Source organism: Hemicordylus capensis, chromosome 1 (genome assembly GCF_027244095.1).
Source record: "Hemicordylus capensis ecotype Gifberg chromosome 1, rHemCap1.1.pri, whole genome shotgun sequence".
NCBI lineage: Eukaryota > Metazoa > Chordata > Lepidosauria > Squamata > Cordylidae > Hemicordylus > Hemicordylus capensis.
In genome coordinates, this window is record NC_069657.1 from 411,033,211 (window position 1) to 411,177,389 (window position 144,179).

The 144,179-nt window shown below is 45.7% G+C and overlaps 1 protein-coding gene across 1 annotated transcript; it reads left to right on the forward strand.

The window, feature by feature from the left end:
* The first annotated feature begins 17,140 nt into the window (after positions 1 to 17,140).
* LOC128339414 (calpain-8-like) lies at positions 17,141 to 88,134 on the forward strand. Its single transcript, XM_053283299.1, has 23 exons — positions 17,141 to 17,377; positions 28,785 to 28,854; positions 31,314 to 31,432; positions 33,034 to 33,167; positions 33,472 to 33,640; positions 35,867 to 35,950; positions 37,350 to 37,435; positions 40,919 to 40,993; positions 43,368 to 43,528; positions 51,706 to 51,777; positions 54,186 to 54,197; positions 55,594 to 55,704; positions 58,673 to 58,698; positions 61,851 to 62,062; positions 63,238 to 63,274; positions 64,652 to 64,717; positions 65,419 to 65,476; positions 68,807 to 68,871; positions 73,725 to 73,793; positions 77,881 to 77,959; positions 79,682 to 79,798; positions 83,366 to 83,424; positions 87,903 to 88,134. Exons 1-23 carry the CDS (start codon positions 17,141 to 17,143, stop codon positions 87,924 to 87,926), a joined length of 2,142 nt encoding a protein of 713 aa, XP_053139274.1. The 3' UTR covers positions 87,927 to 88,134.
* Positions 88,135 to 144,179: the final 56,045 nt, after the last annotated feature.

Genomic DNA, 144,179 nt, shown 5'->3' on the forward strand with positions numbered 1-144,179 from the left:
ATCTGATTTGCACGGGTGTTATATAGTTTGACTGAATTCCTTTCCTTCCTCCTGAGTCAGACGTTACGCTGTTCGAGTGTGCAGACGTCTGTACAGTTGTACGCGTGTTTGTGTGACTGACTGTGCCTCTGTTCATTTTAAAAGTGAATCTGGATACAGGCCCTTAAAATGCATGGTACAGATCGGAAATGCACTTCTGTACCTGCATTCAACATAACGTGTGAATGATTTTACCTGTGTACAGAGCTGTGCCTGTGTACCCTGTACACTTGTACGAGTGTTGAACATAACATTTGAATAGCCCTTTGGTCTGCTGCAGAATGAGTGGGTAAAATCAACTGAACCACCTCAGTTATAGTTTTTCCAACAGGAAGGTGCTTCTGAAAGTATAGGGGTGTGGCCAAGCAGCCTTGGGGGGGTGTATGGGATACAATTCCGGGTCCTACAAGCATGCTACAAGTGGTGAGCAGGTAACAAAGTGAACGCAGAGCACATTATTCCTGATGACCAAAGCAAATGAACCAAGACCGTACCCTCCAACATTAGACAGATGAAAAGAGAGATATGCTTGAAACAAGCATCTATCATGGTGTTAGGAATACAGGAAGCTGCCATATACTGAGTCAGACCATTGGTCTATCTAGCTCAGTATTGTCTTCACAGACTGGAAGCGGCTTCTCCAAGGTTGCAGGCAGAAATCTCTCTCAGCCCTATCTTGAAGAAGTCCAGAAGGTTACTTGTAACCAGAAGGTTACAAGTTCGATCCTGACCAGGGGCTCAAGGTTGACTCAGCCTTCCATCCTTCCGAGGTCGGTAAAATGAGTACCCAGAATGTTGGGGGCAATATGCTAAATCATTGTAAACCGCTTAGAGAGCTCCAGCTATAGAGCGGTATATAAATGTAAGTGCTATTGCTATTGCTAAGTCAGAGAGTGAACTTGAAACCTTCTGCTCTTCCCAGAGCGGCTCCAACCCAAGGGGAATACTTTCAAGTGCTCACACTTCTAGTCTCTCATTCATATGCAACCATGGCAGACCCTGCTTAGCTAAGGGGACAAGTCATGCTTGCTACCACAAGACCAGCTCTCCTCTCAACACTTCCACTGTGGTGGACAACATTTTCTGATTTACATTCCACCCCGCCAGCAGCTTTATTTTTCTTCTTTTAAAAAAAAGAAAGATTGCAGGAAAGAGAACATCAGAGCATTTTTATATGTGTTGGCATGTCATCTCTAGATTTTTCCTAAAGATCTCAGCCTACTCAGGGCTGTGTGTGCGTGTGTGTGTGCGCGCACGCACAGGCGGGCGGGGGGGGGACACGCATGCATACTTTCAAAGTGCTGGAGTGCTGTTGTGTGACTTAGCATGTGCGTAATTCAGGGATGGCCAACCTGTGACTTTCCACCTGCTGTTGGGACTACAGTTTCCATCACCTCCTGCTGCAATAAATTGCAGCTGTAGATGATGAGAGTTGTAGTCCAGCAACATCCGGAGCTTTTCCAAATGGCAGCTTCACTACACTTAGGGTGGGGGGAGTTCATACGAGGGAACCATTTACAGCGATGTCAGGACAGTGACAGAAGGTGCTGACCGTACAGCCCATGGCATTATTCAGCTTTGCCTCTGACGACTGGCAATTACTGCATATTACATGCATGCTAAAAAAGCAGCACTTCAAATAAATAAATAAATAAATAAATAGCAGTGCTAAAAATGGTTTAATTTTAGCCATTAACTTTAGCCATTAACGTTTAGCCATTAACTTTAGCTGGCTGTTCCTGACACAGTAAAGCCACCCATCTGGGAAAGCTAGAGAGCCTCAAGTTGGCCATTGCTATCTTAATTTCAGTGTAACAAATGTAGCCAGTTATGTTTATGCCATTCTATTAGTTTCACTCACCTACAGTTTTAAAAAAGAGAGGGGGGAAAGACAAGCCCAAGGGGATAATTCACCTTTATTATTTATGAGCCTTGCTGTGAGACTTTTGGCCACACCTGTCTGTGAACAGATACACTGTCCCATCGCTGCTGACTCTTCCTATTGCACTGGTGAACCAGTGAGATACATGTGCAGTCCTGATACCCCTGGTTGCATGGCAAGCAAGGTATGCACTGCAGCTCCTTTTAAGCCACATATTACAAATGCTCTTTTTTTGTAGAATCAGAAAGTTTTCCAGTTTGCTTCAAACAGGCCTTTTGTTTTGATAGTACTACTTTTAAAAAATAAATAGATGCTATGTGGGGGGGGGGCAGACTTCAGTGGCCACAATCCAACCTTTCTGGCACATTGCAAGGTAATGGGAATTCTGAATCAGACCCACATCTAGCATTGTTCTTCCTGTTATGGCCATTCCAGATGAGTGGGTTATAATGCACAGGAAGTGTATAGTCATTATTCAGTGGCTGTGAGAGATCCAAACTTATTTCTTCCAGGAGGACATTGAAGATCCGAATGTCTTTCTCACAGCTGTTCATTCTGTTGCTGGAAAATCACAACGTGTAGCTTGCTCAGGTTCCCGCATAATTCCGTAAATACTTGGAATCTGGCAGATTTTCACAAATACCTGAAGTCTGGCAGTGAACTCTGAAACCCACCCTTGGAGATTTGTGGGTGGAGGGTGAAGGCCTGGAGAGATGTACAATCCATTATTATTTGTAACCCCTGCTTGGAAAATCATGTTAATGGTACCCGAGCCATTCACTTGCATGCTTATAGAGCTGCTTTGCAGTTTTCCTGACAACACTGAGCCCTGCAGCTGTGGAGGTAGTAGAGACAAAGAAGTTATGCCCACACCCTCTGGCAGTATGAGCTGAACTGTAACTGTGGGAGGGAAGGGAGGGGTCACTGAATTCCAGAGTTATTTTTTGTGCCTGTGAGCTTGTTCAGTGTCATTTTTTCCATGCAATTGCTCCATTCCTGGTGATTTCAGCTGCCAGCTTTCTCCCAAACAGAGAAGGCCAAGCTGTTCTGAAGCTGCTGAAAGAAGTTTAGAGAGCAGTGGCACAGGCAGATGAGAATCTGCAGGTTTTACAAAGCGAAGGGAAGTGGCTTTTAAAAAACTTTTAACAGAATGTGCATGCACACTCCAAGGAAGTCAGACGCTTGTGGCTTTACAGAGGACTAGCAGCTATTCCATTCTAACTCAGCATTCCTCTGGGAAAACAGAAGTTCTTAGTGTGACAATGCCTGTTCTGAGTCAGTAAGTTTATTATTACAGTCAACGGCCATACCAGGGGCGTAGGAATCTTATCTGTGGCCGGAGGACAGAGTCCTCTGGCAGCTCCTCCGCCCCTAGGATTTCCAGTCGCAGGTGCCCCAAGCCAGACCCCCTGCAATCTGACGTCAGGCGCAAGGCCAGGGCCAATACTGGGGAAGGGGCCGATTCGCTCTTGCAGAGTTTCTCCAGCCAGCGGCTCATGGAATCACTGACTGTGAGCTCCTTTCCCTGCTTCTCAAGGAGGAAGGGAAAGGAGCGCCCAGTCTGCGATTCCATGAACCTCTGACTGGGGAAACTCTGCAAGAGTGAACGGGCCCCTTTCCCAGTATTGGCGAAACCCCCTGCATGGTCTGACACCAGACTCAGGGGGCATGGCCTCTGCCTGGGAGAGGGTCCATTCAGACCCTATCCTATCCTCCACAGCCCCTGCAGTTTCATTGAAACATAAAGGCTTCCCCCACGCCCCCACCTCTCCAGCCTTTCAGTGAAACACCAGCTGGGGAGAAGAGGGGGGTGCCTTGCACTCTCAGCCAGTGAGTGCTTCTATCGCTTGGCTGGGAATGGGAGGGAGCAAGGGGTCATCCTGGCTGAGGGCAAGGGGATGTCTTGGTGGCCCCCCCCAGACCCTGACGGTCATCCCTCCTTGCTCCATTGTCCCTATCCCCCTGGACCAGGCCAAACATAGTTATAAACACACAATGGAAATGCAATGGAACTACATACCTCTATCCAAAGTTAATACACAGCTAATATATCAGCAATCTGTTCACTGAGATTATTAACAATTATTAATGACATCAACAGAACCACTTATGCTGGTCTAAGACTGTAATAAAGATGATTGATTGATTGATATCAACAGAACCGGAACATTAACACATTAACACATTAATAGGTTGACTGATAGATACATTTCTCCTGAATTCTGCAGGCAGGCAACTACGCAAAATCTAGCAACGTTAAGAGAAATGTCAGGTTGTTGATCTGAAAGGAGAACACCATAAAAATCATTAGATCTACCTGGATATTTATCTAGAACAGGAACAATCAGTCCTTGACTAATATCCCAATAGAATTGACAATGCAATAGAACATGGTCCACTGATTCAACTTCCACATTTCCACACAGACACAGTCTATTCCTATATCGGATATGAAATCTTAATAATAATTTTAACCAAAAGTTAAAAATATAAAGCCAGGCAAGAATTTCAACACTTGTATTTTATTTTTTTATTTAGCACATTTTTATACCACCCCATACAGAAGTCCCAGGGAGGTTCACAATCTAAAAACAACCATTAAAACATTAACACGACGAAAACAATTTAAAATAAAAACTCTAAAACCCAAAGCTTTAAAATGATAAACAAAGAGCCTGGCTAAACAGGTATGTCTTCAGGTCCTTCTTAAAAACATTCAGAGAAGGGGAGACTAATTTGTGGAAACAGGGTGCACGCCCCCATTCACAAGGCGCTTCAGCCAGTGTTGGGTTACCAGCCTGATTGGGAGCACCTTTCCCTGTCTGGAAAAGCAGAGAGGCGCGTTCCCAGCTAGGCACCCCCCCCCCCGTTGCAGCATATGGCCACACCCACTGCATCTGATGTCAGATGCAGGGGTGTGGCTAGGGTGCATGGGCAGCTCCACAAGGGGTGGTAGCCGGGTGCTTTGGACCTGTCCACACAATGGTGGCTCCACTGGACACAGTCTATTCCCAGGCACCATCAAAATGATGCCTACCAACTCCCTGGAAGACCACCTTCTTCCACACAAGCCAGCCCAATTCTTTGTTCTCCATCTGAGGCCATTCTCTGTGTCCTTCTGGTATTACATGACTCCTGCCTGTAACTTTGGAGAAGCTGCTGCCAGTCTGTGCGGATAATACTGAGCTAGATGGACCAAAGCAGCTTCCTTTGTTCCTATGTACCTTCTGCTGCCTTCTACTGAGTAAAAACCATTGGTCAATCTAGCTCAGTACTGACTACTCAGACTGGCAGCAACCTCTCCAAGGTTACAGGCAGAAGTTTCTCTCATCCCTATCTGGAGATGGCAGGGAGGGAACAGAACCTTATTACTTATTCTCCTCATTACCTGAATTTTGATAGGTAGTGACTGGCAAGAGGCTTTTTGGTTGTGGCACCTGGATATGGTTGCACTCCTAAGGGAAGCCCACCTGGCCAACCCTGTTGTCCTTTCAGTGCCAAGCAAATATTTCTTTTATCTGTCCAGGCGTTTCTGTATGTTTCATAACTGATTTAGTTTTATCCAGACTCTTCCACACAATTACATAGGAAGGTGCCTTATACTGAGTCAGACCATTGGTCCATCTAGTTCAGTACACAGACAGACAGCCGCTCTCCTGTATTTCAGATTAATATTTCCCAGCCCGGCTTTGAGATGCCAAGGACTGCACTTGGGCTCTTCTGCATGCAAAGCAGAATATTCTTCCACTGAGCTATGATCTTATTGTTATAGCTTATATTGTGATATATTGTTTTATTTTATTACTGAATATATATATATATATATATATATATATATATATATATATATATATATATACTGATTTATTGTAATTTAGTTATCGGTTGCATACCACCCTAGGAAGGGTGGCCTAGAAATTATGTAAGTAAATGCATGCAGAGTAGAGTGGAGACACCCCTTCTAGCCTGATGCACATTTGTACCATGATTTCCAACTCCAGAGCAAATAAATGACTCATTTAATGGGCGGGGGAAGGAAAATAGCCAGTTTTGCCCCACCCTTGCCTGCATAAACCCCTTGTGTGTAGCATCAGGATCATGGATCTTCATATTTTACCCTTAGTATATTATCACAGGAGATTCCATATACCATCTCTCTCTATATATTTCTTGCTCAAGCTTGGCCTTTAGAAGGAATATTAAATAGCCATTCTTGTTGGCCACAAATCCTGACATGTGATCAGGAGCTCAAAGTGGCATACATGTGGTTATCTTGTTTATTTTCACAACAACCCTGTGAGGTAGGTTAGACTGAGAGCATAGTGGCTCCTCCTAAAGAGCCAGCGGGGTGCCAAAGGAGGCAGCTTGAGTTTCTTTCCCACCCCACCGGAGAGCTGTGCTGCCAGCAGGCTGGCCATTTGTCAGGTAGAATGTGCAGTTAACTGTGCAGCTCTACCTGACAAATGGCCAGCCTGCAGGCAGCATGGCTCTCGGGTGGGGCAGGAGTGAGAGGAGCAACCCCAGAGTTAGGACCAACTGCTAATGATAGAAAGATAATAACTTGACCAAGACCACCGGTTTTGCTTTATAACTGAGGGCAACATTAGACATTGTGCAGCAAACGTGATTGCTGCATGTTGTAGCAGTGTTTCTCACAGTTTAGTGGATGACATCTACACAGCGCTAAACTCCTGTGTACATGTCTCTAGGCATTTTGGCTGAATGAGGGTTCCCAGGCCACCAGTAGGATGATGTAACACTGATGTCCACACATCAATTGTGTCTGCGGCACAATGTGTATAGCTGTCTGGGGTCTCCCATATTTCCATCCAACACTCTAGTCACCTCACTCCTCTGACTACAGTCGTCCATCACCAACTGTGAGGGTTCCATTCTAGCAAAACCCTGCAATTGTCAAATCTGTAGTTGGCAAGCCATTGAAATGAGTGGGAAACAAAGGGTTAGGGGAAACAAGATTGCGAAAAGTCCAAAAACTAAAGGGAAAATAAATTTTAAAAATCAGTTAAAAAATCTCCCCAGGTCTCTTAATATTGCCAAGAGTCACCCAGAGGAATGAGCAGATTGAACCTCTGGAAAGGTTTTGGACCTCCCCCCCTCCCATAACACAAAGGCATTTTAAATTGCAAGGAGTGGGTGAGGGTCAGCAAGAGGAATGAGCAGATTGAACTGCTGAAAACCCCCCCAAATTGCTAACCCCATCCCTCAAAATCACACAAAAAAAAAACAAAAAAAAAAAAACCCCGCCAACTGTGGTCATGGTTGGCAAGACCAGACAAAATTTCCCATTCGCAGATACTCAAAACTGCAGCTGGTAAAACTGCAGTTGGCGAAGAATGACTGTATCACCATTTTATCCACATATCATCAGATCATAGAATCTATTATTGTTTTAAGTTGTGTGAATAGTTTTTAAAAAAACTGTTTTTAACATCATTTTATATTTGTATTGTTTTTATTGTAAACCTCCCAGAGACATGATTTTTGGGCAGCATATAAATTTACCAAAATAAATGAATGAATAACAATTCAAACCTAAAGGAAATGGTAGATGAGAAGGCAGGACAGATTTCGGTCAGACCCACTGTGTGTGCATGCAAAACGATATCTGTCTCTTCATCTTTCTGTAAGAGTCATTTTTTTGGTCTCCTTTTTTCAGGTTGCATAAACAGCCAGGCTTCTGAGTGCTGAAAGCAAAACAGAGGAGTTGTGCTTGGTGGCTGGACATGCTAATCTGCCCGCTCCCCTCCCCTCTGTTCTAACTCTACTGCAGGCTGCTAATTTGCTGCCATCATGCCTTTCAGTTGTTCTGCTGAAGACTGTTCCTTCGGTTCTGTGATGTTCTGCTGCCAGAAACTGCCGGAGCACAACGGCTGCCAATTTAATATTATTTTGTACCAATTGGAAATTTATACCAATTGTTATACAGTTTGTTGCTGAGTCAGGGAGTCCTTGGAGCCAACCTTGGCTCATTCTCCTGCAACAAGTACATTTTAATATTCCGTGCTGCATACATAAATAACGTTTAGGAACCATCTGTCCTGAATCTATAAAGGGCTTGTTCATATGGATCCATGGTATATATGCTGTATGTTGGCGAATGGCTGTCATATCCCATACATACCATTTTGTCATGGAGTTATACACTAGCCTTCTAGAGAATGCAACCAAAGCACTGCATGTGGACCCCAAATACTCCTGATGCATATTATGCCAAAGGATGAGGTGCCATTATTTTAATAGTAAATTCTTCTGTTGAGGAATGCCCAGGGAAAATGTATGTTTTGGGAGGAAGCGGCACAGGAGATTGTGTCTGAGGTAGAACTAGGTACCAGATTAAAGTTATGGGGAGGGGGCTCACTCCTAGCCTCTATGTTTAAGTATTTGTCATGGGAAGAACTATTATTCTGCTTGGTAATTAGTCTTGATGGCAGCTCAGATTGACTGTGTGGTATGGGACTGGCCCTCCCTCACATTGCCAGCTAGCTACTCCAACCATTTCCACCACAGATTTCTTTTGTTTTCAAAATGGAGGCAGGGCAGACCTTCCCTGTGGCAGGGTGAAGCAGTGACCTCAGGTGGAGGTGCAAAGAGAGACTCGGGGAGCAGAAAACACCATCCCCCTACCAACACAGGTGCCACCCCACAGGGTCCCCTTCTATCCACTGCCACCACCCTTCCACATACCACTAGAACATGCTGCTCATTTTGTCTTTCTTCCCCACTAGGGCACACGTCTTCTTTCCTTTCTCTACCCCCACCCCCAACATGAGCTGGGGATGCCCCTCCACCACTGCCTGGTTTGGTGGCATAGTCAGAGTACTTGCGTGTTGGTCCCCACTGCCTAAGCAGCATGGTCTGAGATTGCTGAGTACTCACCTGCAGATTGGAGAACTGTCATATTGTCCTTCACCTCAGGTAGCAAAATGCCTTGGACCGCCCCAGTCCTCTGTATTGCTTGGGAGGAACGTGGAGGTGTAAACTAGTGATGAAAGGAGCCCTGCTTGTCCTTCCTCTTGAAAACCATGGCTACTAAAGCTTAAACTTAGCAGTTGTTAACTAAGGCTTGATTCTTCTTACAGCTCCTACTGGAAATGGACATTTCCATGCCTTGCCAGATAAGACCATGTTGAGCCTCCATAACGGCTTGAGAATTATTATTCTCCTAGCCTTTCCTGTTGCCTCTAGGTGGTGCTTTTGCATTAGTTTTCAGTTTTAATTGTTCCTGTTAGTAGATGACATGATATAGAAGGACCTGTATGCTAAGTAAGGACCACTTCCCATGACATGGCATTTTGCTTCCACAGAGAGAAATCTTCATGTAGGGAAAAATTCACTTCACTTTGGTGTTTAGCTTGCTGAACAAATAAGCTGGGAACCAATGTCTTCATTGGAAAAGCAGAATGGGTGGAAAGGCCTTTCAAAGAATAGATAATGGGGGGAAATAGGGGGGAAATTGCCATGAGGAGATTCAATTAAATTGTCTTTTCTGCCTCTCTTTATTGGGTATTTCAACTCATGCCACTGGAAAAAGAGGAGAAATTAAAGTAAGAGCTGAGCAAGAGCCTAGAAGAAAGTTTTGCTTAATGCCATGGCGAATGCTAAAAGGAAACCAGTGTACTGGCATTTAAGATATTAACTGGTGGGTGGGTCGCAGCTGTACTTCTGTAGGCAAGAGTCTTCTTCATCTGGTATAGGAAACAAACAGAAGGTCAAACATGACGTGCTGTCTGGGTCCCTGTGTTTGGAGATCCCAATATCGTTTTTTGCCCCAAAGTATTATTATCATTATTATTTTATTGCCTGCCATTCTCCACAATCGGATGGAGGAGGGAGGTGCAGGAATGTTGCCTCGCAACTTCACACAGTCATTAATCTAGGATTAATGTGGGTTACGAACATTAGCATAATTGTGTGAACCCATGCCAAGGTGGGACTCTCAGATTCATCTAAGGCCACAAACCATTTTAGTGGGATTCAAACAATCACGCTAATGCTGGTAACCCACAATAAACTTAGATTCAAACAACTGTGTGAACTAGGCCATTATTATGAAGAATAATACCACTTCTCGAAGTGGTTTACATAGAAAAAGAAATAATACATAAATAAGAACATTCCCTGTTTCCAAATGGCTCACAATCTAAAAAGAAAGATAGACATCAGCCGCCACAACTGGAGAGACACTGTGTTGGGGTTTAATAGGGACAGTTGCTTTGCTCCAGCTTAATATAAGAGAGTCACCACTTTAAACCACCACCACCACCACTATAATATACCACTTTTTCAACAAAAGTTTCCAAAGCAATTTACATAGACAAACAAACAAACAAACAAACAATAAGATGGTTCCCTGTCCCCAAAGGACTCACAGTCTAAAAAGAATAATAAGATAGACACCAACAACAGCCACTGGATGCTGTGCTGGGGTTGGATAGAGTCAGATGCTCTTGCCTTGCTAAATACAAGAGTATCACCACCTTAAAAGGTGCCTTTTTGTCCAGTTAGCAGGCGCAACTGGGCAAACTAACTGTGTGTATGTTTGTGATGGTGAGGGCATTATTTGGATAGGGGCTATGGTACAGGGGAAAGGATTGGACTCCCCTTCCTCCATCCCAATCCAAATTGGGATGGAGGAAGCTCCTGAGGGGCCCCCAGCTCCACCCCTCCCTATATTTGTCATTATTTCCCCAAGTCCACGGGGCCGCCAGAGAGAGGGGTGAACACAGGCTCCCTCTTCCCTAGCTACGCCCTGGTGACTTAGCTGACAGAAAATTTTTATTCAAGATCTTTGAATAGGAAGGCGTGTGAAGAGCTTGGTCAACGGAGATGGTAATGGTCAAGAAAGCTGGGGAGAGATGGGGAAAGGGACCTAGGGAAGAAACAGCTTTACGCTGCTGTTGAAGGAAGGTGGAGAATTCCCATGACTGAAAATGATGGTTCAAATCTTTCAGTACTGGTCTCTAGCAGTTTATCTAAGCAGAAGGTTATGAAGCTTAGTCATTGCTCTCCACTGCTGTATTACACCAGCCTCAATAGCATCACTATTAATCCAACTTTTAGCTTTATTCTCTATCTTGACCCATGTTAACCCTTCTGTTACTGGACCCGCTTAAAAAAACTTCCCTAACTTTGCAGAGGGTCAAACTACAGACCACTTGCAGCAAAGAATGGGGAAGGGAGAGAATAACCCCCTAAGAGCTTCCCTTCACCTGAAACTGCCCCCACCAGCTGCTCCGCCCCATGGGGCAAGGTAATGTCTGGAACATTAGCAGCTGGGAAAGGGGGATGTTTCAGAGAAAGTGGATGGCTGGGGAAGAGTTAAGCACCCTCCTTCCCCATCCTTTCTCTGTAACAAAAGGTCCCTTCCCAAGAGAAGGAGCCATGGATTTAATGTTGCATGTGTATACAGTATGATGTGTATTCAGTACTTCAATTGGCCCTGTGAGACACTGGGGCTATTCTGACGATCGCAAAAATTGGGCTAGGAAAGCCTAGCCTGATTTTTGTCAATTGTCAGAACCACCGGGCTCAGCAGCGAGCCTGGTGGTTCTAGAGCGGGTAGCCCACTCGAGAACTCCTGCCTTTAGCCCAGGTTTGTGGAGCAAGCGCTCCGCAAACCCGGGCTATCTGCTCGTGAGTAGCCGCAGTGTGGCTCTGTGCCACAGCTACTCACGAGTAGACCCCCGAGCGGGAGGCAAAAAGCCGCCTCCTGGCTCTGGGGGTCTCCCCAGTATGCCCTGCACGCTCGCACAGGGCATACTGGGCCTTCCAGGGGCCGTGCGACCCCGAGCTCCCCAGCCCCCGCCGGCTCCGTCACGGAGCCAGCAATCATGTGGGTGGCTGATCTGGCCGCCCAGGGCTCCCTCTCAGCTCGTGAGCGGGGAGAGCAGGCTCACCACCCCAAACCGGGTCTCACGGATCGTGAGACCTGGCTCACTAGGTAAGGAGAACACTGAAAATGCATATTAGGCCAGCAGGTGTCAGTGTTGTTCCCCTACACATGTTATAGCATAGCATTACATGCACCTTTGAGGGTGAGGGCTCACCTTTACCACACACTTACTTCACTGCACTCACTGCATGAGGCAGCTCTAGGTCTGTGAGGGAAATAGAATATATTGAGGCTCAATATATTCAAAAACTGTGTTCTACCCAAGTTTGGGAGCTGTGTGAGCTCCCAATTTTTGGTTGTGTGGAAGCAAGGTAAGAGGAAAATGTTCGTAGAAGTGATTGTGTGGAAACAAGGTAGGAGGAAAAGCTACCCAGTTTCTCCTCCTACCTTGCTTCCACACAATCACTTCTACCCAGGTTTTCCTCTTACCTTCCACACAACCGAAAAGTGGGAGCACACACAGCTCCCAAACCCAAGTAGAACACAGTTTTTGATTGTGTGAATGACCTCATTGTCTGTTTCCTCCTGAAACAAGTCAAGGTTGTGCTTTGTATTGGAAATATGTATTCAATGCTGGGCTGAAGTGATATGATGGCATGGAATGTTAATGAACATTCCAAGTGCTCAGGAAGCAAAGCTGTCCAAATGTTTGCAATTCAATTTATCTGAGGGAAGGGGAAAGTGTCAGTTAGTTCTCTCATGGACAAAAGTAACTTTTGGGGTGTGTGCTGAATACTAGAAACAGTCAATGGGAGATAGGGGAGCACAGTGGCAGGGAGCCCAGAGGCAAAATGACTGAAGAGGGGTACAGAGTAAGCAACAGGCTGAAAAATAGGGAACCCCAAAGAAAGATGAGTGAAAGAGAGGTATAGACTAGGGATGTGCACAAAACTGGTTTGCCCGGTTCAGTTCAAATTCGAACCGGGTTCGAACCAGGAGGGGGTGGTTCGGTTTTGGTTTTGCTTGAACCCCCCCGGTTCAGTTCGAATTTGAACCAGTTTGAACCGGTTTGAACCTCCAAAAGTGGGTGGGGTGGTAGATGGCACCCATGGGTACCTGCCACGACTCAAACCCCAAAGCAATCAGACACTCGTATGATTTTTTATGAATTTTTGAAATTTATATTTATATTTTTCTCATGGGGTATAATGGGACTTGAACCAGCCCATTATTCCCTATTGTGGAACACCCATGGGTGCCAACAACCACCCAAACCTTGAAGCAATCGGACACTCCTATGATTTTTTATGAATATTTGAAATATTTTTAATTATTTTTCTCATAGGGTATAATGGGACATGAACCAGCCCATTATCCCCTATTGTGGAGCACCTAGGGGCACAAAAGTGGGGTGGGTGGTAGGCACCCAGGGGTGCCCCAAGGCAATCAGACACTCCTCCGATTATTGGTGAATTTTAAGAGTATTTTTGAATTCCTCATAGGGAATAATGAGGATTGCAGCAAATGTATAGCTTCACGTCGGGGGGAAAGGGGTGTCCTAGAGTGGAGTGTGGTAGTACCCAAGGGGGGCAAGGAAGCTATCAGAATTATTTGAAAGGAATTGGGCAAAGGGCTGATTTTTAAGTGATTTTTGAAATTTATGCGTCTTTAAAGTTTTTCTCCATAAAGAAGCATGGAGGTGTCAGCAAATGTATAGCTTCATGTTGGGGTCAAAGGGGTGGCCTAGAGCAAAGGGCTGATTTTTAAGTGATTTTTTGAAGTTTATGTGTCTTTAAGGTTAGAAAATGAGAGTGGATTCATGGTTTGTCATTGAAAATCTTATATGCTATCAAAGAATCTACACTCAGAACACCTCGGAAGCAACAAAACCCAGTACCCCATGGGTTAGCAACCCATGGGGTGGTTGGCACCCACACTCTGGGCCACCCCAGCACCCCCCAAGTGCACTTATGGGGCTGCTGAAACCTCCATTCTTCCCTATGGAGAAAAACCTTAAAGCCACTTGTGGGGTGCTGGGGTGGCCCAGAGTGAGTGGTGGTGTAGTGCACAGAGGGTGCCAACCACCCATGGGGTGGTTGGCACCCATGGGTGCTTCACAATAGGGAATAATGGGCTGTTTCGAGTCCCTTTATATCCTATGAGAAAAAAATAAAAACAAATTTCAAACATTCATTAAAAATCATACGACTGTCTGATTGCTTTGGGGTTTGGGTGGTGGCAGGTACCCATGGGTGCCAGCTACCACCCCACCCACTTTTGGAGGTTTGAACCAGTTCAAACCGGTTCAAACTGGTTCAAATCAAACCACCCCCAGTTTGGGTCAAATTCGAACCTGCAGCTCAAACTTGATGGCTGGCTTGGTTCAAATTCGAACCATCAAACCTCCCCAGTTTGAATTTGAATTGGTTCGAGTTTGAACTAGTTTGCACATCCCTACTACAGACTGAATTTCAAATATACATTTGAACTAACCACCCAGTTCTTTGGTTGTGGGTTTCTAGTAAAAGATACTTTGTTAAAATAAAAATGCCTTCTCTAGCCTAAAATACAATGAAGTGAAAGGTGCTCTTGTTCCTTTCTTTACCATTTTTCTTGGAAGCTGGTGGTTGATGCAATATTTAGAATTGATTCTTTTGCAACCTGCCTAACATTTGAAATGACAAATCTTTTTGCTGTGATTTGCAGAGGATTTGGTTACTGTGTTCATATGTTGAATCTGTAGGTGTGGGAAAGAAATGAGTTTTTAATGAGAGGAAACCTCCCATGAGATAAAACAAACACGACCAAATCTAATAAAGCTAGCTGACTTTTAAAAAGATACTAACAGCAAAGAGTGAGCAAGTGATTTGACGAGAGTCGAGAGTCTGTTCACTTGGGTATTGTTCAGAGTAACAATGTCCGCAATGACTTCCAGGGCAATCTTATGCATAATTACTCAGAAGTAAGTCCCACTGTATTCAGGGAGGCTACCTCCCAGGTAGGTGTGTAGACTTGCAGCTCCAAACATACAAGCTTGGATTATTAGGGCACACTTTAGGAACATAGGAACATACGAAACTGCCATATACTGAGTCAGACCATTGGTCTATCTAGCTCAGTATTGTCTTCACAGACTGGCAGTGGCTTCTCCAAGGTTGCAGGCAGGAATCTCTCTCAGCCCTATCTTGGAGAAGCCAGGGAGGGAACCTAAACCTTCTGTTCTTCCCAGAGCGGCTTCATCCCCTGAGGGGAATCTTTTGCAGTGCTCACACATCAGGTCTCCCGTTCATATGCAACCAGGGCAGACCCTGCTTAGCTATGGGGACAAGTCATGCTTGCTACCACAAGACCAGCTCTCCTCTCCTCTCACTTTACCTTTACCAGGGCTAATATTAGGCACACCTAGGCAGTCATCTAGACACCAAGCTGTGTGGGGCACTGCCATGCCTACCAGCCATCCGCTGCCTTTGCCTCCAGCCCACTCACCTGCCCGCCCACTTGCTCACCTACTTGCCATGTCTGCTTTGTTTGGTGCTGCTGGCCTGGGCCTTTCTCTAGACCGTGAAGTGCCACAGAGTGTTATACTGACCCCACTGCATGCCAACAGGAGTTACGATGTGCCAAAGCGACATCATTTGTAACGTGTTGTGGCACTTAGAGGCTCAGCAAAAACTCAGGCCGGCAGCAGACGCAGTAGGTGGGTGAGCAAGTGGGCAGGTGAGTGAGCGGGTGGTGGGGTTGGGGTGAAGGTGGGGGGGGGCTGCAGGCAGGGAGGACTGACATCTCCCTGTATTCTGCCTCCCAGTGGGAGAGCAAGCGTGGGGGGTGCCAAAGCCAGGCTTCGCCTGGGGCACTCAAAATCCTTGGGTCAGCCCCTGTCAGTACACATGCAAAACACTTGCATGTAGGTAAAGTATGCAAACTATGTGGAGTTCCTCACCCAGTGCTGCTAGACACTGTCCCAAAAGCGGAAGAGCTTAAGCCTCCAAGCCATACTCTATTGTGCTGGAGCTAAATAACATGCGGCCTTTTAAATTTTTTTAATCCCCCTCCTGCAAATTGTTAACTCCAGAGCTATTTAAATCAGTAGTGAGGATTAGCCACTTGGAGCCTTGAATGGTTGTTCCTTCTACTGGAGGTCCCAGCCCTCTCCCGCATGTATGTTTTTTAAGAACTCTGAGTTAAAGGTAAAGTTGTGCCATCGAGTCGGTGTTGACTCCTGGTGACCACAGAGCCCCGTGGTTGTCTTTGGTAGAATACAGGAGGAGTTGTACCACAATCTAAAAAGTGTCTCAATTCTAGATTAAGTCTGTGGAAAACGGAGGTTCAGGCCCTGGTATTTCTATTTTATTTCAAGCTGTACATCTGGGAATTGCAATAAAGAATTGCAGGGGAAAGCAAATCATGTGAGTCATTCTTTGAGCATCATAGGAGCATACATGCATACATTTGTGTACTGATTTTTAACTTCAATTAGAATTTTAACCACAGCACAGTGTTTAGTTTAAGGTAAGCCCCAGCATCTGAAGAAGGTAGACGTCTGCATTTGAACGAAAGACTCTAGGTTTTGCAGGTGACCAGAGGTGCAGCCGTGGGGTTAAATATCCCATATCTCTGAGGAGTGGGGGATTGATTTCTGATTCCATAAGGACTAAATGAAAGTCCTTCTTCTTTAGACAACATGGAAGATGAACCATGGTCAGCCTTATGGAACACACTGACATGCAGTCAACTTCCCTTATTTTTGGCTTCTTTTTCAAATGCTTTATTTCTTTTCTATATTTCTTAAAACCTGGCTAGGAAATGATTGATTACAGGTATTATGTCATGCCATTCCATTTCCAAATAGAGGTGCCCAAGATGACTTGTATAACACTAAATCCAATCAACATAAAAAACCAAATAGAAATATGAGACCTATGGGTTAGGACCGTAGCTCACTGGCAGAGCACATGCAGAAGGATCCAGTTCAATCCCTGGCATCTCCTGTCTGAAACCCTGGAGAGCTGCTGCCAGTCAGTGTAGACAATACTGAATTAGATGGACCAAGGGTCTGACTCAGTATAAGGCAGCTCACTTTGTTTGTTCAAATAGCATCCTCTTTTCAATAGAGAATTGAAAGGATGTTAGTGTCACTGGAATTATTTCCTCTCAGTAGCAATTTCCTTGTTTCTGCCCATTACCCTTTCCTCTTCAATTGTGTACATATTTACATTAGCATGTTTCCTTCTTTTTCTACAGGTACTGGACTGTGTAATGTGTTTGCTTACTCCACCCTCACCTGGCCACTCACTTGTACACTATCCGCACTTCATTTGGGCTTTGAGACCTTTCATGTGTTTTCACTCCACAGGGAACCAAGTGCTATGGCAAGTGTGGCAACGAAACTAGCCAGAGAGAAGGCAGTCTTGGAAGGTCTGGGTTCCAATGGGAAGGCCGTCAATTATCTGAAACAGGATTTTGAGGCCCTGAGGAAGCAGTGCTTGCAGTCTGGTGCTCTCTTCAAGGATGAAGAATTCCCAGCTTGCCCTTCTGCTCTTGGGTACAGGGATTTGGGTCCTTATTCCCCCAAAACTCAAGGCATTATCTGGAAACGGCCTCCGGTAAGAATTTCATATAGTGGTGATAATCTGCTGGGTAATATGATGTGGTTTCCCCCCACCTTTGCTGGGGATTTTCAGGCAGAAGCTGAGGGGCATCTGTCAATGACAGTGCCAGATTTAAGCACATGCTAAGTAAGACTGCACAACTTCAGCCCTCCGGCTGCTCTTGCACTGCAGTTCCCATCATTTCCAGCCGAGGTGCCATTAGGCACAAGCATGGGGGCCCAGGTCTATCTGTCCACTCTCCTAGAGGGCCCCATGATTTTCCCCAAGGGGAAAGAGGGTCCCTTTTATATTTCCATAATAGCTTGGCCTAAAGTTCTGAAATTTAATGTAGGACAGATTATCAGGACACTATGTACTGATTTTTAAGTAAATCAGTCAATCTGTTAATTTTTAATGATTTTTTAATTGTTTTTTAAACCAACTTCAAAAAATGGTCCTGAAGTGGTTTGTTTCATGGCAGAAAATTACAAAAAACTCTGGAACTGAAGCCCCCACCTTGGACCATCATTCTGCCCCATGTGGAGGAATCTGCCCATTTCCTTCATAAAAAGGATAAACATCACCCCTGGGCTTAGAGTTCTGAAACTGGACACACGTGTATTTCAAGATGGAAGGACTCCGTGTATTTTTATTTTTGAAGTATTTTTATTTTACCCCTACTGCCAGAAAGAGTTATCTCTATCCTTAGATTACTTCATACCTAGTGAAAGTGTAACTGTTACATCTGACCAAACAAAAATATGTGATATAATTTTTTTACAAATGGTCTATGCTCAAGGTGGTTTGTGATCCAAAAGGTCTGCATGAGAACTGTGAAGCAAGGGGCATGGGTTGTGGTTTAATTCCTCCCCCCTTATGAATGCACTATATGTCCAAGTTGGTTTTGTACTTGAACTGTGAAGCAAGGGACACGTTTCTGAATGGTCAAGAAGCTATGTGAATCCATTAGGGCTTGCATAGTCTGGTTTGTTTGTTTTTTGGGTTTTTTTGGCAAATGCAATCTGGCCCAGATCTGTGGGTGAAATGTATATATACGGAGAGGATGCTTATTTTTCAGGGGTCGCAGCTTGTAAGCTCATTAGGTCCAGGGTCCAAAATTACCTAGATGCACCTCTGATCCCCAGCCACAATGGCTAATATGAGGGATGATGAGAGTTGTAGTCCAACATCTCCAGGAGGGCTGAAGTTCTGCAGCTCTGGTTTAAGGACTCATATATGAGGTGGTCCTGAATACAAAAGAATGACTAAATTCAAGTTTAAATGCATTTCCATTTAAAGGTATTTCTAATGCAAAGAGGCCTATTGCAAGATAACTATTTTTTAGATCACTAGTTTTTCATACATAGTAATGCTATGGGGCCTTTTAAGCTTGACATAGGTTAGGGCCTCAGCATGTCATAAACTGACCCTGGTCAAGGACGTTCTAGCTGTATCCTGCTCTGAGTAGGAGGCTGGACCAAAAGATATCCAAGGTCTCCTCCCTCTCTAAAATTCTGATGACATTTTAAAATGTCATCTCCATATATACAACAACACTTATATGAAGCTTCTTTGAAATTTGGAAAAAGGTTTTCTTTCATCTTTTCCCATTGGCCATTGCCTTGATCTTGTAGGCTTAATTGGGAATGAATAAGTTGAGGGTTCATACTTTGGAGACCGATGAGGTTGTCAGTTAAGGATTTAAACCAGGGAGCTGCAATAACTACACTAAGGATCATTCATTATATTCCATGGAACCATGAAGCATGAAAAGGTACCTATTATGCGTCATGGACTGTGACGGCTTGGGACATCTGGCAACATTCACAGTTAAGAATGTCTGGGAGTATTCTTTTTGGCTTTCCTTCTGTTCTCTGCACATTTGGAGGTTTTTGTGGACTTGAACGTTGCCGTGCTTATCAGAAAATAACTTCCGCCATGTTATAGGGACTAGTAGGTTCTCAAGGCATATTGCTGGTGTATGTTCCTTGCTTCCAAAGCCAATTTCACAAGAGATGAAAGTCACTTAAAACCCAGTCTCTCTTTAATACGATAACTGGGCCAATGGAATGTTCTCCTAAGTGCAAATGCTGTCAAAAATTATCTCTCTCCCCCCCCCCACCGCATTTAAAAATGGCTCCCTTTTATTTTGGAGTTTGATGTCCTTCTCTTTCCCTTTGCTAGTCCAGCTGCAGCCCACAGAACTGCTTTATGTCTTTACAAAGGGTGTTGCATGTGCACTGCGATATCTTGCATGACTCCCTACTTGCACCAGTTGGAGGTGTTTCGAAGGCCACTCCTAAATTGCCTTTGCTTTTGGAAGCAGCTACAGATAATGCAGAGGGCTGTTCTCAGAAACAGGAGGTGTGTGTAATGAGGAGTCTTCAGAAGAGGCCACTCCCCACTGCCATGCTTTTCTAGATATCACTGTGTAAGATTGCTGCCTCCCTCTCTCCCTGTTAGCACAAACCAGAACTGGGCACAATAGTTCAGTCCAGACTAGTATGGAATAAAGTGTAACTGTTATTTCTCATAACTTGAAAGGTATGACTCTATTACGGCGCTTAAAATCACATTGGCCATTTTTGCAGCTGCTGACTGATGTTCAGCTTGTGACTGCCATCTCAAGGTCCTTTTCACACATGCGCCTGTCAAGCCAGGGATCTCCCTTTCTATACCTGTGTATTTGATTTGTTTTGCCTAAGTGCCAAACATTGCATTTGTCTCTGTTGAATTTCATTTTGTTAATTTTAGCTCAGTTGCACTGTGAACAAATAACACAATGAACTCCCATAAGCATTTTTCAATAATATGTTTATGAAACAATCAAGGAAAAACAGTTCCTAGAAAAGGAATGACTCTACAGGCACCTAGCAATGACTGAAAAGCAATGGGGACTAAAATATATGAAAATAAAAATCACATGATGGTATTCTAGGGAGGCAGCTGGAGCATATTTTCAGTGTATTATCATAACAAAAAAGTAGAATAAGATAGGAAGGGTATTATTACTGTATTCAAAAAATCTAGAACAGGGCTGCTTAACTTCGGCCCTCTTGCAGATGTTGGCCTACAACTCCCATAATCTTTGGCTATTAGCCACTGTGGCTGGGGATTATGGGAGCTGTAGTCCAAAAACAGCCAGGGGCTCTAAGTTGATCTGAACAGAAGACTCTAGGAGGAATAGATTTCCAAAACTAAACCCAATACGTTTTGGTCTACCTATTTTTCCTTTCGTACCTCTAGTGAATCAAAGATTTTAAAAGAATTTGTTATTTTACATTAGAACATAAGAAAAGCCTTCCCAGATCAGGCCCATGGCCTATCTAGTCCAGCATCCTTTTTCACACAGTGGCCCACAGGCATGAGTTGAGGGCATGCCCCCTCACTTGCCATTACTCCCCTGCAACTGGTATTCAGAGGCATTCTGCCTCTGAGGCTGGAGGTGTCCTATAGCCCTCAGACTAGTAGCCATTGATAGACCTCTCCTCCATGAAGTTATCCAAACCCTTTTTAAAGCCATCCAGGCTGTTGGCTGTCACTACATCTTTTGGCAGATAATTCCATACGTTAATTATTAATTGTATGATAAAGTTGTTCCTTTTGTTGGTCCTAAATTTCTTGGCAATCAGTTTCATGGGATGACCACTGGTTCTAGTCAGGCTTTCCTCTAAGCAGCACATGTGTGCACCAACTTCCAGGCCCATGCGCAGCAGTTTCTGGCAGGCACATAGTCTCTACTGCACCTGCCACTGCCGCCCAACTACCTGGCATCCTGGCACCCTGTTTCCCCCCTCCCCATCTGGGTCACCACCACACTGCCTCCTCCTTCCTCTTCCTTGCTGGCCGGACTGCCTCTTCCTCCAGTTCCAACGGCAGGACGGAGCTCCCGGTGGCTTCCCACTGACCACGGCAAAAAAAAAAAGGGGGGGGGGGAAGGGAATTTTCAGCAGGGTCTGTTCTTCTATGTTTAACAGTTTTATACTTGAGAATGCTTTCCACCAGTTTGCCAGCACAGACGTTAAGCTAACCAGCCAGTAATTTCCCAGATCCCCCCTGGATTCCTTTTTGAAAATTGGTGTTACATTGGCTACTTTCCAATTCTCTGGTACAGAGCCTGATTGTAAGGATAATTCACATATTTTTGCAAGGAGATTGGCAATTTAACATTTGAGTTCTTTAAGGACTTTTGGGTGGATGCCATCTGGTCCTGGCAATTTGTTAATTGTTTATTTTTCCAGACAGTTTAGAACCTCATCTCTTATCACCGCTATCTGACACACTTCTTTAACCTCTCTCCCTGAGAAGCTCAGTTCAGGCACAGGTATATGCTCAGTATCCTCCACTGTGAAGACTCATTTAGTCTCCATATTCTCCTTAATAATCCCTTTCATGCCCTTATCATCTAAGGGTCCAACCACCTCCCTGCCAGGTTTCCTGCTTCTGATGTATTTAAAGAAGTTTTTGTTATCCCCCTTGATGTTTTTAGCTAAATATTCCTCAAACTCTCTCTTCACATCCCTTATTGTCTCCTTGCATTTCTTCTGACAGAGTATGCATTCCTTTCTGTTATCTTCATTTAGGCAGGCCTTCCAATTTCTGATGGAAGTCCCCTGCCCCCAGTCCCGTTTTAGCTTCCTTGACTTTGCTTGTTAACCAAGCTGGCATCCTACCAGACTTGGTGGTACTTTCCTCCTTTTTGGTATACATTCTAACTGGTCTTTTATTATTGTGGTTATAAATTTTAGAGAAGTTTCCTCTTTGAAGTTCAAAGTGTCTGTGTTAGACTTCCTTGGTGATTTCCTCCTCACATGTATGCTGAATTTGATCACACTATGGTCACTGTTCCCTAAAGGGTCCATGACATTAACATCTCACACTAGGCCCTGGGCACCATTCAGGATTAAGTCCAAGGACCCCTTTTCTCTGGTTGGTTCTATGGCAGCCATAGAATATAACTGTTGTCATAATTAGAATATTAATATATTTTTTGACCAAAAATAAGCCTTTTGACAAAAAATGTTCTCAGAGTGATTTATATATACTCCCTCCCTCTGCATATTTGATGGAAATGTGAAAGAGGGTTTTTTAAATCACATGATTCATAAGGAACAGAGGTTTTATTTCACATGATGCACTGACACCAATGGCTGTGGCATTGAAAAGAAAGCAACACCTGGTTTAGGGGGACCAGGAACTGGGGGTGTAGCTATAACTGAGCGGATGGGTTCAAAGAATCTGCCCCCCCAGCTCCTGAGGGCACCCCAGCTCCACCCCTCCCTATTTCCTTCATTATCTCCTTCACTACATGGGGCCACCGAGAGGTGAACATTACCCTAGCTACACCCCTGCCAGGAACCATCAGAGAGCACAGAGGTGACTAGTTTGCAAGTATGCTGCCTCCAAAACTTATGAAATGCCCCTACTAATCCCTTTTGGGTTTTTTAGACACTAGGAGACACATCATGAGGTACATTTCTATTGTGCTGTTCCTCCAAGTAGTTCAAAGCAGTGTACACAATTCTTCCCTCCATTTCATCCTCACAACAGCTCTGTGAAGCAGTTGGGCTGAGGAACAGTGACTGGTCCAGGGACACCCAGAGGTCATTCACACAATAAATAAATAAATAAATAAATTGTTTGAGAGCTGTGTGTTTTTGGCTATGTGGAAACAAGGTAGGAGGAAAACTTGTGTGGAAGCAAGGCAGGAGGGAAAGCTACCCAGGTTTTCCTCCTACCTTGCTTCCACACAACCACTTCTACCCAGGTTTTCCTCTTAACTTGCTTCCACACAACCAAAGATTGGGAGCACACATAGTTCCCAAGCCCGGGTAGAACAGAGTGAGCTCATTCACACAATTAAAAACTTTGTTCTACCCAGGTTTGGGAGCTGTGTGTGTTTCCAATTTCCAGTTGTGTGGAAGCAAGGTAGGAGGAAAACCTGGGTAGAAGTGATTGTGTGGAAAGTAGTTGTGTGGAAGATAAGAGGACACTCTTGGTAGCTTTTCCTTGCTTCCACACAATCACTTATACCCAGGTGTTCCTGAGGTTTGAGAGCACCCACAGCTCCCAAACCTGGGTAGAACATGGTTTTTGATTGTGTGAATGATCTCCCAGTGTTCTTAATGGCTAAGTGAGTAGAACTTTATTCTCCCTGCTCCTAGTTCGACACTCTAACCACTAGCCAGGGAAAGGACTATAGCTCAGTGGAAAAGCATCTGCTTTGCATGCAGGAAGTTGCAAATCCAGTCCTTTGCAGTTCCAAGGAGGACTGGGAAAGACCCATCTGAAACCCTGCAGACTTGTTGCAAATCAGCATAGACAGGGGCCATTTCTCAAAATCAGGTCCCCCAGATGTTGTTGAACTACAACTCCCATAATCTCTAGCCACAGTGGCCAAAAGTCCAACGGTATTTAGGGATACAAGGTTGAGAACTTCTGGTGTACAGAGTACTGAGCTAGATGGACCAGTGTTCTGACTCTGTATAAGGTGGCTTCCTAGGTATATAGTATTCATTTGTGTGCTGCATCTCAGTTGTTTTCAAGCTTTTAACTCCCTCTCTTCAAAAACGCTCACGCTCTTGGGAACAAGTCAACAAACAATATAAAGCAATATTGTCAGAACTATGCATATAACACGGCCTATCTTCTGCTGTTCACTATGCATCCCCAAGACTGCAAGCTCCTGTTTTTCAAGAGAGCTGATGAACTGTGGCTTCATTTCTGCCTTCATGCTCGAGGCTAGCTAAATAACCAGCTGCTAACTGCCTGTGCTGACTCATTTCAGGATCTGACAGTGTGACCCCAGAGTGGTCTTCAGGTAACAGTAGCTCTTGAAAACTGTGCTACTCTGGCTTCTTCTCACCCTCCATGACAATCTACTGTACTACATACAGCCTTTCACCTTCATTTAAAAATGTACACAAAATGCTTGGAGCAAGAGCAGGGCTTTTTCCCCTCTTCTGAAGAACCTGTGTGTGGATTTGAAATGAATTGTAAACTGGAGAATAAATATTTCATGTTTGCAGTGCAGAGAAATAGTTATTATTACACAACTTCACATCAATTTCAAATTTGGTCTGGATAAAGTTTTAAGAATGTGACATATAGAAAGGAGTATCTTCATGGACCTTTTGTAAAAACCTTTTCTTCTAGCGCCATGAAAAGAAAATTTAGAGCAGGACTGCACAACTTTAGCCTTCCAGCTGCAGTTGTACTATAACTCCCATCAACCCTAACTATTGCCTGTTGTGGCTGGGGGTGATGGGAGTTGTAGTCCAACAACAGCTGGAGGGCCAGAGTTGTGCAGTCCTGATTTAGTGTATGCAAGCACGTTTCTACATTGATATTCACAATGCAGAATTGAAAATGAATGTGTGCTGCTGATTAATTTTTAACACAGAAAAATGGACTATAGTGATTTTTGCCCCTAATAATGTTGGAGTTGTAGCAGGTTTTACAAATACTCCAATCTGTTTGGTTAAAAGCATAAATATATTGGAACAATCAGCTGTGATTCTGACACAGCATGGTTTGGAAAATCTTACGATAGTTAGTTGGGCCAAGACTCCAGAGAACTATAATCTGCGCTTATGTCAAAATGTACCAGGTTGTATCCAAAGAAAGTTTGTAATGACTAAGCAGCATTGAAATCAGTGAGATAAGTTAATAATAACTAACACAAATCACATTAATTTTAAATAGGATTAGTCATAACCAACTTTATTTGAATATAACCCACTTAAATTAGTCAACTGTGGTTAATTTTACCACATAAAATATGATCATGTGGATAAAATAGAATACAACCCCCATGCCCTGAGTGCTTTGGAGGAAGTTTGGGATACAAATGAAACAAACCAACCAATAAATATGGCCTAGCAGAGGGGAGGAATAGTCCATCTGCTTCCTATCCAGTGCTGCCCGGTGTGAGAGACCGAGTGTGTGATGGTGGCTCCTGCTGCTGTTGCTGCCTGCCTGCTTCTGCTTCCCCTGTGAGACTGTGGCTTGCTGCCTCTGGGTAATATCTGTGGGGAGAGTGTGTGCATTGATTATGGGGCAGCTATTCAAGTTCAGAAAAAGTAATGTTGACAGATCAGCAGGCCGTTGCAGGGAAAGGGAGATCAGAAACTTAATTGTTGTTTCCCCTTCTGGCTGTCCTGCCAACTCTTTGACCTTGGAAAGCAATGCCACCCACCCACAGAGCCTCGTCTTGCTCCTTTGTAACGCCAGGTCAGTCCAGAATAAACCTGAAATCATCCAAGATCTGATTCTGGATGAAGGGGCCGATCTGATATGTATTATAGAGACTTGGTTGGGAGAGGCTGGTGGCCCAGTCTGGTCCCAGCTTCTCCCTCCAGGATACTCTGTTGAGGAGCAGGGAGGGAACGTGGGTGGGGAAGTGGAGTGACTGTGGTCTCTAAGAACAATATCTCCCTTGCCAGGATCCCTGTCAAAGTGTCTGACCTTACTGAATGTGTATACTTAAGTTTGGGGACCAGGGATAGACTGGGACTTCTGTTGGTGTACCTATCACCCTGCTGCCCAACAGAGTCTCTAACTGAACTGACAGACTTGGTCTCAGGCTTGGCGTTGGAGTCTCCCAGGCCTGTGGTGCTGGAGGACCTCAATGTTCACTTTGGGACTAATTTGTCCTGGGCGGCTCAGGAGTTCATAGCGGCCATGACAACTATGGACCTATCTCAGGTGGTCTCGGGACCAATGCATATTGCTGGCCACATGCTTGACCTGGTCTTTTACTCTGAACAGTGTGGTGATCCATGGGTGGGGACTCCTTGATTTCCCCATTGTCATGGACAGACCACGATCTGGTTAAGGTTGGACTCATGACTACATTCCACCTCCGCAGGGATCATGAGCCCATTAGGATGGTCTGCCCAAGAAGGTTATTGGATCCAATAGGATTCCGAGAAGCCTTGGAGGGATTTAGTGTTGGCTCTGCTGGTGACCCTGTTGACACTCTGGTGGAGAATTGGAATAATCAACTCACCAGGGCAGTGGACATGATCGCTCCTAAGTGTCCTCTCCAACCCACTTTGAAACTGGCCACTTGGTATATAGAAGAACTACGGGGGCTGAAGCAGTGAGGTAGACGTGTGCAAGTGGAGAAAGACTCGACTTGAATCTGACAGATTACTACATAGAGTGTATTTGAAGATCTATGCTCAGGTGATACGTGCGGCAAAGAAGCAATTCTTTTCCTCCCATATCGCATCTGCAAATTCACGTCTGGCAGAGTTGTTCAGGGTTGTGAAGGGGCTAATGTGTGCCCCTTCCCCCTTGAATTGGTACTTGGAACCAACAATTATTCGCTGTGACATTTTTAATGAATTTTTTGTGTGGACACTTTGCAGGTTGGGATAGGTTGTCTCGTATTGGTGTTTGACTGAAGGACCAATTAAGGCAAGTGGGATGACAAAGAACAGCCCTTGTAGGTTTTGCGGCCCTTGGGCTGGGATATGCCCCTACTTGGAGGCTCGCTGGGCCCACCACTCAGTGTTTTGCAGCCTGGGATGGGTGGGGCTGCAGGGGCATATCTAGGGTGGGGCAGGCAGGGCAGGTGCCCCGGGCGCCACTTGAAGGGGGGCGCAATTTCTTAAAATTAATTAAAAAAAAAAATGGCCACCAAAAACAAAATGGCCACTGGGCATGCTAAAATGTCCTCTGTGAGGCCCTAGGGCATGCCACGCCTCACAGAGGCCATTTGAGCATGCACAGTGGCCATTTTGTTTTCAGCAGCCTTAAAAAAAATTTTTTTTTTAAATGACCACTGCACATGCTCAAATGGTGCCTGTGAGGCCCTAGAGGCCATTGGGAGGAGGGGGAAACTTTGCAGACCCCCCACAGCCTTTAGGAAGTCCGCCGAAGGGGCTACAGGTAATTTTTTTTATTTTTAAATTAATATAATATAAGTCACTGTACACATATTCAGATTGGCACTATGAACAGAGAATCAGGGCTTGTGAATACTGAGCTGAAGTTTATGAGCTAAGATTGTATCCATTTGCTCTTACTTTGCTTCTTGTGATAAGTGAGTTAAATGTGATGTCTTAATAATATGGCTGTTAATGGTGAATTTGTCTTTGAATCAATGTGAAATCCTTAGTATTAAGGCCCACTGGGAGTTTCTTGCTTTTTCTCTCATTTTAACTGTCTTTCTGAAATACTAGAATATATTCCAAGCAGTGACACCGTTTACTTTGCATATCGTTTAATTATTTTCAGAGTATTTGGGAAAAGTCAAATTCTCCATTTATTTTTAAAACTTACATATTCATGATGCTACAATGCATAGCAGAGAATTAGACAGGCACTTCTATTTAGTTTTTCCAAGTACACCTCCGCATAATATTTGGGGATTTCATGAGCCCTAGCATACTGAAATTTGTAATTTTCCAGCATTTTCTTGGTTTGGCTACATCCACTGCTAAATAGTTTTTGAAAGATTAAAAGATTAACAAGCTTGACTTGTATTTTTCAGCTGACATTAAGGTAAAGTTATCTGAAAGATGGGTGTCAGATGTTTGGACAGGGGGCACAATTTCAGTGCTTGCCCTAGGCCCTATGTTCCCTAGATATGCCTCTGTGGGGCTGGGCTGGCTGGCCTCCCCTCAGTGGGGATAAAACCTGGCAGTGGTGAGGATGTCTAGATCTGGAGCTGGGCTGAATCAACACCCAGTCCTTCACCCTGCGGTGGGCAGTTCTCCTTATGAGGCTGATTCACATGGGTGGTACATTGGTGGTACCTGCACTCTACTTGGTTTGTTCCTCATTGCAGGTTGATTGTAAATTTTATTAATAAAAGTGGCCCTAGTTCTTGTAATCTTACATGTCCTGTCGTTATTGGGGCCTGGGTGTGCAAGTATTCATCTCAAACACAGTGTACAGCAGGTAGCAGTGTATTGTGTGAATTGACTCTGGGGTTCTAACGTAACATGGGCATTTAGACTCAACAGACCACACCCTCAGTGAGCTTTAGAAGTCATCTGCGTCTCATGGGTCTCATTGTGGGTGAGATATGCAAATTTCACTATCCATATTACAGCTAATTATGATAAATGTTTAATGCATGTTAGCAGCATGGAATTTGCAGGAAGAGCTCAGAAACCACAGTGACAAACATGTGATGCCACATGTGAATTAGATTCTGCTACAAGTAGCAATTTCAGGGTGCAATCTTCAGGGGGAGAACTGTGCAAGAGGAGAGGGTTAGCCCACTTGTACCACAGTCCCCATCTAAAATGGCCTGCCCTCTGGCTGTTTTTTTTTTTTTTTTTAAAGGACTTGAGGAATCCCAGATACAAGGTTCACATTGAAACTAGCTAGTTTTGTCTCTCAATGCAGGAAGGAGGAAATAATGAGAAACAGCAAGTATAATGTTTAATTCAACCATTATTTTCAGGATCTAGTCCCCAACCCTCAGTTCATTGTGGGAGGAGCCACTCGCACAGATATTCGTCAAGGGGTCCTGGGTGAGTAGATGAACAAGATAACCACTTTTTCTCTCTGGGGAAATAAATGACAAGGTGCTTCAAAGCAGTGTGCCATGATCAGAGAGCAGGTATACCATAGAAAGGTGAATATACAGCAAATCACGCCAGATGACTCAAGCAAATAAATATCAAAGGACCAAGTATTAAATCCAGTATGTAAAACATGTTGCCCGAACCCAGACTTGATCTCCTGTTTTGCATTTGACCCACTGACTAATCTTTGAAGCTAAAGCACTCCTCACCCTCATATTAATCTTCTGTGAAATGTTTTTCTTTCAAAAATAAGCACACGTTGTCTAATTTAGAAGAATACAAGACCGGCTGTCTCTAAGGTCTTACTTCATTAAACTTTATTTCTTTGTCAACAGTGCAAGTTAGATGAAATATCAGCCTAGCAAGTCTCATGAGAACTTGAAAGACTCAGAATACTTTAGATACACTGTTTGAACAACCTGGCTTTAAAAACATAGCTTAGCTTTTACTTCATTGAAGAACTGCATGCATAACATGCAAAATAATATTATTTAAAGGTGATCTTCAAAGGCTCTTTACATTTCTACACATATATTAACTCCCCTTCTCCCCCCCCTTTTTTTTGCTAAAGCCTACAAATGGCAAATGGCAGGGGCTTACCTTTTATATTATTGTACAGCTCTTGGCATTTACACTAAGTCTGAAATCTTTCCATATCCTTGCCATTTACACATATTAAATGCTTCAAGTATATCAAAGGAGTAAACAAGTCTACCGTGCAGGCCAGTGTCCTTAGTTGATAGAAAACAGAGGGCTCCATAATTTGAAAACCTCATGTGGTTCTGATCCAAATTTCCCCCACCCCCAGCGGCTTTTAAATAACATTAAAAAACAAAGCTGGTGATCCTGTTCATAGATTTACATTACCTGTAGTTATGAACAGTAGGGCTGTGCATCACATCAAACCAATAAACAGGTCTATTATCATCAGGTTTAATCAGTCCTATTGGTGCATTTTTTATTTTTGAAACAATTCAGGAGAAAAATTCCTCCAATAATGGGAGCCAATTTGATACCATACCAAAGTGTATTGGTATGGTACTGAAGGGTGGGGCTTACCTTAAGCGAAGAGCTGGCTTCTGCAAAGTAAGAGGCTACCTTCCAGCAACAGCATTTCAAAATGCCACCTTTCCCTTCAGTGTACTACCCTAGAATGCTCCAGGGAGGAAGCAATATCATAATGTGTCCTGGTGCATTGTGGGGAGGGGGGATAGCAGCACACTGTAACTGTATAGAACATGGCTGTTCCCCCACCCACCCCACCCCACCCGCCAGCATGATTTCATAATGGCCTGGCTTCATAATGAGGCAAAATGAGGCATTCAGCTCAGATGGTTCATTATCAGTCAGTGGGGGGCATAGGACTGCCGCCCCTTGCTTGCCATTCCTTAGTTTTCCTCTAGCCCACCACTCTCCTCTGCTCCCCCTCTGTCCTACTCCTTTCAGATACAGCGTGTCAAGGAAGAGAATGGAGTAGCTTCCTCCATGGTGGAAAATGAGGAGGATGAGGGAGAAGGCAGCAGTGGGGTGGCAGATATGGGCAGGGAGTGGGGGGTAGCATTTGGCACTCCACCTCTGGCAACAAAAGGTCTTAGGCTGTTCCTGCTGAGTAGGACAATGCAGGGGACAAGCAGCAGATTGGGGAAGAGTTATCTCCCACTCTCCGGGTCTGCTCTTTCCCCCTGCAAATCTCACCTCCCACCTGCCACTTGGCAGCTGTTCAGTGCTTACTGGGGTTCCTCAAACATCCTTGAATGCCTAGTCTGGCCTTAAGGAAGTTGCCTAGTGCAGCAGTTTACTGAGGCAGAACATCCACTGCTGCAGCAGATGGAAGGGCATTTCTCTTCCCAGAGTTGCTACGGTGCATTAGCTTCTGCTAATCTGAGGCAAAGAGATCAACATGGCCAAATAAGGCACACAAGGCCAGAAGCGAGGGGAGGGAGCAGGTCCAGTGGCCTGGTTTTGTGTTTGTGTTGTATGTGTGTGCATGGGTGAGTAGGTAGGTAGGTAGGTGTAGAGAGGACCTTGTGGGCAGCTGTAGCAGATGAAATATTTGTAAGAAATAAACACAGCACCTCATTGATTCTTTTCTTTATAAATTATTCTTGCGTGTGTGTTTGCCAAGCCTGTCTGCTCCAGGGATGATCAACTGGAATGTCACAGGCTAGATCCAATCCGCGAAGCAATGTTTCCTCCTAGTTCCTAAATTAAAATTGTCTAGAGGTATTAGGAACTAGAAAACATTACTTCAGGGATTAGATCCAGCTTCTGGATTTCCACTTGACCATCCCTGGCACAGACAGTCCTGTGCGATAGATGGAACAATGGTTTGACTTGTTATCAGACTGCTTGATATGTTCTTATGCTATCATATTCAGCTTTTTCATTATTCTTGATCTTCACAGGAGACTGCTGGCTTTTGGCAGCTATTGCATCTCTCACACTGGATCAGGAAATCTTAGACCGAGTTGTTCCCCAAAACCAGAGCTTCCAGGAGGGCTATGCTGGGATTTTTCACTTTCAGGTAACATTCCCATATGATATATATTTAATGATAACACTGAGTTAAGGAAAAGGAGGAATAACTAGGAGGCCCTCTGGCAAATGCATGCATTTACAGTAATATAAACTCAGTGTCATGCCAAAGAAAAGGTAGAGTGGGGTTTTTGAAAAGGTTTTGTAGGGGATAAAGCTGATCTTATGGTAAAGTAAAGTAAAGCTGTGCCGTTGAGTCAATGTTGACTCCTGGTGACCACAGAGCCCTGTGGTTTTCTTTGGTAGAATACAGGAGGGGTTTACTATTGCCTCCTCCCGCAGAGTAGGATATGATGCCTTTCAGCATTTTCCTCTATCGCTGCTGCCTGATATCGGTGTTTGACATAGCCTGCGAAACATACAAGCAGGGATTCGAACCTGCAACCTCTTGCTTGCTAGGTAAGTTACTTCCCCACTCATATGGTAGTGAATATGAATTGTCCTCTTTGTTGAGCAGGGTTTGCCTTGATTTCCATTTGGATGGGTGACTACATGCGAGCACTGACTGCTGTAAGATATTCCCCTTGGGGGATGAGGCCATAGTTCAGTAGTAGAGCATCTGCTTTGCATGCAGAAAGCCCCAGGTCCAATCCCTGGCATCTCCAGGTAGGTCTAGGGAAGACTCCTGCCTGAAACCTTGGAGAGCTGTTGCCATTCAATGTAATCAGTACTAAGCTAGATGGACCAATGGACTGACTCAGTAGAAGACCGCTTCCTATGTTTCTTTGTTCCCATTCCTATAGGTAATCTCAGTAGATGTTACCCCCTTTTCTTTCTTCCAGCCTCAGTCACGTATTCTACCTTCTTATATGACTTCATGTTGTAGAATTAGAATTTTATTACAGGAACAAATAATAAAAGAAGAGCAAATTCTGTAAACTTCAGTTATTTGCACAGAGAGACAAGGCACTGCAAAAAGGTGGTTGCAAAAAGTCCTTAACGTACAAATGGGCTGTGTTCCAAAAATCCATTTGTAAGTCAGATGTTCATAATCTAGACTGCACATAGCTCCCCCAAATGATAACTTGTTCGTATGTGCGGTTTGGTGTTGGTAAGCTGGATATTTCCTTAATGTAATATGTTATGGAGCTTTGTTCATAACACTAGCGGCTGGTGCGGGCGCCACCAGGGTGGCAACGGCGAGAGGCATCTTTTAGTATAAATTAATAGGTGAATTACCTCTGTTACTGCCGCATCTGAATGCTGCTCTGAGCAGCAGTGCACCACCCAGCATCCCCTGCAGCCAGGGATTGCCTCTGCCACTCACCTGTCTATCAGCAGGGGATCAGCTCCAGGGAGACCAGGTGAGTGGCACCGGGGGAGGTGATCCCCTGCCGCAGGGGGTGCTGGGCGGCACTGCTGCTCAGGTGTGGCAGTAGTGGAGGTAAGCTCCTATTAATTTACACTTAAAGGTGCCTCTTGCTCACACCGGCTGCTAGTGGTTAATAAGTATGAGTGTTTGTAAGCTGGATGTTTCTAACCTGGGGAGCACCTGTAATTATTTCCTATGATTTTACATATCAAACCCAGTTTGCAATGTTGCTTGGTCTGCTTTTCATTAGAAAGGCAATTCTCCCCTCTTTTGGTCAGTTTTGGCAGTACGGAGAGTGGGTGGACGTTGTTGTTGACGACCGGCTCCCCACCAAAAATGGACAGCTGCTCTTTCTGCACTCAGAAGAAGGCAATGAGTTCTGGAGTGCCTTGCTGGAGAAGGCCTATGCCAAGTAAGTCGGAGCTAATTCTGAGAAAGGCCCTATTTATAGCAGAATGGATCAGGTCCATCAGTCACATTCTGCCTTGTTTACAGTGTCTAATGCAAGGGTGGGTAAACTTGGCCCTCCAGCTGTTGTTGAACCACAACCCCAATCATTCCCAGCACAATTTATTGTGGCTGGGGAAGATAACAGACACCCCTGGTCTAATGCCACCAGTTGGCCTACACTACAACCATGCGTTGGTGAATACGTGGAAATTGGCCTCATGCTCTCTTAGTGCAGCTCTGCTTTTCTTATTATTCCTACATTATAGGTTGAATGGATCCTATGAGGCTCTTACTGGAGGATCTACTGTAGAAGGTTTTGAAGACTTCACGGGTGGCATCTCTGAAGCTTACGACCTGAGGAAAGCTCCATCTAACCTGTATCAAATCATTCAGAAGGCCCTGCAAGCTGGTTCACTGCTAGGCTGCTCCATTGATGTGAGATGCTAGCAACATTCTTTCCCCCCCCACCCAAGCTGTGGCCTGCAGTGTCTTATCACAGTCTTCTTCTTTAAGTTTGCATACTGTTATTCATAAGTTTTATAACAGTGTACTCAGGGAACTTCAGATCAGCGGCCAGTGTTTCTGCCAATGAAATCAGTGGGAGGCTTTGCATAAACTTCAGTGGACTTTGGATCAGACAGACAGAAAGGCAATGATTCCCTTCTGAGGAAGCAGCATTAGATTTAACAGCTTGGTAAATGAGTTTCCTGTTTTGATAAAGGTTGTTTTAACGCTAACGGCTTAGTCTCGAATTGTCATCCTCCGTTCATTTATTACATAAGAGCCAGAAGATACTGGCTGACAAGATGAGGAAAATTACTCAGACTAGTCCCATTGCAATTAAAAGGAAAAATTAGGCAATGGCTAACTTGTTAATTTCCACGGGACTACTTTGAGTAATTTCCCTCATGTCAGCTACTGTTATCAGCTTGCTGCACTGCAACATTTTCTGCATCATTCTCTCATCTTTTTTTCTTGACCTGAATTATGTTGACCCCACCCCCCGCCCCAATTAAGTTGCAGCTCCAATCTGTCCAGTGTAGACTGACACAGCAATATTTAGACTTTTCAGGCTTACTGTGTCTTCAGTTAAGAGGTTCCTTCTCGTGACTTCTGCTTCTAATTGCTCCTTGTTCAGTGCAGCATATTATTCTCAGAGGAGGGTCTTAATAATAAAAATGGGGTGGGGGTGGGGAATGAGAGTAAACTGCAACCAAAGCTCCCCAAGGAACAGAAACTAGATAACTGAAGTCTCAGGAGCCTTTTGTTGAATGGGACATACTTCTGAGTAAACCTGTAAATGAAGGGTCTTGCCACAGAGACAAGCATTGATGGATACTAGAGTGCTGTATTAAGTGCCATGCAGAACCTTGTTTTAAATCCACTCCCAGATAGTGGCAGAAGAGCAAAGGCCCTAGAGTGGAAGGAAACTAAATCTGTTCCTTTAACTCCTTTCCTCTCCATTTACTTGCCTCATCTATCAACTGTGCCTTGTGCCGTTTGTTTGCACTGCATTGCATGGCACTCTTACTTCAAGGCTTTGGCACAAGACTGGAAGTGAGAGGGCCAAACTACAGCTTACAAGCAGATGCATGTATTTTCAACCAGGAGAGGTTTATCTTCAGAAATACTATGCACCTGGAACCCCATGGGAAAAACTGCGGAGGGGAGTTAGAATGGAAAAACAGTGGGCAGGGGAATGGTTAAGCACCATCCTCCCCCACATTGTTGCTTCTCTGCAGCAAATTGTTTCATTTGAAGCTGCTTTCCAGTATAAATGATGGCTGGGGCTGAAATAATATACTTCTGTGTAATGTGTAGCTTAGCCCAGAGAAAGAGCCCTGGTATGGGAGGCTTTATGCATCCGTCCCCTGCATGACTTGGGTCACTTACACTGACCCTGTGAGTCTCCCCTGGTTCTTCCAGTCGGCCAGGTGGATTATATACCGTAACATGCATTGCCAGCTATCTGTGGGTGCTTAGTGGTCTAACAACCACTAGGCATGGATCTGGAAGAGACACAGACCTCAAAACAGGTCTGAGGGGGAAAAGGTCAGGACCTCAGATAGCTCCAAGCTGGATATAAGAGGGATGTTGGTGCAGTGGCTGCTTGGAGCAGACTGCTAGTTTTTATGGCTGCTTCCCAAGCAGAGTATAGTGGTCTGACCTCTTCCCTTGGAAAGACTCTGTAGTTTGAAAGAGTATTGCTTGATTTTCTGGCTCTGATGGTGCAGAGGGACCTTTATTCAGGCTGGCAGATCCTTGAGGGACTCCTCTGAATCAGAGGATGAAGGTTGGGTCATATCCTTGGGTCATGGTTTAATATGCATCTGTTTAATATCTACAGGTTTGTACATGACTTATACAGAATATTATTGTGTATCTTCTAGATATTCCTATTTCACTGTACCAGCTTTCTTATTTTGCCACTTTTCAATAGCATACACTGAGTTTGCAAGCATAGCATTTGGGAATTAGATGGCTATGGCCATTGAACAATAGAGATTTATGGTATGTAAATATATTAAAATGTGTTCCTGAGAAAGCAGTGGAATTTTGAAGTTGTGAATTTTACAGCTGTAATACACATATATTTACATTTGTCTGTCAGACAGTGTGCATTATACATACAATATCTTGACAATCACTTCATTGCCCTAGATCACCAGTGCAGCTGAAACAGAAGCAATCACAAGTCAGAAGCTGGTCAAAGGTCATGCTTACTCTGTCACTGGAGCGGAAGAGGTAAAAACAGAGAGGCTCCATGCCATTTTTACACATGCTAATGTACAATTAAATTAATACTCAGTGCCACGTTCAGTTTATGAAACGATACTCCTTTGAACACTCTTTTAGAACTGATGCTTAGGACAAATGTTCCATACACCCATTGGATGAGCTGGATACCCATAGGAAGAGCTGGACAGTGGAACAAGTTTCCCAGCAAATGTGTGGAATCTCCTCCATTTGGAGATCCAAAAATGGATCTTCATCATCCATTTTTAATTCATGTGCAGTAAAGTCTGAAGTGGTAGTTCATTCATCTCTTTATTTATTAAATTTATTCTTCATTCTCTCTCTAAAGCGGGGTGGTTTAGCTGACACTCTCCTGTTGTTGTTGGACTTCAGGTCTGTAACTCTCATCACCCGCTGCCACAATTTATTGTGGCTAGGGATGATGGGAGTTGTAGTCCAGCAACTGCTGAAGAGCCTTGGGTTGGCCACTCCTGCTCCAAGGAGTTTAGGGTCTGTGGACATCTCATTTTAGCCTCACACCAATCCTGTGAGGTAAGTTGGGCTGAGAGCTTTTAATGAAAGAATGTGTTTGGGGAAACTTGCTGTTGTCAGGTTGCAATAGGTACAGTTGGTACAAATACAGTTGGTTGGTCTCTGGGACAACGCGAAGGGACCATATAACACCGGTTTAAAAAGAATTGCACTGACTGCCAATATGTTGCTGAGTGAAATACAAAGTGCTGGTTATTAACTATAAAGCCCTCAATGGCTTGGGGTCCAGGGTACTAAAGAGAGCGCTTTCTCTGTCATGAATCCCGTTGCCTATTAAGAACTTCTAGAGAGATCTGGTTATGGTTGCTGTCGGCTCTTTTGGCAGCAACTCAGGGCCTTCTCTGTGGCTGCCCTGGGGCTTTGGAATGTGCTCCCTGTTAAAATACGAGCATCTCCTTTTCTGTTTGCTTTTAGGAAGACCCTCAAGACACACCTTGTTTTCTCAGGCTTTTAACCGAAATTAATTTTAAACTGTTCACTTGTTTTTATCTCATGAGATTGTTTTAACTGTTTTTACTCTCTTTTATATGTTGCATTTTAAAAGTGTGCACACCACTTAGAGATGCACATATCAGGCGGTATATAAATATGATAGATAATTAAATAAAAAATAAATCGGTGTCTCATAAGGATTTTTTCTGCTCAAATCCATCGGTTTTGTGGCACCAAATGATTGACAACAGATCATAACAAACTGTACACAATGTTTTTGTTCTTAAGGCAGGAAAATCGGGGTGATATAGAGTGGCAATGATGAGTAGAATAATTATTCTGTTATTCCATATAACTCCATATTGTAGAATGGCAATGATGAACAGAAACTGTTCTTAGATTTTGTTTTTGGTGCTTCCTACAGGTTAATTATCATGGCCGTCCAGAAAAACTACTCAGGATAAGAAACCCATGGGGTGAAGTGGAGTGGACTGGAGCCTGGAGTGACAAGTAGGTTATTATTATGCTCCATATGTTCCTTCTTTAATCCTTGGTCAGCCTTGTAATGTCATATCCATTTTTGATGCTTGCACAGTAACATCTGAAGTGGTAGTTCATTCATCTCTTTATTTGTTACATTCATTTTTCACTTTTCTTATATGAAGTGTGGTCTTCCATCAGCGTTGCGAGTGCTCTAGGGCTGCTGCACTTGTAAAAGGCCACAGCGGAGAGCTGGTCTTGTGGTAGCAAGCATGTCTGGTCCCCTTAGCTAAGCAGGGTCTGCCCTGGTTGCATATGAATGGGAGACTTGATGTGTGAGCACTGTAAGATACTCCCCTCAGGGGATAGAGCCGCTCTGGGAAGAGCAGAAAGTTTCAAGTTACTTCCCTGGCAGCATCTCCAAGATAGGGCTGAGAGAGATTCCTGTCTACAACCTTGGAAAAGCCGCTTCCAGTCTGGGTAGACAATACTGAGCTAGATGGACCTATGGTCTGACTCAGTATATGGCAGCTTCCTATGTTCCTATGTAAGGAGTTCATGGAGAGAGATATCTGGTGTGATCTCACTGTAACCTCACAACAGTCCTGTGAGGTAGGCTGCACTGAGTCATGGTGACTGGCCTAGGATCATTCAGAGTGTTTCATGACTAAGAAGCAATTTTAACTCAAGCTCCAGTCCCCACACAGTAGCTACACACTGGCTGCATGTCCTGCCTCCTCTGTCAGATACACAAATCCCCCAAGTGTGTGTAGCCTTTGCATCTCATTGTGTGGAAGATGCATATATCACTTTTTGGAACATTGCACTGTATGCACTCTTGCATTCTTTCTGGACCTTCCTTATAAATATGAAGCTGACCAACATGACTCCTTTAAAATGAAATAATATCACATGTGGAAATGTTAATAACTCAAATGATGGCTGTTGGGGGAAAGTAATTTTAATTATTAGGTGCCGCCTATTAATTACATGCAGGCATGGCTTAACATGACTTTCTAGCAGAATGCAGTTCATGGTTCAATCTAAGCAGAGATAGATGAGAAAGCAGATCTTTTTATGTGGACTCTTCTCAAGTCAAGTTAAGCACAGTGGAGGGGGGAAAAAAACCTTGATCTAACAGAAAATTAATTATAAACTAAACTCTCTGGCAGATAACAGTCCTAGTTATTTCTCTCTCTCTATAATTCTCTAAGATGTGCCCATGGCTAATCTCATGTGTGGCAGCTCTTGCGAGAGTTTGAGAGGAGGGGGAGAGGAAAGTTACGGCAGCGAACGGGCAGGCTAGGGGACAGGCAGGCAGATGGGCGGGTGGGCCAGGAGAGAAAGCAGTGGTGGTGGTGGTGGTGGGGAGAGAAAGCAGTGGCAGCGGCCAGGGGGAGGGGAGAAGGCGGGGGCAGGGGAAAGAAAGCGGCGAGCCAGGTAGCCGGCTAGAGAGAAAAAACATTGGAGTGGGGAAGAGGGAAGAGGAGGGCTGAGAACGAGGGGCCGAGAACAAGGGAGGGGGGCCGAGAATGAGGAAGAACTAGAGGTGCAGATGCTCTGCACCCAGGCCAGCTAGTTGTTTAAAATCTCCCACTGATAGGCTTTACTTCAGGGCCAAATTGCACAGGGTATTAAGCCCGTCATTAACAGATGGGCTTAAAACAGGAAGTGGACCTGAAATGGTCCTTTTCTATCAAAAAGTAGCCATGGAAGAGAAAGGGGCCGTGAACTGGCTCAGGACCATGGATGGTGTGTGGGTGGGTTTAATACTTTCCCCTAATGTTTTCCTACCAAAAATCACGGCCCACATGAACTGAGGGTGCAACAAATAGCCTTTTTTGGGGTGGCAATTAGACCCTCTGGGAGAGCAATTTTCACATTACACAGGAAAAAATTACACAGGAAAAATTTGTTAAAACCCCTCATCATGAATCTTGGTCTTGAGCCCAGTAAAGCCCCACAGCCAGGCACTTCTGGTCCTCCTACTGTTTTTTAAACCTGTCCATTAATGACAGGCTTAAAGTCACATGCAGTTTGGGCCACAGGAAGATTTCCTAGATTAGTCTGGTTTCTGAGGGCTGCTTCTCCTGATACATTTTGGGTAGGGTACACATAACTAAATACAAATTTATGGCTTCAGCTATGAAGAGTGCACACGTGTGCACATTGTGTCTTTTCCCTTCAAAATACTGGCAAGTTGGGTCTTGCATCTTTCCCGATCACTACCTGTGAAAATTTTGAAAGGAAAAGCCGTGATTCAAGTTCCCCCTTTATTTCTGATGTGACACCCAAGAATAAGGCTAGCTCTATCAAGAGGTGTGGTGAGCTCGTTGCCTAAGCAACAGAACGTTGAGGATGGGGAGCACCTGTTTCCTCCTGCCTGCTGGCCACTTCACCACCCTCATACTAACTGCAGTGCTCCCCTGCTTCTTGCCACCCTTCTCAACCTCTTTATGCTGTGTACAGGCACGCCCTCTCCTCCCCTCTTCTGTTATCTGTGGTGAACTCTGGCTTTCCCCCTCAGCATATGCACAATGCTGAAAAGCAGAAGATGAGAGCAGAACAGTAAGTGTGGAGGTGAGGAGAGCATCTCTGCCTGGGGGGACACTCTAGGCTACTCATCCCCTCTCTTCCACACTTCCTCTTCTGTTCTAGCCTTCTTCTTTTCAGTGTGACACACATCGCGAGGAGGAAGGATGGAGCTGAAGCAACTTTCTATAGAGGAGGAGAGGGAAGGAGTTGCATCCATGGTGGGGCAGGGGGAGTGTTGGTGACGAGGGTTCGGATGAGAAAGGTGGTAGGTAAAGCAGGGGCAGGACAGCATTTGGCACTCTACCTTGAGTGCCCAAAGGTCTTGAAATGCCACTAAGAAGGACATGAAAAGCAGGGTGTTGTCTGGATGCTCCAGGTTTTGTGCTTCAAGGCAGTACCTTTCTAGGCCAGATTTTCCTCACCACTTAGCTATTTCAGTTAAAGAGCAACTATGTGCATGAGCTTTGCTGCCAAATTGCCACACAGCAGCAACTGAAATTCAGGGCGAAAGGGGGAAAAAACCTGATTTAAAGCTGCTGGCTGCAGTGGGTGCCCCAGTGGCACAAAGCAAATCCTTGGAGCTGCAGAGCAGTTGACCAGGGCTACAATCTAAGTACCAAGCTGATCACATAAGAGTACCAATTTTTCCATGAGTGCAGCTGACCTAGACGAACTCCATGTCATGAAGAATGCAATGCTGCATTAAGCTCAGCATGGACAATGAGGATGCTGTTTGTACATTTCTTCATTTTGCAGCTGGGCTGCCTCGTTTTGTTCTTTTACTCAAACTAAGCAAACTGTAGAGCAAACTATACTTTGCTGGTTTGCTTTTCACTTAGAAGTTACAATGGGCAAAAGAGTAAATCTCTGCAGGAACTATTTTTTACTATCTGGTATGTGTTGCTTAAAAAAAAAGTCCTATTTCACATTTTATTTTGTTATGGCAGCTTTAACAGTTACTCTCTTATCTCCCTACAGTGCTCCTGAATGGAATTATATTGACCCCATGCAAAAAAAGGCTCTGGATAAACAAGCAGATGATGGTGAATTCTGGTGAGAGTTTTGGAACTCTACTAATCTTTAGTAGAATGTGGACATTCTAGTAGAGGTGTTTAAAGCAGCAACCTGATGCACACACACATACTGAGCTGTAAGGACTCTTCCATGAGATTTGCCAACTGGATGGTTCATACTTGCACCTGCCTCTCAAAAGATTCATGCCTATAGTCCTTTTTCAAAATGGAAAACAAGTGACTGATACTGGAGACCAGCAAAGTAAAGCCGAGGACTCACTTGCTGAGTACTCACTCAGCTGTGTTCTCATTTTTGCATGGGGCCCATGCAGTTAGAGGTGCCATGCGCTGCCTCTGGCATTGCTGCTGGGCCCTGTGCAAAATGAGTGTGTGCTCAGAGAGCTGTGCAGTGGCACAGGAGGGTCTCTGAGCCATGCAATTACTTTGCATTAGGTCAGGAACTAAAGTAAAGTGTGCTATCAAGTCAGTTTCGACTCCTGGCGCCCACAGAGCCCTGTGGTTTTCTTTGGTAGAATACAGGAGGAGTTTACCATTGCCTCCTCCTGCACAGTATGAGATTATGCCTTTCAGCATCTTCCTGCTGCCTGATATAGGTGTTTCACATACCAGCGGGGATTCGAACTGGCAACCTTCTGCTTGTTGGTCAAGTATTTCCCTGCTGCGCCATTAGGTGGCAGGACAGGAACTGAAGAATAATAATGATCACTGTAGTGTATTGGCCCGTTTGGCTTGCCATGCCAAACCAAGAAGTTCATGAGTTCAGTTATCAGGCCCTGTACTTTCAGTTTCTGGTTCTTGCTATGGGGGATTTGATTCTTTGTATTTGTGTGTTAAAGTGTCAGATGTTTTTGCACCCTCTGTGTGGCTTCCTCCTCATGATACATGATCAGCACAACCTGGCATTTCTGCAAAATCCTTATGCCCTCCAGTCATGCCTTCTGGATTCACACCTCTCCCTGGTTTCTCAGGTTGAGCTGGTGGCCAAGGGTGCTTTCTATCAGCTCCGGCTGATACGCCAGCTGCGCCCGTTTCTCGAGATCAATGACCTCAAAACAGTGGTACATCTGTTGGTAACCTCCAGACTTGACTTTTGTAATGTTGTGGGGCTGCCTTTGTACGTAGTCGGGAAACTTCAGTTGGTTCAGAACGCGGCAGCCAGGTTGGTCTCTGGGTCATCTCGGAGAGACCATGTTACTCCTTTACTGGTGGAGTTACACTGGCTGCCAATAGGTTTCTGGACAAAATACAAAGTGCTAGTTATAACTTACAAAGCCCTAAATGGCTTAGGCCCTGGGTACCTAAGAGAGCGTCTTCTTCGTTATGAGCCCCACCGCCCATTGAGGTCATCTGAGGAGGTCCGTCTCGAGTTACTGCCAACTCGTTTGGTGGCTACACAGAGACGGGCCTTCTCGGTTGCTGCCCCAAGATTGTGGAATGCGCTCCATGCTGAGATACGATCCTCCCCATCTCTGGCAATTTTCAAAAAAGACCTGAAAACCCTTCTTTTCACCCAAGCTTTCTCAGCTTCCTAAATTGTGGGGTTTTTAATTTCTGGTTTATTTTAAAATTCAAAACCCGATTTCAGAGTTTTTAATCACTGTAATTATTTAATTGTTGTTTTAAAATGTTTTTAAATTGTTAATTGTTATATTGTTTTTTAATTTGTTTTAGCTCTTTACTGTTTTAGTGGTGTGTTTTAATTGTAAACCGCCCTGAGCCATTTTGGAAGGGCGGTATACAAATCAAATAAATAAATAATAAATAAATTAAAATAAAATATGCCCCGTATGTTCATCTTACTGAGTTGTCACTGCATACAAGCTGGGCACAATACCATCTCTTTATGCTTTCTGTAAAGAACTGAAAATTGTGTTGATCACCTGAGGATATGGGACTAATTGAAGAGGGCTGGGTGGCCAATTTGTGCTATTTTTAAAAAACCTTTTCTCATTTTGATGTATCAGTTGTGATTTTTTTGCTCTTATGGTTTCTGCTTTGTGATGTCTTAATGTGGTTTTATGATATTTAACTGGGTTTACTGTGTGAACCATCTTGAGGTAACTGATGAAAGGTGGTATGTTAAACTGAAATGATAGATAGATAGTCTGAGAAGCAATTCTCAGTGTCAGTGTAGTCGGGGAAATGTGTAAGAATCTAATCTAGTGTGAGCTAAGGATAGCATGATTGTATTCAGGGATACTGATCACTGAGAACATTGGGTCTTAAATATTGATGGGGATTCCTAAATGTTTCAAAACGTTGTGAAGCTGAACACCAAGAAATTCCCTTGTACTCTTGCTGTCTGCTGCCTCAAAAGAACATAAATCACTGGCAAGTAGGTATGGCCATCTTCCAGATTTACTAAGTAGCTTTGTATACTCTTATGGTGGCAGGATGTCCTTCTCGGATTTTCAGAGGAAGTTTACAAGACTTGAGATCTGCAACTTGACTCCTGACACCTTGTCAAGCAATGAGATTCATAAATGGGGAATGACTTTGTTCAGTGGAAACTGGCGGCGTGGATCTACAGCTGGTGGCTGCCAAAATTATCCAGGTAAAGTTTCTATTGAGAAAGTGAACCACTAACCATAGTTACTGCAAACATAAATTGCTTTTGTAATGCTGGATGGCATGCAGATGGTTTCAGAAGTCTCTCTGTATAAGTCCTCCTGGCAACTGCAGTCAGCAAATTGTCTTCTCCAAGTGCCTTCGCTACAGGCGATAAGAATAGGGTAGAAGTGGGTGAATGGGAGAAAACAGCTGGGAAGAAGCAGGGCCTTTACTGCTGTTGCCCCAACCTTTGGAATGCCCTCTTAGATGAGGTACTGAAGTGCCCCTCTCTGTGGGGAGGTTGCAAATGTTTTTTATTCCAGAGGGCATTCAACTAGACATCCGCTGTTGAGTTATGGTCTCTCTCTATTAAGTTATCTGTTATTACAGATCTGCATTAAAACTGATTGATGAATTTTTATTGTTTATTTAATTAAAAAAAATAGTATGGTGAGTTGTCTTGAGCTGAGGATAGGTGGTATTTTTTTTAAAGCTAAGGATGCCTATAGATGTATAGAATTTCAGCTGTGAGCCTGTGTTGTGAAAGTGCATTCACTGCATTTCTGACACATACTTCCTTCTCAACTTCAGGCACAGGGGAAGTCAATTATTCTGGTTTGGAGCAGGAGCAGGATTTGCACAGTGCTGATTGGCCAGCCGCTGTATCAATCTTGAGTCAACTTCCCCTTCTTTTTGGAGGAGTGCTGTGCATGCCACTAATTGACTGGCCCTTGTGGCAGTCATGCTACCGCATATGTCAGCAGTTTTCAAAACGTTAAAAAAAAGTTTAATATAAAGCACTGAACAAGTGTTTGGGCAGATAAATATAAGAACAGCCCTGCTGGATCAGGCCATGGCCTATCTAGCCCAGCATCCTGTTTCCCACCCTGGCCCACCAGATGCCTCTGGAAAAGCCCACATCCAGGGAGGAGAGCTGATTTTGTGTTAGCAAGCATGAATCGTCCCCTTTGCTAAGCAGGGTCACCCAGTAGCTTAGGGAGGTTGGTGGCAGCCCGTGTGCAGCCGCTGCCATGGCCCCCAGCCTCACTCCCCACACCTGATGTCAGACGCAGGGGCCCAGCTAGCCACACCCCTGCGTCTGACATCAGATGCGGTGGTGTGGTCTCCCTCCCAAATGGGGCCACATGGCCCCATTTGGAAGGGAGATCAGCCTGTGCTGTGTAGGGCAGTGAGGGCCGATCTCTCTCCTAAATGGGGCCGCGCGGCCCCGTTTGGGAGGGAGATTGATTGGCCCCACTGCATTGGCAGTGAGACTAGGAGTGGCTCTCCCTGTCTTTAAGGCAGGGAGAGTCACTACAACTACACTGCCAAAGCAGTGTGGGCTGATCTCAGTTCCAAACAGTGCCTCACGGCCCCGTTTGGGACTGAAATAACACCCCCTGATTCTGACATCACATGCAGGGGGCATGTCTGGGGCTGCTCTCATGGCCCCCAATTGGTGGCGGCCCAGGTTCTTTGAACCTGTTTGCCCAATGGTGGCTCCGCCCCTGGGGTCCCCCTGGTTGCATTTGAATGGGAAACCACATGTGAGCACTGTAAGATATTCCCCATAGGGGATGGAGCCACTCTGAGAAGAGCACTTGCTTGCATGCAGAAGGTTCCAAGTTCCCTCCCTGGTAACTCTAGGATAGGGCTTAGAGAGATTCATGCCTGCAACCTTGGAGAAACCACTGCCAGACTGTGTAGACATAGGAACATAGGAACATAGGAAACTGCCATATACTGAGGCAGACCATTGGTCTATCTTGCTCAGTATTGTCTACACAGACTGGCAGCGGCTTCTCCAAGCTTGCAGGCAGGAGTCTCTCTCAGCCCTATCTTGGAGAAGCCAGGGAGGTAACTTGAAACCTTCTGCTCTTCCCAGAGCGGTTTCATCCCCTGAGGGGAATATCTTGCAGTGCTCACACATCAAGTCTTCCATTCATATGCAACCAGGGCAGACCCTGCTTAGCTATGGGGACAAGTCATGCTTGCTACCACAAGACCAGCTCTTCTCTCCAGACAATACTGAGCTAGATGGGTCTCTGATCTGGCTTGGTAGAAGGCAGCATCCTATGTACCTAGGGAATGAAGGCATGCTGGCATGTAGAGGCTTACTGCCTCTGAACCTGGAGGTGATCATATATAGGGATAAAAAACAGTAGTCATTGATAGACTTGGCTTCCATGAATTTCTCTCCTTTAAAGCCATCCAAGCTGGCCGCCACACCACCCGTGGCAACAAATTCCGTAGACTAATTATGTGCGGTGTGAAGAAGTACTTCCTTTTGTCTGTCCTAAATTTTGTGCCAGTCAGTTTCATGGGATGAGCTCTGGTTCTAACGGTGTTAGAGTGCAGGGAAAACATATCTCTATCTGCTCTCTCCACACCATGTATAATTGTATAAACCTCTATCACGTCTTCCCTTCATTTCCTTTTTCTAAACTAAAATGCCCCAAATGTTGTAGCCTTATCTCATAAGGATGGTGCTGTATTCTCTGATCATGTTGGTTGTCCTCCTCTGCACCGTTTGCATTTCTATAATATTCTTTTTGAGATGTGGCAACCAGAAGGGCACACAGGGGCTGACATCCAAGAAATGGAATATTTGTGGAACAAGTACATGTGTGCTAGCGCAAGATGATAGCTTAGTTGTGCTAAAAAAAAAGGTGGGGATTTACAAAACTGTGCTCTGGTGTAATAGTGCTAAGATACTCTTGCACAAAAGTTCCCATTAAAACAAATCAGTTAAAACAGTTAACAGCAGTTAAACAACTGTTGCACAACATCAAGCATTCTTGCGGTAGAGCAACAGTTTCACGCTAGCCCAATGTCCTCCCACAAGTGCTTAGTTGCTCAGCTGCCAGCCAGTATCCCAAATATGGTGGCACCATAGGTTTGTATAATAGCATTATAATATTAGTAGTTTTGATTTTGATCCCCTTCAAAAAGGAATTTGCCTTTTACACAGCTGCCGCACAGTGTGTTGACATTTCCATTGTGCTATCCACCTCACTACTTAACTGATTTCTAGATCATTTATGACTTTAGAAGCATGCAGGTGCTTAGAATAAAAGCTCAAACCTAAAACACAGCCTGCCTGAAGATGGGGGTGGGTGGGGGCGGAGTAGCAGGGAAGCACAACTATCAAGTTTTGATCTGGAAGCTGGCAAATGTGTCAATAATGAGTGAAGGCAGAGAAAACAGATCTTGCCCCACGGCAAATGCCCCTTTGCAGTATGTCTGAATGCAGCCCGTGTTCCAGTTTAGAAGTAGGCCAAGTAAGTGGAGTCTGATAATCTTCTCACAGGACTCTATTCATTCTGAGCCAAGCTGAACCAAGAAATCTTATAGGCAACAATTGCTGAAGATGTTCTGCTTGGGCATATATTGTGACATTATTTTTATGTCAACTTCCGAAAAGAGGTGAATTAATTCACTGGTCTTGTATTTATCTGGCTTGCAAGAAATAAGGCCCTGGGCACTTTCCAGGCTAGCTGCTCAACAGCAGCAAAATGCCTCCGTTCAGGCAAGTCACATTCTGGGAGAGACTGCAGGGGGAGCAGTCTTGTGGAAACTAACAACCTGGGGGAAAAGCAACTTTTAAACACCGAATATTCTATATCACAGCGATTAAATTCGAAACAAGACGTTGGAAATGTGAATGGCACCCTGCTGTTCGCATAGGGACAGCAGTGTCACAACACAGGAAGTGCGGAAGCACACTTCTGAGATACGATGTTACCCCATTGCAGGGTCTAATCCGGAAAGCGCCCTGGTGCATTCAATGAGACTCTGATTGCAGCCATAATTGTGTGTATGATTAGATAGTGGTAGCCATGATGGTGGTATTAGGTTCAAGACTGAAATAGAGTTATGGCAACCTTGTATGTTCCAGAATACTGAAGGTTTCATACTTTATGCCTGAAGGTGTAAATATTCAAATGTAAATTTGTTTTGTTCTCATATTGCCATTTTCATTCCTTTTTATCTTTATTTTTATATATCAATGCTCCTTTTAAAATTTTTTATTTATACATGTAATTCTGTTTTCAGTATGGTATAACTGTGCTGAAAAGTACCAAACCAAAATATATACATTACAATTGCATATATTAACAGTCTAGCAAAGCAGTTTTATTTTAATTTGTCTAACACTAAATGAGTTTGTAAATCTACTGCTATTTGTGGCTAAAGCTTGAATATGTAATTAAAATGAATAGTAATATGGTGTGTGTTAATTAAGTATTTTAAAAATGTTTTCAATGGGAAATTAGCTTTTCTGTGGTAAAATTAAAACTTGATTTCACTTGTAAAAGTCATGCCGTGGTAAATTCCATGCTGTGGTAATACTTTTTAAAATGACTGTAATTATGTAACTCTGGAAGACTTTATAGCATCTAATCCTTCTATAATCATAAAAGCGTGCAGCCTCGGATATTTGAATCAATTGTTGCCACAGTTCACGAACCATTGGGTTTGATCCTAAGATTCGATTCCTTGAGGAAAGACATATTTTGGAGGAAGAGAATGTTGGGGTCCAAACCACTATTTACATAGAAGTAATGTCAAATTTTGCTGTGGGGCATGGCTAAGGAATGTCTTTATGACAGTTGTTGGGTGAGATCGAGGGCACAAATAGCGAACAAAGTTGCTTCTGCTAAAGTTCCTTTTAACCAGCAAATAGACAACTTCTTCAGTTAATAAAGGCATTATTGCTTTCATCAAGGACATATTTTTCTCATGGCTATGTTTAGATTGTGAACCCTTTTGGGACAGGGAATCATGATCATCTTATTCCATTTTCTATGTAAACCATTTTGAGAACTTCTTTGTTGTTGAAAAGCAGTGTATAAATATTCTTAATAATAATAACTGCACATGTCATTACATTGATCCATGAAGGGATGGGAAATGGTCCTTTTATCTTAAAAAAATTAGCCATGAGGGCCCCCCTGGTCTGGCCCAGAAATGTGGTATGTGACATAGAGGGGGTGAGGAGGACTTCCCTCTTGTGCTATATCCCCACCATAAATCAGCAGTTTCCCCCTAAAACAGTGACTGGCAGCAAATCATTGCTTTGAGGGCAAATTGCTAATTTGGTTGGTGGGGCAGGACGTGGATTTTCAGGATGAAAATAGTACAAGAGTAAAGTATTAACTTCCTCCTCCTCATGCACCACATCCCAGGCTGGATTGGGGCCCCACAACTAATATTTAAAGACAAAAGGCTCACTTCTGCATTTAACCCATCTTGTAGTGACAGATTTAATTCCACATGCAGTTTGGCCCTCATTGATATCAATATCATAGGGCCTATATAGTTATGGACACAGCGAGCTTTATACATAAGGAAGTAAGAAATAAGGCTGCCTTAATAAATGGAGAGAATGTTTCAGGCTACTTTTGATACTTTTGATAAGAGATAGAGCATACATTCTTCAGCATTTTGTTCTAACGAAAATTTCCCCCTACCGTTACTTGGAGGTTCAGCTGTATTCTGACTTGAGTTACCTAGTAGTCTAATTGTGTTACATTTTCTTCATGCTTTTGTTTCTGCCAAGCTTCTCATTTTTGCATGTGCTTGATTTTGGAAATCAATGCATTTTTTGTTCCCTGTATCCCTCACTTTGTGAAGGGTGTCTAGTTTTGCAGAATGCTATTATGTTGCATGGTATAAACCAGCTCCCTAGGATAGCCCACAGACATTTAGGAAGCTAGTAAGCACCAGCAGCAGCTGCTGCTAGTACTACTACTATTACATCTTTATAAAGGTAAAAGGTAAAGTGTGCCGTAGCATCAGTGTCGACTCCTGGCGACCACACAGCTCTGTGGTTTTTCTTTGGTAGAATACAGGAGCGGTTTACCATTGCCACCTCCTGCACAGTATGAGATGATGCATTTCAGCATTTTCCTATATCACTGCTGCCCAATATAGGTGTTTCCCATAGTCTGGGAAACATAGCAGCAGGGATTTGAACTGGGAACCTCATGCTTGCTAGGCAAGTCATTTCCTGCTGGGCCATTAGGTGGTTCATTTTTTATAGAAGTAGTATAAATAGCAGCAGCATGCTAGAAGTGATATAAAGAAAAGAGATAAAATTATTCCTGCCTAGAGAGTTTACAGTCTATCACATATATCCCAGGATTCCAGAACTAAGCTGTGAATCCAGTTCCTAATATTCCACCCTACTTCTCCAATTCCACCCTACTTCTCTGTTATATTATAGAGTGAACAAGAGAGAGAACCCTGGATGGGCTATGTAGAAACAGGGAGCATATTTAGCTCCTACAGCTATGATGTTCCTGAGCACACCCCTTTCCTTTCTCCTGTGTAGGTGAATGGTTGCCAGTCACTTCTGTGGGGAAAGGGAATGTGTAACTCTTGGAGACACTGCTGCAGCCTATGACACTGGGGACCCTGGCTCTCACTGGAAGAGACCATAGAAGACTGTGAAATGTGTCTCTGTGCACAGAGACGCATTGCAGCACCCCCAGGAGTCCTTGAAATACACAGCCCTTCTGCACATATGCTTCATCCATCATATTGATGAGCAATTTGTTAGTAACTGAATTGTTCAGGTTGTATCAGCTCAGCAATGTTGCACTCCAGGCTGAGAATCTGTAAGTTGTGATCTAAATGTGTAAGCGGTATAGAAAAATGCTGGGTGTGGGTAGCAACTGGGCAGGGGCATATCTAGGGTAGGGCAGGCAGGGCACGTGCCCTGGGCGCCACTTGAAGGGGGGGGGCGCAAATTCTTAAAATAAATGGTTTTTTAAAAAAATGGCCACCAAAAACAAAATGGCCACTGCACATGCTCAAATGGCCTCTGTGAGGCCCTAGGCCATGCCAGGCCTCACAGAGGCCATTTGAGCATGTGCAGTGGCCATTTTGTTTTCAGCAGCCATTTTAAAAAAAAAATTTAAAAATGGCCACAGCACATGCTCAGATGGTCTCTGTGAGGCCCTAGAGGCCAGCAGTGGGAGGGGTAACCTTTGCAGATGCCCCCCCTCCCACGGCCTATAGGTAGCACCCCAAAGGGGCTACAGGTTAAAAAAAATTAATTTAATATAATATAAGTCACTGTACATTCAGTTTGGCACTATGTACAGAGAATCAGGGCTTGTGAATACTGAGCTGAAGTTTGAGCTAAGATTGTATCCATTTGCTCTTACTTTGCTTCTTGTGATAAGTGAGTTAAATGTGATGTCTTAATAATATGGCTATTAATGGTGAGTTTGTCTTTGAATCAGTGTGAAATCCTTAGTATTAAGCCCCACTGGGAGTTTCTTGCTCTCTTTCTCTCATTTTAACTGTCTTTCTGAAAGACTACAATATATTCCAAGCAGTGACACAGTTTACTCTGTATAGCCTTTAATTATTTTCTGAATATCTGGGAAAAGCCAAATTCTCCATTTATTTTTAAAACTTATGTAATAGTGATGCTACAATGCATAGTAGAGAATTAGATAGGCACTTCTGTTTAGTTTTCCAAGTACAGCTCCACATAGTATTTGGGTATTTCATGAGCCCCAGCATACTGAAATTTGTAGTTTTCCAGCATTTATTTGGTCTGGCTATGTCCACTGCTAAATAGTTTTTGAAATTTTAGAAGATTAACGAGCTTGACATATTTTTGAGCTGATATTATAGTAAAGTTATCTGAAAGATGGGTGTCAGATGTTTGGACAGGGGGCGCATTTTCAGTGCTTGCCCTAGGCGCTATTTCCCCTAGATACGCCTCTGCAACTGGGTATGGGCCCGAACACAGCTGTAGTTTAACAATCCATAGTTAGTGGGAAAGATTGATTTTCAAGTCACATTTGAGTTGTATTGTACAGAATTTGGCCCAGCAGGAGTCTCCCAGGGTAGAGTGGTTTGTGTTAATGACTACAGTCCTTTCTCCACTCGTCGTGACTTATGACTCCTTTAGGAAATATCTCTTAGCACAGTTTGCAAGGGTTGAGGTGGGGAAGGAAGCTCAGAATATAATGAGAAGGCTGGGATGAAAGCCAAGGTAGAGTTCTCTCTTAAGATCTATTCTTTTCAGCTCTAGCAACAGTAAACTTGGCTTCATTAACAGCAGAGAAATTCTCCTTTCATTTCTGCCCCCTTTTCCACCTAGCCCGATTATTTTATGTTATGTAAATTTTATGCCTATATCTATTTCTGCTTTTATAGCGACATACTGGACCAATCCCCAGTTCAAAATCAGACTGGATGAGCCAGATGACGACCATGATGGAAGTGCAAGTGAATACTTGCCTGGATACTGCTGCCCAGAACAAAATTCATTCCACACACTGATGAAAAAAATGAGAGAGAACACTGCTGGGCGGCCCCATCCCCGCCACCCCTTCCAACTCCATGATGGAGCCAGTAGTTGTGTGGGTGGCTGATCCGGCCACCCAGGGACAGCTCCCTGCTCGTCTGTGGGGAGAGCCTCATTGTGTGCAAAGGGGAGAGAAAATATATACCATTAAGAATGGGGATGGCTCAGAATCAGGCATGACAAGGAAGTGGATCATGATTTGTTCAAAAACTTTATTACCTCAGTGTCTCAGTAACAATAGTACCATGTGTTAGAGAATTCAGAAGAGGTGTGACCTGCAAATACTGAACAATTTAAAAGACAGGGAAATCAAAGGTGGAAGGAGGGAGCTATCATTAATAATAAAAATAAATAATAAATAATTTTTATTTGTTAGCTGCCCCATAACACACTGTTCTCTGCATTAAACACAGCATTAGAACATGAAATAAAAACACATTACACATTAAATAATAACAGACCAAAAGTGGGGGATGGACCAAAATGCAATATAAAGCAATTTAAAAACTCTTTTAAAATCAGTTAAAAATCAGGCCTGAGTGAACAAAAAGGTCTTTACCTGGCATCTAAAAGAACAAAGTGATGAAGCCAGGCAAACCTCACTGGGGAGGCTATTCCATAACTGGGGTGCAACCACAGAAAAGGCCCTCTCCCTAGTAGCCACCTGCCTCCCCTTGTTTGGCAGGGGCACTCAGAGAAGGGCCTCCCAAGAGGATCTTAAGATTTGGGTTGGGACATATGGAGCAAGGTGCTCTCTCAAGCCATTTAGGGAATTTAGGCATTTATTAAAAATGGTTAAAACCAGCACCGTGAATTGGGCCTGGAAACGGACTAGGAGCAGCCAGTGCAGCTGATGAAGCACTGGCGTAATATGTTCATAGCATCTAGTCCCAGTTAATAATCTTGCAGCCCTATCTGGTATCAGCTGCGGTTTTCGGACCATTTTCAAAAGCAGCCCCACATACCACACGTTACAGTAATCTAAGTGAGAGGTTACGAGAGCATGCATAATTGTGGCCAAGCTATTTCTGTCCAGTTGGTAAATCAGCCAAAGGCGCTCTGAGCCACAGAGGCCACTTGAGCCTCTAGCGACAGTGCTGGATCAATGAACACCCCCAGACTGCAAACCTGCTCCTTCAGGAGGAGTGCAACCCCATCTAGAGCAGGCTGAACATTATTCATCCGAGCAGAGGAACTACCGACCAACAGTTCTTCTGTTTTGTTTGGACTGAGTCTCCGCTTAATCACCCTCATCCAGTCCATTACTGCATCCAAGCACCAATTCATGACAGTAACCGCCTCGCCTGCATCTGATGAAAAACAGAGATACAACTGAGGGTCATGCTGATGACAACTCAGGCCAAATCTCCGGATGACCTCTCCCAGTGGTTTCATGTAGTTATTTAACAGCATGAGAGAAAGAATGGAACCCTGCAGAACCCCAAAGCGTTACTGTCAAGGGGTTGAGTAGTAACCCCCCAGCACCACCTTTTGGAAATGGGCCTCGAGGTAGGAGCGGAACCTCCCCTAAGCAGTGCCCCCCACACCTAAATTAGCCAACCTATCCCAAAGGATACCATGGTCAATGGAACTGAAAGTTGAGGGCAGCCCTTCCATGAGACAGGGTAAGTGGTTGCCTCAGGTGCAGCTCCAGGGAAGGATTCAGGGGCATCAAGTGCCAGAACCCCACTACCATGGACACCAGCCTGCCATCCACTGTCATTGCCCTTCCTTGCCCTACTGAGGCTCACTTTTTCTCTCCCCACCCTGATGTAAGCTAGGAATGCCTCTGCTGCCCTGCCTGGCTTGGTGGCATAGTCTAAGAGTACTTGCACGTCACTGCCTCCGCAAGCATCCACCTGCCGATTGTGGGTGTGCGTGGGATCACATTGTCTCTGCCTGAGGCAGCAAAGCATCTTGAGCTGCCCCTGGCTGTAGTCAGAGTTATTTGGACACCTTGGGTTTGCAGTCCTCTTTCCTAGCAAAATATTCACAACCATCAGTCTATTGCTAGGGTAGACAAGTACAGTGCATAACTAAAATGCATGACAGTGACTGAAAAGACTTTATATTACTCTTGCCAGGCTCTATTATGCTCACTGTGGCATTGGATGTCAGAATCGGGGGGGAAATGACTTAATGTTCTGGATGGAGCAGAGTTATTGTGCAAAAAAAAGTCCTACATGGCCAAGTGTACAGCTAATGGCAGTTGATAGGGGAAAAGCCAATTACTGTGCTCAAATCCATGAAGAGTTCTATTTGTTGACTTTTCATCTGTGAAAAATACATAACTACCCTCTTCTATCAGGTCTTTTTATGTCTTTTGCAGATCCCAAAAGAGGTATGTAAGCTGTGCTGGAAGTGTGTATCCTTCAAAATGGCCACCGCTTGCCTGGGCTAAATACAGTAATCAACTGGTTCTTGAAGGCTGATATCAGCAAACTGACAATTGCCCTTGTGAAATGTGGGAACATTTTATATTTTATTGGGGAACAATGAAATGTGGTTTGTAAGTGAGTATAGAGTATTCTGTATAGAGTATAGAGTATATAGAATGGTGTACAAAAACTATGAGATATGATTTGTTAGGGTGTGTACAGAGTGTATAAAGTACAGAGGGGAGGAGCATGTTTAACTTTTTAATGGAAGGAGCTATAGGTGTTTTATATTCAGCTTTTGTTTCTTTTGCAGGGAGCCATACATACAGACTGCAATTCAGAATATTTCAATTGTGGTTTTTAAAATTATCTGCTGTGCTTAATACCTCTGCAATGCAGGTTTCCTGAGAAACAAACTTGTTCAAGATACCTACACCTCAAATACATATGAACTCACAGACCAAACAATTAATTGTGGGTGGTGACTGATTTGTTTTAGTTTGGTGGTGGTGGTGGGGAGTGAGTAAAACAGACACACATACACACCCCCAAGGCAGAAGTTATGAGTGGCATGGAAAGTGTGGCTAAAGAGATGTATCACCTTCTCTCATCACACTAGAACTCCAGGGTCATAGGAACATAGGAAGCTGCCATATACTGAGTCAGACCATTGGTCTATCTAGATCAGTATTGTCTACACAGACTGGCAGTGGCTTCTCCAAGGTTGCAGGCAGGAGTCTCTCCCATCCCTATCTTGGAGAAGCCAGAGAGGGAACTTGAAACCTTCTGCTCTTCCCAGAGCGGCTCCATCTCCTGAGTGCTCACATGTGGTCTCTCATTCAAATGCAACCAGGGATGACCCTGCTTAGCTAGGGGGACAAGTCATGCTTGCTACCACAAGACCAGCTCTCCTCTCAGGGGTCACCCAATTAAACTGATCTTGTCAGGATGGACAAGAGAAAGCCCCTTTGACACAATCTATAACTATGTAACTCACTGCCATAAGATGTAGTGATGACCACCAGGAACAGAATCATAGAATCGAAGAACTGGAAGGCACCTTGGGGATATTCTAGTCCAAACCCCTGCTCAGCGCAGGAACCTGCTTCAGCATCCCTGTCATATGGCTGTCCAGCCTCTGTTTGCAGACTTCCAGTGATGGAGTTTCCCCTCTTCCCTCACTGCACTGTATAGCTTTAAGCAATTTTCTCCCTACCTAGCTCACTTCTGGTGTCAGAGACAGACTGGGGGGGAAAGTGCTTAAATAGTGGCGGCCCATGAACGTGCCACTAGGGGCAGGGGGTGGCAGGAGGTATCTTTAAGAGTAAATGAATTCGGTGCTTACCTCTGCTCCCACAGCACCTGAACGCTGTTCGGCGAAGCAGCGTACTGCCCAGCAGCTCCTGCGGCAGGGAATTGCCTCCGCTACCCACCTGGCTTTCATGGAGCTGAGCCTCTGCCAGCGGCCAGGTGAGTGGCGGAGGAGATTCCCCACCACAGGGGCTGCTGGGAGGCACTCTGCTTCGCCGAACAGCGTTCAGGTGCGTCAGGAGCGGAGGTAAGCACTGAATTCATTTACTCTTATAGATGCCTCCCACCCCCCAATGGCACATTTACGGGCCGCCACTGCACTTAAAGGATCAGTCTAATGCATGCAGCAGAGATCTACCAGTGGCTATGAGTTGTGATGGCTCATTAGAAATGGCTCATAAACCTCTGACTACCAGATGCCACGGTTTATTCTAAGCTTTCTTTCCTACTGCACAAGTGGCAGGTGTAGAATCCAAGGGAAAGAGTTGTGGTATGCAAGGACAAGGCAGTGGATTTGAGTCAGGAATAATAACGGTTTAATGAAATAGATATTATATACAGAGAGGCAAGTGCAGTCTGCCTTCAGTGCTCTTGCTGCTGGCTGGTTTTTTTAAGCCCCGCCTCTACACCTGGACTGGAATACAAAGCCCCATTCAAAAGCTGGCCTGGATTAAGGACTGGATTTACCAAAAACACCACAGCAGGTGCAGCCCACCCAGGGGCATAGCTAGGAGAGAGGGGGGCCCATGTTTGCCCCTCTCCCCGGTGGCTCCTCAATGAAGAAAACAGGGAGGGGTGGACCTGGGGGACCCCCGGGAGCTGGGGGGGCCCAGGTTCTTTGAACCCATCTGCTCAATTATAGTGACACCCCTGAGCCTGCCCTCATCCATGAGCTTCCCCTTACCCCAGAATGTTAAAAGAAAGAAAAATGGAAGGGAAAATGAGAATGAATAGAAAAAGAGACACAAAAAGAGGGAAAGTAACAAGGGAAGGGGGAGGAAGGGGGAAAAGAGAGAGAGCGCAAGAAAAACTGAGGTGCCTTGCAAAGCATGGGAGACAGTAAGGGAAGGCTCTAATATACTTTTTGTATAAGGTTAGGAAGAATGAAAGGAAACCATGGCTGGCATTCTGACTAAGGCTGGGCGTGAACAATCTGCTGTGCTAACTACTTGCACTAAATCTGGAGCTTGCGTTGTGCAAACATACTTGCACTTAGACAACAGGAGTACAGTCTGTGGCATGCTACATATGTTTTAAAGGGGACTTGTGTGCAATAGTACAACAGCACAAACCCCCATGCCTTCGTGCAACTTGGCTCATTGCGCAAGCACAGCATTAGTCAGCCAGCGTTTGTCATTATTTTCTGTTGCTTTTCTGTTGCTTTTATTTTCTGTTGCTTTTTATCCTCTTACTTCCTTCTTAAACTCCATGGGCCCAACTGCACAAAAACTTAGTTAGCACTGCACCTCTTTGGGGTTTTTGGTTTTTTGTTTTTTGCACTGCACAAAATGTGCCCAGCTGCCCATGGAATAAAACTTGCCAGATGTTTGTGGGTCAACAATAGGGGAAAGCTCTTGCCTTCCTTCCCTACTTGTGTGCTTCCCAGAGGCATCTCATCAGGCTGGTCAGAAACAGGCCTTTGGTCTGATCCAGTAGAATTCTTCTTATGTTCTTCCAATGGATCTATTTAACCATGGAGGTGCTGTTGCACAAAACCCTTCAAGCCCCCCTTCCAGCACTCCGGGGCAATTCTAGTTTGGGGAGCAAAGGATGTTATTAGGGGAGTGGGTGTTTTTTGGGGGGTTTTTTTGGCTATACATTAAATACATATAGAGTTACGGTAATTAATTTTGTTAGTTTATTTACCTTGTTAATGAAGCTTGCTCGGCATTTTCAAACTTATGCAGAAAATGGGCCAGATTCCTCTTAGAAATACTGCCATTTTGAATTAAGCCAAACCTCCCAGTCTGATTTCCAGGCTAGTGTTTAATTCCTGTCCAAGACCATGTGGCAGGAAAGACTGAGGTGGGGAGAGAAGTCAGTAGCAGGCCAGCTGAAATCTGCAGGGGAGATGACCTTGCACCCCACTACACACATGGTCCCACCAAGTTTCTGGCCAGGAAGGAAGCTAAGGTGTTGACACCTGAGAGTCTAGAGGAGTCGCCTACCTACGTGGTAGGCATGGGCTTCTGCTGTTTGTTCTGTGGTAGAAGAGTGAGTGAATGAGGCATTTTTAAACAACAGAGGCCTTTTAAAATCATTAATTTAAGAAATAGGACCATAGTGTGTGCTCTGAGTGTATTGGCTGACACAATGCTGCAAAGTTCCAGTCTGGTTGATGAGGGAGTGCGAAATTATCTTTAGGGGAGGACCTCCTGCTACCCCTTGCTTCCCTTTGGCATCATCCCTACAGCACTTCCAGTTTAGCACTAAATTGCATCACCAACTGTGTAGGGAGTGTTGCTTAGGGTCATGGTCCTAACCTCTCTTTGGAATGCATTTGAGCTCCAGCTTGAATAGAGAGCAAAGAAGCCTGGTGGCTGAGACTGTGCCTGAACCAAAACCCAACCTTTTTCTCTGATCAAATGTTTAAAAAAGAAGACGACTCCTTTCCCTCTACAATAATGGCTAAAAATCACGCTAGGGTTTGAAAATAAAGAAATTATGGGCTATGATTATATCAAAAGTTGAATTGTACCAAAACCAACATGTGATATCTGATTTCAGCCCCTAAATGTATCCCCCCCCCATTTAATGTTTGTGTAATGTGGCATTGCTCATTAAGATAGATATAATATCAGTAGACAATGCAGCACGCCCTGTTTCAAACGAGCTCCACCTGGCTTGCATGACTGCATTAATGAGTCACATTCTGAAAGGCAAACTTGTGTAGTAAAGGCACTGTTTAAACACCGATTGTTTTGTTTTCATGCCTTTGTCCAAATCAGGCAGCTAATTTGCTTTGTAACTCATACACAGTGTCAGGACATATTTTTATTATCAGTTATAGAAATGGTGCTTGTGTGTTTCAAGGTAAGTTAGGAGACTGTAATTTCAGATCTGGGGGAGGAGTGCGAGCTCACAATCTCTATAAACTCATTGCACCCATTCATCATTTTGTATGAAGGATGTCGGAAGAAAAAGAGTGAGACGGTAGGGAAGGAGAATGGTGGGAGACTGTGTTTAGCAACACACCAAGGGTCAAATGGCATGTGACATGAAATGTAACCTTTGAATTTTTGTCTTTTAAAAAAAACACCCTCTTACCACAGGGCTCCAATCCAGTCTGGGGCTACAGCACAGGAGGACGGGGGTTAACCCTTTCTCTGTGTGATTTCCCTGATGAAAATTGTCCCTGAATTTTTGCCCCATGAAGGCAGCTACTACAGTATAGTGGAAATAACCACTTCCTTCCTGGGGAAAATAGTTTTGGGGAGATTTCCACTGATAAAATCATACAGTGGGATCAACCCCTTTCTCCCTGGCTGTGACCCTAATATGAATCAACCCCCATTCCCTCTACACCCCTCGTGACAGAAATACAAAGATGACTTTCTTGTCACGTGATGTTTGACCATAAAGAGGGGGACTATGTACAGAACATACTAAGGTCGTTCACACGACCAAAATCCCTGGTGGCTAGGGAGGGCTGTGGGGGAAAGAAGGAGTATACCTACCTTTGCCCACACGATCTTCAGTAGTCTTGTGCTGTGCTATGCCACCGTGCACACAATTGTCGCTGAGGGGAGCGACACGGTGTTCTGGAGGCCATGGAAATGCTGCCCAGCCTCCAGAAATCTCACAGTGCACCCTGCAAGGAGTGCAATGCATTGGGGCACCTGGTGCTTTGTCTGCTTGGGCTGCAGGTCGGGATCCCTACCTGGGTAATTCCTGGGCTACCTGGCAGGGCAGCGCAGCAGCGCCAGGATTGGCCACAATCCTAGCACTTTACACAAGCAGCCCTGCCCAGTAGGGCTGTGGAAGCCCAAGTAGGGCTACTCATGTGAACAGCCTTGCTGGCTGCCCAAACTTGCCGGACCAGTGATTTAAAACGCTTACTACTAATTTATTAGTATGTATGCTTGCTTGCTTGCTTGCTTACTTACTTACGATCCATTCAGTTTTACATTTATATCCCACTCTTCCTCTAAGAAGTCAGAGTGGTGTGCTTAGTTATGTTTAGCCTCACAACAACCCTATGAGGTAGGCTAGGTAGAGATAAGTGAGATATATGATATTGACCATATTTGTCACCATACTGTTGATCAACATGTTCCAACAAGCTGATTGGAGATGTAGCATAAATGTTTCATTAACGAGTCAATCCTCTAAAGAATGATACCTGCATGAGACCTTTTTTATATGAGACCTTTGTAGTCTGAGAGCCTGTTCATATGGCTGTTGGGCCTGTGGTCAGAAGAAAAGCCTCAGAGGATTGCCACATTGACTATGGGTATAATAAACAAGGAAGATGTGGGGTCATGTTTCACATGTAACTTTGCCCTTCATTCCATGTCCAGCACATTCTATTCAGGTATGCAGTGTGCATTAAAGCTATGCTCACAGACACCCAGTGTGTTGCTTATTCCTTTTGCACACCTGAAGGTTCTTTCAATAGTATTAGGTGGACATGCACCAAACACTATAAATGTTGCTGCCCACGAGGCAATCAGCAGCAGCTTCAGTCTTTAAGTTGATTTGCCTTTAGTCACAGATTCTGTCCTGCACACCTTTCCCATAGGAACATAGGAAGGTGCCGTATACCGAGTCAGACCCTTGGTCTATCTAGCTCAGTATTGTCTACCCAGATGGGCAGCGGCTTCTCTAAGGTTGCAGGCAGGGGTCTCCAGGGAGGGAACTTGGAGCCTTCTGCATGCAAGCAGGCAGGTGCTCTTCCCAGAGCAGCTCCATCCCCTAAGGGGAAGATCTTACAGTACTCATGCATGTCATCTCTTATTCATATACAATCAGGGGTGGACCCTGCTTAGCAAAGGGGACAAGTCATGCTTGCTACCCCAAGAGCAACTCTCCTGAGACTAGTGGCTACTCACTAAATTTTAGTGAGTAGCTGCTTTCACTGCTCAGCATGGGAAAGGTGTGCAGGATAGAATCCTTCTACCACCATGTACCAACAAAAGGTGGGGATCAATTGGGAGTCTGGCAGTTAGCCACACCCCCATGCTGACACATGGCCACACTCCCAGGCCTCCATGAGCTTGCTGTTCTCCTGTGTGAACAAATGCTTTGAACAAGTATCCCCTGCTAACTGAGCAAAGAGGCACTTTTAAAAGTGGTGATTCTCTTCTATTTAGCAGAGGGAGAGCAATTGTCCCTATCAACCCTAGCACAGCATCCCTCCGCTGACTGTTGCTGGTGTCCACTTTATGGTGTTTTTAAAACAAAAAACAAAAACAGCTGTTCTCACAACCCTGAGGTTGGAGGAGTGCCCAGCCAGGATCGGGGAGCTGTTTGCTCTTGATTGGCAATCGTGTGTTTGCAAAGTTCAAGGTAGGAGGAAAGGAGAGTGATTGTGTGGGGTAGGACAGGTTTTTGGCCATCTTCAGTAAAATGCTGGGGACAGAATGTTTGTTGGCCATACCCATCCTACCCACCTACTGGCTCTCACATGATCACTCTCCCCTCCTCCTCCTCCTCCTCCCTTGAACTTTACAAGCACACAACCACCAATTGGGAGTGCATATGGCTCTTCTATCCTGGCTGGGTGCTCCTTTGATTCTGCTTAGGGTTGCTGATGGTGATTTCTGTGGCCCCTATGGTGTTGAGGTGCTCTTCAAGTTGTTTTGGAATTGCACCTAGGGTGCCAATTACCACTGGGATTATTTTGCTCTTTTTCTGCCACAGCCTTTCAATTTCAATTTGTAGATCTTTGTATTTTGTGGTTTTTTCTGTTTCTGTTTCTTCTATTCTGCTATCCCCTGGTATTGCTATGTCGATTATTTTGACTTATTCTTCTCGACTACAGTTATATCTGGTGTGTTGTTGTTGTTGTTGTTATTTAATTGTTTTCATGTGAACTGCTTTGAGAACTTCTGTTGAAAAGTGTATAGAAATATTCATAGTAATACCGAACATGAGGTGGTACTATGCTCCCATTTGCTCTTGCATGCATTGGCAGTATATGGCAGCATCTTGTCTGAAGAAGACTAATGTCAAAAGGATGGAGAGTAACATAATGAAATCTGTGTACTACATGGCTTGTGCTCCCATTTGCCTGGAATATTTGCCATGCTGTTTTTCCTAGTATCTATTTTAAATGGGTTCTTCACTCTTGCTGTTCTCCCTAGTTGGGAAATCAAACTGATGTTCATCTAAGCAGAGATTTCTTCTCAAGGAACAGACCTGTAGCTCGTTCTGACACGTATGTCAACTTGCGCGAAGTTTCGAACCGTTTCCACCTGCCTCAAGGAGAATACCTCATCGTGCCATCTACCTTTGAGCCTTTCAAAGATGGAGAGTTCTGCCTCCGGATCTTCTCTGAGAAACAGGCTAACGCTCAGTACGTTTCTTCAATCATAATGTGCCAAAATGTGCTGTCCCACTTTGCATGCAGACATGTGGGGGCTGTGTCTTGTTCTTATCAGGCTATATTTTGCGTCTTTTTGTTCTCTATGTACCTATTAAGATGTAATGGCTATTGAGTCATTCTCCTGTTTTAGCTGTTGTCATGGTGACTGATGTTTTACAATAACATTTATATGACCTGATTCAGACAGTACCATCTGATTGCTGCCCAACCAGGGTGGTATTATCTGAATCAAGAGTGTGAGGAGGAGTCCTTGTACATACATCTCCAGCCATTTTAAATTACTACTACTTTACTACTACTTTAAAGTAGTACTACTTACTTTGAGTAGTACTTACTTTAATGTAGTACTTTAACCATGTGATTGGGGCAGCTGGGAGGTCTGTCTCCAATATGACTATGCGGGAATGGAATGGCGTACTGGATGGGGGAAGATGCATGCATATGCACATGCACCTGGGTGGCTGGTAGGCTTATGTCATCTGAACTGGCCCTATGAGAAGTTAGTTGTGGAGGGCTTGGGAGTTTGGCAAAGAGAATCCTCAAACACATACAGTATACATTGCAAGTGGGACTGCAGGGAAATCCTGTGTGCATGGCAGGATATGTATACTTCTTCTCCTCCATTGCCCCGCCCCATCCATCACCTGCACCTGTTTCTCCTCTTTGGACTGTAATTGTACATACTGTTGTATGCTCCCGACACTCCCAAGCCCTGAGGAAGTCTGGGGTAGCACACAACCTGGGTTTCTTTCCTTTGGAGGAGAACACGCTATAGACTTATGGTGTCTTTCTAACATCTGCTATATTTACAATTAAACGAGTAGAGCCTAAGTGGAGGCAATTAGTGGATACTACTACAAGACAGCAGATCTACAACCACCAATCAGATCCCCAGGCACAGACTTTTGAGCTCTCAGCATCTTCTTCTTCTTCTTCTTCCTCCTCTTCCTCCTAAGCCAAATTAGATTAGATTTTACATGTATCTTTGAATCCCATGGTTGGGATTCCCTACGGATTTAATCTAACCCAAAACAGCCAGCGGGAGGAGGGGGGATCTGGATTGGAGGATCTGCATTGCGAATTAGCTATGGTTTGATTCATGGCAGATATATTGGTAATTGCTATATTTTCTCTCTCTTGCACAGAGAAATTGGTGATACAGTGGCTGCAAATCCATATGAGGTAAATAAATTAAGAAGGGACTCATTCATAAATTTAATGAGGGCACTTGATGCAAAGTCTGAGGCATGTTGCTGTAGGCAAGATCAGCTGTACTGCATCCTGTGAACTATATACATAGTGTATACACCTGTATACATTGTATACACACATACAATATGCATTTCATTGCCAATATACTGTCTTACATAGTGTTTTGTTTGCATTGACAAGGCTTTCTTGACTACTTTGCACATCCATTTCTGGGGAACGGGGAGGGGACCTTTTATGAGGCGAAGTGAAGCAGTCACCTCAGGTGGCAGATTATTGAGACCACCAGCAAGTGGCCAGGTTGCCCCTGCCCCACCCACAACGCCATCAGATTGGCTCTTTGGGACTCATCTGATCCTGTCACCTTGGCAAGGAGCACCCCTCCTCATGCTACCCTTTCCTTCCCCCACCACTTTCAGAGTTGGCAAGGATTGGTTTTGGAAAGGGGCTGGCCTCCCCAGGTTCGTGGGGCAAGGCAGCATTTGGTGCCACACCTCAGGCACCACAGGACCTTGGGCCACCCTTGCGGGGGAACTCAAACTTGTCATCATATAGGCAAGTGCTATATCATAACTGCACTAAGCAAGTGTGGCTGTGAGAGTGAGTGATGTGTAAATATATACACATATGTATACAGTTTATGAGGAAATTTATAATGCATTTATAATAAAACTGAATGCAATTATTTATTTATTTATTTATTTATTTATTTATTTATTTATTTATTTATTTATTTAGCATATCTGTAGACTGCCCAAATCTCACATCTCTGGGCGTTTTACAGTAAAACAGATTACAGTTAAAACTTTAAAACAGTTTAAAACAAGGATGGGCTCCATAAGTTAATTACTACTACTACTGATATTTAAAAGCTTGGGTGAATAAATGTGTCCTAAAAGGCCTTTTTAAAGCTGTCAGAAATGAGGAGGATCTTATTTTGACATTTTCGAGCGCATTCCAAAGCCTTGGGGTGGTAATTGAGAAGGCCCATCCCTGAGTAGCCACCAGATGAGCTGGTGGCACCTGCAGATGGATTATTTATATAGTTATATTTATATATCATATATAATATTTATGTATTATATACACAATATAATAATTTATATACTGCCTTTTCATTTTACATTAAAACACTCAAGGTGGTTAACAACATCAGATTAAAAAGAAATTAAAATATGCTGTAACATTACATAAACACAATAAAAGAAAAACAATGAAGATTTCATAGACTTCTGCTCCTGGCTTTCAGAGCTTCTTTTGGTAACCAGCCAAGTGCCCTTTGCAAGCCTCGGGAGATCCTTGTGCTTCCTGGGAAAATATGCAATTCTTCATTATCTCTTCTCTTTTTAGCCTCATGTTGCTGACAAGGACATAGACAGTGAGTTTAAGAGCCTGTTTCAAAAGCTTTCCGGAGAGGTAAGAGAGTCATGTATGTATGAATAAGCACTTTGAAGATTGTTTCCTTCTCCTTCAATCATTTTATTTTACTAACACCTCACTACATTGCTGGTGTACCTTGATATAGTTAATGTCAGTGCAGTCTTCCTTCATTGTTTGCATTGGTTCACAACTTCCAGGTGTATGATGTGCATGTATGCGATTATTTGTTAACTTAGCTTTATAGCCTGCCCATTCCAAAGGCTTGGGGTAGAGAACAGTTTCAAGCACCAAATCCCATTAAGACAGCGTTTCTCAAACTTGGGTCACCAGATGTTGTTGGACTTCAACTCCCATAATCTCCAGCTGCCCCTGTGTGGTGGCCATGTGTGTGCTGATGTTGCGCAGGGGCAGCTGGGGGAGAGCACCACTGGTGCGCAATGATAGCTGGACGGGGGAGGGGGGGCCTGCTCCACGATTAAGGAAATGGCAATGAGAGGCAGAGCAGCAGATATGGACCTGCTCTCCTCCCTGTTAAAGGGGATGTGTGATCCCTCCATTTAAAAGGGATGTGTTGTGATTCGGCATCTGAATCACAGTTCATGCACATCCTTATTTTGTTTTGATTTGTATCTAGGCTAGGAGATTGGTTCAGCTGAGAGAGTGGGGTATGGTGTTCAGTGCTGTGGTCCCTTTTAACTTGGGTGGTTCTTACACTTCCATTTTGTCTCCTTCTGCAGGACTGTGAAATGACTGCAAATGAACTTCAGACTATTCTGAACAGAGTTATATCAAAGAGTAAGTTGCAAGAGTTGCTTCATAACTGGTTGGGATGAGAGTCACATATATCAAAGTATATCTAGCATTGTTCTTTGGTATAGTCTCCTGACCATTTCCTTACCTGTAGATGCCTGTATCCAGGGGCAGCCCAAGCTCTTCTGCTGCCTGTGGCAAGATGCCCCCTTATGCAGCTGCTCCCTGCTACCTGGAGGGAGGAGAGTAGTGGGAAGACACTCTAGCCTAGCATTCACCTTTCCTCCACTGGGCTAGAGTGTCTTCCCACCAGTCTCCTCCCCTCCAGGTAAGAAAATGGTGGGAAGCCTTTGGCCCACCCTTTACCTTTCTTCTACTTCCTCTTCTGCTTGGAAAAGTGAGGCTAGACTGCCTCCCCATGCCGTTTTTTTAAGCAATGCCCACTCGCACCACCTCCAGTGATCTGTCACCTGGGATGACTGCCTCAGCATGTGAGTTTTTGTTGCAATTAATTACTCCACATTTTTACCTAATAAAACCAACATAGACAAATACATATTTCCAAATTGGACATTTTATAGGGTATGTGGTGCAGATCGTGCAGATGATAATAAAAGTAAAGTAATTCAGAATTGGACAATGTATCAGAGTTTTGCAATGCGATATTTTATTTCATTTTCATAATGAATGAAAATGTATGGGTAGTGGCATGGGTCAATATTTTAGGAAAGTAAAGAGCCTTTTTCCTCCAAGAGATTTGCTCAGTACCAGCTCAGTTTAGTTTTGTGTGAAATGAGCTATGTGGTCTTGGTTAGATCCACCATAGACGGCATGAGGGATCTCTGGGTGTCAGGACCTGCCTATGCCCAGACCCCAAACCTGACAAGCCCTCTTCCCAAGAGGAGGAATTGTGGTCCCACATGAGATGGCCTACTACCGTGAGGGACCAATACAAAGTGCCCCCTCATGATTGCCCCAACCCCTGCCCAAAGAAGCTGCAGTACCAAGGAACTCAAAGCCCCCTGTCAGGACCTCTGCTCCAGCTCCGAATTCTCCCCCATCACCCGCTGGATGCTTGAGGAACAGTGGTGACAGTGAATCCATGCAAAAGTCCAGAACTGCTGATTCAGCACCCATCACTCTTCTAAAATTCCCTCCAGCAACCCTGCTTGGGAAAGGGAGCATGCAGAAGCAGATGCTTTGGAGCAAGTCCACCTGAGATTCAGGAAGAGACAGGGCAGTTAGTTGCACTATGAAATCCTTACTGCTCTGATCACTAGAGCCAGGCTAAAAATTACATTAAGTCTACTGTGAAGCCCCAAGTCTCATCCTGCTAGCTGCTGTTGCAGCAGGCCCTTTGCGGAGCCCTGCAAACTGAGCTCCCCAACCTCAAAAGGAATCACCAAAATTATCATCCAAAACAATAGAAAGAGCAGTAAAACAATTTAAAAAAGGTAAAATCTGAAACAGCAACATAGGTGGGAGTGCTGGTCTTGTGATGGCAAGCATGACTTGTCCCCTTAGCTAAGCAGGGTCCACCCTGGTTGCGTATGAAAGGGAGACTAGAAGTGTGAGCACTGTAAGAGATTCCCCTCAGCGGATGGAGCCGCTCTGGGAAGAGCAGAAGGTTCCAAACTCCCTCCCTGGCATCTCCAAGCTAGGGCTGAGAGAGATTCCTGCCTGCAACCTTGGAGAAGCCGCTGCCAGTCTATGTAGACAATACTAAGCTAGATAGACCAATGGTCTGACCCCATATAAGGCAGCTTCCTATGTTCCCAACATGAGATTTATTGAGGTGCTTCACACGATCGGAGTCAAGCGCCGGAGGGGGTTCGGCGGGGAGAGTGGGCTTAGCCCGCTCTCTCTGCAGACGAGCAGCCGCTCATAGCTGGGCGGCCAGATCAGCCACCCACATGACTGCTGGCTCTGTCATGGAACCGACAGGGGTGGCAGGGATCGGGGGCCACACGGCCCCCAGAAGTTCCAAGATACCCCACACGAGTGTGCATGGCATCCTGGAGAGATCTCCAAACCTGGAAGGCTGCTTGCAGCCTCCCAGCAGGGGTCTTCTCGTGTGTCACCAAGGCGCGGAGCCGCACTGTGGCAGCACACGATCAGAAAACCCAGGTGAGCAGAGCACTCGCTCTGCTAACCTGAGCTAAGGGGAAGGCTACTTTGGCGGGCTAGCCGCCAGAGAACCACCAGGCTCACCCGCGAGCCCACTGGTTCTCACAATGAGGAAAAACCGGGCTGGGCTTCTTTAGCCCAGTTCCCCCCCCCACTATGAGAATAGCCTCATTAAATGATAAAAACCTGGATTTTAAAAAGTCATTAAACTTGGTGGCTTATATACTGCGCAGCGCCCTTCTGATCCAAGAATGAGGCATGTGTGCTGGTTCCATGCGTCTCCAAATTCTGCCCATGTTGCTTCTGAGTGCAGAGAGGCTCTGTGGTGACTAAGAATTGCATCTGCACTAGTGATGCTTCTCCCATTAGAAATGATGGGGAAATTGTCTCTAGAGTCATGGCGTAATTCTTAGTCACCACGGAGCCTCTCTGCACTCAAAACTGCCAAATCACCTGCCTTGCCCAGAAGTCAGCAGGCCTGGTCCAGCCTGCCCTGCTGACTGCTGGGTGGCAGTGCAGAAGTTTCAACAATTTTTATAGATACACTAAACTGCACTCACCGGTGCCCCACCCCCAGCCACAGAGAGTATCAGTTGCACCTGGTAAGCTGGTGCCAGGTGAGTAAAGTGGTAAAGTGTGCCATCAAGTCGATTCCGACTCCTGGCGCCCACAGAGCCCTGTGCTTTTCTTTGGTAGAATACAGGAGGGGTTTAGCATTTCCTCCTCCCACGCAGTATGAGATGATGCCTTTCAGCATGTTTCTGTATCGCTGCTGCCTGATATAGTACCAGCGGGGATTCAAACCGGCAACCTTCTGCTTGTCAGTCAAGCATTTCCCCGCTGCACCATTTAAGGTTATGCCAGGTGAGTAGCCCTAGCTAAAGCCTTTCAGAATTGGGGGCACTGCGACAGAAAAAGGCCTTTCCTCCAGTTGCTCTATTTGTATGAACGATACTTGGTTGTTCTTTTGTGACATCCATCTGGCTAAAATATAGTGCTAAAGAAAATCATTAAGGCATCTGCTTCGCTGTGGGACTGGCACTCATCTAATAACCCACAACTCACTGATGCCATTCTTATGAATTGGCCCTGAAAGCTTTGCTCTGTGAGATGTCTTTAAAATGAACTTGCCGAAAGAGGAGTATATTTGCCTTAACTGCAGAAGCTAAACAGATGTCTCCCTAGTGTTTCCACAGGATAGAGATACATGTTTGCCTAACATTTCTTTCCCTCTTTTTAATTGTATAGGAACAGACATTAAAAGTGACGGATTCAACATAAACACCTGCAGGGAAATGATCAGCCTCTTAGATGTATCCTTTAAATGTCACTTCTCTCTCCTGGATTTCCCTTGTGAACCTTTTGAGTAGATAAGGCAAGATTTACGCCGTCTCCTTTTCCCGTCGCAGCTGTCTCTGCTTGTAGGCATAAAGTGAAGGGTGTAGATCTAAACCGCTTAGTATGGCAAGGACGTTAACCCTTTCTTGCTAGTTGCCTGGCGTGGTTGGTTTCTGCTGTCTTGTATCCGCGTTCTGCCTGGATGCATGAGAGTATTTTGCCCACTGAGCCCTCCCGGGGCTTGGCAGCAGTTGGCTGTATTATTATACACAACCTGGATGTAGTGCTATTCAAACCATGAGGAAGTTGCACCGAGGGGTGTGGAGAACTGTGGGGCTGGGCACCAGTTGTGGCACCACAACCAGACATATGGCTCAGGAGGTGGGGAGGAGAGAGAGGGAGAAGCGGCCAGTCTTCCCAGTGTGTCTTCCTCTCACAGGAGAGCAGCTAGCCATGCAAAGAGTTTAGGATGCTTGGATGAATTAATGGTAGATATGTAGACAAGTGGCTGGCAGAAAGTCACTGACAGGGCTCCTAGAGAGGGGGCAAGCTGTAATCCACAGCAGGAGCTCCCAGTCTTAGGTACCCGGATGTTGTTGGGCTAAAACTGCCACTGATGGGAGTTGAACATCTGGGTAACGAAGGCTGGGAACCTCTGATCTGGAGATGAGTCTTGCTGCTTCAGCAGATCTTGGAGGGTTTAAACAGAAAGAATGCAAAATTAAACTGGGGTCGGGTGAGCTTCTAGGTCCTTCAGGACTCAGTTGAGCCATGTGATTACAAAGAAGCTTTGGCATATCAGTCTCCACAGCAGCCTGAATACCATAGCAATAGCAATAGCACTTACATTTATATACTGCTCTATAGCCGGAGCTCTCTAAGCGGTTTACAATGATTTTAGCATATTGCCCCCAACATTCTGGATACTCGTTTTACCGACCTCGGAAGGATGGAAGGCTGAGTCAACCTTGAGCCCCTGGTCAGGATCGAACTTGTAACCTTCTGGTTACAGGGCGGCAGTTTTACCACTGTGCCACCAGGGGCTCTTGGAAGGTTCTAGCACTCATTTTAAAAACTCCCCACCTCTCTCTCCTGGATGGCATCTCTTCCTTTATTGCCCCCTGTCCAGCTACACATCCCTGTCCCATTTACCAAGCCTGGCTAGGCTTATTAGGTTGGGCCTCAGAGCAGAGACGGATGGAAAGGGGGTTGAGCATCACCCTATGCCTCCTCCATCTCAGGCTGCTTGCTCCTTCTGTCTGCCCCTCTCCGGGGGTCCCTGACACTCTCCACCAGCCAGCATCTCATCCCCAGCCAGCTCCTTATATGCCTCCTCACAGCCGATGCATCACCTGGCCCCAATTATGGGCCAATGCCTCTCTTTATGCCCTGTAATTGACTACCCTTTACAGCTGTTTACAGCTCCTCCTTTTCCTTGCTCCTGCTCAGACCCCCTCCCTTCGGGAGGCGTGCTGCTGATGTTATCCTCGCATGACCCCCCCCTTCGGCCTTATCAGGGCTCTGCTCCTCCTCCACTGGAGCTAAGTCCCTGCCTGTTGGCAGTCTTTCCTCCACTTCTCCCCGGCTACCACCCGTCCCTGTCGCCTTGAGCCCCCTCACCACTCTGTCCTTGGAGGTAAGGACAGCAGGCCTAACCGGACACTCCCCCATCCCAAATTTCCACACAAACTCATCCACAAGACTATTCAAACGTATTGTTGAATGCGCGCACAATCTATCTGACGTGAACATAGGGACATAATAACATAAGAAGAACTTTGCTGGATCAGGCCCAAGGCACATCTAGTCCAGCATCCTGTTTCCCCACAGTGGTCCACCAGTTTTTATTTTATTTTATTCTATTTATATTATTTGATTTCTATACCACCCTTCCAAAAATGGCTCAGGGCGGTTACACAGAGAAATAATAAATAAATAAATAAGATGGATCCCCCACAATCTCAAAAGAAACATAAGATAGACACCAGTAACAGCCACTGGAGGTACTGTGCTGGGGCTGGATAGGGCCAGTTACTCTCCCCCTGCTAAATAAAGAGAATCACCATATTAAAGGGTCCTCTTTGCCAAGTTAGCAGTTGCCTCTGGGAAGTCCACAAGCAGGAGATGAAGAAGGCATGCCCCCTCTCTTGGGCTGTTCCCAGGTGGCAATTTTACTTTCCTTAACCACGGGAAGGACAGGTGTGCGTTCACATATTGTCCAGATTTATGTCAAAGTCCCTGCAAGCTATTGGGGAGCACTCCATACATGATTCGGGTTTTTCTTTATGCATTGGAGCTTTGCCTGGTTTTATGTCTGGGGTAAATCCAAAATATCGGATATGCCCCATAACAAGCAGTACTTCACCCCTCTTAATCCCGCAATAAAGCCTGCTATCCTGGAAAGACCCTGCCGTTGCTTTCAGAGGCATCCTGCCTCTTTGCCTGGAGGTAGTCTATAGCTATCAAGACTAGTAAAATAAAGTGTGCCATCTGGCTGGTGTCGACTTTTGGCGACCATAGGGCCCTGTGATTATCTTTGGTAGAATACAGGAGGAGTTTACCATGGCCTCCTCCCGCACAGTATGAGATGATGCCTTTCAGCATCTTCCTATATAGCTGCTGCCTAATATGGATATTTCCCATATTCTGGGAAACGTACCAGCGGGGATTCAAATTGGCAACCTCTGGCTTGCTAGGCAAGTCATTTCCCACTGCGCCATGGTAAACCTGTCCTCCATTAATCTGTCTGAGCCCCCTTTAAAGGAAAGTCATCCAAGCTGGTGGCCATCACCACATCCCATTGCAGAGAATTCAATAGATTAATTATGTGCTGTGTGAAAAAGAACTTCCTTTTGTGACCCCTCGTTCTAGTGTTGTGAGAGAGGGAGAATAACTTCCCCCTATCCACTCTCTCCACACCATGCATAATCTGGATCTGTATGCATGTACACACGTGTTCAAGAAATGTACAATAGTCCAGTTCAGATCTATCTTTTTGAGAGGCCCCATACCTTGGATCACTTGCAAAATGAATACAAGTACAGTTATTAACACAAAAGCCTCTATGTGTGTACAGACACCTATATTCACATGCAATGTAACGTTTAAACAGGGCTTATCGTCTTCCTCTTTATGTCCTTTGCCCACTTCCATCCTGATTTGCTTTCACATTAGCCTTTTTTTCTCTGGAATTGCCATCCTTTCTTTGTTCACTCACTTTTTATGGAGCATCAACAGCAGGATGCGGCACTAGATGAACTTTCATCTAGTCCATAAGGCTCTTCTTATGTTATTATTATTGTACACAGCACCAACGATGCTTCTCTCCTACCACCTTCAGCATTCTGGAAGCACCTAGATGATCTGTCTCCAGCCCAACAACACTCTCCTTGAATCACCCAGTCTCACTCACCTGCTCTTTCACGGTCTCTGGCTTCTCTCCCCTCCTCCCAGTCTGGCTGGTCTTCAAATAGCTGAAGGGCTATCACACAGAAGAAGGAACAGGCTTGTTCTCTGTTGCTCTTGTGGGCAGGACTGGAACCAAGCAGCCCTATCCAGGCCAGACACTGGAAAGAATTTCCTAACTGTAAGAGCTGTTCAACAGCGGAACAGTCTGCCTCCTGCAGTGGCAGACTCTCCTTCCCTAGGTTCCCAGACAGAAGCTGGAAAGGCATCTGTCAGGAATTCTGCAGCAATTTCCATCACTGAGCAGGAGGCTGAACCAGAAGACCACTGAGATCCTTTCCAGCTCTAAAACTCTATGATTCTGTGATGTACATTGTGGTGCCCTGGGCAGAGGAAGGACTACTATGAACATATGAAGCAATCTTGTACTGCAGGAGACCATCAGACTCATTATTGTCTACACTGACTGGCAGTTGCTCTCCATAGTTTCAGACGGGTCTTTTCCAGCCCTAGATAGAGATGCTAGAGCTGAACTGGGGACCTTCTGTATGCAAAGCATGTGCTCTGCTTCTGAGCTACAGCCTCTCCCAGAGCTGAATGCCCTTGGCATGCTTTTTGCTGCTCTGTGGAGCTGTTGTAATAATGCCTTCTTTCTAAAGTGAGAATAATGATCAGCCTCTTTGCTAGATTGCAGGAATGAGCACAAGGACTCTGTAAAGTTCTGTGCACAATTAAAAGGCTGTAGAGCTCATCAAAATAATTCCCTGGAGGATTGCGCCTCCTTGTAGCTTGTCTCTGTTGCCAGCTTCCTTTGCCTGCTGTGAAATAAAGTGGGAGCATGGACCCGGTACCTTGAGTGTGGTGTCAGTTCTTTGCTCCCCTATGTTTCAACAGGCTGTGCATCATTTAGTGGCTTCATATTTGACAGAGATACATGCAGACAGGCACTTGTTTATTACCACAATTATTTTGCTTGACATACAGCGGAATTCCATCTCAGCAAAAAGAAGAGTGGGAGAGAAATGTAATAAATAGTTAATGGTATTTGAGCAGCCTAAACCTGTGCAGGAATATAAACTTTTGGTTTTGTTTTTTTTTTAATAAAAAAAAAATGGGACAATGCAGATGGCTATTTCTTACAGTCCAAAGGGTGAACATGATCTATGTGGTCCTGCGGTCCTGTAATAAATCATTCTGCAAAAGAGAACCCATGGGTCCTCAGCACACCCTTATCTAAGCAATCTGAAAACAGCAGGTGTGCCTCCACTGGGTGTGGTGAAAGTGCAGATTCATGCATCATGCAGCGCAGCACAGTCTACATTTCAATGAGTCATTTGTTTTTGCCAGTGATGGAGACGAATATTGGTTAAAAAAAAAAATTTTTTTTTTGCACCATTTTGAACTAGACCTTAACACACTCAAGAACCACGGAATTGGTACACTGGGACTTGTAGAATTCAAGATACTTTGGATGAAGATTCAGAAATACCTGGTAAAACCCTCACTTTTAAAATACAGCAAATTATCTTTGCTGTATCCTTAAACAGATAGAAATTAAGCCAAAAGCCAGAAATGAACAAAAAATGTCTGTGTAGCTGCAGAATATGCACAAGGGGCTCCAGTTTAGAGTTCAGTTCAAATTGGCCTTGTATCACACAGCATCTGTCTGTATTTTTAAGTACCTCTTCCCTGCTTGAACTTTGTTTTTATGATTGTCATGACTCCTACCAGAGCCAGAGGAGAAGGGGGGAGTTCACTGGGTTTGAATCCTTGTCTGTAAGGGATTCATAGTAGGCTGCCACCATCCACTTTATTTTAATGTGGGAAAACCCACTCTCCATATAAGCTTCCAGGGGAGGGGGTAAAGTGGCAAATCCCTCCCAAAAAGGGCCGAGCAGTCCTAGGCTTCCAAAGGCATGTGACTAAGGCAGACCCAAAATGTAGGGTAGCATACTTCAGCAACAAGGATTTATTATCAGACTCAAAGTGTGTGTGTGTGGGGGGGAGTCTTTTCATAAAACAGATTGTAAGAGAGAGTTTTCATTAACCAGGCAATGCAGATTCTAAGCAATCAGTAAAGAAAAATAACTTCCCTGACACGATTAACTGACTTAGTCCTAACTTATTCCTTATAGGCTGTGGCCTTCCCATAACCACAGCAGCTCTCAGCCTGCTGCTTCCTAAAGGCCCTCCTGGGACAGACTAACTAACAGACCAAAGCTTCTGCTGGTGGCTAAGCCACAAATCTCCACCCAGTCCTCTGGATTGGTCCCTTTGATTTGAACTTCCTGGGCTTTTTTAGCCTACTTTCCAGTAGGTTTATGAGATCACCCAGCACTGTGTGTGTGTATCCATCCGTGTCCCCCCACCCCGCAACATGAACTTCACAATGCCTGGACCAATATGAACCAAATCAGGTTGTAGGGACACTTCAATGGTGTAGTTCGTGATGATGTCATCCACACCAATTCAAGATGGCAGATGTGTAAACTTTTGAGGTGCAAGTGGGCTAACTTACCGATTTGAACCAAATTTGCTACAGATGTAGGGACACAGGAATGCCCAAATACCATGGTGTGTGATGATGCCATCCACTCTAGTTCAAGATGGTGGCTGCGTGAACATCTGAGGCGCAAGCGGGCTAATGTTATTTAATTTATTTATTTATTTATTTATTTATCAAATTTGTATACCGCCCCAAACTTTCGTCTCTGGGCAGTGGACTGCCTAACCCATTTGAACCAAATTGGGTACAGTTGCAATGAGTGACACACAAGGACACCTCAATGGCATAGTTTGTGATGTCATCCACACTGATTCAAGATGGCGGACACACAAACTTTGGAGGTGCAAGTGTGCTAACTTGTGAACCGCTTAACCGATTTGAACCAAATTTGCTACAGCTATAGGGACACATGGGGCACCTCAGTGGCATAGGTTGTGATGATGTCATCTACCCCAATCCAAGATGGCAGATGCGTGAACATTTGAGGTGCAAGTGGGCTAACTTGTGGACTGTCTGATTTGAACCAAATTATGTACAGTTGTAGTGAGTGACACACAGGGAGCTCATTCACACAATAAAAAATTGTGTTCTACCCAGGTTTGGGAGCAGTGTGTGCTTCCAATTTTTGGTTGTGTGGGGACAAGCTAAGAGGAAAACTTGAGTAGAAGTGATTGTGTGGAAGCAAGGTAGGAGGAAAAGGTACCCAGATTTTCCTCCAACCTTGCTTCCACACAATCAAAAATTGGGATCACACACAGCTCCCAAACCCAGGTAGGACAGAGTTTTTGATTGTGTGAATGACCTCAGGGACACCTCAGTGGTGTAGTTTGTGGTGATGTCATCTACCCTGAATCAAGATGGCAGAACCATAAACTTTTGAGGTGCAAGTGAGCTAACTTGTGAACAGCTTAACCAATTTGAACCAAATTTGCTACAGCTGTAGGGACACCTCAATGGCGAAGATTGTGATGATGTTATCCACCCCAATTCAAGATGGCAGACATGTAAACCTTTGAGGCCCAAGTGCACTAACTTTTGGACAGTCTAACCAATTTGAACTAAATTTGCTACAACTGAATGGACACATAAGGATGCCCCAATGGTGTAGTTTCTGATGATGTCACCCACCCCAATCCAAGATGGTGGATGTACAAGTGCACTAACTTGACGACTGTCTAACTGATTGGAACCAAATTTGGAAGAGTTGTAGTGAGTGAAATACAGGGACACCTCAATGGTGCAGTTTGTAATGATGACATCCACCTCAATCCAAGATGGTAGACACATGAACATTTGAGGCGAAGAGATCTAACTTGTGGACCTCGATTTGCACCAAATTTAGTCCAGATGTAGAGACAGTGAAAGGAAAGTAGGCTGATTAGTTCTTACTAGAATAACTTGTTCCTCTTTAGGAAAGGCCCAACCACCTAGCAGTTGCTCTAAATGAAGCCTAGTCCTTTCTTAAAGCCTTTCTATCACTATAATAGTCAGGCAGATTTCTTTGTGCCTCTGACTCATGTAGAGTTTTCAGCTCCTGTAAGACAGTATTGTGGTGCTGGGATTTCATTTTAGGGGAAAGGAGCATAGGCCACAGAAAACCTTCATCTACGGTGTACAGCCTTATTCCACGTGCTTACAAGTTCCCTGCTAACAGGCATACATATATATCAGACCAGCAAAAACCATCCTTAGACAGTCTAGACCCCAACTGTGTCTCAAGCACAAAATAAAGTCTAAAAGTGCGCCCAGCCTAAACATCAAACCATTTATAACGGACATGTCTGCTGCTTATTAATGAACTGAGCATTTAGAAGACAGCCTAAAAACACTTTCAAATGGGCAGCACCAAGGCTGAGAGTCTCTAGTCCAACAGGCAACCACTGAATCCATGGCAGATGAGTCAAAATCGCTGCAAAGCGGGTCACTCAGAAAAGTGAGCCAAACCACAGACTTTAAAATTTAGTGACTTGGTGACACCGCATGCAAAGCCCATAAAGACTGCATATGAAGTCAAAATATGCATATAGTCAAGGAATTCAACATCTACAGTACACAGCTTACTCACTGCACCCTTCTCCTTTCTCATAGATACAGTCATTTTCTCTGTCACACACAAAACACCTAATCATTCATTTCCCCCCTCCACAGTTACACACAAACAGTTATCCCTTTTGTCTCCCTTCATATACACAATAACAAGTTGTTCATTCCCTTCCTGCCCCCCACAGACTCATGTTTTAGACCCTATTGAACAGGTAAGATCCAAAAATAGAGCTTTCCAAGGGGCAGCTGTGCTAGCTTCTTATCCGCACCCATCACAGCTGCTTTGAAGCTTTGAAAAAGAGATAGGGAGATTTGATCATGGACCCCGCACATCTCATCTACTTTGGCCCTCCATTTACATTTTTCAAGGTTTGATTTGAGTTTTTCCAATTGAGGACAACAACTTTAGATTGAGAATATTGTAGTGGGGCGGGAGTGCCATACACATTTCTTCTGGTCGTCTGGCATCTGCCACATGCATGAGAAATGACATGAAAATTATGTTAATTGCATGCAACAAAAATAAGCAGATTAGCCATCCAGCTCCTGATACATTTCTTATCAGTCTCCAAGTGCTCAACGTTTTGATTGCATTTGCAGTAGAGGGTGAGTGTGAAAGAACAAGCATGGCAGAACTTCCCACAGAGTTGTAGGCCAGAATAGCTTCTAATTACACAGCTAGAGCTGGATAAGAAACCATTTGGCACTGAGAACTGTCTGTTGTTCCTTTAAAGTATTAATCTCAATAGAGTTTTATATTACAGCCTTTGCCAGGGGAAGGGGTTATTTCTCAAGGGCCTGTTTGCCAAGTGGGTGGGCGAGATGCCAGCCCTGTGGGAACAATTTCCCTGGGCACACAGCTTGCCATTAGTTAATTGAAAATTCTTTCCTCTTCAGTCATTAACACTTTCAGAGAGAGCAGGCTCTCTCCTCTGGCAAGAGCAGTTAACATATATCCCAGCCAAACAGAGAGGTCTTCTAACATTACTTTCAAATAGCTGGCAACAAGGTCTTTTTTCTTTTGCCCTAGGAGATCTATAAGAAAGTGGATACTGACTATTCAGGAACCATAGATGCACATGAAATGAGAAATGCGCTCAAGGAAGCAGGTATGGTCCCTGCATGTCAGTAGCTCTCAAAATTCGCCTTGAAAGAACCCTTTCAGTGTGGACTCTGCCAAAGAACTAGACTTCATCTGAATTTTGCTAAAGTTTGTGAACTTGAGGATGTGTGTGCAATTTAGTAACTGATGGCCAATTTGAGGAGGGGTATTAACTTTACTGAAAGTTTCAGCTGGGGTTGCACTGGTTACTTTTATTGCTGGTTGCTTAAGAAGCATGACAGTATCTTCTTTCGTGCAGCTGAAAATGCCATGCTTCTGTGGATAGCAATGGCGGAAGCAGCAACACTTAAAATATTGCTGCCTTTCCTGGCATCCAGCTCCTGCTGGCCACCATTTTTCCTGGGTTGCATGGGAATGATGCTTCATCAGGATATAGTATCATTCCTAGCACATTCTAGGAAAAATGGCACCCCCTTGAGCCTGCAGGTGGCCTCCCCCCCCGCCGGAATACACCAAAATGACACTACATCATGACATAGCACCATTCATTGGTGCATTCTGTGAAAACAAAATGGCAGTCAGCAGCAATAGTGGCTTAAGGTCTCTGTGCGCCTGAGGCAGCATGCTAGATGCTGCCCCCTTGTGTGCACTGTCCTCCCATTCTTCCCTCCTTAAAAAAAAAAAAAAAAAAGTAAGGGGAAGAAAAGCATCTTGCCATCTTGCTGGTGCCCCAGTAGTCTGTTGCCTGATGTGACCACCTCACTTGGCCTCACAGAAGGGCCGCCCCAGTTTGGCAGGAGCCAGCCACCAGGAAAAGCAGCAGCCGATTAAGTGCTGCTGCCATGCTGCCACCATCCACAGAGGCATGGCATTTTCAATTAAAGGAAAGAGGATACCTCCACCACCAGCAGCAATAAAGGTAACCCCCTTCCCACACCAAAACCTTGGATAAAGTTTATATTCCCCAAGAAACTTAATTGAACACCTTACATTTTTTTCTGCCTGTGAAAAGGGTGTGTGTGTATGTGCAAAAATAGAAGGGAACTTTCAGATCAGCCCTACAAGGCACCCTGTGCATCTGCCACAGAACCGAAGTGCATTGCAGAGGATTCTGGAACATGTTCTAAGATACACACTTATATAAGGCATTGATCCAGTCTGTTAGTATAGACTGTTGCCTTCCTTGAACTGATGAAATGACCTAGAACCTGGCCACCATTCTCCTGCAGCTGCACATTAAAGGGAAAGATGGGTAATGCTGGGCAAACTGCATCCCAGGGAAGCTTTTTTAAATGCTTTATTTATAGCGGACTTGTTTCTCCATCTAGCCCAGCAAAATGTGGCTGCAGCCAGTGCTTAAATGAAGCTTTAAAAATTGACAAAAGTGTATTTTGTATGAAACTGACTCCCTGCAATGGCTTTCTGTTTGGCTGGAGCCCCAGGAGTACATTAAAGCCACGCTAATTAGGTGCTTATCTTCCAAATATAGGACAAGGAAACTCCTGTGAAATGGTGTAAAATATGTCCCTTTGGGAGGCATTGTGAGAGAGTGCTAGATCTGTGACTGCGTCAGACGAATAGGTATTGGGAAGAAGAATGCACTGTAGAGATAACAGAGACCAAGAAACCTGCCAGGATGAATAGCTGATAATCCTTCATCCGTGTCTGCAGCTGTAAACCATACTAAGCAGGCAGAATTAAATGGAGTGGTGGATTAGTAAACACAGCCACACATATCCCTTCACTAATTCTCTGTTCTCCTTCACAGGCTTCACACTCAATGACAAAGTCCAGCATAGCATAGCTCTCCGCTATGCCTGCAGCAAGCTGACCATCGACTTTGATGGCTTCGTGGCCTGCATGGTTCGCCTGGAGATGCTTTTCAGTAAGTTCTCCTGCTGTCAGACATTTTAAAAAGAAAAAAAGATGAGTCCTCCCCATCACACAGCATTTTCTTGGCTAGCGAATAAAAGACCTTCCTATTTTTAGTCCGAGTACAAAGACCTGTGTGTCAATGAAAGAGAGCCATTGGAAAATGTCTCTAAATTGCAAAATTAGCTAAGTAGCCAAATTCTCTCTGCTCTCAAGCCAGGACAAGATCCCAAACCTGCCAGCCTTTATATCTGGCAGAGCAGATACAGTGGCTCATGTAAGACAAATGGTTTCTTCAGAAGGCCAAAATCAAACCAATAGCAGCTGCCAACGAGACTGATTGGCAGACTCTACTACATACCCACAGTGTGTGTTTGCCATCTTGTTATGGGTTGAACGGTGTAAGTACCCCTGCTGTGTGCCAGTGCAGGGCCTTTCCAGATAGGGAGGTTTTGCACCAACAATGGCCACAGGATCCAGGCGATATCCCGCAACTAATATATCTGTTATGCGAAAGCCGTATTTTCCTTGTGTTCATTTTGAAATAAAGAAATGCTGGGACAATCTGCAAGAGTTTGCTGCCGGATAGTGCACTATGATTGTGAATATAGTTTGCAGTGTGGCTGCCTGAGTTGACTGCAACATCTCCAGTGACCAGCCACACAGTCCTGATACCTGCCATGCCCTCAGTACTCTGAGTTCTAAAGGTTTTTAAAACATTTGGTAGGAGTGAGTCCTTCTGTACCACTGCAGCTGGGAGAACTCATATAACTTGTTATCGGACTATGTTAAGTCCATGGTTAAGTCATAGAACTTTTTCACAACCAATGCAGGAAAGAAAGAGGATGGGGAGAAAAAATAGGTGGGGTGGGGGCAACCACCTTCTTCAAGGACATATAGCTTATGTTTCAAAACATAAACAATTAATTAAAGTTTGACCAGATCGCTGAAAATTCCCCTTCTTTACCTTGTTGACGATTAAAAAACCAGTTCAGATACTGACAGGGAACACATATCAATGATCCAAAGTGACAGTTCAGGAGTGAATTTGTCCTTCTAATGTTGTATTATGATCCTTTTGACAACACCCCATAAGTCATAGAACTTAAATGCAGTGTTAAGCTGGCTTATGCCCTTTGTTTTTGAAAGGACAAGCAGCATAGACCCCTGCTAACTGAATTAAGAGGCACTTTTAAAAAGGGGTGGTTGTTTTTATTTAGCAAGGGGAGAGCAACTAGCCCTATCCAACCCCTGTACAGCATCCCTCCAGTGGCTGTTGCTGGTGTCTACCTTGTGTTTCTATTTTGATTGCGAGCCCTTTGGGGACAGGAAACCATCTTATTTATTTATTCATTATTTATTTTTCTGTGTAAACCGGTTTGATAACTTTTGTAGAAAAGTGGTATATAAGTATTTGTTGTTGTTGTTCGTTGTCTGTTCCACAGGCAAGAACCCAGAAGGGAAGGGAAGGTAGTCAGGGTTGCAGAACGCTGGGGAGCTCCGAGTGAGCCACTTGCCTCAACAGGGGCCAAAGGCGGTATCCACATCTGGCCCCTGTTGAGGCAAGTGATTCACTCGGAGCTCCCCAGCGTTCGGCGACTCTGACTGCCTTCCGTTCCCTTCTGGGTTCTTGCCTGTGGAACAGACAACAACACAGAACAAGAACAACAAATAGTTGACCTAATATCTCAGTCTATCCCTCCCAGGCTTCACCTCTCCACCTGGACCTCAGAGAGAATTCAAGGGGCAGCCCTCTGGCCTGGAGTCTAGTACTCCTTCTCTGCCCCATCGTCCCTCTCGGCCCATCACTGGTATTCTTGTGCAGGCTTGGTGGAGCATGAGTACTTGGCATGGGTCTCAGGTTGAGAAGTCTCCCAACTGGCAGGGTCAGGCTCCAGCCTGGTGTCAGGGCTTGGGACTGGGACTGGCCTGGGCCTCCCCCAATTCTCAGGGTTGGACTGTACACTACTTCCATCCAGGTCTTATTCTATGATCCCCTATGGGGCCAATTCACTTGAACAGGGCCCCAACACACAAAGAGGGTGGCAACACTCCATGAACGCATCCCGCCCTGACGTCGTCTGAAGGATATCCTGATGTGCTGTCAGGACATCCTTCAATTGCATATGGAGGATGCTCATCCAAACAGCCCTAAAACACATGCTCCAAAACCCTGTTTGAATACTGCATCGGGACATCCTTCAGATGATGTCGGGGCAGGAACACCCATGGAGTGTTGCCGCTCTCTGAACATGCTGGATCAGTGATCGAGTGAACCTGCCCACAGTACTTATTATTTAGTGCTGTGCTTTTACTCTCCAGTGCTGGATTACAGCTCTTCCATTGACTTTCAGACATGGACAAAAGGAAAGTGGCATTTCATTTTGCAGGAAAGCTACTCCATATCTGATACATGAGGCTGAGAAATTGAAGTGAGGGTGCTGGATCTGAGCTAGGTCATATGCTCCACTTAGAGGAAACGGGAATGTTTTTAAATGATCTGGAAAGGCCTTTTGTCTGTGTAACAAACAATGAGACATCACGAAATCCAGGCTCTGAGATCAGTGTGTTTTCTTTTAATGCTCAATGTAATGTTTCCAGCTGAAAGCTAATCTGGCAGTCTGCCCATTGAAATGCTTCTGTGTGCTGTTTTAAGAGATGCTGGGGAAAATTAAGCAGAGGTATACAATGTGGCTTACAGCCCCATGAATCTCATGGCTTCCGATTCAAAAGCTTCCCTTTAAGCTATCCTGAAAAACACTTTCCCATGGCAAATAGCAGGTGTGGGGGCCTGATCCAAAGTGGGACTACAGTCCATTCCGTCCTCTATAACCCCCATGGCCCTAATCCATGTGGTATGGGGTGCTGATCTAGCTGCTATTTAACAAACAGCAAGCTAGCATATGGTGGCAGAGCATGTGCTTAAAGTAACATGATAAGGTTGTTCACACAACTGAAAACTGCGCGCTCCCAATGTTTGGTTGTGTGGAAGCAAACAACTTGGTAGGAGGAGGGGGAAGGGATTGTGTGGGAGACAGGAGCTGGGTAGGGCAGCTTTTCCTCCCACTTTGGTCAAATGCTGGGTATGGAAGCTGGGTAGGATGGTGCAGCTTTCAGTTAGTGGTGTGCACGGAACCACGGAGGCGTGGTCCGGCACTGAGGGGGGTCGAACTTTAAGGGTGGGGGGTAGTACTTACCCCTCCCGCCACTCTTCCCCCTCCGGCGCTGTATTTAGAAGTGAAGTTTTGGGGGCGGCAGCGTTCCTCCCTGCCGCCACTGCCCCCATCGTTGCCAGGAAGTAGTGTAAATAGCAGGACGCATGTGCCTGTCGCGGCGCGGTTCCGAACCGGTTCGGAGGCCTCCAACATGGCCTCTGGACCGGTTCGTGCACATCCCTACTTTCAGTTGTGTGAGCAGCCTCATTATTTGACCCATAAAACAATGCTCAGAAGAAGTAACTTTTCAGAGTTGAAAAAGCTGGGTTCCAGGAATTACTTTGAGTCCATCTCCACATTTTGTACTTTCCATGCATCAAACTCTGCTATTTAAATGTGGCGCCTGCTTTTCTTTTGCTGTGCAGAAATGTTCCAGATCCTAGACAAGGATAAGCATGGAGTCGTCCAGCTCTCTCTGGCGGAGGTAATCATGATTAAATGAAACTACAGTATGGTTAAATTTTGACACAGAGGTAATAGCAATACAGTCACACCTTGGGAAAGCAATGCTGATTGTTCCTTGCAATATCAGTTCTAGCAGATCTGCTAAAAAACACAATTCAGCATGCAAAGAAGGAAAACCCTCCTCTAATACAAAGGATTACATATTCCTTTCTGCTGATAGGAAGATATCAGTATTGTGTCATGGCTAGTTCTGGCCTCAATTACATTCAGCACTGACATTTCAAGACTAATCCTCAGTCGTTTAGGTATTATGCTGGCAAATACATGGTCCCAAATACACATCTGCCAGAAAGAACATTTATACAGAATAGTTGCAGGCACGTAGTTATAATGGAGTGGTAGGTGGTGGGGAGCAAATGTCCCTGGGTCACCAGTGCCCATGGGACTTCCAGGAGCCACCAGAGGTCCCCCCCCCGCAACTCTCACCTTCGTGCTTTGTCCAGTGTTGCCACACTACCCTTCTTCCTACTGCTACCAGGCATGGGGCCCGCCAGCCTTTGCAGCCTTGGTCAGCAGTCTGGTCGCCAACCCCTGCTGCCACTGCTGCTGCCACTGCATCTGCTGCTGCCAGCCTGTCTCCCTTGGCTGGCAGCATTGTGGTCTGGTGACATCATGGCATTGAATTGCACTTGCCCAGTGATATCATTGTACTATGATGCAGCCCAGCCTGGCAAAAGGAAGCTGGGTGGAGTGTGAGTGACAGGCGAGTGGTGGGTGAGTGGTAGGTGGTGGTGGCGGTGGCGGCAGCAGTGGCAGCGGCAGCAATACGGGCCACACCAAATCTCATCCTGGGTCTGCCCTCATTGTTGCTACATCACTGAATAGTTGACCGGTGAAAAATGGTGTTTAACCTTCTCCCTCCTCAAGTTCTTCTCTACAGATCTCCCCCAGGCTGTTATCGCTGGCTCCTCCCCTTCCCACCTTCCCCATTAACCATGGGCAGTAGTGATAGTGGAATTCCTTCTTCTCCTTCCTCTGACAGTGAGCAGAGACATTTCTAATGCCACCGCTGAGTCAATGGGGAAGGTGAGAGGGGAAGGAGCTCTACCAGGCCCCACAGCTTCCCCATAAAAAAACAAACAAACCCTTGAGGAAAGGCCTTTTCATGCTGATGTGCTGAGGGCCCCCACAGACAGGGACCTGGCCCGATATAACAGTCGGAGAGCCTCATTCTAGCCTATTTATGACACAGCCACTGCAATCATTCACCTACTTGTCTTCCATGGCAGCACGTGACTTCTTCAGAGAGCACTGCTGCCTTGTTCCTCCCACCTGTTGTCCCATGGGTGACCAGTTGGAGGCTTTTCCATTGTTGTTGGGCTACAACTCCCATCATGATGGGGGCTGCAGTCGAACAACAGCTGGCGAGTCTCAGGTTGGCCACCCCTGTTCTATCAAAAGAACTGGTGAGGAAGAAGACTACATGAGTGGCAGCAGCAGCAGCAGCAGCACAACACTACTGAGAGGGCTGGAATGCAGCTTTCTGACTGGCTGTAGCATCTGTTAGAATCCTTCGCTGCTGTGGCCAGTCAGAGGCCTCTGTATATGTAAACAATGGTTCACAGGCTGCTATGTGAACTATCGCCAGTAGAATAAGGCTGTAAGTTTTATAGTCTCAGAATAACAGTCCTGACAATTGATCAAGAAACATAGGGGGGAAACCATCCATTTTATCATATGCGGGAATTTCTTCTTGTATAACAATCCAGGGTATATCTTCATTCTCCTCTCAAAGGCAATGAGGCAAAGCAATAGACAATGCACAGTGGGAAACACTTCTTGTACCAACTGAGGTGAAATAAGTGACCTGACAGGTCTTAGCAATGATCTAAATGTTATGATTCCATGTCCTTTTCTTTTTTGTACATTCATTTTCCTTTTTGTACATTCATACTCTTACAAGTATACAAAAGATGTCAGGCCCTACTTCAGTCAAAGGAATGGAAAAGAGCCCTGCTGTGGAATTACAATAGAAGTCACATCCATAAGAGATGTCAGGGAGGACATTTGGTTTTATTTAATGGCACATGGAAAGCATAGTTTGATAGACCTTTTCTTTTGTTAACCAGTATATTGGTTGGTTCTCAAAATCTTAATCAGGGTGGGAGGAGTGCCTAGCCAGGATAGGGGATCTGGACTCACTCCTGATCGGTGGCCGTGTACACTGAAACATCAAAGTAGGAAGAGGGTAGAGAGATCATGTGGGAAGTGGGAACTGGGTAGGATGGGAGTGCCCTACCCAGATTCTCTCCCCATCATTTTACTGAAGGTGGATGAAAAGCTGTCCTACCCAGTTCTTGCCTCCCACACGATCACTCTCCCCCCTCCCCCCTTGTTGTATGGGTTTACATGACTGCCAATGGAGAGCACATCTGGCCCTCCTACCTTGGCTGGGTGCTCCTCCTACTCTGGTGAGGATTGTGTGAACAAGCTTGCTATTGCACCTTTTTCCCCTTTTCTTTTTGAACATAGTATGCAACCGCCACAACCCAACTGCCACAACTGCCAATCTGGTAGGATTATTCTCTCTGGAATGAGGTGCATGTTTTAAAGTGAGAGGGGGAAACTCCAAAAGCTAGGGATTGGTGACAACCTCCATTCCCTGCTAAGATTCATAATTAATCCAATCCATGAGAATCAGATTTCCACAGAGAATACTTTGGTTTGGACCACAGAAATCTCTTGAGCCTGCAAACCTCCACCTCCATTCACCCCACATTCATGCTACTTATTGGGTGGATGAGATGAGGATGATTGATTCTTGTCAGGTTGGGTGTGAGTTGTCCTCGGATGGCCCTGGGAAGTGCCTCTGGTATGGGCATCATAGACCCTGTGCCCTTCCTAGCTCAAATTCAGCCCTCACTAGCAGTGCTGCTCTGCCTCCAGGAAGTAGCAGAAAGTTTGGGTACCATGAAGCAGCAGAGGAGCAGGATCCCAGAGCTCTTTAAGTCCCAATGGCATGATCGGCCCCTGCTAACTGGGCAAAGAGGCACCTTTTAAAGTGGTGCCTCTCTTATATTTTGCAGGGGAGAGCAAGTGTCTTTATTCATCTCAGCATAGTGTCTCTTCCATTGGCTGTTGCTGGTGTTGCTCTTGTTTTTCTTTTCAGATTGCGAACCTCTTTGGGACAGAGAACTCTCTTTTCAAACATTTTATGTAAATTGCATGACAATTTTTGTTGAAATGTGATATATAAATATTCTTAACAACAACAATAATGCTGATCATCGGGGTGGCTTCTTAATGAGGCGAGGTGAGGCAATGGCCTCAGGGAGTTGCCCTGCGCCTGGGGGTGACTAATGTGGGCATCCCGTGGGTGACTAATGATGGGGCAGAGGAGGAGGAGTGCCCCATCACCCGTGGGCATCGCGTCACCTTGTCTCTTCCTGCTGCCCACCTTTGCTGCTCTTTGCTGCCCCCAGTTTGTCCTCCCTGGCACCCCCGGCCTGCACTTCCAGACCAGTGAGCGATTTGCTAGCTGCCTGGTTTGCAAGCAGTTTGCTAACTATCTGGATAGTTCCTTTCTCTCTCTCTTGCTTGGAGTGAGCACGGGAGGAGACAATTCAGGTGGCTAACAAATTGCTAGCCAGGAAATGGAGGCAGGGTGGATGGGAAAATGGCGCTCACCCCAATGCCAGCCATGCCCCTGACATCAATGCGCTGACTTTAGGAGGTGTGGCCATCATCAGGGTAGGCAGTGCCTGCCCACTCACCAACATTTCCTGGCTAGCACAAGCCATCTGGATGACTTCCTTTTTTTCCAGGAAGCCATCGAGCTGGCTAGTGAAACATTCATTCGTTCATTCATTCATTCATTTCTTACATTTATACCCTGCTCTTCCACCGAGGAGCTCAGAGGTACATGGTTGTTTTTACCCTCACAACTACCCTGTGCAGTAGGTTAGGCTGAGAGATACATGACTGGCCCAGAGTCACCCAGTGAGTTTCATGGTTGAATGGGGATTTGAACTCAGGTCTTCCTGGTCTTAGTCCAACACTTTAACCACTATGCTATGCTGACTAAATTCAGGTGGATGGACAGGCACCACATGGTGTTGGCCACACACCCTGAAGTCAACATGTTGACACAGAGGGTATTGCCAATGGTGTCTTGATGCCACCTCAGGCAATATTATATTGGGGCTCAAGGAGGTCCTTATGAAGATGAGGCACAAAAAGATGCCTCTGCAGGCTTCTGCACCTGCTGAATTCTTTTGAGCATGGACCTGGCCGTTCAATTGACCATAGGATCAGCTGGACATCCAAAAAGGGCCCAGAAATTCAGACTATGAAATTTGGATTGGTGGTCTTCTGCGTTAGCAGCTCTATCTGCAGTCACAAAATATTGCAATGGCATTTGCATTGAGCAATGTGAAGCTTATTTGCAGCAGATGCCCTAAATAAGTAATTCTAATTCTCTCTCTCTCTCTTTCCTAGTGGCTGTGTTGTGCACTGGTTTAAGAAACCCTTTTGGAATCCACTTGAGAGCTCCTCAACTTATCTCTCTACCCAACGGTTTCATCTACATTTTGGTTTGCTGGTCAATGACTGAATAAACTTCTCTCTCTCTCTACATTTTGAAGATACAGGGAAGGAAACCAATTTCTGTTTCTGGAAATACATTTGAATGTAGAATGAAAATAAAGTAGCTATATATGGGAACAACAAATGGACTATAGAGCAAGTCTTTCCACATAAGTAGCTATGATATCATGGATTAGGTCTATTATGAAGCCCAGACTCCAAAACAGTGACTAGATTTCAAATGCAAACCAAGCCCACTTTAGCCTACTTCTAAAGGAAGAAGGCTTATGAGATCACCATGTCTGTCTCCATGTGTCGGTGCATCTCCTCTTCCTAACTTCTGTGTTTACAGTCTGATACAAACCAAATCCATAGCACATGGGAGAGGATCCTAGGAGATCCCAATGGTTTTTTGTTGGGTTTTTTTTATTTGGCTGATCAGTCATCTTGTTTCAAGATGGTAGCCACTCAAAATATAGGTAACATCTGCATGGATCCTGGAGGTTCTTATGCACAGCCTAACTTGGGCTGGGCATCTCTAGCCTGGGTTAGGCTGTGTGTGAAAACAGCCTCACTCTGTGTAGGTCTGGAGGACCACAACATTTTCAGAAATCTAATCTACAGTTGTGTGGATGAAAGAAACCAGTGACTGAGTAGAGGTCCAAAGTGGCCTGCAATTTTCCCAGCAAGGTCCAAATGATCCCTTGCAGCGTCATGCATTACAAACACACAGAGGCGTATCTAGGGAAAATAGCGCCTAGGGCAAGCACTGAAATTGCGCCCCCTGTCCAAACATCTGGCACCCATCTTTTAGATAACTTTACTATAATATCAGCTGAAAAATATGTCAAGCTCATTAATCTTTTAAAATTTAAAAACTATTTAGCAGTGGACATAGCCAGACCAAAAAATGCTGGAAAACTACAAATTTCAGTATGCTGGGGCTCATGAAATACCCAAATACCATGTGGAGGTGTACTTGGAAAACTAAACAGAAGTGCCTATCTAATTCTCTACTATGCATTGTAGCATCACTATTACATCAGTTTTAAAAATAAATGGAGAATTTGCCTTTCCCAGATACTCTGAAAATAATTAAAGGATATGCAGAGTAAACTGTGTCACTGCTTGGAATATATTCTAGTCTTTCAGAAAGACAGTTAAAATGAGAGAAAGAGAGCAAGAAACTCCCAGTGGGTCTTAATACTAAGGATTTCACACTGATTCAAAGACAAACTCACCATTAATAGCCATATTATTAAGACACCACATTTAACTCACTTATCATAAGAACCAAAGTAAGAGCAAATGAATACAATCCTAGCTCATAAGCTTCAGGTCAGTATTCACAAGCCCTGATTCTCTGTACATAGTGCCAAACTGAATATGTGTACAGTGACTTATAATATATTAAATTATTTTTTTTTAACCTGTAGCCCCTTCAGGGTGCTTCCTATAGGCCGTGGGAGGAGGGGCATCTTCAAAGGTTACCCCTCCCACCGCTGGCCTCTAGGGTCTCGCAGAGAACATTTGAGCATTGCTGTGGCCATTTTTTAAAATAATTGTGTGTTTTTTTAAATGGCTGCTGAAAACAAAATGGCCACTGCACATGCTCAAATGGCCTCTGTGAGGCCTGGCATGGCCTAGGGCCTCACAGAGGCCATTTGAGCATGTGCAGTGGCCATTTTGGTTTTGGTGGCCATTTCTTTTTTTAAAAAATTAATTTTAAGAATTTGCGCCCCCCTTCAAGTGGCGCCCAGGGTACGTGCCCTGCCTGCCGTACCCTAGATACGCCCCTGCAAACACAAGCATTCTGTCCCTCACACTTTCTCACCTGATTCCACACAGCCCAACAAGCAAGCAGCACACAGATCTGGTTGAGTTCTCTGCTCACAAATATGAGTCTTTAAAAGCTTTCTCCTAGGCAGATATGAGAAAATCAAATTTACACAACCTGCTTCTTTCCCCCTCTCTGGACAAAATATCTCAATGGCGCCTTCTCACTCACATGTATCAGTAAGGCAAAGTGCTGCACTCCATTCTCCTTTATCTTTCAAAGGCGGCCCTCCTGGAGGAAATGCTGCTCCTTTTGTTTGTGCTTACGGTACAGCACTTGGGTAGCTAATGTCAGACAACGGCTGCAATACCAGGCCTCTTCACTGCATCTGTTTTTCTCTTTCCCTTGAGGCTGCATCTTCAAGAAGCTGATTGAGGCTGCCTTGTGTCTCTCCATCACATGGCAAGCTGAACAAGTCTCTGCTCATCAATCCCTCTTCTCCCTTAGCATTAAAGGCTTGTTGCCAGCAAATGTCTGCACAGCTGCTTCAAAACAAAGTGGAGTGCCACAAACCAGGGAGGAGCTAAGAACCTCCCAGCCTCTTCCTCTAAGAGAGGGAGAGGCATCTTGAGGCCTGGGGGTTCATTCAGTCTGTCCCCAGGGGCTTCCCATAGCCCAATGTCTCATCCCCTAGTATTGCCATTTCAGGCCAAACTACACATGATATTAGGCTTGTTCATGTGGCCATTTGTGGGTTGGGTTGGTGAGGGCTGGATAGCTCCTACCCCCATTAGCAGCACACAACCAGAACCAGCAAGCCCAGGAAACATGATTAAGCCAGGCACAGTGTCCATTGTTGAAACTGGGAGTAGGGATGTGCACGGAACCAGTTCGGAGGCCCTTTATGGGCCTCTGATCCAGTTCGAAGGCAGCGGGGGTCTCTCTTTAAGAGCAGGGAAGGGTGCACTAACCCCTCCCGCCGCTTTCCCCCCACTGGCATCTGTGTTTATTAATGCCCATCAGGGTGGCAGCGTACCCTATTGCCCTGGATATGGCTGGAAGTCACCAACATGCCTGTGCATGCTGGCACGGGCACACGCACATCACATATGCATGCATGCCCATGCCGGCGCGCACAGGCACATTGGCAACTTCTGGTCATATCCAGAAGATGAGGGCAACGGGCCGGCAAGGAGGTATGTTGCTGCCCCAATGGGCATTAATAAACACGGACGCTGGCAGGGGGGGAGCAGCGGGAGGGGTAAGTGCACCCTCCTCCACTCTTAAAGGGAGACCACTGCCGCCTTCGAGCCACCCTGCCATGGTTCTGCGCACATCCCTAACTGGGAGCTGCAAGCATGGAAAGTCCTACAAGGCCTTGAGTACTATTCCCAGCATGCTTTGTGCTGCCGATAGACTACAAAGCTTCATAATATCAGCAACTGCCCCCTGATTGGCCACAAAGCAGCAGGAAGCTGACCCAGGCCTGTTAGAACATAAGAACAGCCCTGCTGGATCAGGCCCAAGGCCCATCTAGTCCAGCATCCTGTTTCGCACAGTGGCACACCAGATGCTGCTGGAAGCCACAGACAGGAGTTGAGGGCATGCCCTCTCTCCTGCCATTACTCCCCTGCAACTGGTACTCAGAGGCACCCTGCCCTTGAGGCTGGAGGTGGCCCACAGCCCTCCAACTAGTAACTGTTATTAGACCTCTCCTCCATGAAGTCATCCAAACCCCTCTTAAAGCCATCCAGGTTGTTGGCTGTCACCACATCCTGAGGCAGAGAGTTCCACAAGTGGCTGTTCCACTGTTCCACTGTTGAAGTGGCTCTAGCTTCAGGATCATAGGGTGTGCTTTGCAGAGTGTCTCTCTATCGTTTTCCACTTATTTATTTATTTTATTTATTTTTACATTTTTATACCGCCTTTCGTTAAAAGAAAACCCCAAGGCGGTTTACAAAAATTAAAAACATACAGCAAAAAGCAGTAAAAACATCAAGCTAAAAACAAGCATAAAAACAAGACAACAGATAAAAACACACAAGAACAGCAGTAAAAGACAATTATGTAAAAGCCTGGGTAAAAAGCCAAGTCTTTAAAAGCTTTCTAAAAACTGTGATGGAGTCCGAGGAACGAATGGCCACCGGGAGAGTAGTGATGTGCGGTTTGGTCCGGATCCGGACCGGTTCGTCCCGAACCGGTCCGGATCCGGCGGTTCGATCCCGGACCGAATCGGGCCCTTCTGGGACCGATCCGGACCGAATCCGAGTCGGTTCGGCTCCGAACCGGCTCGGGTTTCCCGAACCGGTTCGGGAGTTCAATTGAGTCTCTGGAGTCAGTGGAGTGTCCCTTTAAAGTTTGAAGTGTGTCCTCCATTTTGTGGCTCATTCCTGAAACTTTTGCTCCTAGCATCCATTTTGTGATGCTATTTTCAGGCATTGTATTGGCTGCGCTATTGATCCTTTGATTGGCCAGAATGAGTCCTTTGGTCTGGTAGGCTGCTTGGCTGTTGCACTGTTGAGAGCTGGCACCCTGTTGGCCGTGGGGGGAGTGCAAAGGTGGGGGCTCCCAAAGGAGGGAATTTCAAACCTATATAAACCCAAGCCTCTTCTCTGGAAACTTCTCTTGGCTGCAGTTGTGGGATCATCTCTGAGACCTTGCTTGCTCTTTTGCTGCTGGTGTCTGCTGTGAGTCCCTGCTGACTGTGTGTCACATTAGTGTGTGTCTGTCTCTCTGCTCTCTCTGTGTGTTGTTGTGTGCCACCTTGTCCATCTGTCCTCTGTCTGTCTCTGTCCAAACCTCTTTAATACTTTCCCCTCAACTTTTTCCAACTTTTCCTGTTGTGTTTTCTGTTCTCTTCACCCTTTCTCTCTCAACCCTTCTCCCAAAGTTTTGGCTTTCCCTCCTCCCCCCCCCCCATCTTCTGCATTGCTTTCCTGTTTTTGTGTCTTGCCTGCCTTTTGTTCCACTTTTTGAGTTTCATTCAATTATTGCTTCTGTGTAAATTTATATATTTGCTGATTTTGGTTTTTAATTAATAACTTCTGCTATTGTTATTGCTGGCTGCCTGTCTGAGTTGTGTTTCTGAGGATTTAGTTTATATTATTGCTGCAATTTGATTCCTTGTGTTCTGATTTTGATTGTTAATTTGTTCCCCTCTGGCCCTGCTCCTAGCTTCCCCCCTCCCTCCCTCCCTCCCACCCAGATAAGATTGTTTCCCCTCCTGTGCTGCTGCCTGTTGAGCCTTGCATTCTTTGGATTTCTTTGTGGAATTAGGTTCTGGTTTTGGTTTTGCTCCCTGTGTGTGTCCCACCCAATCCCCCAGTCCCTCCCCCTGGTAGTTGTTACCCCCCCCCCCGCCCTGAGACTTTCTGGCTGCCCTTTGGTTTCCTTTTTTTTACTTTGTGTATAGATTGTTTTGATTCAAATTTGATTGTTCCACTGTGTGGTCCTGCTCCTAGCTTACCCCCTCCCTCCCCTCCAGAAACCCACTCCCCCCACTGCCACCTCCTCCTCCACTCCTGCCCTGCCTGCCCCCTCCCACCCAGACTGAGTGTTGTTCCCCATCCTCCCTGGTGCTGCTGCTGCTGCCTGTTGAGTCCTGTCTTAGTTACTTTGGTTTTTTGTGTGAAATCAATTAGCTTCTTTTGGTTCTGGTTTTGCTGTGTGTGTGTCCCATTCCTCCCTGCTGGTTGTTGTTGGTTCCTCTCCCCCCCCTCCCAGACTTTCTGCCCATTGTTCCCAGGTGGTTTTTTTTTTTTTTGGACTTTTTTTCATATTGTTTGGTTTGCTTTGATTGATTCATTGATTGTTCCCCTCTCTGTGTGGCCCTCTGCTCCCAGCTTCCCCCCTCCCTCCCCTCCAGAAACCCACTCCCCCCACTGCCACCTCCTCCTCCTCCACTCCTGCCCTGCCTGCCCCCTCCCACCCAGACTGAGTGTTGTTCCCCATCCTCCCTGGTGCTGCTGCTGCTGCCTGTTGAGTCCTGTCTTAGTTACTTTGGTTTTTTGTGTGAAATCAATTAGCTTCTTTTGGTTCTGGTTTTGCTGTGTGTGTGTCCCATTCCTCCCTGCTGGTTGTTGTTGGTTCCTCTCCCCCCCCCCCCCCAGACTTTCTGCTCATTGTTCCCAGGTGGTTTTTTTTTTTTTTGGACTTTTTTTCATATTGTTTGGTTTGCTTTGATTGATTCATTGATTGTTCCCCTCTCTGTGTGGCCCTCTGCTCCCAGCTTCCCCCCTCCCTCCCCTCCAGAAACCCACTCCCCCCACTGCCACCTCCTCCTCCTCCACTCCTGCCCTGCCTGCCCCCTCCCACCCAGACTGAGTGTTGTTCCCCATCCTCCCTGGTGCTGCTGCTGCTGCCTGTTGAGTCCTGTCTTAGTTACTTTGGTTTTTTGTGTGAAATCAATTAGCTTCTTTTGGTTCTGGTTTTGCTGTGTGTGTGTCCCATTCCTCCCTGCTGGTTGTTGTTGGTTCCTCTCCCCCCCCCCAGACTTTCTGCTCATTGTTCCCAGGTGGTTTTTTTTTTTTTGGACTTTTTTTCATATTGTTTGGTTTGCTTTGATTGATTCATTGATTGTTCCCCTCTCTGTGTGGCCCTCTGCTCCCAGCTTCCCCCCTCCCTCCCCTCCAGAAACCCACTCCCCCCACTGCCACCTCCTCCTCCTCCACTCCTGCCCTGCCTGCCCCCTCCCACCCAGACTGAGTGTTGTTCCCCATCCTCCCTGGTGCTGCTGCTGCTGCCTGTTGAGTCCTGTCTTAGTTACTTTGGTTTTTTGTGTGAAATCAATTAGCTTCTTTTGGTTCTGGTTTTGCTGTGTGTGTGTCCCATTCCTCCCTGCTGGTTGTTGTTGGTTCCTCCCCGCCCCCCAGACTTTCTGCTCATTGTTCCCAGGTGGTTTTTTTTTTTTGGACTTTTTTTCATATTGTTTGGTTTGCTTTGATTCATTCATTGATTGTTCCCCTCTCTGTGTGGCCCTCTGCTCCCAGCTTCCCCCCTCCCTCCCCTCCAGAAACCCACTCCCCCCACTGCCACCTCCTCCTCCTCCACTCCTGCCCTGCCTGCCCCCTCCCACCCAGATTCATCCCCCTTGACGCATACTAATCCCCCCAAAACACACCCTGCCCTCTGGTCTCTCCCCCTCTTGCCCCCCGACTCCCTGCTACATACCCCAGACCCCCTGAAACACACTCCACCCCCCAAACACCCTCTGTTGGTCTCTCCCCCTCTTGCCCCCCGACTCCCTGCTACATACCCCAGACCCCCTGAAACACACTCCACCCCCCAAACACCCTCTGTTGGTCTCTCCCCCTCTTGCCCCCCTGACTCCCCGCTACATACCCCAGACCCCCTGAAACACACTCCACCCCCCAAACACCCTCTGTTGGTCTCTCCCCCTCTTGCCCCCCTGACTCCCCGCTACATACCCCAGACCCCCTGAAACACACTCCACCTCCCAAACACCCTCTGGTCTCTCCCCCTCTTGCCCCCAGACCCCCTGAAACACACTCCACCCCCCAAACACCCTCTGTTGGTCTCTCCCCCTCTTGCCCCCCTGACTCCCCGCTACATACCCCAGACCCCCTGAAACACACTCCACCTCTCAAACACCCTCTGGTCTCTCCCCCTCTTGCCCCCCGACTCCCCGCTACATACCCCAGACCCCCTGAAACACACTCCACCCCCCAAACACCCTCTGTTGGTCTCTCCCCCTCTTGGGACCGTCACCGCTGCTGCTGCTGTCCTCCTCCCACACCCGAATCCCCCTCCCTGCTGCTACATTACAGCTCCTCCTCTCTTCTTCCTCTCTCTCTCTCTTTCTCTCTCCTCATCCCTTCACTTCTTCTTCCTCCCACAGCTGCAGCCACACAGTATCCTACCTCCGACCTCACCTGGAGGTCCCCGCCATCGGTTATTTTTCTTTTGAAAGTTGTTTTATTTCATTTGTCTCTGCTTGGGGGTGAGTTGAGCAACAACACATAAATAGTGTGGTCTCCTCACTTCTGCCCCTCCATCGTTGAACTACCCCGGTTGCCTGTGCCTCGTGCGGCCGCCCTGTTGTGTCCCAGCCCAGGGGGTTGGCTGTTGGCGGCGCATCCGTGACCAGCAGTGAGCGGCAGGAGAAGGACCGGAAGAAGAGGGGTTAGTGCGTGTGCAATTGTGCACCTTTTGTTGCCCCCTTTCTCTCCCTAGCTGGCGGTTTTAAATAGGGACACCCCTATCTTGAAATGCATTTGGGTGTGGGGAGGAGGGAGAGGAGATGTACCGTTGTAACTTGTGTCTTCATGCCCAATAAAGAAATTGCTGCTGCTGTGTGTTGCGTTGCATTGCATGCATCTTGCAGGTGGTTTTTGAACAGGTGCCTTCTTCCAGAGTGCTTCCTTGCCTCTGGGGCAGTCTGAGTGGGGTCAGGGGATCGGATGCTGCCACTACATGCTGGGCCAATGCCATGCCAGAGTGCTTCCTTGCCTCTGGGGCAGTCTGAGTGGGGTCAGGGGATCGGATGCTGCCACTACATGCTGGGCCAATGCCATGCCAGAGTGCTTCCTTGCCTCTGGGGCAGTCTGAGTGGGGTCAGGGGATCGGATGCTGCCACTACATGCTGGGCCAATGCCATGCCAGAGTGCTTCCTTGCCTCTGGGGCAGTCTGAGTGGGGTCAGGGGATCGGATGCTGCCACTACATGCTGGGCCAATACACACGCCAGAGTGCTTCCTTGCCTCTGGGGCAGTCTGAGTGGGGTCAGGGGATCGGATGCTGCCACTACATGCTGGGCCAATACACACATATGATGATGATGTTCAATCCATGATGCTGCCATCAAGTGTTTGCTGCTGCTTGCTTGCCATGGCATTGGGCGGGCAGAGTCACAGAGTGGGTGGGTTCAACCTCTGTTTAGGTGTGACTGGGTTCTGGTTTTGGTTGTGTGCAATTTAGAGTCACTAAATAGGCTGCATTGAGTTTGATGCTCCCCCCACAGGAGCATTACTTGAGAACCACCCCCCAGAACCCACACTTTGTGTTCCAGTTCACTAAATAAGGCTTTCCTCCTTTGATCTGCAGGTTCCCAAGCGTTGACTGCGTCCCTCCCCCACCCCCGGTAGGTGCTGTGCCCTCCCCCCATCCACTCTCCCCCCCAAAAAAGTTAAAAACTTGCCACCCACACCACAACTACTCCACCCAACTGCCCGTGCCACCCACACCAGGGGTCCACCCTTTAACCCCCTATTTTTTAAAAAAACCCTCCCAGACCCATCTCCCCAATTGGCTTGGTTGACTCCCGAGTCCCAAATTCTAAAAGGACACCCTCCCCCTCACTTCAATTGGCTTTCCCCCCCCATCAAAAAGTCTTCCTTTCCCCCCAATTGGCTTCCTTTTTTAAAAACAAACTCCCCCCCCCGCCGTCTCCAAATCAGCTGCCTTTTTTTTGGCCCCTAAGCCCCTCCAAATTATTTTTTTGACCCTGTCTCTGGCCTTCCTCCTAAAGTCTCCCTCCTTCTGACCTAGCAGCATGTCTGAGCGCCGTGTGGCGGGCAGGGCTCGCTCAAGGCTGGCAGGCAGAGGTGGGAGAGGCCAGGTGCGGGGTGCGCCTGCGGCACGGGGAGGGAGAGGACGCGGGGAGCCTGAGGACACCCCAGTTCTCCCCATTGGAGAATTCTTTGCTCCGGCCCCATCTTTGGTGCGCAGGATTCAGTTCCCCACGCCTGCTGCCGCCAATCGCGGCAGAGGCAGAGGCACCGTTAGGGCTGTGGCGGGTCCCTCCTCGCCGGCGGCACCAGGTGCTGCTGAGCTACTGCCAGTTGTTGAGGTGGAGGAGACTGTGGAGTTGGAAGAGCAGGTAGAGGGCGGTGAGGACCGTGCGGCTGGCAGCGATGCAGCCAGGTTCTCCCTCCCTCTGGGGCCCCTTCCCCCTATCCTTTCGCCGCTCAGTGGGGCCCCCCCTCGTGAAGCCCGACACTCTGGTGGGGAGCGGTCTGGCGAGGTGGTGGAGGAGAGGCCTGCCTCTCCGATGCCAGTTCAGCCGGGCCCTTCCTCCGCTGTGGAGGGCGGAAGGGGCGGGTTGGGTGGCAGCAGTGGGCAGGCAGCGGCGGCCGCCCCCCCCCCTAGGACTGCAGCCACCCTGCGAGAAACGGCCTAGGACGGCGCCCAGGGCGCAGGAGGCCAAGGGCAGTGGTGCATGGGTGCATTTTGAGGTCCCTCAAGATGACCCATTCCACGCCCGCTGTGTCCACTGCAGGATGCTTGTCAGCCGTGGAAGGGACCCTGCGCACCTGGGTACGACGCCTATGTGGAGACACCTAGAGCGTCACCACCCAGGTCTCAGGGGACAGGCTGGCAGCGCTAGTGCGCCTTGTGCATCTGCCACTAGGGCGGGCAGCGGCAGTGTGCCAGCCAGCAGGCAGGCTACACTGCCCGTCCAGCGGTGGACGCAGTCCTCGGGCAGCCAGCGTATTGTTCGCGTGGACCATCATCACCTCACCCGCCTCATAGGGGAGATGATTTCCACCGATGACCAGCTGTTTCAGGTGGTCGAGAACAACGGCTTCCGCCGGATTCTCCAATACCTGGCTCCCGAATACGTCATCCCCTCAAGGACGACGTTCAGCCGGAACGTGGTCCCCTCCCTGTACCGCCGGTGCAGGGAGCTCGTGTCGGCCGAGCTGCGTGCAGCTCCGGCCGGGACAAGCGTGCATTTCACGACTGACCTCTGGACCAGTGTCAGTGGGATGCACGCTTCTTTCCTGGCCCTCACTGCCCACTGGTGGGGACCGGAGAGTGAGGGGACCTCCGCGGGCGATGCTTCCGGGTCCGGCGCGGCTCCCGCTGCACTACGGCACAGGTGGGCCGTCCTGCACGTGGAGACGATGGACACGGGGCACACCGCGGAGGAGGTGGCGGCCGTACTCGACCGCCAGATAGAGGAGTGGATTGGCGGGTGTCCACACCTCTCCCGCGGCTTCATTGTCACCGACAATGGAGCCAACGTTACCGCCGCTGTCGAGACAGTCATGGACTGTGTGAACATATGGTGTATGGCACACACGCTCCATCTGACCGTCAGGGACGCCCTTGGCCTTAAGGAGCTGAAGGCGTCCCAGGAGAAGGGGGCCCGCCCCATCCCAGCTGCTGTTGCTGCCACGGCCACGCTTGTGGATAAGTCCCGCAAGCTGGCCGCCCACTTCCACCGCAGCGAGAAGTCCAAGAGACTGCTTCGCCAGAAGCAGGATGACCTTGGCCTTCCTCGCCATCTCATCCCTACGGATGTGGAGACGCGGTGGAACTCCACCTTCCTCCTGTTCCAGCGCCTGTTGGAGCAGGAGAGAGCCCTTGTCACCCTGGCGAGGGACGAGTCCTTGGATGTCTGCGACTTCTCGAACGCAGAGTGGAAGCAGATGTCCGAGGCGGTGTCGGCACTCGAGCCCTTCCAGCTTGCCACGAAGGGCTTGTGTGGCGACACCACTCCCTTGAGCCAGGCGCTGCCCACAGCTGTTGGTCTCGAGAAGCTGATGGGTGGACTCCATATCTCTCTGACCACGCCAGAGGGTCGTGCTCTGGCTGGGAGGCTGAGGTCTGGGGTTGACAAGCGGCTCGTTGATGTGCTGGGAGACAGGGAGGAGTATGTCCTCGCTTGTCTCTGTCACCCAGCCCTCAAGGGCAATGCCGTGAGTGCCGACGACTTGCCCAGGTGGAAGGGCATCCTGGTCGAGAAGGTTAGGGAGGAGGAGGCCGCTAGGGCCCGCAGAGACCAGGGTGTTGGTAGTGGTGCGGGGGCAGCCCTCGCGGCCCAACCCGCACCCAGCAGCAGCATGGGCGGCCAGCCGGCGTCAGCTTCCCCTTCCCCTCCCTCTTCCCAGTCCAGCAGCGTGGCATCCCAGGCGGCGCCATCGCAGCAGCCATTTGCTACCGACTCGAGATCCGCCCAGTGGTTTCAGCGGTTCTGCTATGGCGCCATGCCTGGTATGCGGGAGGCTCGATCTGCCAGGCCCCCCTCCAGTGCTGAGCAATGCGTTGCGCAGTACTTGGAGGAGCCTGTGGAGGGAGACGGCGTGGACTGCGCACAGTTCTGGGCGAGCCGCCGCCAAGTCTGGCTGGACCTGGCGGTGGTGGCTGTGCGCCTCCTCTCCTGCCCCCCAACCAGTGTCCAGAGCGAGCGGGTGTTTTCACATGCCGGGGACGTGGTGACACCCTCTCGCTCCCGCTTGGACCCTGGTCTGGTGGAGCAGCTGGTCTTCCTTAAGGTGAACCTCCCCCTGTTGGGCTACCCCAAGCTGCAGTTTGAGACGGGCGAGTGATTACCGTGGGTTGCCCCATGGTTGGTCACCTGCCTGGCTCGACCTCTGTGCTTATCCCTACCCTCCCCCCTTCCACCTCTAGCTGAGCTGACGTGACAGATGCTGAGCCGTGCCAGCCAGTCGCAGCGTGTAGTGTGCCCACACAGAGATGCAGTTGTAGTAGTAGTTGTAGTGCTGCGACTGGCCAGATGTTTACAATGCCCACGCCCACCTAAAAAGAAACCCAATGCTGACCAGCACAGGCCCTTTATCTATCCACCTGTCAGCATTTGGGGACCTGGCGTGGGCACGGCACACCCCCCCAAAGTAGCACAGCCCACGGAGTACTAGACTTAGCGGCAGCGGCGGGTATACGTTCTAAAATGCAGTGTAGATATGTAAATACTGTATGTAAATAAACATGTAAATAATTTTTTCTTTAAAAACCCCATGTCAAAATCAAGCCTCAAAATTATGCAAAAGAAAGAAAAAAAGGTGACAGAGGGAGAACAAAATGATGAATGCCAAATGAATTGATTTTATTGAAAATGTTGCCAGAAATCATGTGTGGGGGGCTTGGTTTACATGGAGAAAATGACTGGGTGATTTTTTCAAATGAAACGAATGAATTATTATCATCTTATGTTCATCTTGATTGTGGTCACTGTTGATGTTGGCTGATGGCAAAAAACCCAAAACCAACAGAATAGCAATGAACTGGCTGCCAACACAACATATTGATTGATAACTGTGCAGGGGGGGAATTGGGTCTGTGTGTGTGTGTGTGTGGTGCAGGCTCAGTCTGTCTCTTCCTGATGTGTGTCTGTCTGTCTGTCTGTCTGTGTGAATGGATGCCTAGCACTGTCTCTGTGTGTGGATGCTTTCTGTGTGTAGTGTGGTGTGTGTCTGTCTACATGTTTTTTTCCCTCCCCCCCATGCCTCCCTCCATCCTTCCCCTCTCATCCTCTCCCCTTCCTCTTCACCACCTTCCATCCTCCCTCCCTTCCAGCCCACCACCGCCTCACCTGCCCCCAACCCCGGTCTGGCAGATGATGAGAGTCTGGTCTCTCCCACCGAAGCACACACGTGAGCACGTGTGTGCACAAATATGTGGCTGACCAACTCTGAGCCGGACCCTCCCCCCTTCAATCCCCTCTACATCCCTCTCCCCCTCCCCTTTCCTCCCCCCTGCCTCCCTGCCTCCCTCCCTGCCTCCCTCCCCCCTCCTAGCTAGCAGCGCACACATACACACACAGAACACCTGTGGTGGCAAACACCACCAGCACACATGCACTCACACTGGTGCCACCACCTCTGCCTTGGGCCTCTGTGTCCTTGAGCAGATATGTGGTGGTGGACCAGAGAAGCATTTCTTTCCAGCAAGGCAAAAGGCATGCACTCACTGCACACACACACACACACACACACACACACACACACACGAAGAGGTGAAAAGACGAGAAGAGGCAACTTCTAGAACCAGCAGCAGCAGGTGAGTGTCGTGTAATTGTGTTGCTTCCCAAGGCCACTGCCCATGCTCAATGCTCAGTCTGCTGAAACTAAAGAACTAGCTACAATCATCCTTCCTCACACGCAGCTCAGCTGCACAGCACACTGACTAACTAGACACTACAGCTGGTGGTAGAAAAAACAGAAGTCTAGATTCTAGAAGATGTCCTGGTGGATTTTAAACTTTCAAATCTGTGCTAGGATTGCCTTGCCTCCTCCTCCTCCTCCTGCCTGTAATTGTGCCCTCTCCCCTTGCAGTTGCGCCGTCGTGATGGGTTGGTGATGTGCGTGCGCCGTCTACTTAGCTCTCTCCTCCTCATGTTGGCTGGGCTTGCCAGGCACTGGCTGGCAGCAGCTGTTGGCTGTGTGCTAGGCTCAGGCTGTGGCGCGCGTGACTGGACTGGGAATGTTATTGTAGCGGCAACAGTGGTTGTGGTGGTAGCAGTAGTAGCTGTTGTTGTTGCTGGGCTGGTGGCTGCTGGCCTGTGCTGACTCTGCGCACTTGGTCTGGTCTGGTCTGGTCATTGGGATGCAGATGTAGGGTGTGTGTGCATCATCCATGGGGAGCATCAGAGCAGAGCAGAGCAGGTTGGCTGGCTTCTGTCTGTCGGGCCTAGTCAGTGGCAGGCACTGAGTGAGGCGGTGGTTTCTTTGGGCATCACGTCACCCATCATGCAGAGCGGCAGGTCTGCTGCTCTGCTGCTCCGCCTCCTGCTTCTTCTCTGTGTGTGCTGCTCTTGTGCTTAGTGTGCTGCTCCGCTGCTGCTGCTGTGCTGGCAGGCAGCACAGCAGTGGCCTTTTTGTTAGATCAGAGAGTGGGTGTTGTCTCTCTGAGTGTCCTCCTCTTACTTGCTTGGATAGGAGTGGTGGTAGTAGGTAGGCATTAAGATGGACTGACTAGGTGTTACGTGTTAGGGCGCCCAGAGAGAGGGGCCAAAAAGATGGGGTGGCAATTGTTGGGTTGCTCCTAGTATTACTGGTGAATTTCTGAAGAAAAAATTCTTTTCCATTGGCTAGAATGGGGGTTCGGGGCTGCCCCAGACCCGCCTCTGTGGGGTGGCAGCACCGCCAAAGTGGGTCCGGGGCCATGGCAAAAATGCCCTCAGTCCCTCCCAGCAATCCCCGTAGAGATAGGAGTGATGGTTCTGTTGTTTTTCTGAGGTGTTCTGAGTGAGTGTGGATTCTGTGATAGCAAATGAGAGTGGATTCATGGTGTCTCATTGGAAATCTCATAAGCTATCATAGAATCTACACTCAGAATACCTCAGAAAAACAACAGAACCATCACTCCTATCTCTACGGGGATTGCTGGGAGGGACTGAGGGCATTTTTGCCATGGCCCCGGACCCACTTTGGGGGTGCTGCCACCCCACAGAGGTGGGTCTGGGGCAGCCCCAAACCCCCATTCTAGCCAATGGAAAAAAAATTTTCTTCAGAAATTCACCAATAATACTAGGAGCCACCAATTGCCTTGGGATTTTTGGGGTGGAGGACACCCATGGGTGGCTACCACCCACCCCAGCTTTTTTGCCCCTAAGGGCTCCACATTGTGAGTTATGGGCAAAAATTTATTTTTTGAAAAAAATTTGTAAAAAATCAGAGGAAGGTCCAATCGACTTGAAATTTGGGTGGCAGGTAGAACACAATGTCCCCTTCAAAACCAGCCACTTTTTGTGATCCGAACCAGTTCGGTTCAGATCCGAACCGGTTCGAAACCGAACCGGACCGGGGGGGTGGTCTGGCAAAACCAAAACCGAACCACCCCGGTCCGGTCCGGACCCGGTCCGGACCCGAACCAAACCGGGAGAACCGGTTTTATGCACATCCCTACGGGAGAGCATTACAGAGTCTAGGGGCAGCAACAGAGAAGGCCCTGTCCCGAGTGCACGACAGCCGGGCCTCCCTCATTGTCGGCACCCGGAGCAGGGTCCCCTCACATGTCCTAGTCAAGCGGGCAGCAACCCTTGGGAGCAGGCGGTCCCTCAAATACCCCGGGCCCAAACCATTTAGGGCTTTAAAGGTCAAAACCAGCACCTTGAATTGGACCTGGAAACAAACCGGCAGCCAGTGCAGCTCTTTCAAAATGGGGGTGATATGTTCCCAACAGGCAGCTCCGGATAAAACCCTCGCTGCTGCATTTTGCACTAGCTGTAGTTTCCGGATATTTTTCAAGGGCAGCCCCACGTAGAGCGCATTACAGTAATCCAGCTGTGACGTGACTAAGGCGTGGGTAACCATGGCCAGATCTGCCTTCTCGAGAAAGGGACGCAACTGGCGCACCAGCCGAAGCCGTGCAAAGGCACCCCTGGCCACCGCCTCCACCTGAGCCTCCAAAAGCAGAGCCGGGTCCAGTAGTACCCCCAAGCTGCGTACTTGCTCCTTCAAGGGGAGTGCAACCCCATCCAGAACCGGTAAAATCTCCTCATCCCGATTGGCTCTCCTACTGACCAACAGTACCTCCGTCTTATCCGGATTCAATTTCAGTTTGTTAGCCCAGATCCAGCCCATCACGGCCTCCAGCCCCCGATTCAGGACATCCACTGCCTCCCTAGGATCAGATGACAAGGAGAGATAGAGCTGAGTGTCATCTGCATATTGCTGACAACTCAGTCCAAGTGCCCAGATGACCTCTCCCAGCGGCTTCATGTAGATGTTAAACAGCATGGGGGACAAGACCGAACCCTGCAGGACCCCACAGGCCAACGGCCACGGGGCCGAGCAGTAGTCCCCCAGCACCACCTTCTGGACCCTCCCCCCAAGAAAGGACCGGAACCACTGTAACGCAGTGCCTCCGATTCCCATACTCGAGAGGCGGCCCAGAAGGATACCATGGTCGATGGTATCGAACGCCACCGAGAGGTCCAGCAGAACCAACAGGGACGCACTCCCCCTGTCTAGTTCCCGGTGTAGGTCATCCGCTAGAGTGACCAAGGCAGTCTCAGTTCCATACCTGGGGCGGAAGCCAGATTGAAAAGGGTCCAGATAATCCGTATCATCCAAGACCCTCTGCAGCTGGGACGCCACCACACGCTCCATCACCTTGCCCAAGAAGGGAAGTTAAGACACAGGTCTATAATTGTCCAGGTTGGAGGGATCAAGGGAGGGCTTTTTTAATAGAGGTCTTACCACCGCCTCCTTAAGGCACGATGGCATCCTGCCCTCCCTTAACGAAGCATTAACGATCACCTCCAGCCACCTGCCTGTCCCTCCCTGGCAGCTTTTATTAGCCATGAAGGGCAAGGGTCAAGAACGCACGAAGTCGCCCGCACACTGCCCAGGATCTTGTCCACATCCTCAGGCCGCACCAACTGAAAAGAATCCAAAACAACGGGACCAGATGGTACCAGAGGCACGTCTGCCGGAACTGCCAAAACTCTGGAGTCCAGGTCAGCACGGATGCAAGCGACTTTATCTGCAAAGCGACAGGCAAACCGATCACAAAGAGCCGTAGATGACTCCTCCCCCATTGTCCGGGGGGATGTGTGGAGCAATGTTTTCACCACACGAAACAGCTCTGTTTGCCTGCACTGAGCAGACACAATGGAGGCGGAGAAAAAATGTTTCTTCGCCGCCCCCACCGCCACGGCGGTGGGGGCTTCCATGCAAGGGAGAGCCTGCTGGGTCCTGGTGACTGAGTAGAAGAGTCAAGTGGTTCACATGACCAGATAATCAAGGGCTCTCCTTTCTTCCACCCTCATTGAAAAGCAGAGTAGGGAAGCTGGGTTACCCTGCTTTGAGCAACCTAGGCTGGAGGTTGTGAGTTTTGTGTGTGCTCATAATCAAGCAAACCAGGGGATCCTTCCTCCTGTCCTGATTTTGATGACTGTGTGGACCAACCTATTGTGTTGTTAAGTAGGAGGCTTAGCTGGCTTTAACAAATGCACATGCTGCGCTTGCAGGCGGAATACAATTCTGGTGGGGCTGCAGCATGCTGGAAGGGAAGGTCTAGCCCTCTCCCCTATGCTATGTTTCTGCTGAAAATTACTTCCATCCCAAGCTGCTGCTTTTAGCATATGCCATCTTTGGGGGCAATTTTTAGTGGGAAAGCAGTATGGCGGGGAGAGGACTAGCCTTCCTGAACAATGTGGTTCCAACTGGAACTGGGGCCCCTGATAGCTTTTGTTAAAGAAAGGAGTGGTCAGCTAAGCCTTCTAGTAATTCAGTAAGCATCAGGTCACAGGTAGCTTGGTACATAACCACTACAACAGTGGTGGGTAGAAGGTGAATCAGGATCTCCTGTTAGATCTCTGGGAGAGTAGATCAGCAAGGGTTTCTGACTCCCGGTTGTTTTAACAGTAGCAACTATAGAGGCTTGCTTTAAATCATGTCGCTGAAAGAAAGCTTGGCATAAAAGCTTGGGTGAATTTTGGCATTAAAGGTCTGTGAGCTTGGTTTGGGGACTGAAAATAAGTTCCTGCACTGAGCATATGCTAAGCAACACCCAACTCCTAATTCTAAGTGTATGTTCACTCACTTTCCCTGTTCCAGCCCTGAGTCACCATTTTGTACTTGGACATCAAGGTTCTCATTAAAAAAAGCAAGTTGGATCCCACAAGCCTGATGTCTGCTTCCCCCTCCCATTACCTGGTGGCTGTCACTGCTTCTCCTCCCCCTCCTCTTCCCTGCCTTCCTAGGGTGGGGAAGAGAGCAGAAGGGAGTGTGGAGGAGTAGAGTGGTGGGCAGCCATCATGCCTCTCCTCCATGCTTCCTCCTGCTCTGTTTGCTGTCCTTTCCCTTTTGAAAGAACAAGGAGTGGCACGAGGAAGAGGAAGAAAAGCTGTGGCAGAGCCACCAGGTAGGGTAGGGATGAGGTGGCTGGTGGAGCAGTGGTCAACAGAAGTGCGCATGGAGGCACCGCTGTCCCTGTTTCCACGGACCCACCATCTCAGATGGCCACTTCACTGTACCTCATTAATGGACCAGCCTTGACCGACAGCGGTGATATGAAATGTAGCACTTGATCTGTGATGGCCATTTCACACATGCAAGTCTTATATGAGGCAAGTCTTTATCATGGATTTTCTTTCTTTTTCTTTCTTTATTGCAATGAGATTACATCAATGCATAGAACATGACTGAGGATAGTAATGATATATGTGAGTATAACCATGGGGGGGGGGCAAGAAAAGAAAAAGAAAAATCCCTTAAATGTAACTTAAACATAAGATACAACCAATGCAGGAGAAAAAGAAATGGGGCAAGGGGACATCTACGGATATATAAGTTTCAAAGCATAAACAATTCATTAAAATTCAACCAAATAACTGAAAATTCCTCTTCTTTGCCTTGCTGTCGGGGAAAAATCCAGTTCAGATGCTGAAAAGAAACACATGTCAGTTATCCAAAGTTGCAGTTCAGGGGTAAATTTGTGCTTCCAATGTTGTATTATAATCCTTTTGGTGACACCCCCCCCCCCGCAAGCATGAAGAACCCACAATTATTGATATAATGCTAGATTCCATATGCTGGGGATGTACCCCAACAAAATGTTACCATGGAAATGGCAGAGAAAGTTGCAGCCATTCATGGCTTTGCATAGTGTGATCTCACAATACACACGAGGAGATGAATGCATCCGCCTCATACATTAAGGGGTACAAACAAGTAATTGCTTGATGTTTAATGCACACTAGTTAAAAGTGTAACATGTGAAGCATCTTTGCATCTTAGCTTTGTCCACCCTAATTTTGTTTGAAACTGTGGTAATGATGAATCAGCTAGAGGGCAGATCAGCCAGAGAGAGAACCACCTCTTTGCTTGGACTGCTTTGCATATTCTTTTCAAGAATGAATGTCTTATCTGTGGCGTTAGAGAGAATAGGATGGTACATCAGCAATTTAGCTGTTCACCGGGGATTAAAGATATGGTGACCAGCTGTGCTCAGTGTAGCTCTCAGCATATTCCCTTTTGGTTATTATTTAATTACACATAATGCTTGCATTCTACTTCTTTACAGCTCAATTAATTTTCAGGGAAGCCTAGCAAGAGTGATTAGCATTAAAGCTTGGGGATTATTCAAGCAAGAGGGTTACATTGTGCTTTTATTTAGACTTATGTAACATATAATTGTACACCACGCCTGAAGAACCCACACACTGCGTTTTCATACATGGCCTCACCAGGGGGCAGTGGTAAGAGTTCAGCATAGGATGTGCAGCTATGCTGTGTGTCTGTTGCGAGAGGGGAGGATGTGAGAGGGAGCCGTCAGATATCACACTGTTTGTTAGGTGACAGATTTTGGCTGCTCAGAGAGAAACAGAGTGTCAGTGCAAATTGAGGATACTGATGGGGAAATATCTGTTTTAGAAGGGACTGCACCCAAGTAGATTAAACTGAGAAAAGAAGATTAAAAGAAGAGAACTTGAGGAAATGATAATGGACCAGCCTTCTCTTTAATCTGTAAACATCATCAGTCAAAACATCTCTTAAGTGTCCCAGGGAGAGACAGTTGAGGAACAACCCCTGGGCATACCGTACTATTAAAATTAAGAGTGAGAATACAGAAAACCTGCCTGGTTAATAGAAAAGCCTTCTTTCCTAAAGAGCTGGTGGTGCATAGCAAGAGCCAACATGTGCGCCAGCACGTAGTTACAGACCTAAGGTGTAGTTTACTTGTGAGGAGCAGCCACACAGGGCTGTGATTCAGACTGGACCATCAGCACAGAGGTAGGGGATTTTTAACCCTTGACTTTCATGCTGTTTTCCTGCCAGAAAATAGCCCTTTGCCCAGACACAACTGTTTGACTTCAAAATGTGCTATTATATAGGCCTATGTTGTCTAAAAAATGTCAAATCTGATCCAACAGAAAAATTATTGGGAGGGCTGATGTGGCTCCCCAAAATTGTTGGGTTGGATCAGGTATCTGACATTTCCCAAAGGTGTCAGTTGTTGTTTAAAAGTTAAAAGGGTTTCCCCTTTTAACTTTTAAATGGCAACATCTCAGCTGAGAGGCAGTGGAGTTGCTATTTAAATTTCAAATGGCCCTCATAGCACCTCTCGGATGAAAGGTGGCTCGCTGGCCATTTAGCATGGATCCAACAAGCATGCTGTAACGCCAACAGGGTTCTGCCAGGTCAGGAAGGATTTTAGTCAGAGTCAATAATTAATAATACTATGATTGATGATGGACTCGATATCTGGATAAAACAAACCAGTCAATAACACCTGTCTGACTGTGTAAACAAGAAATAATAACAAATTAACTTTGTTACCTGCCCTATAACAAATTGTTCTCTGGGCAGTTCATAGCACCACAACAGTAAAAACATCCAATTAAAAGACATAACACAAAACAAACAAAATTACAATATAAAATACAATTGAAAACATTTTAAAACTTTTTTAAAAGTCAGTTTTTAAAAGACTGGGTGAACAAAAAGATCTTCACCTGGCATCTAAAAGAACAAAGTGACTACACCAGGGTGCTTTCCAGATTAGACCCTGCAATGGGGTCACGGCGAATCTCTGAAGTGTGCTTCCACACTTCCTGTGTTGTGACAGCACAGTACCTACACTGACAGCAGGGTGCTGTTCATATTTCCAATGCCTTGCTTCGTATTTAATCGCTGCGATCTAGTGCTATAACGTGGTATATCCAGTGTAAAAAAAATGCTTCCCCCCCGGGTTGTTAGTTTTCGCAAGACTGCTCCCCCTGCTGGGTTTTTTGCTATTTATGTTTTGAATGTGATTTGCCTGAATGGAAGCATTTTGCCGCTGTTTATGAAAGTGCCCAGGCAAGTCTCACTGGGGAGGTTATTCCATTGATGGGGTGCCACCTGTCTGTCAGAGTTCTGACTGTCGGGGGTCCCACCTGTCATGGTGGAGCTCCTTCCAATAATGCCAGACAGAGGGCATATCTGGTCTGACATGCTTGTCAGACTGACATGACTGCATAATCCTACTATAATAGCAAATGAAAATTTCAGAACCTGGGGTCTGAGTGTGAGTGCTCTTCATAAATATTCCTATTTACTCATGAAGTCATGGGCAAATTGCTGCCACTCGATCCTGACTGTCTCACCAGGGTATTAGAAGGGTAAACTGGAATAAGGATATAAGATAACTCATCTTGGATCAGGTTACCAAGAAATCTCGATAAACAATTAGAAATCATGTTATTTTGCTTTGTTTCTCCTATTTTTCATCAGTTAAATGAATCTTATGCATACTTTCAGCTTGCCCTGACTACATCAGAAGTCTGATTGCACACAGACGTTTAACCCTTTCAGTTTGTATCTCATCACTGAGATGATTATTTATACCTGTCATTCTAAAATCCAGATACACCTGGTTTTATGTAATGGTTTTAACTTTACTCTTTACTGCCTTTCCATTCTGGTTGTACAGGAGTAAAGTTCTCAATCCAAGCCCATTCAGCAGTTAATATGTATAGTGCAATCCTACATGTTTACTCAGAAGTGAGTTTCACTAAATTCAGTGAAATTTACTTCATGGATAGCAGTTTCATTATTGCAGCTGTGCAGAGTAATCTTATGCATGTTTACTCGGAACAAAATACCATTGGCTGACATTCAGAGAAATGAAGTATTGGTGCAGTGAAAGAACAGACTAACAGCACTTCCCAACTAACTGCACCAGTGCCCTGGGGACGTGGCTGTTTTTGACACCCTCCCCTTTCCCAGGAAGTTCTCTGTCCAACCCTCAGGGACATATTTTCAAGTAGCACAAAAGGCTTCCTGGGGAAAGGGATAGTGGGGGGGCACTTCCCCAGTGCACTGGTGCAGTTAGTTGGGAATTTCTGATATGCTGCTGTCTCATTGCACTGGTGCATCTTCACTCTGTATGGCAGCCACTTACTAAGACATAACCTCCACTGAACATGGGATTTATTTTGGAGTAAGAATTCATAAGATTAGGATGTTAATCTGTTAAAATTATGTGCGTGTTGTTGTGATTTTATGTGCATCCACTTTTGGATTAATGCTAATCCACATATATGGCAAAATAGTCTGACCTACTGTGGAATATGACCAAAATATATTTGGCTCAGAATAATCTGATTCAAGAACAATCTTTTTAGATTAAAGATCAAATGAAATATGATACTAGGAACAAAGGAAGCTGTCATATACTAAATGCATCATTTGTGCTTAGATTTTTTTTCTTAATTAAAATTGTCGGGGGTGAGGATCAGAATTGGGGGGTACTGAACCCTTGTCCCAGAGTCCCAGTGAAAACAGACACCCAAACCTGGAATCTCTGGAAGAAAAGCTTTCATTTGCCTCCCTCTGGATCTTATGGCAACATCAAGGGCACTTTTTGGGTCCATAGTGCAATGGGAAAGGACGCTTCCTCTCCGCACACCATGATCCTGATTCTAATCACTACCCCTCTGCAGCGGCTGTTTATTAAGGAAAAACACATGCCCAAATGGCATGTTTAGTATCACATCTAGTTTGATCCAAAGGTTGCAATCCTAAAAAAAACTTGTTTGGGAAGTAAATCCCATTGAACTTGGTGGAATCTACTTGTAAGTAAACATGCTTGGGATTGCAGAGCACCACTGCAATCCTTTGCAAATGCCCCTGGAAGTAAGTTCCATTGTAAGCTGAGAGGCTCACTTCTCATTATACAGGCCTATGTAAGGAATCTGTCCTATTAAAGGAAGATATTCTATTATCCTAAAGATCAACAAGTTGACTATACCTGTCCAGAAATTCAGACACTGGAACAGACTGAAATACAACCTATGCTGCCTAGAATGAATAGGGGAGTGAAGCCGTGATTCAAAATTGATGCAAAATTCATGCATTATTATTTATTTACACAGTCAGACAGGTGTTATTGACTGGTTTGTTTTATCCGGACATCAAGTCCTTCCCAAGGACCTAGGATGCCAGAATTTTATTGTCAATGTTGTTGCTGTTGTTATAGATATCGTTGCAGAATATAGGCTGTTCCCAGTAAATTTGTAATTAGCTGGTGGTGATTTCTGTGGTGTTGAGGTGCTCTTCAAGGTCTTTTGGAACTGCATCCAGGGCACCAATTACCACTGGGATTATTTTGGTCTTTTTCTGCCACAGCCTTTCCAATTTGTAGATCTTTGTATTTTGTGATTTTTTTCTATTTTTCTTCTATTCTGCTATCCCCTGGTATTGCTATGTCGATTATTTTAACTTGTTTTTATTTCTTCTCGACTACAGTTATATCTGGTGTATTGTGTGGCAGATGTTTGTCTGTTTGTAGTTGGAAGTCCCATAATATTTTTACATCTTCATTTTCTTCAACTTTTTCAATTTTATGGTCCCACCAATTTTTGGCTACAGGTAGTTTGTATTTTTTGCAGATGTTCCAGTGTATCATCCCTGCTACCTTGTCATGCCTTTGTTTGTAGTAAGTCTGTGTGATCTTTTTACAATAGCTGATTAGGTGGTCCACTGTTTCATCTGCTTCTTTACAAAGGCGGCACTTGCTGTTTGTTGTTGACTTTTCGACTTTTGCTCTTATTGCATTTGTTCTTGTGCAGTTTGCATTTGTTCTTGTGCAGCCAGTATTAGACCCTCTGTTTCTTTCTTCAAGTTGCCATTCTTAAGCCATTGCCAGGTCTTGGTGATGTCTGATTTTCCACTTACATTGTGCAAATATTGACCATGCATGGGCTTATTCTTCCATTTTTCTGCTCGGTTCTTGACTTGTTCTTTCTTGTGGGCCTGCTTTCTTTCATTGGTGTTGAATAGTTTTGCATTATTGACCATTTTCAGTGCATCTTCTTCACTGTCCTTGATATATTCTTCAAGGCCTCTTTTCTCCTCCTCTACTGTTTGATGGACTTGCAGCATTCCTCTTCCACCTTCCGAGGGAGGTATAGCCTTTCTACATCACTGCAGGAGTACAGAGCATGATTGATGGTCATTATTTTCCTGGTCTTACGATCTAGCGTCTCTAGCTCTGCCTGGGTCCAGTCTATTATTCCTGCAGTGTATCTGATAACAGGTATAGCCCAGGTGTTTATGGCTTGTATGGTTTTCCCGCCATTGAGTTTGGACTTGAGGATTTTTCTAACTCTCCTGATGTATTCACTTCCAATTTTTCTTTTAACTTCAGTGTGTGCAATGTTATCAGCCTGGAGAATGCCCAGGTATTTGTAATGTTCTTTCTCGTCCAGGTTCTTGATCTTGCTTCCATTGGGCAGTTCTATTCCTTCTGTGTTTGTTATTTTCCCTCTGTTCATTATTAATGCAGCACACTTGTCTAGTCCGAACTCCATTGCTATATCGCCACTGAATATACAGACAGTGTTTAGCAGTGATTCAATTTCTGACTGGACTTCCCATACAACTTCAGATCATCCATGTACAGCAGATGGTTGATTTTACTTGATGTTTTAGATGTTTGGTATCCGAGGCCTGTTTTGTTTAGTATTTGTGAAAGTGGGGTCATGGCGATTACAAACAACAGAGGGGATAGTGAGTCCCCTTGGAAAATGCCTCTTCTAATGCTAACCTGTCCAAGTGTCTCGCCATTGATTGTTAACTGTGTACTCCACATGCTTATTGCTTTTTTAAAATAAATATCTGGATGTTTTTGTTGACACCAGCTGTTTCTAAACATTTTAGTATCCATGTGTGAGGCAATGAATCGAAGGCTTTCTTGTAGTCAATCCATGCAACACTTAGATTTGTTTTTCTTCTCTTGCAATTTTCTAAAATCATTTTGTCAATCAGCAGCTGGTCTTTTGTGCCTCTGGTGTTCGGGCAATTTCCTTTCTGTTCAACTGGAAGCTGTTTGTTAGTTAATAAGTGTTGCATCACTTCATCTGCTATTATTCCAGTTAATAATTTGAACATGGTTGGCTGACAGGTTATCTGTCTATAATTACTTGGAACTGCTCCTTTTGCTGGGTCTTTCATTATGAGATGAGTTTTCCCAGTTGTTAGCCATTGTTCAATATCACCTCCTTGCAAAATGTGATTGAACTGTTTTGATAGTTGTTTATGAAGGCTTGTTAGGTGTTTAAGCCAAAACCCATGCACTTCATCGTCGCCTGGCGCAGTCCAATTTTTAATTTTCTTTGCTCTTTCACTTATTAATTCTGGTGTTATTATTAGATCTTGCATTTGTTGGTTACATTTTTTGACCTCTTTCATCCAGCCTGCTTTTTTATTATAATCTATTGGATTGTCCCATAATTTCTGCCAAATTGCACTGTTTCTTCTTTATTTGGTGTTTCTAGGTTTCTTGCAGTTTCTTCTTCTATGCTTTGGTAGAGACGTCTCTGATTTGACTGGAATTGGAGATTATGCCTGTGTTGTGTAATTCTGGCTTCGTATCTGCTAATCTTCTTTGACACTGCTGTTATTTGCTGCTTTATTATTTCCAGGACTTCTCTAATTTTCCTTGAATCAAGGTGGTATTTTTGGATCAGATACTGTTTGGTGTTTTTATTCTTCAGCTTCTTGTCTTTCATATCTTTCAGTTTACTAGCATCTGATCTAAGCCTGGAGATTTTATTTTCTAATCTAATCTTCCATTTAGGTGATGTACTACTTTCTTTTTTTACAGGTCCATTGATCTTATATCTGAGCTATTGTTGCTGCACTGTACATTAGTTGGTTTGTTTCTTGCAAATTCTTGGTTGTTATTTCTGCAAGTACAGCATTGACATCTTTTAATGCCTGAGCAAGTTGTTTTTTGGCAACTGTTTTTAGAGCTGGAAGTCGAACCCTGGTGGTTGTTTGGTTCATGTGCTCAGTTATTTTTTTGCTTTAGTTCTTGTTGCTTTTCTGTAAATGGCATTTGGGTTTTTGAGGTGAAGGCAAAGGGGAGGTTGCCTGGTTTTGATTTTGAAACAGTTCAGCAACAGTGGTATCCTCTATTTCCAATACCTCCGCCACCTGCGCCTGAGCAACTGCTTCAGTTGGTGGTAATTCTTCTTCCATATCTTGAGCCTGTGTTGCTCTTTGCAGTTCTTCCAGCTCAACTCCTGTGAATACTTTATTTCTTATTATGAATCTTCTCTGGTCTTCTAGCCTTTGTTCTGTTATTTCTGTATCTGGATGCTTCTCTTTCCAAATTTGGTACATTCTTTTTAAATAACCTCTTCTAGTTGGACTAGACTTGTAATAACAGATCATTATTTCCTTGTTGGCATTTTTCGTATATTTTTTTCAGTTAAGCGATGTTTCTTCCAGTAACTTTGCTGTCTTCAGCCCTGGTTGCTCAACTGAAGATCCTGAGTCCTGTTGCTCACTTGCCACCAGATGTCCAGGGACTGCAGCGCGGTCCTTGTTGACCCGGGCGACGACCAAGCCGGTATAGATTTATTAAAGTTACGTCTCACCATATTGTTGATGGGAGAGGCACTCTTTGTCTGGCTCCTCTGGTGAGACCTGTCCAGTATGGTTGGACCTCTGGCATAGCTCTCACCTTCCTCAGAGCACGCAAGCCCCACAACCACACCAAGGTAGTGCCTCACTGGGGGTTTATTATTATTATTATTATTGTTTCTATACCGCCCTTCCAAAAATGGCTCAGGGTGGTTTACACAGAGAAATAGCAAATAAATAAGATGGTTAAGAAATAACAAATAAATAAGACGGATCCCTGTCCCCAAAGGGCTCAGAATCTAAAAAGAAACATGAGATACACACCAGCAACAGTCACTGGAGGTACTGTATATTTTGTTAGGTATCCACACCCAAGTGTGGAGCGCATCTTAGAAATAGTTAATGGGAAAAGGTTACACAGACCTACTCCAAGACCAATTAGAAAGCCTATAGAAAAAATGAAGGAGCTGACAGGCAATATTTCAGCTGGTCAAAGACTGAAATAAAGTACTGATTGATTGACAGGCAAAATTGTGTGGTGATATTGCTTCAATGTGCACTAATGCCCTATTAATTAATTTTCTTAATTATACCACACGAAAGTAAAATAAGTAGTGTGCCATCAAGTCGATTTTGACTGGTGCCCACAGAGCCCTGTGGCTTTCTTTGGTAGAATACAGGAGTGGTTGATCATTGCCTCCTCCCGCGCAGTATGAGATGATGCCTTTCAGCATCCTGTATCACTCCTGCCCAATATAGTACCAGCAGGGATTCAAACCGGCAATCTTCTGCTTGTTAGTCAAGCATTTCCCCACTGTGCCACTTAAGGTGACTCTTATACACCACAGTACCCTCACTAATTTCCCAGAAAATAACTGCAATCTATTAAGGGATATTGAGCTACAATATATATTACTATAGACCTTTTACTAGCAAATATTGGCTGATCTGTTCTAATGCCAGCTGTATTGTTCTAATGTCAGAGATGTGAGGGGTAAACACAGTTTCATTATCAATAGTAAAAATGATACAAAGGATCTTTTGATGTGTCCAAAAGTGGTCCAAGCCCACTTTGTCTGCTGCTGGTCCAAGATGCATTTATATGCCATATGTACTTTATAGATACGTGGCACAATTGGATAGTGATGAATTCCAGAAGGGTAGATGTGCTGTAGCAAAAATGACAAAGAGTCTCATGGAACCTGAAAGACTAAGATATTTATTGCGGCATAACCTTTTATAGGCAAGAGCCTAGTAAAATGGATGATTCATTCCAGAACGATTGCCCACAGCCAACTACATTCCAGCCACACATTTAAGGAACACAGAAAACTTTAGCTTCGAGCTGTCCTTCTGCTTTTCAGTTCCAGAACAGATGTTCTGCATGTGAACCCATCTCTTATATAATCACTAACATTTTATGCACACATTATTTGAATCAAGCTTTTCTTCAAGATGGTCCGCTCTATGATTCTACTTTGGCATCCATCATAGGGTATTCCCTGCCCTTTTAGAGATCTCCAGCTAGTTTCCTTGGAATTTCTGCTTTCCTGCTTTCCTTCTGGGCTTGTCGGTATTGCTTGGCAATCAGCAATGTACAATTTTTCATGATTACATAAGTGAACATATACAAGTGAGGAATATCCAGGGGGATTTTTGAGAGGAGAACATAAGAACAGCCCTGCTAGATCAAGCCTAAGGCCTATCTAGTTGAGCGCCCTGATTCATACAGTGGCCCACCAGATGCCTCTGGGAAGCCCACAGGCAAGAGCTGAGGGCATACCCTTTCCCCTGCTGTTGCTCCCATGCAACTAGCATTTAGAGACATCTTGCTAGGGATGTGCGGAACGTTCCAAGGTCAGAATGTTCTGCCTCGCAATGGGCTGTATCAAGTGTTCCAAGCTTGGAGCAGAACACCCCAAAAGAAGGGGGCCTATTCAGAGTTTGGAATGGAATGACCTGTTCTGGTGGAACGTTCTGACCCCATTCCAAGTGCCATTCTGGAATCCAAAATGGTGCTTGGAATGGGGTAGGGCCATAGACTGGGGTCATTCTGTCGGAACAACCAGTTCACCCAGTTGTTCTGACAATGCACATTTTGCATTCGTTTCTGAGCTTGAAATGGAATGCAAAATGCACCCCTATGTCTTGCCTACACCCCACACCCTACATTTTGAAGTCATTCACACAATCAAAAACTGTGTTCTACCCGGGTTTGGGAGCTGTGTGTTCTCTAGAAATGTGCATGAACCGGTCCGGAGCCGGACCGGTCCGGCGGTCCAGGACCGAGGGGGGGTCTACCTTTAAGGGCAGGGGGGTAGAACTTACCCCTCCTGCCGCTCTTCCCCCTCTGGCACTGTAGTTTCAAGCGAAGTTTTTGGGGCAGCAGCGTTCCTCGCTGCCACCCCTGCCCCCGTCGTCGCCTGGAACTCTCTGTAATAGCAACATGCATGCGTGCGTGGCGGCGTGCGCGCACCTGTCGCCGCCGTGCGCGCGCGCCGCCTACGTCACACACACGCTGTGTGTGATGTAGGTGGCACGTGCGCGCACGGCGGTGACAGGTGCGCGCACGGCAGCGACAGGCGCGCATGCGTGTTGCTATCATGGAGAGTTCCAGGCGACGACCGGGGCAGGGGCGGCAGTGAGGAACGCTGCTGCCCCAAAAACTTCGCTTGAAACTACAGTGCCGGAGGGGGAAGAGCAGCAGGAGGGGTAAGTTCAACCCCCCTGCCCTTAAAGGTAGACCCCCCCTCGGTGCCGGTCCGGATTGGTCTGGACCATGCACATCCCTAGTGTTCTCCCAATTTTCATTTGTGTGGAAGCAAGGTAGGAGGAAAACTTGGGCAGTTTTTCCTCCTACCTTGCTTCTACACAGGCACTTCTACCCAGGGTTTCCTCTTATCTTGCTTCCACACAACTGAAAATTGGGACCCCAAACAGCTCCCAAACCTTGGTAGAACACAGTTTTTGATTATGTGAATGACCTCCATGCCTCTTAGGTGGGAGGTGGCCTGTAGACCTCAGACTAGTAGTCATTGATGGACTTGTTCTCCATGCATTTATCTAAGCCCTTCTTAAAGTCAGCCAGGCTGGTGGCTGTCACCACATTTTGTGGCAGAGAATTCCATAGGTTAATCATGTGCTGTGTGAAAAAGTACTTCCTTTTGCTGGTTCTAAATTTCTTGGCAATCAGTTTCATGGGATGACCCCTGGTTCTAGTGTTATGTGAGAGGGAGAAAAATGTTTATTTCTCCAAGCATAATTTTTATCACCTGCTATCTGAGCCAAGAGGCACCTTTTAAAAGTGGTGATTCTCTTTATTTAGCAGAAGGAGAGAAACTGGCCCTATCTACCCCCAGCACAGCATCCCTCCAGTGGGTGTTGCTGGTGTCTATTTTATGTTTATTTCTTGGAGGCCATTTATATCTTTATTATGCAGCTTTCCAAGCTACTTAAATCACAGTACATCTTGAAAATATCATGGGGAAAACTACTTAATCTACATGCAGCATGGTATGCTACTTAGTATGACAAACAGAACACATGTTCTTAGATATTACTCCAATCTGATATACTCTACATTGGCTATTGCTCATTTCCATGCTCATAAGAATTTAAGAAGGCCCCTGCTGGATCAGACCAAAGGTCCATCTAGGCCAGCATCTTATTTCATACAGTGACTAATCAGATGCTTCTGGGAAGTCTAGAAGTGGGATATATAGGCAAATACTCCTCCTGTGGTTTCTTCCTAGCAACTAGTATTCAGAGGTTCACAATTCAAGGTGCTCATTTTGATGCTTGAAACCCTAAACCAGGGGTAGGCAAACTTGTGGCTGGGGATGATGGGAGTTGTAGTTCAGCAACAGCTGGAGGAGAGCCAAGGTTGCTTACCTCTTCCCTAAACAGTGTGGATCCCAAGTAATTTGTGGATAATCTGCTCTTATAATGGGCCCTTGTAAATCTGTCCAACATCTGTCCAACATAGCATCAAAGGAAGGATGCAGCCTCAAAGGCAAGATGCCTCTGAGTACCGGTTGCAGGGGAGTAACAGCAGGAGAGGGGGCATGCCCTCAACTCCTGCCTGTGGCTTCCAGTGGCATCTGGTGGGCCACTGTGTGAAACAGGATGCTGGACTAGATGGGCCTTGGGCCTGATCCAGCAGGGCTGTTCTTATGTTCTTATCTGAGGCCCTTCTCCAGATATCTCCACTGACTGGATGTCAACTGGATCATATGGAATACCCTCCTAGATGTGATGCAAACTGCATGGAATACCCTTCCTAGGGAGGTATGGACTTTCATGATGCCAGGTCCAAGTACGGACCTTCATAATGCTGGGTTTCATCTACACTATGGACGTTCAGATACCAGGTCCAAACCTGGCTTTTTCAGAGAGCTTTTGGGAGAAATTGATTCCCAAATGCTTGCTCCTTTGGCTGGTCTGTTTCCTTCTGCTGCTTTTGTTCTATTGGATTTTGATGGATTTGCTGTACTGATATAATTTTAATTGTATTTAGTGTTTGTTTTGTTTTAGCTCTTGTGTTTACTTTGAATGTAAGCTGCTTTGAATTGTTTCTTTAGAAAAGCAGAGTAAATATTATAGCAATAATAACAACAATAATTAATATAATTATTGATTGATTAAGGGCCATCAAGTTGGTGTCGACTTTTAGTGACCAGATATATAGATTCTCTCCAGGATGATCTGTCTTCAGCTTGGCCTTTAAGATCTCTCGGTGGTGCATTTATTAATATAGTACCATCCACATATGTGGTGGTTTACAATGAATGAGAGGCCAGGTCCCTGCCCTGAGAGCCTTACAATCTAAAAATTACAGAAGAGAGATAACAGAGGAAGGGAAGGGAAACTGAGGTAGGATAAAGGAAAAGGAAAGATTGTGCCATTGAGTCGGTGTTGACTCCTGGCAACCACAGAGCCATGTGGTTTTCTTGGTAGAATATAGGAGTGGTTTACCATTGCCTTTCTCCCACGCAGTATGAGATGTTGCCTTTGCCATTGTCATGGAAGTGAGCATCTGCTGCCTGATATAAAAGGTAAAGGTAAAGTGTGCCGAATACAAGAGGGGTTTACCATTGCCTCCTTCCGCACAGTCTGAGATGATGCCTTTCAGCATCTTCCTATATTGCTCCTGACCAATATAGTACCAGCAGGGATTCAAACCGGCAACCTTCTGCTTGTTAGTCAAGCATTTCCCCACTGCTCCACTTAAGGTGACTCACTGCCTGAGTTAGGTGACTACAAATATATATTTACTAGGCACAGTCTGGAAAGCACACTAGCAGGGATTCAAATGAACAGCCTCTTGCTCCCTAGGCAAGCTGCTTCCCCACTGTGCCACCGCAGCTGCGGTAGGATAAGCAGGGAAATAACATGCTGTTGTTCCAGTTATATGTACCTAAGCTTAGTTAACATGAGGAATAGAGACTAAAGGGTGTGTTGTATTCTATTCAGTAATCTTTTGGACGTTGGTCTGAAGGGGGATCCGGGGGGGGGGGAGTCAAGAGGAAATGGGAGGGAAAGGAGAAGGAGAAAATGGAGTTGTTGTGGAATAAACCTTTAGTTATATCTCCTTAAGATTTCATCATTTGTATGAGGGAAGCAGCTATAAGATAGGGTTGTGCCAAAGTCTTCACAGAAAAGTGGAATTTGAGCAGTGATTTGAAGGAAGCAAGAAAGGAGGGGCCACACCAGTGTTCTGGAGGGCAGTTCCAAGTGTAAGGAGCAGCAAGGGAGAAAGGGTGGTGATGTTTGAGAGAGCCGGGTGGTGGAGGGTGGTGGAGCTGGGAAAGTCAGGGTCACAGGCAGGGTCACAGGCAATGTAATGGGAAATGGGAGCTAAGAGGTAGGGAGCAGCCAGGCCATGGACTGTGAAAGTAAGGACAAGACACCTGTGTTGGATCCAGGAATGGACAGGAAGCCATTAAAGGGATTTACAGAGGAGTGTAATGTGATTGGTATAATGAAAAAGGTGGGTGATTTTGGCAGCAGAAGGAGAAGAAGGGAATAAGAGGGACTGAGGGAAGACTGGAGAGAAGAAGCAAGATGAGGGGGCAAAGAGCAAGGGCTGTTATTCTTGCAATGTTGTAAAAGGAGAAGCAGCATGATTTAGCAACAGACTTTATATGGGGAATAAAGGAGAGAAAGTGTGAGAGAGAGAAATCAAAGATGAAGTTGATGTTGCACTCCTGTTCAACCAGGGTGCTTGGTGGCTTGCCAATGGATGAGGAGAAGAGGCTTGGAAGAAAAGAGTAAGAGTTCGACCTTGATATATTTGAGCCTGAGATGGCAACAAAGCACAGAAGATTTCAGTCTGCTGGAGATGTGGGATTGGATGGAAGGAGGAAGTTCTGGGGTTGAGAGGAGAGCTGGGCATCGTTGGTATATAGATGGTATAGGAGATAAGGTAACCAGGAACAGCATGTAGAAAGAGAATAGGGCTCTGAGGGACACCAGAGAGAGGGAAAGAGAGCAAAGAACTTCCCCCTGTGGGGAACCTGAAAGAAAGAAAACCATTTGAGGGCAGAACCCCTGGAGACTTACAGCATAGGAGGAGTCAGGAAAGAGAGAGCGATCAGCTATATCAAAGGCAGCAGAGAGGTCATGAAGGATAAGGATAGAATAGAGAACTTTCAGTTTGGCAGTGAGGAGATCATTGGTGATTTTTGTGAGGGCACTTTCAGTTGAGTGCAGGCAGCAGAAGCCAGACTGGAGGGGGTCAAGAGTGGAGCTGGAGGAGAGAAAGCTCAAACAGCAGGAGTAAGCAGCAAAATCCAGAAGCGAGACTGAGAAGTATTTCAAGAGAGTAGGGAGCGTCAAAGGGTTTAAAAAAAAAAGAATAGAGAAGAGAAGAAGCCAGAGGAGGAAGACAGATTGATATGGTGGAGAATAGAGATAATGGCAGGGGAGATCGCAAAAGAGAAGGGGATGGGATAAAGTTGGGGGCGGGATTCAGTAAGGACAGCAGATTCAGTAAGGACAGCAGGGATTCAGTAAGGACAGCAGGTATCTGGTAAGATGGAGGAATGAAGAAAGGGTTGATGAAGGGGAAGGGGGAGAGGAAAGGATTGTAGAAGATGCTTTCATTTTGAAATGTGAAGATGGAAGAAACATCTTGAGCAGAGAGCAAGGAGGGGAAAGGTGGAGGCACAAACCTCAGCATTACATCAGAGGGGGAGAAGAGACACCAAAGTTTCCTAGAACTGGTGTGGATCAGGGAGGTGTAGTACTGGCAAATAGATGGCAGACAAGAATGAATTTCTAGTGGTTGTAGTCAGCCAGAAATTTTGTTCTTCTCCAAAGGTGTTCAGTTGCAGAAAGAAATGAATGGAAGGAATGAGCCAAAGTTGGGGATAAGAAAGCAGGGCAAGGCAAACATGTCAAGACCTGAAGACAAGGATGAAATGAAGGTGAAACTGGAGAGAACAAGGAAGGTGCAGAGGTGACAGAGGAAAGGGCAATGTTTCAGAGAAAGTGACTATATCGATGGACTGCAGGTCATGGGAAGAGGAAGCAGAATGCGGGGAGGATGGACTGTGTGCAGCGTTGAAAGAAAGACGGTGATGATCAAAGAGGAGCAATTCCAAAGCAGAGAGATCAGAGACACTGCAATTGTTCAGAAAGACAAAAGAGAGTGCCCAAGGCAGTGTGTGAGGGAGTCTGTCCAAAGCTGGAGTTCAGAGGAGGCTAAAGAGGGGAGATGGGAAACAGGTGAGTTCGAGGGATCATCCACTAGAATGTTGAAATTGCCAAGGAGCAAGGCAGTGGTATTAATGGAGGGAACAAAGATGAGCCAGGCATCATGGTCTGAAATGATATTTGAAGGAAATGTGTTGGAAGTTTAAGGGTTAAATAAGACAAGAGGGGAGGCATTTGAGGAAGAAAGGGGGAGTCATATGGTGGAGGAAGCCTAGCAGGCATGATGGCCTTTTGTTAGTCTGATGTCAATAAAGCAACTTGTTTCTTCACTAACAACACTTGCAATATGGATCAGCAACATAGGGGTATAGAGGGGAGCTGAGTCTCATGGAATGAGCTTCAAGGCAGAGAAGCAGTATGATGTTGGGGGCAGTCTTATTGTGGGGTATGGGCTGCCTGGAACTGGAAGGATTTGGAAAGAAGAAGGCCAACACTGCTGCCATTCAGGGTGTGTTGTGTGTGAGAGAGACAGAGAGGAGGACAGTGTTGGGGGTGGGTTCTGGTCAGCTGCCAAGTGATGGTGATAGCAAGTAACTGGAAGGCCAGAGAGAAGGAGATATCATTGATGGTGAATATTTTCTGGATGAGAGAGTGACAATTCCAGAGAGAACAGAAGAACTGCAGCAGATAAGCAAAGAATAAGAATGAATATATCATCAATCATCACCACCATCATCATCATCATCATCATCATCATCATCATCATCATCATCATCTTTATTTATTAGCAAAAACAATAATAAGTTTTAGGAGCAGAAAATGACACTGGCAATGTTATAAATGCCTCACATCATACTCTTCAACTGGTGAAGAGTCTTTCTCTAAGCTTTTAGGAACATAGGAAGCTGCCATATACTGAGTCAGACCATTGGTCTATCTAGCTCAGTATTGTCTTCATAGACTGGCAGTGGCTTCTCCAAGGTTGCAGGCAGGAATCTCTCTCGGCCCTATCTTGGGAGATGCTGCCAGAGAGGGAACTTGAAATCTTCTGCTCTTCCCAGAGCGGCTCCATCCCCTGAGGGGAATATCTTACAGTGCTCACACTTCTAGTCTCCCATTCATATGCAACCAGGGCAGACCCTGCTTAGCTAAGTCATGCTTGCTACCACAAGACCAGGTCTCCTCCCTCCCTTTTCTCCAGATATTCCCTCAGAGAGCTCAGCTCAGCAAGGATCCCTTTATGTAAGTCCAAAGCCTCCTGATGATAATGATGCCTGAAGCCTTCAGCTTGTTCTAACAATCCCAGAGTAATTTCTCTTTTCCCAGAAGGACATTTCTTTTTAAAAAAGGGTTGGGGGGAGCATTGTGCCTGTTCTTGCATAAAGAGAGAGAGAGAGAGAATGGTGTATTTAACAAAAAACCTCTCTGGAAATAGATGTAAGAATTATTCTACCATCACAGTCTCCTGTGCAGAAGAAGGAAATGTATGTTTGTGTAAGTTTGTGGGAAGCTACCACTGAGCTATGATGACGATGAAGATGAATATTTATATATCGCTTTTCAACAAAAGTTCCCCAAGTTGTTTACATAGAGAAATAAAGAAAATAAAGATGGCTCCCTGTCCCCAAAGGGCTCACAATCTATAAAGAAACATAGGATAGATACCACAACAGTCACTGGAAAGGTACTGTACCAGGGCTGGAAAAAGCTACCATTTTAAAAGACATTTTAGAATCTCCTTCTCTGTTTGTTTTCAGGTAGACTCTCAAGACTCTCTTATTCTCACAAGCTTTTAATTAGAATTAATTATAATATAATTTTAATAATTTGTTTTAGTAACTGTTTTATAGTTTTTATTGTGTCTTGTGTATTTTAATCAGTGTTTTAAAAATTTTGTACACCACCTAGAGATGTACATATCAGGCAGTATAAAAATATGATTCACATACACACCTCCAAATTAAAGCAAAACCTCAACATGATACAAAACCTGAAGGGGGGAAACCCCAGATCAGCTCTTTCTAAAATGTTACCTCACTGCCTGGTCGTGTTGAAGCCAAAGGCCATTGTGGCTAGAGATGATAGGAGTTGTAGTCCAACAACAAGGTTGTTCACACAACCATTCACACCAGGGCTGGGGAACAGGTGGGGGAAGACAGGATACTACTTATGTTCTCCCACATGATCCTTGCCACTCCTGGGCTCCGCCATGCACACCCACATGACCAGTGTGTGTGTGATCCTGGAGTAGCGAGGGGTCAGAGGAAAGCAGTCTGTGTCCTCCTGTATCCCACAATGCACCGTGTGAGGAATATGGAGTATTGAAGGATTCCCCACTGCTGGGCTGCTCCTTCTGCCCAGTTCTATGGAAAAGAATCACTATGGACATTGTGGCTGCTGGGGTGATAGGAGTTGTAGTCCAACAACATCTGGGGACCGAAGTAAACAAACCATTGGTGTAAAGTTTTCATTTCCATCATCTATTCTGGTAGCTGCTGCTTCTTTGTTCGATGTGTTTTATTCAAATGGAAAGTGATGTTCTCCAGATGCTGCAGAAATAGGCATACTATATAAACAACGAGGGGAAATGGCCTTCTTTTCAGAATAATTACAACTTGGGTGACGTAATGGGGAATTTTCATTTGAGCTTTTGCTTCCTCTCCTTGTCCATTTCATCGTTTATTGTTTATCTGTTCTATACAATGAACAAGAGACTGTAATTTAATACTTTCTAGAGACATGTATGGGGGAACAGACTACAGTGTCTGGGGTATCGTGCTGTATGGTATAAAAATATTAGGACAGCCTTGCTGGATCAGGCCAAAGGTCTACCTAGTTTCCCAAAGTGACCAACAGATGCTTCTGGGAAGACCACAAGCATGAGATGAAGGCACTACTCCCTCTGAATAGTACATGGCTGTGAAGGTATGGATGTAGCATATGGCCATGAAGATTGGTAACCACTGACAGACTTACAGGAGATCTTTGCTGAGTGGGACTTACTACTGAGTAAACATAGAAAGATCTCGTACATGGGGATGTCCATTTTTATTTTTAGACATTTATCTTTTTTTAATTTCACATTAACAAATATACCTATAAACATCAAACATAACATAATACTAATGCCTAACATTGACCTAATAAAGTGCCCAGAGCCTCTGGATGGGACAGTTTATAGGTGTAATAAATAAATAATAAATAAATATAGTTATTTTTAAAGAGAAAAATATTAATTTAAAGTACAACTTTAACTCCACATTAAGTGCTGTGTGGAACCACCATTTTATTTTGGCTTCCAGCTAATTGCTTTTCCACAGTGCTTCAGAGGGATCTTGATTTCCCTGGAGTCCACCTCCCATCCCCACCCTCCCACCCTGGGAAGCCTTCCCTTTGATGAACCAGAACTTTATATGAATTGGTCTCACTTTAGTTCTGGGTTCAAGTTGCTTCCTACATAGAGCTGATTGCTCCACTGAAGGGAATGGGCAGCTCTTGCAAATGAAGACTCTTCATTTGTACAATGGAACCTTTGGGATGGCTCTTACATGAGGCAAGGTGAGGTGGCCACCTCAGGCAGCAGATTAGGAGGTGCCAGCAGGGTGGCAAAATGCCACCGCCAGTGGAACAGCTCTTTAGGCCTGATCTGACCTTTGCAAACTTTGCAAGGAGGACCTCTCCTCACACTGCTTGCAAAGCTTGTAGGAAGCACAAGGAAAGAAGGGGAGACTGCTGGCAACCTCCCCTCCTCTATGCCCCCACACCACTTTTAAAGCTTGAAAGGGTACATTTCAAAAGGGGACTGGGTCACACCAGGGCCTTGGGGTAAGGCAGCACTTGCCTCAGGTGCCACAATACTGTGGGTCAGCCTGGGAGCCTCCCCATGACTGGCCTGGAGGGTTGGTGGGTAGGTTTTGCTTGCACTCAGTTTCTCAGTGACAATATCAGGGTGGCAAAGATGCTACAGAGTCTCTCTTTTTCTTCAGAAACCCATTAATTAGCTAGAATATCCAGGTAACTTCTCCAAATGGGCCCAGCATGTTTACCTTTTATATCTGAGCCCAGCATGCCTGCCTCTTGTGATCTTAATATAAGACATCTTCCCCCAGCCTTTCCTTTTTATATTAATGACAAACCAAAGAGCTCTCTTCCCAGATACTTCAAATCTGGTCAGCTGTTAATGTTATGTGGCTTTCTGTGGATAGACTGGAGGGTGGGGTGCTTTGTACTAAACAGTGGCTGCTGAAATTAAGCCCTGATTAATACTGTACACAGCTGGCAATGAGTGACTGTGCACTGACCTTTGATCACCCAGCAGCATTTTTTTCCATACATGCTGGAAGTCAAATAAGCCAAAGACTGAGGTGGGGTGGGGGCGGGCTGTTAATATGTTACACGTGGGGTACACAGGCCTGCAATTTAACTACAGCCATTTTCTGTATTGCACCCTGAGGCAGCGTAAAATTAATGGACCTGTCATCTAGTGAGATAACACAACACTGATAATTTGCAATTCCACTAAATAAGCCATTTTGAAATTAATTATACTGCATCTTAGTAAGATTAGTTCTGGCTAACTCTTTAGCTCAGATGATGATGTCAGGGTGGAACACATTTCATGAGAAGCTGTTTTATTTATGGATGTGTTTAGTTTGCTAATCTTTGTGCCACCTCATCTATATAAATTCTGGGTGGTATAGAGTAAAATCACACTCAGTGATCACATTTCTATCAAAATATATTGGGGATTAAAACAATAGCTCAATATCTCCAGCTAACATAATGAAACCCTTGCCTTTTTTTTTATTTTTTAGTTTTATAAGACCTATTTAAGCATTTATTATTGTAGAATAAATATCTGTGGTGAGGAAACTGGGGTCATGTTCATCCCTGGCCTCCATGCATTTAGGAATCATTGTACACCGCCCTAAACTTTCGTTTCTGGGCAGTTAACAGCAGCATAAAACAAATTAAAAACACATCCAAAAAACTTAAAACAATTTAACAACTTGAAAATAAACCAGAGATTAAAACCTTTTTAAAAATTAGGAAACTGAGAAAGCTTGGGCGAAAAGATGGGTTTTCAGGTGTTCTTTGAAAATTGCCAGAGATGGGGAGGATCATATCTCAGCTTATACATGATCCATACTCATACTTTCCATATATCTAGGGCAAGGATCATGTGCATGGGATCCTATGTGTATTTGGGGGGTGTACAAATGGCGCATCTCATCAGAGCTATTCTGAACATCTCTTGAGATGTCCAAGTCGTATTTCGATAGACATTGAAACACGGGAAGCTGCCTTATAACAAGTCAGACCATTGGTCCGTCTAGCTCAGTATTGTCTACACTGACAGGCAGTGGTTCTCCAAGGTTTCAGACAGGAGTATTTCCCAGTCCTACCTGGAGATGCCAGGGATTGAACTTGGGACCTTCTGCATGCAAAGTAGATGCTGTACCATTGAGCTACACTGCCATCCCCAAAGGACAGACAAAAGTAGAAGAGGCTCTGGCATGAATCCACTCTCACCACACAACAGGGAGTGCAAGGACCCCAAGCAAATCCCTTCTTCCTGAATTTAAAAGACATGTGGACTTAGAGTGTGATGGGAAGAGCAATTCACTAAGATATGCTGGACTTTGGCTATATGGAGCTTTATAGAATAGATCATTAGCACTCTTGTCTTTCTTTCCTCACCCTCATACAGCTACTCTTGGTGGTTCTATGAGGTTTATGCAGACGCCTCTTTCTGATTAGCCCCTTCTTGCTTCTGTCTCATTATGATTCATTTTCCTCTTCCTCAAGCTTCCTTCAACTTCCTGGGGGAAGGAATACAAGCACTGGGTCTTATATATGTCCCCACAGAAGGGAAGGGCTAGCCAGGCCTGCACAACATAAGGCCCGGGGGCTGGATTTGGCCTGCAGGGACTATTTTACTGGCCCCCAGGTATCCTGCAGCAACACAGGAGCTGGAAATTGTCTTATAGCGCCATCGTGTGCATGTTTTCTCAGAAATATGTTCCATGGTGTACCCAGTGAGGCTTACTCCCATGTAAGCATGCCAAGGATTGCTGCCTGAAAGCAACGGCCATTTAGGGAGCGGAGAGGACTTGGCATTTGTTTGGGGCTGGCGTGCTCTCCAGGGGCCCCACTGATTGAGCAGGGACAGGACCTATTTCCTGGCCACTATCCGTGGTTAAAACTATGAGTCCATTGATAGGGGGAACAGATCCACAAGTAACTAGTAATATTTTTAATTTTAATGTAAGAATATGCTAAAAATTGACCTCAGCCCCTGCATGCCAAGCTGTGGATGGTTCCGGCCCACTAGGGCATTTGAGTTGTGCAGCCCTGGCGCTGAACTGATTGGACTAATTATTATTTATATACCGCTTTTCAACAAAGTTGTTCTCAAAGCAGTTTACATAGAAAAATCATCATCATCATCATCATCATCATCATCATCATCATCATCGGTTCTCTTTGCCCAGTTAGCAGCAGGTGTGGTAGTGGGGTCAGGGGTGTAGCAGGGTTAGAATGGGCCTTGGGACAAAATGGGCCCTTCTCTCTACCTCCTTTATAGTTGTGAGTGAAAGAGCAAAGAGCAAGCTTTCATGCAGCTCGTGACCCTCCTCCCTCAGGGACATTAGTCCCTCACTTTGTTCACTTTGCCCCTGAAAGGGACTATAGTTCTGTGCTAGGGTGAGTTCAGATAAGAGATTCAGCCCAAGCATCTCCAGGATAAAGGTACTAGCAGGGTTGGGAAGCCTGTTGGAGAACCACTGACAATCCGAGTAAATGGCCTTTGGCACCACAATATCTTGGGCCAACCCTGCAGTTGATTTTAAAGATCACAGTGACCCAAAGGTGGTCTCGTAATAAGTACTCAGACCTGAGCTTTTAAGGGCTTTACAAGTCAAAGCCAACACTCTGAACTGTGTTATTGGAACCCATTAATTAATGACTCTCTGCAGCTCCCTCTTCCTTTGACTGGAGAGTCTACACATGCTTTCTTCTGAGCAGGCCAGTAGAAAGACAGAGCTTCCTTCCACACTAGCCTTATTTACTTTAGTTATGCTGCCATGTCCTTCAATGTTATGGCCATTTTGAATCCCAGGTCTCTTCTTTCCTTGTGTCTTTTCCTTCTGAGTGAGATGGCAAGATGCTGCATCAAAATAACACACGGCAATTGCTCTGTATCTGTCTGCAAGTCCTTGTAGCCATGGAAGGGCCCTCTAGCTCTTCACAGCTGAGTCCTGCTGCTCTGAACAATTGTGTAAAGTTGATGAATACAGAAATGCATTTGAGGTTGATTACAGATTTGCTTTTCTTTCCACCCCCTGGCTATATAGTGTGCAGGGATGGGGATAGGGCTGTTCTATTGAAGTAGCTGCTTGAAGCTTTCCTCCACAGGAGACCCTGTAGCACTTTAAAATTGCAGAGGTAAACACCTCAAGGGCTTCAACTTTCATTCCTCTCTTTTTTTAAAAAAAGAAGGAAACGTTTTTCCTTAGGGGTTTTCATTGTGCTGCATCTAACTGAAGCCTATTTCTTGCTGTCTGTATTTTTGCAAAGGAAGACAGGGTAGAAAGGTGAAGAAAAATCTGCCTGGTAAATTAATTCAGTTTATTGAAAATTGGATTGGGAAGAGATTATATGAGTAGCCCTACCATTATGGTGAACTGTAGTAGGGGAGCGGGGGTCATGTCTTAGGGATCTGCACAAAATGGATTTTGTGTTTTGTTTCAAGCTCGAAACAAAACACAGGCACCTGAAACATTTTGTCAAAACAGCGGTTGAGCTGGTTGTTTTCACAGAACAAAGCTCAAAATGTTTTGACCAAAGGGAACAATGGGGAAATTTAAAGCACCCCATTATTCCCCATGGGTAGCTCCTAGGAACACCAAAGTGAGTTGGATGGTAGGGCATGATGGGTGCTACCTACCACCCAACCTGCAAAAGAAATGGGCAAGCAGGTGATTTTTAACAAATGTTTAACCTTTTCCCCAAGCCCCCACAGGATTGGAATCCAGTGTCAGAAAACTAATCAGCAAGGGAAAAACAGGCCTCCAAATTGGTGGTCAAAACGTTGAAACAATTTGAATCAAAACAGTGCTGTTTTCTTCCAAGCTCAAAACAGGCCCTTTATTTAAAGGGTGTTTTGTTTTGAGCTGACTGCAAAGAGGCAGCTCTCTTGAATGTCTGAATTCGGAAAGGGGACGGGGTGTGGAACCATGGGTACATTGTTACATGTAAATGCAGCCACTTATAAGAGATAAAATGTATCCCAGTTGAAGTTAGGCTTGAATAACTTGTTTAAGACCCTTATATAAATCACTTGTGAAATTGGTTTTCAGAAAAAGTTCACACTTTGAACTGTCGTAAGGCAGTCCCTAAAAACATCTGACCAGAGCCCAGTTCAAACTGGAGTAAAGTAGGGCAGAAAAACTCAACTGTATACAAGGACAAGAATCAAGGTTTGTGTCTTGCTCTGTCTTTCTACCACTGATGCGAGTCACCTGTCTTTATTCTCATTTCGCAGATGTGAAAAGGCTGGCCACTTTGCTAGATCCAGGAATGCCATAAGGATATTGTGAATTGGTTTTAACTGTGTTGTGTGTGGCGTTAAGTTGTTTGTGTGAATGTGTTGTGCAACGATGTTTGAATAAACCAGTTTGAGTAGTTAAGAATCAAATCAAACGTACGAGTGTCTCTATCCTCAGCTGGGATATAAAGAATTTGATTATGCTGTAATCTCTTCTTGGGGTTTACGCTGCAACACAATTCAGTTTGCTTATGGCAGAAATAATACTGGAGTCTGGCTAGTAGGCATGTTTGTTCACACATGCCTCTAAGAATGTTTGTCTTTATGCCTGTTACCCAAACACTGTAGTTATTGCTTTAGTAATTGAACAAATTCTTTTTAAAGTCAGAATTCAAGTTTGCAGATCCACTTCTGCTTAATTTCTGTATTCCTGGTTTTATTTTTAGTATTTTGACTGGCAGTGGATTTTTAAGATGAAAGATTTTTAAGATGAAAGTGGATTTTTAAGATGCTCCTGCCAACAATGCCTTGGAAACATATAATTTATCTTGTTTAATACCATCATAATAGGTTCCCCTGTAGTCTCTGGATAGCAGGATGCCCTAATCTTCATAGTGAGTGGAAAAAGAAAAAAGATCCCAAGAATACTTTGAGATTATAATGGTTTGCCTTCCTGAACCCAAAGTTATACTTTAATGAGTTCTATTTAATGAGTTGAGTATTTTCTTCAACAGAAACAGGTTTGTGAAATAGATAGTAACAAGAATGAATCTGCAACAAAATGTTGCGGTAGATCCCTGGTGTGCAAGTGTTACCTGCGCCTATGGCTGAGCATGGTGAAAAAACAAAAGTTGCTCTAACTTGGGTCTTACTTCATATGCAGCTTTTGGTCTTGTTTTGTTTTCTGTTTTCTGGATGTTTTTGTGGGGAGGGGGACTGCTGCTCCGTCACAGTCTCTTTTCAAAGCCCTCCCCCCTCAGAAACACACAGCTGTAAAATGGCTGGTAAGAAAACAAAATTGTTCTACGCACCTTTCTTCCTCAGAAGCTGAGGGTTTGTGACCGTCTTGAGGTAAAATCAAGGTAAATCTAGCCCCACCAACCTTTTGGAGTTCTTTGAGAGTGACAACAGGCGTGTGAATCAAGGTGATCCAGTTGACATAGTATAAGTGGACTTTCAAATCTCCTTCGACAAAGCTCATCATCAAAGATTTTTGAGGAAACTTAGCAGCCATGCGGTTGTGGCTTTCCTTCTAAGCTGGAAATGGGCTGCAGAGCCTCAGCCCGAGTGCATTCACTTGGAAGGAGGTGGGGAGGAGGAAGGCGCTGAGCTTGCTGCAGTCAGCGGTGGACTTTTAGAGGTAAAAAAAGAGGGGGCACCCTCCCCTCCCCTCCCCCCACAGCCACCACCACCATGCCCCATCCTGACACCGGCAGTGGTGATCTTTTAGGGGGCATAAGGGGGAACTTTTCCCTCACCTGGTCACCCCTCCTCAGCAGCTACTGCCACTACTGCTGTGGCTTTTTTAAAAAAAGTAAAAGGGGGGGGGCTTTCCCCTTGCCCCCTGCCTCTGCCCCCAGAAACAGAGAGGTACAGCAAAATTTGAGGAGCTGCTTCTCAAATTTTGCCACTGGAGGCAGCCTCTGTGCTAATCTGCCACTTCCCTCTCCCTTGCCATTATCTCCACCCACATGCTCATCTGTTGACAGCTGTTTGAGCTCACTAACATTCTGTCCCATTGACTAACAAGGGAGCAGTCTGGGGTGTTGCTGTTTTTTAACCTCCTTGGGTTTTTCCCCGTTCTAGACCTTTTGAAGACTGACGTATCTGTGAGTCACTCTGTGTCTTTTGGTATGCCCCACTTGCCCACAGCCATTCCAATTCTCTGCCCATAAGAGTCCCAAATTTTAGCACTTTCTTTAAAAAAAAAAAAAAAGTTGGAATTTTCAGCCATCTTAACAAAATGTATTGGCAGTTGTGTTAGAAAATTACCAGTTTCTGTCTGAAAGGGATAATCTATGCACAGCTTTAAAGCTTCTTGCATTTGGATCTGCTTCTTGTGTTGAAGAAACCAAGGTGTGCATTCCTGCTTAGGCCTTAAGGGATACACACAGAGCAAAATCTTCCATCCTAACCTACCAGTCTGGATGTAGGCAGAAGCAGCTTTTACCAGGTTTAATGGAGGGGGAATGTTTGAATATATGCTTTATCTGATTTGTGGGTTGTATGTGTTCTTGCTTGTGGCCTGCCCCGCTGAGCACAATAAATTAGATGGGCCCAAAGTGATGGTTTATCCTGTTGGAAGTTAAAGGACTTTGCGCGGTCTCTTGTCTCAGACAGTGGAGGACAGACTAGTGACTCAGAGGGCTAGAGGGTCATCCCTTCTCCACTGCTCTGACACTATCCCTTTGAAATGTAGATTGGTACTCTTAGGGATTAACTTCCTTCCTCTCTCTCTCCCCTACCTGCCCTTCCACCTTGCAACATGGCAAGCTCCTCTCCCTGCACCATGTGTGCAGAGAAGATGCAGAATCCATCTGAATCCAGCTAGATAGATAGATTAGAGATCCTAACTCCTCACTTTCCTATCTAGAATGGAGTTCCTTAATAAATGCCTTATATATTGATTTGAAACTATGAATTGGCTCCAAGTTACTTTACTCTCAGCATACACGCATGCCTAAGTGAATTCCACTGTGTTGTGCCTCTGTGCACTTTGCTGTAATGAAAAAGGGATTCTCTTACCACAGAGAATTTCCAACACATCCCTCATATCTTGCCATAAGAGACCTCCCTTTTAGTAACACAGCCCTCTTCTGTAAATCTTGAGGGCATAACTGCATTACAAACCTATTTTGGTTTTGTCCTATAGAATCCTATGAATTATTGTTTGGCAAGGAGCTGAAGATTGTGTTCATCAGCTTTTGTCACCGATCGTTCCAAGGATGCCCTGGAGAGTGGGAAGAACTCTCAAACCAGTTTAAGCCTGTAATATGGATGGAGTAGCATACTATATATTGCTTCTACCTTTCTGTATGTGATATTGTTTCTGGGCAAGATGGAGTACTGTTGTGGTAAAAAATTGCGGGGGTGTAGAAAGATTGGCGTGGGCCCTGGGACATGAAGTGAATATGGATCTCTGCCATCCACCCCGCCCCTGCCATCTTCTTCAGAGAGGTATGATGAGGAGGACCAAGAGCAAGCTTTCACCAAGCTGGCAGGCCCCCTCCCTCGGGGACATTTGTCCCTTCTTTGTTCCCCTGTTCCCTCCTGCCCCTGAATAATCCATCTAAGTTTCTGAGTGAATGGCAATCATAGATGATGATGATGATGATGATATTAAAAATATTGATATACTTCTTTTCAACCAAACAAGTTATCAAAGCAGTTTATATAGCAGAGATATATTGCTCTCACTGCTAGCTTTCCAAAGTGACTAGGGAATGGGTCCATAGTTTAGTGAGGGAGCACATGTCTTGCCGGAAGAGGGTCTCATGTTCAGTCTCTAGTATCTCCAGACAGGATAGCCCTGCTTTATATGCGCTACCTGTGCAGTCAAACAGGGAACCATGCTTCATGGGATGTGGTGTCACAAAGGAATACCATACACAGGGTGCCATGTTTTGGAAGGTGCCATGCAGGTGTGCTGCTTGGGACAAAGATGATAGTATTACATTTGCAATAGGAGGTGTGCCATTTTCAATTGCAGTACAAGGCACCATTTAGCCTAGAGTCAGCCCTACAGACAGTGCTGGGAAAGACCCCTTTCTAAAATCCTGGAGAGCCTCTGCCAATCAGTGTAGACAATACTAAACTAAATGGACCAACAGTTTGACTTAGTACAAGGCTGCTTCATATGAGTTTTGGCAGTGCTGGTGGGGAAGATCACAAACCCCCAAAGATTTCCTCCTAGAGGTTTCCTTCTTACATGAGAATTGTGTTCTTGGTTCATCTTGCCCAACATTCTGCCCCATATGAGTAGTCACAAAGTGGGCATGAAGGAGATAGTCTTCCCCTGTTGCTTATCTATGGCATCTGATATTCATAAGTATACAGCTTCTGGTTGTGAAGGTTCCATTTAGCTAGCAGATTTATTAGCTAAGGAGAGTGAACATGCCATATAATAAGAATTGCCTCATTGGAGGACAGCAGGGGTCCATCTAGTCCAGCATTCAGTCTCTATTCGTGGCCAAGTAGATGCTTCTAGACGCTCACAGGAGGGTATGATGGTCAGCTCCTGCAGTTAGTCCCTGTATTGTAAATATGAAGATTGTGAAGCCTATTGGTATTTTGTCAGCAGACTGAGGTTGGTATTTATGATTATACTGTATTCTTTTATTATATTAAAATAAGGAAATTAAAAACCAACCAATTTGTTCGACTGAGGGCAATGACCTTTGCTGTTGTCTAATGCACTGTTTTGACACTGCTGGAGAGCAGCTTCCACTCAGATGGTCTTTTTGCATCCTAAGGGCTTGAGCTTAAAATAAAGGGCTCAAGCTGTAGCATGAAGACAGTTGCGCCTGGAAGGAAAGCACATCACTGGAGTCTGAGAGTTACATAAAGATTTGAGAAAATGCAGGACATGTCAAAATGGTTTAGTGGATGGGTTTGGCTTCACTTTCAGGGTCTACTCAACCTGGATCAAAAAGAAATTTGTCCGCAGGGATTTTTATTTTTTATTTTTGATGCACAGTAAGTTGTAGCAGAGACATTTATCCATCTTTGAAACAACTCTGTTTCCCCTGTGGCAACACAACACCTATATATAGATTTTCAGATATGTCCTGTAGAGAAGAGCCCCAGACAGCACAAGGGCAGTACCTTGATTCCACTGTGTGCATTTAAATGTTATTTGTCAAACATTAACTGACCCAGATCCCAACCTCTATACCTCCCCTCAAAATCTGTCAGTGCTACCTATTATCTCTTGCTTTCTGTTATGACTCTAAGCTCCAGCACCAGCCAGGATTCTAATAGAGGAGGAGGACCCACAAATTAGGAGGAGCAGTAGCAACAACAACTGTGAAGGTACTGGACCCAACTTCCAACATTGAGCTGAGGCCAAAGTGAAAGGGCTCCACTGAGCTGAGGTTCAAGCTAAAGGGCTCCAGGCTGAGTCTTTCAGCCTGGAACCCCCCAAACTGAGACCCCCCCCCAGAGACAACACTCCCTGAGCCAGATTCTCCTGAAGGACTGGATCTCTCCACAGCAGAGATCCATGCTCTCCGGTGCCTGCTTGGCAGCACCAACAACCCACCAGGTGGAAATTGCCAGAGAGGTGGTGGAGTGCTAGGCTCCAGGCCAGAGAGTATTAAGCTTCTCCTCTCTTCATGAAGAGGGTGGAATCTGGGAGAGGCAACTGGGCCCAAGAGGGGTAGAAGTTACCAACTTGGAGCTGTCCATGGTTCTGTGATTTCAGCCTTACTACACTGACTATACCTAGGGCAGACCTTGACAAATGTTCTTTGGATCTAGGAGCCAGCCTCGACATGCAGGAGCCAGACAATGGACACTTGACAAAATTACTGGACTTTGTGACAGACATGGAGGCGGGTCTCATGATCAGTGAGACCTGCTTTTGCTGAAACTAAAGCAGCTAAGCGAGCTAAGCCTGGTCTCCCCACAGACGATCTCTGCAGAAGCCCTGGGCGGCCGTATTGGCCGCTCACATAATAGCCGGCTCCATGACAGAGCCGGTGGGGGCTGGGGAGCTCAGGGGCAGTGTGGCCCCCGGAAGCCCCAGTATGCCCTGCGTGAGCACGCAGGGCATACTGGGGAGACCCCCAGAGCCAGGAGGCGGCTTTTCGCCTCCCCTTCGGGTGTCTACTCATGAGTAGCCACAGTGCTGAGCCGCACCACGGTTACTCACGACCAGATAGCCCAGGTTTGCAGAGTGCTCGCTCCCCAAACCCGGGCTAAGAGGAGAGATACTTGAGCGGGTTACCCGCTCGAGAACCACTGGGCTCGCAGCCGAGCCTGGTGGTTCTCACGATCGGGAAAAATCGGGCTAGGCTAGCCCAATTTTCCCCGATCGTGAGAATAGCCCCATGGTGTGGGTGGGTGTAAATGGGCTTCTTTTTATCTCCTTTACAAGTAACATACTTAGAAGAGAAACAGGGCTGTCTGGGACAAATACAGTTTAATAATTCTGTCTCTGAATATCGTGTCTAGTGTCACCACGGTTAAACATTTTAGGTAGGGGTGTGCAATTCGGGATTTCGGGTGATTCAGCTCGGACCCGAACCGAATCACCCCTGTTCTGTTTTGTGCCTGAATCTGGGTCACCCGAATCACCCTTGATTCGGTTCGGATTCAGATTTAATCCGAATCCAAATCCGAATCAATTCGGGAGGGTAAAAAGGGGCCCAGGGGCAAAATTTTGGGGTGGGGTGGTAGTGCCCAATGTGTAGAGTCTACCACCCCAATTTCAGGGGGATTGTGCAAAATCCTGATTTTTGGTGAATTTTTAAAGTTTTAGTGACTTTGGGGCAGTTTGGGGGCATAGCATGGGATCTGGGCAAAATGAGTGGGGTGGGGTGGTAGTGCCTAATGGGTTCAGGCTACCACCCCAATTTCAGGGGGATTGGGCCAAGGGCTGATTTTTGGTAAATTTCTGAAAATTTCATGTCTTTGGGGCAGATTGGGGCATATTGGGGCAGAAAGTGGGGCCTGGGGCAGAATAGTGGGGTGGGGTGGTAGTGCCTAATGGGTGGAGGCTACCACCCCAATTTCAGGGGGTTTGGACAAAGGGCTGATTTTTTGAGAATTTTTGAAGTTTTAGTGACTTTGGGGCAGTTTGGGGGCAGAAAGTGGATCTGCCCCAAAATAGTGGGGTGGAGTGGTAGTGCCTAATGGGTGGAGGCTACCACCCCCATTTCAGGGGGATTGGGCAGAGGGCTGATTTTTTGAGATTTTTTGAAGTTTGGGTGTCTTTGGGGCAGATTGGGGGCAGAAAGTGGATCTGCCCCAAAGGAGTGGGGTGGGCTGGTAGATAGTGCCTAATGGCTGAAGGCTACCACCCATCCCCAGTTTAAGAGTGATTGGGCAGAGGGGTGAACTATGGTGAATTTATTTGTATGAGGTTTGTCTTCATAAGGTGAAGTGTGCTAAACTGATTACTTCCTCATATTATTCATAGTAAAGGAAAGTGTGAAAAAGTGAAAGTGGGGTCATGAGAGTTGTTTAATTGAAAAATATCTCATTTGCTATGATAGAATGAGAATTCACACCTTTTCTATTCATCATAATTCACCCCTCTGCCCAATCACTCTTAAATTGGGGATGGGTGGTAGCCTCCAGCCATTAGGCACTATCTACCAGCCCACCCCACTCCTTTGGGGCAGATCCACTTTCTGCCCCCAATCTGCCCCAAAGACACCCAAACTTCAAAAATTCTCAAAAAATCAGCCCTCTGCCCAATCCCCCTGAAATGGGGGTGGTAGCCTCCACCCATTAGGCACTACCACTCCACCCCACTATTTTGGGGCAGATCCACTTTCTGCCCCCAAACTGCCCCAAAGTCACTAAAACTTCAAAAATTCTCAAAAAATCAGCCCTTTGTCCAAACCCCCTGAAATTGGGGTGGTAGCCTCCACCCATTAGGCACTACCACCCCACCCCACTATTCTGCCCCAGGCCCCACTTTCTGCCCCAATATGCCCCAATCTGCCCCAAAGACATGAAATTTTCAGAAATTTACCAAAAATCAGCCCTTGGCCCAATCCCCCTGAAATTGGGGTGGTAGCCTGCACCCATTAGGCACTACCACCCCACCCCACTCATTTTGCCCAGATCCCATGCTATGCCCCCGAACTGCCCCAAAGTCACTAAAACTTTAAAAATTCACCAAAAATCAACCGTGAACCGAATCACCCGAATTTTTCATGCCCGAAATTCGGGTGATTCGGCTCGTGCCCGAAAAATATCGGGGGACATCAGGGGTGATTCGGTTTGGCCCCGAATCACCCGAAATTGTTTGTTTCAGGCACAGATCGTTCTGTGCCCGAAATTTTTTGCACATCCCTAATTTTAGGTGCCATAGCTCTCTGGCACCTGTGATTTGTAGGGCCTCATCTACACATGCGACAGAATGAGGTGGAAGAATCCTGAGGTGATAGAAGGCTGTACAACTTCAGACTGCAGGTTGAGAATACCATTTTTGTGCACTCCTTTAGATAAAAGCCCCCTTGTGAGTAAAAACCAGCACATCAAGGATAAAGGTTCTAATCCATCCTATTGCCTGTTAAGCTAGTTTCTGCTGGTTCTTTAAGTAGGGGAGTATTCATAAATGTCTTCATGCTAAGACCTTCAGCTGGAAGTCTGGTCTAGATTCTGACACCTGCAGAAATATGGTTAATGGTGACTTGGGAAAAGAGATTTGCGTTCTTGATGTTAGTTCCGCAGCTGTCAAACTCCTTTTCCCCTCAGGTTTGAATGGTCACTATGCCATTTCACCACAGAATCCATACTTTCTTATTCAAGCAGATTTTTGCCCTGCTTTGTCTTGTTTAGCTCTTTGGTTCCATTCTGCCACTGCTGCTGAGGGCTGATATGATGAGAAAAATTACTCAAGTAGTCCTCTTGAAATTAAAAGGACAAGCTGGGCAATGCTTTGCTTGTCCTTTCAATTTCAATGGGACTGCTCTGAGTAATTTCCCTCATGTCAGCCACTGTGTTTTTATTGATGTTTTATTATTTTAAAGTATGTACGCCTTTGACTACATGTGTGGGAAAGCTAATACATAAATACATTAAATAAATTTTCCCTCAATTGCCAGCTGAAGTGGCAGTCTATTTTACCACCTAAGAATTCTCACCTCATTGTTAGCTTGTGTTTCATGTCTCGACCAGACTTGAGTCTGCCACCACCTGGTGTCTTCTTGGGCAGCACGCCCATGGGCTTCTGTAGGTCTCTAGCTTATAACCAGGATAGGACACTGTACCTTGTACCTGACGTTTGCACTAATTCCTCTCTGTCCTTTAATCCCTATTCCAAATGCAAAGTGAAGCACAATCCACCCAAAGTTAAGTACTTTTAACTAATGGAAGTATTTAACTGATGCACTCTGATAATACAGGCTTCATTCTCCCATTGAAATTAATAGGATTTAAAATGACTTAAGTTTGCCTGGATCCTGCCCTTTCCTTATTGCTTGCTTCTGAATATAGAACCCTAGCAAGCAAGTGTGTGTGCCTGAGTGTCTATGTGTTGGGGTGGGGGTGGGTTTGCATTTGCCTGTGGCCTGATTGCAGAATGGATGTCTCTTCATCCCCTGCTCTGCTCTAACTGATGGTACTGTTTAAATATGAATGTCACTGTTTGTGTATAAGCCACATTATTTTAAGCAAATGAAAATGTAAGGGTTTATTTTGTAAAGCAAAGACCTTGAGTCTTTTCAGTAGTTTGCACAATCCTAAAGCACTTGTGTCTAGACAAAGAGAGAAAGCAGTGCTTTCAGTGCCACTTTTGAATGGATCATACATTGGTAGCAATTGGCTCCCTCCCTGTAAGTGGCCCTGCAGTTGAAGGGTGAGGCAGCCAGGTACTGTGGCCAGAGGCGTTTGGCTCCTAGGACTGAACTGAATTCCTTTTGGGAGTGTTGGGTCATCAATGGCATTTTTGTTGCATGTGCCAACTTATGAATAATACCTAGTTATAATTGTGTTCCACTCTTTTTTCTGTTTCCATTCCAGCTCCTTTGTGTTTTGTTACCAGCTTGCTGGGTGGAAATGTTGTGAAGTCTTTCTTCCCCTACCCCCACCTTCTTCTTCTTTTCAGAATGTCATGACAGTTGTGCTCTAGAAACAACTGGCTATCTGCAGACTGAGTAATCAGACCCCTGCTAGCTTTTCTCTGAGCTAATTAACTATCATCTCCTGGAAGAATTCCCAGCCCAGCTGATCACCTCCAGAGCTTGTTTAAATACTTTGCTTGTTGCCATTGAGATGATGCGTGAAATCTCCATCTTGAGGCTTCTTGCAGAACAAATCCGGATAAAAAGCACATGCCAGTGAGAGATACACTGGACATAACAATATGGGATTCAATTCCCCTTCCTTTCTGCTGTATTTAAATTCTAACTCATCTTATGTGGAGGCAGGTACCTTCAGGTACGCTAAAGCACTCTCAGCATACTTGCTTGGAAGCAAATCCCATTGAAATCAATTATTTCATAGTAAAAATTGGTATGATTGGGGGTGTAGGAATTTCATTTCACGGGATGCAGCACAGTTCCAATAAGCAGCATCCCAATTAGGAATTGGAGGAGGAAGACACACCGAGTCCCACCCTTCTCCTCACCCTTCCTCAGCAAGTCATTTTGGTGAAGAAGGGAGGGTTCAGTGCTCTCTTTGCCCCCAAAGTTCTTTTTGTAAATGCTTTGAGGGAGGGAGGGCTGAAGGGTAGAGAAGTGCATGAACTGGTTTTTGCATTCCAAAGGAGACGGGGGGGAGTCCTTTAAGGGGCAGGGAGGGTGCCCTTACCTGCCCCGCTGCTTCCACGTATTGGTGCTTTCCACAAAAGCATTGGTGCGTGGCTGTAGCATACCTCCTTGCAGCCCCGTTCAGCATCATGCCGTAATTGGCCGACGTGTGTGCACACAGCATGTACACGTGCATGTCATGTGCCCCGTTTACATCACGACGCTGAACAGGGCTGCAAGGAGGTACACTGTAGCCCCGCACCAACGCTTTTGAGGACAGCACTGGGGGGGAGTAGCAAGGCATATAAGGGCACTCCCCCCACCCCTTAAAGGACCCCCCCCAAAAAACTGGCTCAATCGCTGGACTTTCGAACCACTTCGGCGCTCCAGGAAAGGAGCACCATACTCGTTCGTGCACATCCCTACTGTGGTGGATTGGCCTTGTCAGGGAATCAATTAATACTTAATTACAATCACAGACCAGTACAAGAATAATACTTGTATATAGAAGCCCAGCAAAATTAACCATCAAGGTTTACAATACAATAGTTAAACATCAACATAGATAATCTAGATTGGGTTCTTAGTGAGCTCCTGAAAAATTTTATTGGCTATTAAACAGAATTTGCCACATTATAAGATTTTAAGTCATTCTGGTCAGTTAAACGATAATCGAGATTTTTTAAAAAAAATCTGCACAAACTGGATGACAACTAATAAGAGAATGTATAAATTTATGCTGTATATCTCAATACATTTTTCTTGTATATGTCTTAAACTTGTTTTATGCTATTGTTAACCACCCAGAGTTGAAAGTTTGGGGCGGTGTACAAATTTGATAAATAAATAAATAAATAAATAAAATATTTTTTAAAAATTGACTGTAAAGGAGTACGTGTGCTGTCATTTCAATATTTCCTAAGTTGCAGTGCTCAGTTAGCTAACCCCAGCTAACCGAGCAAAGAAGCACCTTTTTAAAGTGGTGATTCTCTTTATTTATCAGGGGGAGAGCAACTGGCTCTATCCACCCCCAGCACAGCATCCTTTCAGTGGCTGTTGCTGGTGTCTATCTTAGGTTTCTTTTTTAGATTGAGAGCCCTTTGGAGACAGGGAGCTATTTTATTTATATATATCTTTGCTTTGGGAACTTTGCTTTGGGAACTTTTTGTTGAAAAGCAGTATATAAATATTCATTGTCATCAGTAACAAGTATGTTCACAATAGGGGATTTTTGTTTATATCTCCCTTCCAGAACTGCTGTTTGTAAGGAATTGCATCCAGAGGCGTAACGATAGGGGGGGCAGGGGGGCACGTGCCCCGGGTGCCATCTTTGTGGGTCACGTGGGGGGTGCCGCCATGACCCCCGCCGATAAAAATTTATCTGGCTGCCGGCTCAGCAGCAGCAGTCAAGGGAGCGCGTCGGCGCCCCCTCCCCCATGAGCAGTCCCTTCTGCGCCTGATAAAATGTTGGTCTGTAAGATGCCACAAGATTCTTTATTATTGCTTTCACTCCAGCGCGTATTGGTACTACTACTGCCTTCTATAAGCCAAGCATGAGAACTAATGTCGGGCAGCAGCGATGCACGCCCGGTTTCCCTCCTGAACGCATTCTTAGGCCGAACCCCTTTCTGCCTCTGGGGTCCTAAGCTAGAGCCATTGTTCACACCGAAGAGGCGCCTCTCGCCTGCTGCAGCCCTCTGCGAGCTGCTCTGAAGGCGGTGGTGGTGCTGGTGGGCTTGTTTCTAGGTAAACACAACACCGGAGCGGGGCCGCTGAGCCGGAGATGAAGGCTAATCAAATGCACGTTTGAGGAAGCGGCGGGAAAACCCTGCTTTGCTCACTTGCTACGTGCTGCAGGGCGAGCAGTGGCCGCTGCAAAAGCAATGCTTGCGATTGCGACTCCTCGCTCTTTCATGCACATTCATTGGTGGCGGCGGCGGCAGCAGCAGCTCCAGCTCCTCTCGGGGCTTTCCTAATAAGACTGTTGAGCCCGGCTTTTCGCAAAGGAAGGCAGAGTGGCTCAAGATACTTAATTCCCTCAAGAGACGTTTAAGCAGGCTGGGGCTCATGCCGCAGGGCTGACAGACAAAGGGCCGGGAGAAGTTGGCTTTCCCTTTGTGAGGAGGAAAAGCAGCAGGGGCACGAGGAACCCGAACCACCTGCGGCGGGTGAGGTAGGTGGGTACTACTGACCCACTGCGTCATATACTCTATAAACCCGCCGCCGGGCATCAAGAAATACAACTCCCAAAATCCATTGCGCCTTGGGTGTACTCCCCCCCCCCTTCTTCTTCTCTAAAACGTTTTTCCGCCGCTGTCTATCCCCGTTCATTGGCGGCGATGGGAGAGCACACAGGCCAATGCGCTTTCGGGATACATAGAGGACGGTGAAGCTAACGTAACTATTGGCGGCTCGCTTGTGTGTATTCTGGAGTTGGAAGCCAGCATGCGCCAGGCAGTGCCTTGTTATTAATGGTACTCGCGGCTTGTTTTTTTTATGGGCAAGTGAGCCATGGATGAGGTAAGTGCGGTGGTTTGCTGGAAGAAGCCCCTTTCCCTTTTATTTTTTGCTGGAGGAAGTCCCTTTTCCTTTCTTGACGGCGGTGGTAGCAGAGGGGTTTTGCATGTCTTCCTTGCTCCTATCTGGGGCTCAGGGGCGCCTCTCGTCATTTCCCTGCCGCCAAAGTGGAAGGTAATGTCTTTATGTGTTTCCCCTCGGC

Excerpts from the sequence above, each read along its gene's own strand:
- LOC128339414 (XM_053283299.1), top strand. The coding sequence starts at position 17,141 with ATGGCAAGTGTGGCAACGAAACTAGCCAGAGAGAAGGCAGTCTTGGAA. Across the intron at positions 64,718-65,418 it reads TTCAAAAGCTTTCCGGAGAG|GACTGTGAAATGACTGCAAA; the intron begins GTAAGAGAGTCA and ends CTCCTTCTGCAG. Across the intron at positions 73,794-77,880 it reads TGAAGATTCAGAAATACCTG|GAGATCTATAAGAAAGTGGA; the intron begins GTAAAACCCTCA and ends CTTTTGCCCTAG.